General features: G+C 41.8%; 9 protein-coding genes across 10 annotated transcripts; 5 read left to right on the top strand and 4 right to left on the bottom strand.

The window, feature by feature from the left end:
* The first annotated feature begins 14,786 nt into the window (after positions 1-14,786).
* On the top strand, positions 14,787-26,989 carry asip2b (agouti signaling protein, nonagouti homolog (mouse) 2b). Of its 2 annotated transcripts, none has more exons than XM_084369933.1 (4): positions 14,787-14,904; positions 15,013-15,141; positions 25,226-25,299; positions 25,723-26,989. In XM_084369933.1, the coding sequence occupies exons 1-4, from the start codon at positions 14,847-14,849 to the stop codon at positions 25,888-25,890; spliced, it is 429 nt and encodes a 142-aa protein (XP_084226059.1). In that variant the 5' UTR covers positions 14,787-14,846; the 3' UTR covers positions 25,891-26,989. The 2 variants fall into 2 exon arrangements, with proteins under 2 accessions (XP_084226059.1, XP_084226060.1); XM_084369934.1 differs by having other exon boundaries at positions 14,819-14,900.
* A 1,513-nt stretch (positions 26,990-28,502) lies between these two features.
* LOC311267186 (V-type proton ATPase subunit d 1-like) lies at positions 28,503-32,023 on the top strand (the record flags this gene model as incomplete). Its single annotated transcript, XM_084370085.1, has 8 exons — positions 28,503-28,623; positions 29,173-29,344; positions 29,580-29,758; positions 30,823-30,902; positions 31,161-31,238; positions 31,337-31,513; positions 31,608-31,685; positions 31,807-32,023. The coding sequence occupies 8 exons, from the start codon at positions 28,503-28,505 to the stop codon at positions 31,978-31,980; spliced, it is 1,059 nt and encodes a 352-aa protein (XP_084226211.1). The 3' UTR covers positions 31,981-32,023.
* Positions 32,024-32,033: 10 nt separating this feature from the next.
* On the bottom strand, positions 32,034-69,957 carry LOC311266072 (uncharacterized protein). Its single transcript, XM_084368256.1, has 74 exons — positions 69,627-69,957; positions 69,378-69,428; positions 69,083-69,249; positions 68,927-68,997; positions 68,533-68,698; positions 68,164-68,301; positions 67,215-67,392; positions 66,909-67,051; positions 66,336-66,439; positions 64,531-64,696; positions 64,195-64,380; positions 63,925-64,077; positions 63,628-63,772; positions 63,138-63,296; positions 62,920-63,038; positions 62,623-62,826; positions 62,163-62,321; positions 61,755-61,939; positions 61,484-61,666; positions 60,299-60,390; positions 59,533-59,702; positions 59,257-59,410; positions 59,095-59,171; positions 58,498-58,678; positions 58,253-58,408; positions 57,967-58,100; positions 57,684-57,842; positions 57,056-57,239; positions 56,758-56,969; positions 55,963-56,151; positions 55,742-55,884; positions 55,470-55,629; positions 55,299-55,382; positions 54,448-54,585; positions 54,122-54,238; positions 53,721-53,813; positions 53,374-53,594; positions 53,060-53,253; positions 52,696-52,950; positions 52,364-52,593; positions 52,101-52,265; positions 51,644-51,721; positions 49,068-49,439; positions 48,152-48,505; positions 47,654-47,989; positions 47,434-47,565; positions 46,305-46,457; positions 45,976-46,092; positions 45,693-45,866; positions 45,372-45,603; positions 44,657-44,811; positions 44,471-44,583; positions 44,289-44,370; positions 43,926-44,063; positions 43,649-43,811; positions 42,513-42,628; positions 42,151-42,297; positions 41,082-41,195; positions 40,868-40,984; positions 40,614-40,772; positions 40,151-40,312; positions 38,718-38,880; positions 38,446-38,633; positions 38,268-38,360; positions 37,968-38,172; positions 36,659-36,846; positions 36,160-36,257; positions 35,132-35,316; positions 34,792-34,991; positions 33,974-34,142; positions 33,780-33,889; positions 33,535-33,660; positions 32,854-32,980; positions 32,034-32,717 (listed from the first exon to the last, which is right to left on the bottom strand). Exons 1-74 carry the CDS (start codon positions 69,688-69,690, stop codon positions 32,707-32,709), a joined length of 11,526 nt encoding a protein of 3,841 aa, XP_084224382.1. The 5' UTR covers positions 69,691-69,957; the 3' UTR covers positions 32,034-32,706.
* A 1,411-nt stretch (positions 69,958-71,368) lies between these two features.
* LOC311266708 (Krueppel-like factor 9) lies at positions 71,369-79,705 on the top strand. Its single transcript, XM_084369220.1, has 2 exons — positions 71,369-72,176; positions 74,703-79,705. Exons 1-2 carry the CDS (start codon positions 71,672-71,674, stop codon positions 74,945-74,947), a joined length of 750 nt encoding a protein of 249 aa, XP_084225346.1. The 5' UTR covers positions 71,369-71,671; the 3' UTR covers positions 74,948-79,705.
* Positions 79,706-81,096: 1,391 nt separating this feature from the next.
* LOC311266071 (procollagen galactosyltransferase 2-like) lies at positions 81,097-85,633 on the bottom strand (the record flags this gene model as incomplete). The annotated part of the gene is made up of 12 exons (XM_084368255.1): positions 81,097-81,361; positions 81,479-81,685; positions 81,795-81,922; positions 82,022-82,154; positions 83,168-83,274; positions 83,364-83,437; positions 83,735-83,854; positions 84,260-84,464; positions 84,541-84,675; positions 84,750-84,867; positions 84,988-85,098; positions 85,395-85,633. The coding sequence occupies 12 exons, from the start codon at positions 85,631-85,633 to the stop codon at positions 81,097-81,099; spliced, it is 1,842 nt and encodes a 613-aa protein (XP_084224381.1).
* Positions 85,634-86,484: 851 nt separating this feature from the next.
* On the top strand, positions 86,485-89,031 carry tsen15 (TSEN15 tRNA splicing endonuclease subunit). The gene is made up of 4 exons (XM_084369227.1): positions 86,485-86,689; positions 86,781-86,862; positions 87,985-88,120; positions 88,219-89,031. The coding sequence occupies exons 1-4, from the start codon at positions 86,615-86,617 to the stop codon at positions 88,388-88,390; spliced, it is 465 nt and encodes a 154-aa protein (XP_084225353.1). The 5' UTR covers positions 86,485-86,614; the 3' UTR covers positions 88,391-89,031.
* A 1,067-nt stretch (positions 89,032-90,098) lies between these two features.
* Positions 90,099-98,693, bottom strand: LOC311266716 (uncharacterized protein C1orf21 homolog). Its single transcript, XM_084369228.1, has 7 exons — positions 98,628-98,693; positions 98,299-98,478; positions 96,332-96,473; positions 93,988-94,067; positions 93,473-93,543; positions 93,129-93,192; positions 90,099-91,050 (listed from the first exon to the last, which is right to left on the bottom strand). Exons 3-7 carry the CDS (start codon positions 96,420-96,422, stop codon positions 91,012-91,014), a joined length of 345 nt encoding a protein of 114 aa, XP_084225354.1. The 5' UTR covers positions 96,423-96,473; positions 98,299-98,478; positions 98,628-98,693; the 3' UTR covers positions 90,099-91,011.
* Positions 98,694-98,717: 24 nt separating this feature from the next.
* On the top strand, positions 98,718-101,487 carry sec22ba (SEC22 homolog B, vesicle trafficking protein a). Its single transcript, XM_084369224.1, has 5 exons — positions 98,718-98,906; positions 99,782-99,891; positions 100,050-100,210; positions 100,318-100,464; positions 100,945-101,487. Exons 1-5 carry the CDS (start codon positions 98,832-98,834, stop codon positions 101,097-101,099), a joined length of 648 nt encoding a protein of 215 aa, XP_084225350.1. The 5' UTR covers positions 98,718-98,831; the 3' UTR covers positions 101,100-101,487.
* A 460-nt stretch (positions 101,488-101,947) lies between these two features.
* Positions 101,948-106,888, bottom strand: imp3 (IMP U3 small nucleolar ribonucleoprotein 3). The gene is made up of 7 exons (XM_084369226.1): positions 106,650-106,888; positions 106,021-106,128; positions 103,278-103,352; positions 103,105-103,184; positions 102,952-103,003; positions 102,730-102,802; positions 101,948-102,547 (listed from the first exon to the last, which is right to left on the bottom strand). Exons 1-7 carry the CDS (start codon positions 106,784-106,786, stop codon positions 102,521-102,523), a joined length of 552 nt encoding a protein of 183 aa, XP_084225352.1. The 5' UTR covers positions 106,787-106,888; the 3' UTR covers positions 101,948-102,520.
* Between the last annotated feature and the right edge of the window lie 3,304 nt (positions 106,889-110,192).

Raw genomic sequence — 110,192 nt, 5'->3', positions numbered from 1 at the left:
TCTCAGAGGGATGCAGGCAGAATGAAGCAATTACCACTTCAGTAACATCAACAACAACAAAAAAACTCACATCTTCACATCTGAAATCAGTCCCTCAAGACTGACTCAAGTTTTCATATAATCCAAACCCAAAAGCTGGACCACAAAAGATTCCCTCCTGTGAGATGGTGCATAGACATGTGGATCAAACGACAACCAGTTCTGTTCAGCCTCCGGCCAGCACTGCTTTCCAAACCGTAATCAGAGTAAAGCAAATCATTGTTTAACAAAACATGTCTATCAGAAACATTGGACAAATCAAACCAAAACTTAAAACATACCTGATTTCTATTTAGGCCTTAACCATGAAAACAAATTGAGTGTGTCTTTACTGTCAGAGATTCAAAGCAGAGACAGATCTTTAACAAATACAGACTCACTGAGCAGAGAGAGGACAAAGAGAAAGGAGGAAAAAAGATTGTTAATTTGTTAAACTTGCTTTTGAAACTTATATTCCAATGAGGCCTCAAGATATCCAGATTTGTATTCACAAAAATGACCTGTGTGTTATGTTGATTTAAAAAGAGAAGAACCTGCTCTTTCCCTCAAGTGTGAATAATGAACCTTGTTATCATAATGACCCAGGTGTTTTCAGATTTAAGCTGGAGACAAACATGACCAGAAGGTGGCAGTGTGCTAACAGTTTCCAAAGGTAACACCTCTGCACCTGAATGAATGGGGGCGATGGAGACTTGATGTTCTGTTCTCATCAAACACGAGGACATCTCTCCAGACCCTGAATAGAACACAGTGCTCCTTGATGAAGAGCTGCGGTGACGTATTCCTCTGAAAAACTGCTACAAACCAGCAAATGAAATATGCGTGTGTGTGTGTGTGTGTGTGTGTGTGCGTGTGTGTGTGTGTGTGAGAGAGAGAGAGAGAGAGAGAGAGAGAGAGAGAGAGAGTGCTTCAGTCCTGTCCAAGTGAATCTATTTGATATACCTCGTTAGTCATCAGCCATTTTGTTTGTAGATCAATAAATTGTGAGGCAGAGCAAGATCTTCTATTTTCAAGACTGTCCACCCCTCTTTCTGTGTGCAGTGACACTGATTGTCTGCGTTAACTGATTTCAAGACTGTTACTTACTTGGATCTCAACTTGTCATGGAGCCTGTGGAATAAACCTTTAAAGCTATGAGTGCTTGTACCGAAAGTAGTATTTGGGTGGAATAAACCTTTAAAAGTATGAGTACTTGCACAGAAAGTAGTATTTGGGTGGAATAAACCTTTAAAAGTATAAGTACCTGCACTTTGTTTGAAATGTTCAGCGTTGTGGAGTACTTTGACTGTGTGGTATTAGAACATATGCCACAGCTATGTGTTGCAGTGTGTGCAGGCGCTGCACTGTGGTGTGTGATGTGTTCTCAGAGGGATGCAGGCAGAATGAAGCAATTACCACTTCAGTAACATCAACAACAACAAAAAAACTCACATCTTCACATCTGAAATCAGTCCCTCAAGACTGACTCAAGTTTTCATATAATCCAAACCCAAAAGCTGGACCACAAAAGATTCCCTCCTGTGAGATGGTGCATAGACATGTGGATCAAACGACAACCAGTTCTGTTCAGCCTCCGGCCAGCACTGCTTTCCAAACCGTAATCAGAGTAAAGCAAATCATTGTTTAACAAAACATGTCTATCAGAAACATTGGACAAATCAAACCAAAACCTTAGCCTTAACCATGAAAACAAATTGAGTGTGTCTTTACTGTCAGAGATTAAAAGCAGAGACAGATCTTTAACAAATACAGACTCACTTAGCAGAGAGAGGACAACGAGAAAGGAGGAAAAAAGATTGTTAATTTGGTTGACTTATTTTTTAAACTTCTATTCCAATGAGGCCTCTGAATTGTGAATTGTGCTCAAGTAAATCATATAAACTATAAATACCTCAAGATATCCAGATTTGTATTCACAAAACTGTGTGACCTGTGTGTTATGTTGATTTAAAAAGAGAAGAATCTGCTCTTTCCCTCAAATGTGAATAATGAACCTTGTTATCATAATGACCCAGGTGTTTTCACATTTAAAGCTGAGACAAACATGACCAGAAGGTGGCAGTGTGCTAACAGTTTCCAAAGGTAACACCTCTGCACCTGAATGAATGGGGGCGATGGAGACTTGATGTTCTGTTCTCATCAAACACAAGGACATCTCTCCAGACCCTGAATAGAACACAGTGCTCCTTGATGACGAGCTGCGGTGACGTATTCCTCTGAAAAAGCGTTACAAACCAGCAAATGAAATATTCGTGTGTGTGTGTCTGAGAGAGAGACAGAGAGAGAGAGAGAGAGAGAGAGAGAGAGAGCGTGGGTGAGCTTCAGTCCTGTCCAAGTAAATCCATTTGATATACCTCGTTAGTCATCAGCCAATTTGTTTACTTCATTCTTATTTGAATCACTTAACACATCTCAGACGTGGGCAGCAATTCAGAGGTCTGGAGCCAGGCTCCATTCAGATCATTCTATTCATATTGTGTAATGAAAGCATTCGGTATGAACAAAAACAGCTGAATAATCTGGCCGGCAGTGCTCCCACTGCTTATCAATGACAGGAGTAAACATACATCGTTACCAGAAATAATCACAGAAATAATCACTACCGCTCTGGCTCTCATCCCCATCCTGATCAAGTGCTTCAAGAAACTGGTTCACATCAAAGACAACATCCCTGCCAGCCTGGACCCTCACCAGTATGCTTTCAGTACCAACTGATCCACAGAGGATGCCATAACCACTGCCCATCACTCAGTCTTCACACATCTGGAGAATAAGAACAGCTACATCCGGAGGCTGTTCTTTGACTTCAACTCAGCTGAAAATGTAACACTGTGGGCTTGAATACAACACTTTGCAACTGGATATTGGACTTTCTCACAAGCAGACCCCTGAGAGTTCAGATTGACAGTCACATATCCTCAACGTCAGAGCTCAACACTGGAAAAGGCTTTACTTCCAAGGGACACTTAGGATGGCTAAATTCTGGAGCAAGATTCTGGTCAAGTTTTGAGGAGAGGAGCAATGGAGAGCATCCTGACTGGGAACATCACAGACTGGCATGGTTCAACCTCGGCCCAGAACAGGAAGGCTCTACAGACCCAAAGGATACTAAAGGACAACACGCACCCCAGCCACAGTCTGTTCACCCTGCTGCCATCTGGCAAAAGTTACAGGAGTATCCATTCATTCCCCAGGCCTTGAGGCGCCCCTGAACTCATCCTTAACACTCCACTGTCTAAAACAGATGTAGCAGGACTCGAAGGCCTCGATCATTATTTTGTTTTAAAAAGCGCAATTGCTGATATCAGAATACTTGAACGACACCATACTGTCCTCTGATGATGAAGAAGATCAATGCAGAATCTGAGTGAAGATACGTTCCATGTGTTTCTCGCAGGCCCAATCTACATTGCCAGCTATAAAATTAAAAAGTCTCTTTTGTATTTGAACACAAAAGTATTTGTCTTGACTTTTGAATGTATTTAATGACTAGTGCCCTCCAGTGACTTGGAATGACTCCAAAACGCCAAAGATGATATGTTACATTGAAAAATTGTGCAGGGGGTCATCTGCTCCTGGCAGTTTGCAATACTCTTTATCAATCAGATTGCACAAGCAGGGAGGAAAACTTCGGACTAGCAGGCAAAAAAACCCCAAAACTATCTGGTGATGCCTGTTGAAGTCTGGTCTAAATTGTCTTCTCTCAGATGTTTATGATTTAAGATCGGGTGAAAAGTTTTGCCAGGATAATACTTCCAAGTTCCTATTCCTGTTTAAATCTATGAAACTGGGGGGAAAGCAGTGTTTTTGTCACGATCCTATTATTGATTAGTGTTGTAATACTTGCTTCTCACTTTTTTCCTGCCAAAACGTTTTCTCATCTGTTTCACAGATGGGACAATATGAAAGAATATGAAAGATGGAAAATTATCCTGGCAAAACCTTTTGCCCCTGTTCTTAAAGAGTAATTCCAGCAATTTTTTTCATTAAAGTGTGTTTACAGATCTTCGGGAGTTCTCCTGCATATGTGAAAAAAGTAGTATAAAGCTTTTTGTGGCTCCGGAGGAAGCTGCATGTACACTAACCTGATGAATTGTTTCCAGTGATGTCACTCAGTGGTAATGTATTGTAATCACTGTAATGTAGGCATCAGGTTATGAAAAGTTCAATGGTTTATTGTTGCAGACACATTATGGTTCAGATACATAGAGCAGAACCAGAGACATCAACTTTTAATTCCATGTATTCCTCTTCCTTTTCAAAACATTGACATCACTGTAAAAATAAGGAGGATAAGAATATATCAGGTTACATGCAGCTTTCTCTGGAGCCACAAAAGGCTTTCAACTTCATTTTTCACATATGCAGTAGTACTTCCCAAGACCTCTAAACTCAATTCAATGTGTAAAATTGGTGGAGTTACCCTTTAACCTGTTAAAAGTCAGCAGCCAGTTCACCAAACTTTACAAACTAAGCAAGTAGACAAACGTTTCATTCATACATTGTCAGAAAGCTCTTGTGATTCTATTTCATGCTGACCATTTCAAGATAAAACCACATCAGGAAGGTACAATCAACAAACAAACAAACAAACCAGCAGGTACAAAGTGTCTTCTCCTCCCGAGGGTCCAGTGGATCCATTTCAGTAACATATCTAGTCCAAAACACAGTATTCCACAATTAGATAGTGACAAAATGGCAAAAAAAAACTGCGATCGTGGAGGCTTTTTCATGCTTCTATCTGTCAAAAAAATCCTTTCATTTCACAGCAGATGCCATTATCCCTCTACACTGGAGATCCTGCGATGGCAGCTGTTAAATTTGGCAGCTCGCTTTAGTAGATAGGAGCTTTCTAAGCCCGCCCTAAAGCCTACAACAGCCATTGAGTGATTGTGTAAGCAAGTGACCCACTCTCTCTTCTTTCTCCTCCCTCCTGAGCCACTGACACACCAGCCTCCGGATGATTGATGCATCATGTAGCCAATGAGATTTCAAATCCAGTAATATATAGCCTATTACAAGTTTTAAAGCCATAAACTTGGAAATTATGCAAGTTTATGCAGTTTTATGCATTGTGATCTTTGGATAGGCTGTTTTTCCACCTTAGCACCTGTGTTTGACTATTTCATATGCACAAAGTTAACGTAGAAAGGAATTACATTTTGTTTTGTTTTGGAGCCATAACTTTTTGGATCACAGATGTCACAGGTGTCTTTTATTGGTCTAAAATTATAATATATCTTATATTATTAGTATGTTGTGACAATGTTGTTCGTGTTGTGCTAAAGTGGAGTCTGAGGTGAATCGTATACTCACTCAAGGCCAGAGACTCAGTGATCTGACATTTATTCATTACCGCATGAGGGAAAATCCAGCGTCAAAATATCTCCTACAGTTGTGAGTGAAATGAGCAATTTGGCACGTTTTCTACATGCAAACAACCCTCTGAGGACAGGGAACACTCACCATGAATACAAAGTCATTGAAGATAGAAGTACATCATGTATCACCACATATAGACACATTTTCCCAATCCCATGATTTATAAACAGCTGAGCAAAAACTGTGAAACAGCCTCCTTACAGATTACTCCCAAGGGCTCCATTGTTGAAGAGTAATCGCAGATTTTCCAGCACGTTGAACAAAAATAATACTCCTTATCATTCCCCCTGAATAATTGTGCGACATGCTGCTCGAACCGATGCTCACCATTTGTTTTAGTCTTGGATCCCATGCTGGTCGTTAGCTCGGGTGTTATTGCTGTGCAGCTGGAGTTTTTTGGGTGAGAATACTTCTTCAAGCTTTGAGTCCGTCTTATTAATGAAACATCCAGAACACAATAAGCATACTCAGACCTGTTGACCCTACTGACGATCCATCCCCACTACACACAAGTATTCCTATTTTTTAATACTATCTTAGCCCAAGATTGCTGTTTCTCTTTTAGTTTATAGTTTGATTAGGATACATTCATTTAGGTGCATGTTCCATGTAAAATAATAAAGATACTGAAATTTGATTTTGACACAGGTTACCTCAGGGCGCTGTGGTCATGTAAAAAGGTGCTCATTCTTAAGGTTCTGCTTTAGATCATGCTCTTAAACTAATTTGCAATAATTCAAATTATCACTAACCACATCATAGTGACTGAGAAACTTTGGAGTTACCAGAGGTTCGGAGGCCTGGGGGAAGTTTCCCCACTTTGCGAAGTTCCCTATCCAAAGCTGGTCAGCACAAGGATCTTTTCTTGCGGATTCATGCTTATTGAATTTGTTCTTCACGGATATAAATCTGTGAAGAATAAAGTCAATCAAGAATGACTTTATTCTGAACAGATTCATATTTTTACTGCAATGTAATAGCATGAGATGAGAAAGTCTTTGGTAATTAGGCTCCAGCATGACATCCAATATATTTTGAGAGCAAATCTGAAGCTCTGAGCAGAATAGGAAACCCACTGATGGAGCCCAGACGCTGGTGGTAGTGATGCATGGCTGAAGATCTGGATGTGATGAAGTGGAGGCTGCACTGAGACGACAGCTGACAACAGGAGAGAGGAGAACAGATGTAAAGTTTTACAGCAATGACGTGATTGGTGCATTTAGTTGCTTTAACTGAGCTGAAAGAGTGAGATCAAGTATTTTCAGCCCCCCTACCAGCAGAACTAAGAGCCATGTTTCCATGGCAGTCAGTGACACCTGTGACTAAAGGTACCAAATGACAAAAAAAAAAGAGGGAATCATAATTTATGTTGTGGAGGCAGCAATAAGAAGGGAAAAACATTTTAGGGACCACAGACATGCAGCAGTGAGGACAACATCAGTTGATTTCATTTGCCTGAAAAAGGCAAGGAAAACCTGCCAATGTCACGTATAGCAAAAATTGTGAGGACCCAAACGCAAGACACTCAGGAGGCAGGTAAGTTGAAAAGAACAAAAGGCAAGAAACAAAAAGGCAGGAGGCAAAAAATGCAAGAAGCCAGCAGGGGCGTTGAAAAACTAAAAAAGTACAACAATACAAAAACTAAATCAAGCACAAAGCAAAGAAGCACTGGGAACACAGGCAGGAACACAAGGCACACAGGACTGACATAGGGAAACAGAACATAAACACATGACGATAACAGAGAAACTGATAAAGAGGAAAACACAGGTTTAAATAGACAGGAACTAATTAATAAATAATACACAGGTGAATGAAGAATGAAAACCAAACATTAAAAACAACATAAAACATATATGTCCCTACCCCTTTCTCACTTTTTTCTTTTAACATATTATTTCAACAAATTCTCAAATTTATTTACAACTAATAGATAATCAAAGTTCCCCAGCTTATTTACCACCCAATCAAATAAATAAATAACAATCCCAGTTTATTTACAATCCAAATATCCACCCAGTGTTACAAAAAAGGAAAACCCCTAATACAACCTTTCTTCTCCCATATACTGTACCTGCCAAAAATGTCTTTTTTGGACCTAATACCGACCTCTGTGGGACCCCAACAGCTATGTCTAGGCACCCATTGGCACAAACTGCTGCCTGTTACCCATATAGCTTTTTACCCAATCCAACACAGCCCCTCTTATACCATATCTTTCAAATCTTTTGAGTAATACATCATGGTTTATGGTATCAATTGCTTTTTTCAGATCTATAAAAACTCCTACAACATACTTGTTATCATCAATACAACCTTCTGATAAACGGTACAACTGTACAACTGTACATTCCCACCTTTGTGTGCAATGTACAGGTTGTAAATGATAAGTAACAGATGTAAGTTAGTGGGTTTGCAATGCTGTCAATGACTTTCTTGACCAACGTCATATCGATTCCGTTCCAGTCAGTCGATGTTTTATTCTAACATGTCTTTAATTTATCTCTATTATTTATTTTGTTTCTACAGTGTTGAGATAGATTGAGCTGGAATTACTTGCTGTGTATTTTTCAGCAGCCTCCCCTCTTCTGGCTGCTTGTCCCTGATTTTTTCAGCCAATTTTGGTCCAACATTTACAAAAAAGTCATTAAACCCACCAACCACAGCATTCATATTATTTAAGGACTTATTATCGTCAATAAAACATTCAGGATAACTTTTGTTAGTTGAACTGCCTTTAATGTTGATGTTGTTGTCCTCTAATGTTTTAGCATAATAATCCTTCTTGCGTGACCTTGTAATATTGCTTCGTATTATATTGTTTTATTGGACAGTTTTTGTCTTAAGATGATATTTTTAGATATAATTCATATTCTATGTCGATATCTTTTTCTTCATAAGGGTTTTTCCAGTTTTGAGCTTGCAATTCCACTCTAAATGCATTTATGTTATCTTCTGTCCTCATTCTCCTGTATTAGATTTTGTGTTCCTCTTTCTCTTTTCTCTTTTCCACAGTCATGAATCACAAAGATAACATTTACCTATGAACAGGAAAAAAGGCGGGAAAAGGACAAAGGGAGGAAGTAAAAAAGGAAAACATGAGGAGAGAACTTCAAAATAAAACAGATAATAACCAAACCAAAAACTCAAACCACGACATAAAATGAGGGAATTCAAAATCTATTTTTTGTATTGTTACACTGAATTTTCCCAGTAAAATGTCTGTAACGAGCAAGCTTCACATTATTAGGAGACATATTATTCTCATTTTTAGGTTCATAATTTTATCTTGGGTTTCTACTAGAATAGGTTTACATGGTTTAATGCTCAAAAAACAAAGACAACCCCTCTGTCTGAAATTCTGCCCTGCTCCTGAATACTCAGTCTGCTCTGATTGGTCAGCTCACACATGCCTGAGCCAGCACCGCTCACCAGCTCTGTTGTGTTTTCAGCTTCCAGTTAGCTTCCCTTTTACTGTGTATATAGGAGTAATTCATGCAAATATGTGACATGGTGACGTAGTGATGGAATTAAAGGCGGGACTACTGATGAGGCGTTTCAGGCACTTCAGGAGAGGTGTTTTCTGTGGGAGGAGCTCTCATCGGCGTGAACTTGGGATTTTTAACTTTCAAGACCAAAAGAACCTACACAGCACAGTGAAGGAAAGGAAAAAGCATAATAGGTCTCCTTTAAGTCTGATCAGTCAAGTACTGTATATCTTTGTGAATCCTTCAATCTGTCTGATACGGACCTGCATATGATCCAGTCCATTGGGACTATTAGGAAGAGCACAGATTCCACTGGACTACAATGATGAGCCAAAAAGTCTAGATATTTTTTGTTGGCATAGTCAAGAAATACCCCCACTCATATCCACCTGTGGTGCCACAGTATGGGGTCCACTGTTTGGCAAAAGGCTGTATACTGGAACTGGTGCTAGGGAAGATTTGGCACAACACAAGGCAACCTTTCAAGAGAGATTAAGGGTTTATATTAAATCTACATTAGTGACCTTGTGCCTTTTGTCTGTCCAATATTGTATCAATAATCTTATTGTCCCTCAGGGAGTGTGACTGTTTCAGCAACATTTCCTGCAAAACTGTGCACCTTTCTGCACTCTCTGCACATGGTTTTATCTGTGCTAGTCTTGGAACTGAAACATTTATCCTAACTGGAGTTGCAGCTGAAAAGACTAAATAGAAATTTAATGGGTTTGTCAGCAGATGGAACATTCACAGGTCATAATTCTGTCTGCTAACACCGACAGACAGAACTTTCTACATTGGCAACTTTCCTTATTGTTATAAGACCTTTTAAATCCACAACTACAACAAGTCTGACTCTTAAATAAAACCTTTCAAGAGGTAAGCTAGAGTAAAATGGATCTAATAACGCTCCTCAGTTCGTTGCATCTCCAAACGCAGTGAGACAAACAGTCCTTATACAGTACCATTACTTGTGCGGTTATGTGTCAGGCTGTGCCAGTTTTACATTAGTTATATAGTACTGTTATTGCACATGAGAGGATACGTTGAAAGCTGCACACTGTAAATCTATATGCTGGAATGTCATCTAGGATAGTAAGAATCCAAAAGACTGCATTTTTTTGGCATGAGATGCTTGAGAATGTGCAGGTTGTGGAAACGCAGTGATCAACTTGGCCAGTGCCCAGGGGCCTCCAACCTCCAGGGGGCCTTCAAAACCCCACCAACTATGGCCTCATCGTGTTTTTGCAGGATGAGGCCACAGTTGAGGCCAAAACAGTTAAACTAAATGTGTGAGCGTGTGTTGAAATGCGAATAAATGAATGCAAAGTAACTTTATTTGAAAATAAGAAAAAACACATCACGTATCTTTAACTTTTTGCCAGTTTCAAACATATTTTTAGCTGAAGCGATCTTTTTTTTCATGTAACCAAACACAGCTGCCAGATCATCAGCAGACTCCATTCACAGAGGCGGTGAATCTTTATCTTGCTTCTCTCCTGATATTTTCACCTCAACAGGGTGATATCAAGGGTGTAGTTCAACAAAATCAAACTGAGTGATTGTTGGAACAGTGAAAATAAAAGAAGGTTTCTGAGTTTAATTTTGTGTGTTTGATGATCATAAAAATGCCGTTTCTGCAAATGGGGCATTTGGCAAGTCTGTTTGTGGTTAAACGAAAGCCTGTCATGATAAACTGAGCGCTAAATATGGTTATCTGTGGTTAATAAGTATCTGATGGCGCCAAATTGTCCAGGAGTAATACTTTATAACCCTTTTTCACAGCTGTTGCCATACTGGCTCAGTACTGGGCCAACTTAAAATATGTTGTCTCTATTAGTGACTTAGAAACAAAAACAATGTTTTCCTAACATGCAATTCAACTCAATTCAATTTAACCATGCAACAGCTACAGATGTTTGAATTAGTGGGGCCTCTGAGATTTTGTGCCCAGAGAGACTGCTGGCTTCCTTTAAAACTTGAGGGTGCTGGCGATAGGGACTTATTTTATATATAAGGCTTGTTGGTTGAAAAGATACTCTACAGGATCCACTGTGGTATGTCCATTATGGTTTTGTGGACAGGTCATACTGAAGCCGTCTGTCTGCCTGGGACTGTTTTATGTGCACACCCGACCAAATCTCCTCCTTGTTTTTCTCCATACGTTATGTCATCTTTAATGATGCTTTATGATTTGAGTCAGATTTTATTGTTGAAGCTGCTGTGATGGCCAGCACAACATAGAAACACAGCGATACAGCAGCATACAGATGTTGACAGTACATAAAATCTTGATGTATGCACTCATGGCCCTTCCAGTATTTTATTTCACAACAGTGTCAGCGAGGCAGTTCGTTGAGTGCTGCTGAGGCCGGAGGGGCATAACTCAAGCTGAAGCATCCAGGAAGAGTTGACTGAGGGGATCATCAGCATCATCGAGTCACATTATTACCATTTGACTACCATATATGGGTCAGTACAGTAAAGTGATGTAATATTTTGAACCAGACTATTTCTACGTGTTCTCATCCTTGCTTTTAACTTCTTTGTCATTATGTCCATATTACTGATGATTATATACAGTATCAAAAATCTTATTGTGTTAACATTTTGTGAAAGGGCCAACAGTCATCCCTACAACATTGTTGCAATATCGATATTAGTTTATTTGGTTGAAAATATGGTGATATTGATATCAGTGTCGCCCAGTCCTATTTATTAAGTGGTTTTGACGAGATTTCAAAACATTGGGATATATATTTTGCAGTTTGACAAATATTATGGTATAATTTGAAGGCCATATCATCTATCCCTACCACTATCATTTCTTGAACCTGACTCTGTCTTTTCCTGCACGGGCAAAACTCAAACTTGCTAAATGCAGGGGAAAAGATTCAAATGTGTAATCCAGCTTGTGAAATGTCCATAAAAGTGGCTTACCATTTATGAGATCACGCTGACTCTCAGACTGATTCTTGCACGAAGAGTTATTATCTCGTCACTTTTTACAGGACCCAAAGTGCATGAATCATGAAGTTAAATCTCTGAACAGATGGTGGTAAAGTGATTCCTTATTGATCAAGGAGGAAGACTGTGACAACATGCCACAAGAGCACCATTCGGTCATTATAAGCCACCAGTTTGCTGTCAATGCTGGAGATTGATAGAGTGAGAGCCACTACACATCTGCAGTTCACATCTAGAGGAATGGTTTTTGAATCACCATGAATCGAACACCAGGCAGCATCTATACTAGAGTACGTTTCAATTTGGTGGAAGCCATTTCAGGTCATTCAATATGGAAAAAGATGTTTCACAGCCTGTAGTTGTATATCACCTTTTGTGTGCATGGGAGAAACACTGCATAGACATATCTGAATGTGTGAATTTGTGAATGTGTAATAAAGCTTTGTAGCCATAGAAAATATTAAAGGATAAGTTCACCCAAAACTGAAAATTCATTCATTATCTATTCACCTTCATGGCGATGGAAAGTCGGGTGAAGTTTTATAGTCCTCAAAACCTTTCTGGAGCATCAGAGCAAAACAGCGTTGCAGCATTCTGCTTAACAACTGAAGTAGATGGGGGGGGAAAAACACCATAAAATGGCTCCATCCAGATCCTAAACTGATTTAAAAAGATGTTATTTACACCCTTTTAAAAGCAGAAATCTTCACTGTAGCTGCTAAGATAAAAGCGTTAGCGTGCATCCCGTTTGGGTGGGTCCACTGCGCATCAAGCGTGCAAATAACGTCTTTTCAAATCAATTTGTGATCTCGGAGCTTCCTGATACTTGGATTTTGCAGCATGTGCTGCATGGAGCCATTTAATTATTTTTCCAGTCTATGCTTTAAAACAAGTCCCCATTCAGAAATGTTTTGTGGATAACACCCAACTTTCAGTTGACATGGGGATGAGTAGATAATGAATGAATTTTCAATTTTGGGTGAACTTATTCTTAAATAACCTGTTTTTGCTTCCATACAATTTTTAGACAGTGCAGCTACTCAATGCAAGAATATGGCTGGGATGTGCTTAAGTCACTTTAACCTTCCAGCTTGTGTCTCCAAATGTCTACTGACAAGAAGTCTTCCAAGAAATAAACAGATTCCTGCACAAAGCGAATTATGTCTCATCACTTTTTACAGAATTAATCACCAGTTGTTAAAGGGTAACATGGAGATTGGAAGAGGGTCAATTAAATACATCATCGTTCAGACTATAAACTTGAAACAGATTTTTTTTTATTGTAGAGGGGAGATAAAAATATTATTGGCCTATCATTCTGCCCTCCAAACTATAAACCTGTTAAAGGTTGGATAACAAGAGCAGCTGATAAAACCCTCCCCTATATCTCCTGTTTGCTTCCAAGTATTTCATACTGCTCATCACCTGATTCACATTATTTGAGTGTATTTACATCTCTGCAGTTCCATTAACAACAAACGCTCCACAGGAGTCCATGTTCACTGGAACGTTCTGCCGCGCTGTGGCTGTAACGGAGTCCGAGGAGCTGTCAATGCAAGCATTCCAATAAAGTTTTGAAATTAGTGTTTGACTTTGTTTTATCAAGGTTTTATTAGCCTGACCGCAGCAGACATTTTAACATGTCATACAGGAAAAGAACAGCTGCTAAAAATAACATGAACGATGTCTGTTCTTTGCCAGTATGGCATGAGAGTGCAACAGGAGACAGCATGCATAATACCTGGACCCTGAAACCAGTGTTGTGAAAGTTCACACTTCATAAGAGCTAGCAAAACATTCAGTTCACACAGACTTAAATGAACTAGTTCACATTCTTTTTTAAATTGAGCTGCTCCAAGCTTTTCTCTTCCAGTAGAACCTTTGTTTTGTCATTTTTTTTTTTTATTTGCACGTTTTAGTAAGAAAGAACCGAGCTTACCAGACCTCTGACTGCTCCTCACCTCTGTTTGATGCTAGCAGCTCAAGCTACATTAGCCCTGCTAGCATGGCCTAGCCACCCATATTTCCTGGTTGAGTTGCATTGTGGAACAAAAAAAAAGTTGAGTAGGCTAATTGTCTTTCCGTAAAACTTAACTTTCACAAATATAAGTTGTTAGAAAATAAATACCTATCAACACTTCAGTGTTGACGCAGGCTAAAGATAACATTATAATAATGTAATTTTGTTGTGTTGGATGGACCCTTTTTGACGGCAGACATGTTGACTTGTTGAACATGTAAGAATTTTGGTTGAAAACATTTTAAAATGTAACTAAAACTATCAACAGAATATGAATAAATAGTACTTTTGAAATTATGATGCCTGTGTATAGTGTTGCAGAGATGTCTACTGAAGTTAGCACGCTAACCAGCAAGTCCTGGCCTGTCCTGGTCTGAAGCCCCAGTGCTAGCAGTATGAACACTTACATTCCACTGGTCCCTGAGCTCCCAGTCTGAACCGCTATCTGCACGGCTAACTGGGCTAACTAGCTAAGGTTAGCAGTTAGCAGCCGTTAGCGGTAACTTTGATACGCTGCAACATATTTGTGCTGAGTATGTGAAAAATTCTTACATATTGTACCTTTAATGACAGCCGCATTATATTTACTTGAGCTGGTCTGGTACTGTCCATGCTCGCTCACTGACAGCATGGCTCGCTGGGACACTTTTGAACCATTGTTAACATTATTTATGAGCTTTTACTGGAGTGAATGTAGCGGACTTAGAAAGTCGTCACTCAACTTAAAAGTTAGTAAGGGTTCATTAAATCCAGAGTGTCCTTTGTTGGCACCAAGACACGTCCATCTTTCTCTCTATAGGAACCTGTTCTAACACTTAATTTGCTTTCTCTGAGACTGACTTGTTGTCTGTTGCCGGGGCAACCGTGTTCACCAAGCATCATCTCCTGCAGCGTGTCGGGGCCGTCACGTGGGGGCGGAGCCTGTCGGTCTGTGTCGCTCATCGCCCACACTGATGCCTCCTCACAACCAGAGAGGGTGTTACAAGAGAGCATTGACAGGAGGACAAGTACGTGAGTCTTGGGTTGTCTTTGTCTCCAACAGTGCCTGACAAATCTGGGATTTATTTAATGAACGTCAGAGTGATTTTTTTTTTCTTTTTTTTTCTTTTCCATCAACAGATCTCATCATCATCATCATCATGAGGAAGATCACAGGGAAACACTTGCTGTGCCTCTTCTTGCTTGCCTTCCCGCTGTCCTGGGCAGAGGACACGAAGAAAGATGTGAGGAAGACTGAGAATGACACAGGTGAGGACTCAGCCCGAGCACATTCATGCTGTTTTATTTGTTTTGAGAGTGCGGTGTGTTCAAAGGCAGCAGCGTGAACGAAAACTGTGCGGGAGTAAACAAGATAATAATAATAATAAAAAACGTCCTCCATATGACATAATAAAATGGGCTGGTTTTGCAAAGTAAGCCTACGTGAATTTAATTGTTGCGAAAATAAATATTTGAAAGGAGGAGAGACAGAGGTTACTCATACCTGCGTGGCTTATTTCTCATATTTAAATGTATATTTAAAGGTGCATTAGTTTTGGAGAAGAAATTCAGACTCAGAATTTTAATATTTACAATATTAATGAGGTAATAATACGAACTCAGAAATATTTATCATTTCTATAACTGAATGAACAAGCTGTTCTCAGAGGAAAATAAGGTCCTCAGAACACTGTTCAAAGCAAGAAATGTGGCAGGGTCCGCCACATATAAACAAAGTAAAACAGTATGAAGTTGTGTTGTCCCTTAGTTTGTTAATTCAGTTTATTCAATCATGAAAACGAAGAGAGTTTGTTTATTTAGGTTGTTTAGATGTAAAAATTCAGTGAATGAAGATCTTTCTCTTCTGTTTAAAATGTCTTCCCCATTACTACAGTTAAGGGGACAGTGCACCTTTAAAACGTTTTTGTGTTTGAAAGTCTGTGGATTGACATTTGCGGATTTAACCTGACTAAAATTCTCATCTTGAATCATTTCTGCAAAGTAAATCCCCTCATCCTCTCCCTCCTCACCCCACATTAAAATATGAGAAATTGCATGCAGCTAAATCAAAGACAAAGAAAATCTACAGCCAAATACAGAATGTAAAGGACCACTGAATTGGTAAGGAAACAAATAATGAGCTTCATATCAAATCAGTTTTATTTATAAAGCCCAAAATCACAACCACATTGCCTCAGTGGGCTGTACAAGCTGTACAGTGAGTGACATCCTCTGTCTGTAGACCCTCGATTCGAGTGAGGAAAAACTTGCCATGTTTAAAAATAAACTTTTGGGGGGGGAAAAAGAAAAAATAAACCTCAGGAAGAGCCCCAGGAACACAGCACACAACAACAAAATCACAGTTTACAAATATCATTGATAGAATCTGATACAATTAAATTATGTAGAATATATGTGAGAGAGTGTGGATCCAGGAGGACAATGTGGCTTGAGGGAATATATTCAAACTCAGAATTTTAATGTTAACACAATTACTGACGTAGTAATACAAACTCAGAAATATTTATTTTTTTCCATAACTGAATAAACAAGCTGTTCTCAGAGGAAGATAAGGTCCCCAGAACACTGTTTGAAGCTAGAAAGGTGGCAGGGTCCGCCACATATAAACACTGTAAAACAGTGTTGTACTTTAAGGTCAGTTTGTTTATTCCGTCATGAAAACATTTCAATAGTTTGTTTATTTAGTTGGTTTAGGCATAAGAGAATCAGTCAGTGATGATCTTAAATCTCCGGTGAGGGTGCTCACAGCTTACTCCTTTCAGCACAGAGCCTTCTTCAGAGCATTGGTTACACTTAATCGGTCCTCAGGAGGTTTTGCTACAAAGCTTTTTACAACTTCCTAGTAGTGTCAAACATTTATGTATTTCAAGGAATCTTGTCAAACTCAGAGTTGAAGCACACAAATATGTTGGAAATGATTGGTTTCCAGCTTTTATTGCAGTTTGTTTATTTTCATAACGCTAGTTAACAAAACCTCTTAACAATTAACGTCATTTAGACATTTCAAAATGTCATCTAAATAAAATATCGTCTTTGTCCGTTAACCAATGTTGCATATAAGTGTATCAAGCCATTGCTTGGATGTATGATTTTATGTTTTTCAACACAAAAAGTGTTGAAGAAAATCTTTGCACAGCTGCTGTCGATTATTGAGTTGTTACACAGTTTGAGCGGGACACACGCAGAGTCTGTCCCACTTAAAGTTCACACATTCCATAATTCCTGACTGAAGTGTGCTATACTGAAGAGTTTAACTTAATGATAAAAGAAGACACTGCGTTGTGTACTAAGCCTGCTATGTTGCAACAAACATTGTGAAACTTTACCAGAATCAGACACAGTTTTGGCCAGCCAATCAGTTTGATGATGATGTGATAGGGTGTTTCAGTTCTCAGATTTGCAAACCTGTGCCAGGAAAACCATTTACTGATATTTGGGAAGAACTGTTCCTTTTAAAAGTAACTTAACGCGAGCTGAAAGTCGTGTTCGTCACTGACCTCTAACTGCTTGGCATGGCAGTGAAACACTTCATCACATCATGAGGTTGATATTACAAACTTGTCAGCAAGCAGTTGACACACTGGCAGTAGACACAGAGCAACATGTCACATTTGGAGTCATGTTTTTGTGGCCATGTGGCCAAATAAGTATCTGACTCTTTAGCTGCTTAATGCTCAACTGTGTTCACCAGCTAGCTGCTAACTTTGTTGGCCATTTGGGGAGGTGATGTACAGCATGTTTGTCAGACCTTTTTCTGATAGCAGTGAGACTGATCCAGAACTCTAATATTGCTGCCACAAAATGAAAACAAGAAGATGAAAGAATGCAAAAATGCTCCAAGAGCTGATGGTAACTGTGGGGTCTGGCAGTAAATCTTTGGCCATCTTTGGGTAAATCTTTTCTGGGCCCAGAAGACTCAGCCACAAACGCTGCAATAGGAAAGTCTAAGAAGCCCAGCATTGATATGAAAGAGCGCATTATTGATTTGTAAGTATAGTGTATGGCACAGTTGTGTCACTGCCACGATCAGGAAGAAAAAGCAGACTATCACCTGCTGCTGAGAGAAAATTGGTCAGGATGGTCAAGAGCAGGGGTGCCGCTAGGGATTTTGGGCCCCATAAAAAGAATCTTTACAGGGTCCCTCAACACAGCGGCGAAATTTTTTGATGCTATTTTAGCATAGAATTTCATCATCATTAGGGGCCTCTCTGGGCCCCCTCAATCATGGGCCCCTAGAATCCGTCTCCTTTACCCCCCCTTTTCGGCGCCCCTGGTCAAGAGTCAACCAAAAATCACCAAAAACAAGTGGAAGGAATTAGAAGCTGCTAGAAGACAGATGTCAGTGTCCACAGTCGAGCGTGTTTTGCATCAACATGGGCTGAGAGGCTTCCCTGCAAGAAAGAAGCTCTTGCTCCAGACGCAGCACCTTAAAGCTCAACTGAAGTTTTTCTGCTGATCACATGGACAAAACAAAACCTCCTGGAGGAAAACTCTGTGGTCAGATGGAACAAAAATGTAGTTATTTGGCCACAATGAGCAGCAATAATTTTGGAGGCACAAAGAAAAAAACCTAAAATCATCAGTCAGATGATTGTGGGTGCAGTTGGGTCCAACAGGACAATGATCCCAAACACACATCAGAAGTGGTAAATGAACGGCTAAATCAGGCTATAATTGAGGTTTTGGAATGGCTTTCCCAAAGTCCCGACTTGAACCCCATCGAGAACATGTGGACTGTGCTGAAGAAACAAGTTTGTGCCAGGAAGCCAACAAATTTAGTTGAACTTTACCGATTCTGTCAAAAATGGCAGAGGGACATTTAACCAAACATTAGAATTACTGTTTGTATATTTTTGACCCGACACATTTTCAGAAGGCCTATAATAAATTTATTATTTAACCAAACTTCATGAATGCTTCTGTTTTCCATCACAGAAAAATGAGAGCTGTAAAAATCATTCACTGTCAGAAAAAGTTGTACAGTAGGAGTACATTTCTCTACCCCAAGCTACAATCTATACCAGGGCTAAATATTGGACCTCAAGGTGATCTATATGTACCTTTCTAGGGCCAAAAAGGTACATATATATTCTCAAACAGTAAAAGGTACAAATATGTTCCACTTTTTCTATATGTGAAGGTACAATATCAAGGAACGCTGTCTGGCAGCTCAGAGCTCGCCTTGCCCTTGCCCTGTGCTGCAGGTGCAAAGTATCTCCATGGATCTCGTAAGCCTTTAAACTGAGCTGGACCTTGTAAAATATATAACAGAGGCAAGCATAGAGGTGACCGAAGTTGTAGCCCAGAGGTTCAGAGGTAACGCAAAGTGGTAAATAGTTCAAAGGCAAACGGTTCACTAAGGTCAGCTGGATTACAGTTAGGCTACAGTGAATTCAGCAGCCCCATTACGTTAGCGTCAGCTACTATCACTCTGTTGTGGGCCACATAATGCAAAATATTGGCATGTTTTTCTGTTACAAGGAGAGTTTACTGGAATTATAACGGCTCGAAAAAGGTGAGAAAAGAAAATTGTTTTCTGTTAAATTTACTTTATTACACCCAAGTGTCATTACTTAACGTCCACTGGAAGTGCTTGTTTTTGTCACTGACAGGCTGGGGCAGTACTGTCTAAAAGGCCAATTTTGTATCATTTCCAAGGGTACATTTTAGTCCTGGAGCATTTAGGTCAATTGTTGCCCCCCAGGGGTACATATTTGCCCCCATCAGGTATAAACTGTAATGGTACTAATATGTACCCTAGAACAATGGGTGTACCTTTGACGGTACTGCCCCAGTGATAAGCTGTTGTACCCCTAAAGGTACAAATTTAGTACATTATTTCTGTTGGAACTGGACTGTCATGATATACATGTTCTTTACACGTGTATGTAAACTTCTGACCACGACTGTATCTTAAAAGGGAAAATCAAAGTGTGGATGATGACCTGCAATATCACTGGTGTTTCAACATCAGGCCAAAGATTATTTCCGCGGTGTTGAGATGGAGTGGAAGAGAAGGCGTGGAAGCCATTAGTCATGAGGCGGTAGGGAAAAAGTCGCCGCCAAGAAGGAGGGTTTTTGATTTGTTACCTTGTGAACTATACAACTGCCAGATTGTAAAGACACATTGTGGTACAATTGTGGGGGTGTTGGTACAGTAGACGCCGGTGTCTGAGGCCAGCAGAGAGGAGGTGTTTCTGTCTGTAAGTAACATAACACCACCAAAACCTTTGGATATCGATCCAGCTACATATGTTTATGGGAGCATTCAACATCATAACAAACATTACAGTACACTTTGTCCATTTGTGCAGATGTAGATCTGGTATTTTGAAATCATTTAATGAAAAACAAGAAACACACCCCACCTTCTGTACATACTGTTCTCTGTGCTGTTTGGCAATGTCAGATGTACAAAACAAAACCACTGATTCACACTGATTTCATAGCCCTTGACTCAATCATAGAAATGTTCCTACTTCAAGAAAAGAAAAGCAAGAAAAAAAAATCAGCAGATAATTAACAATGACTGTCTGTCAGTTCAAATCATTCAAAGACAAATGGCAGGCCAAGTTGTTTAAAAAAGAATTCAGTAACTCAGCTGGCCTCTCATGATCTATGAGTTATGAATTTACATATGTTCTTCACATCTTTTATTTGTTGATCAACAAAACTAAAATAATCTCCAATAATTAAGCGTTTCGACTCAAATCTGCTAAAATTCCATTCGGGAAACTCCGGATGCCGTAGCTACGCCACCTAGAAACACCATGCAACTTTGTCAGACTCCTCCTCCTCGACTTTAGTTCTGCTTTCAACACGATCCAGCGTCAGATGAAAAAGACGCTCCAGCACCTAAACATCACCGCGCCTTTCATTCACTGGTTACACAACTTCTTCAGTGACAGACTACAGACTGTTATGTCAAGATCTCCAACCATCACCACCAACACTGGAGCCCTCAGCCCTTCCAGTGGTTTGGACCACCCTGTGTCCAGTGAGGAACCACCAGCAGCTAGAGATGGCAGCTACGAGTGTGGATAAGGTTTGAGATGCACCTCAAAGATATCCCTGTTTCTGCATGTCAGGGAGCCTTGGAGATATGTGACGTAGGGAAAAGTAAATGCTACAGAATAAATAAGTACAGTTTTTGTGTTGGATTTATCAAAGGACTCATTGGATTTATCATTATGGATTTATTTTATGGCCAGATCAGAACCCAATACTGATATAGCATCTGTTCATTTGTAAAAAAAAAAGATGGCGGTTCCTCAAGAGGTTAGCGTAGCATCAATAATATCAGAACCTGAGAGAATTTCTTCATTGAAAGAAGAACAAAGAACGGCACTGAAGGCTTTTCTACATGGAGAAGTGTTTTCTCTCTTCCCAGACTGGCCTCGGGAAGAGTTTCATTCACCAACATGCTCCGCTGGTGGTAGTGCTCTTCTACTGTTGGTCTGACTGGTTGAAGTTTACCCATAATGGCTCGTCCAATCCCCTGCCCAGTGTTTTTTGAAAGTGCCTGCACTTAAAACAGTTTCTAAGGACGACTTCCCAGCCAGATGATGTCTAAACTTAACTTTCAGTTCTCAACAAAGCCATTTTTTGTACTTCTCAAAGACAATACTTTTGTGATGACATGTCAACACTCCGTCTCTCATTTCATTCAATAGTGTAACAATAACTATCTGCAGCTGAATGTTTGTCAGACAAAGGAAGTGGTTCAACACACACTGCGCTTCCCTGAATCTAATTTTCACCAGTTTTAGGAAAGTTGAGAGGTTGACATTTATAATACACTGGGATCAGACTAGGCAATAAAATTAGCTTTGACCATCAGAACACAGACATCCGCAGAAGCTGCCAGCAAAGGCTCTCTGCCATTTGCAGACTCAAAGCACTCTCTGTTGCCGCCCCCGTCCACATCTGTTGATTCTTTACAGGCGCTCTACTACTCCCCATTTTCTCACCATGCTGCCTTTCTCCAAAAAGAATAAGTGCTCCCGTGCACACACTGCCCCCACAATCATTTGTCTCCCAACCACCTCCCTGTCTATTAACAGAGCCATCACTCACATCGCACTCAGCATAGACCAACCATGACCCCACGACTCATTTTTCAGTCTACCTGCATGTGGTTGCAGATTTGGGACATACAAATTGGTCATACACAAAAGAAACAAAAATTTTGATCTGATGATGATGTAAGATAAAAAAGTCCCAGGCGGAGCCGGCCCTTTGCATAGGCTGTATAGGCAAATGCTAAGGGCGCCGTCATCCACGGGGGGCGCCGCAAACGGGGGGAGAAAAAAAAAATTACTATTTTTTACCAGTGCTACCAGTACTATTATTTCGAAATATTATATAAGCCCACAGCAACATAACTTCATAGCAAGGCCTTTTTCCGGTTCCTAGCTGGCTCATTGCGCTGTACCTGCCCTCTGTGGGGCAAGACAGTCTGGCTGCACATTTGGAAAGTTAACGTTAGGCCTGTTCAGGTGTTATTTTAACCTGTTGGCTGTGTTTTCCTGCCTGTATGTCAGTTAAAATGCTATTAGTTTTCCATCCCCTTTATAAGTAATAGGGCAGTTGTAAGCCTTTGGTTTATTGTGTCACAGTTAATGTTTGTTAAAGTGTATTACTGTTAATACTCCATACCTTAGCTTTCCCATATCATTCATAGGCTATATAGCTATAAGGTATGGTGTATTAACAGTAATATATATGTAATTATATGTAATTAATAGGCCTATATATATATATATATATATATATATATATAGGCCTATTAATTTCCCTGCACTTTACTGGTTGGACTGAATTGCATTGCAATGAAGATAAAGTTGAATGAATCTCATTGTATAGTATTAGTATTAGTCTATATTAGTTTTATGTATAGCACACACCAAGCATCTGTTTTTTATTAAAAAGTAACATCCAGTGGTCACATACTTCTCTTCTCTCTTCAGATCTTGAATACATACATGCAGTTTCTGTGTGAGTGTATGAAAACTGATTGTGAAACTGACTACGATGCAAGGGAGAGCCAGCTAAAATCTTGCCTAGGGCACCAAATTGGTCACAGCCGGCACTGGTCCCAGGATCACCCAAGCTTTTCAATCAAAAACACAAGGTGTGCTACAGGAAACAACCACCAAAGTCATCTAATCAAAGACTTCTGTCTGACCCCAGACTGCGCTCCCGACAATGTCTGGGCATGCTCCTGATGAGACGGCGGATGGTGTCCTGGGGGATGTCCTCCCAGCCCAGGATCAGGGCATGAGTGAGCTCCTGGACAGTGTGTGGCGGTACTTGGCGGCGTCGGATGCACAGATACATAATAGAGGTGTGGAAATTTCTCGATTATAAGATGCATCGCGATATAGACATGGAAGATTCTGCATCGATGCAGAGACAGAGCATAATCGAGTCTGCAGCTGGACAATAAAGTTCTGTCATGATGTTGCTCCCACACTTTGAATTGTGGGCGGACATTAGGCTTATTAGTTATGTCGGAGGGAGGCAGAGATCATCTGTGAGTGATAAAAAAAACAAAACTTGATGAGTATTTTTTTTAAACAGACATCTTGGGGCACATGTCGGCTTTTATGAACTTGCTGGGAAGCAAGCAGACGAGACCCACGCTGAGCGTGACTTATGCCTCACAACAATTACTAATCATGTAAGCCATTTTCATCTAAGCTAACATCTGCAGCCATAAATAATAACTGTTACAGCAAGCCCAGCTAATCAGCCAAGATCTGAGGAGGTGCTGTCAACCTTGTCGTCCAACTCTGAGAGAGGCGTGGGTCCCACTAGAGGACATCGGGCACTCATGCCACCCTCATGGAGTTGGTTTCTGACAGTTTGGTCAGAAACATTCACATCAGCAGCCTGCTGGAGGACATTTTGTAGGGCTCTGACAGTGTCCTCCTGTTCCTCCACACACAAAGGAGCAGATACTGGTCCTGCTGCTGGGTTTATGCACTTCTACGGCCCTGTACATCTCTCCTCGTGAAACAGCCAGTCTCCTGGTATCTCCTCCATGATGTTGAGACTCACCTTATGCTACCAGTGGTGACAAGGACATGAGCAGAACACAACACTAGAGAAGAATCAGTCAGGAGGGATGAGGAGAGAGCAACTGCAAAACCATTCCCTTTGTGGGGGTTGTCTTGCTTTTGCCTCTCCATTGCACCTGTTGTCACTTTCATTTGCACCAAAGGTGAAATGAATTCACAATTTCTTTTGCTTCCTCAATGGACAGATTGATATCCTTGTAGTTGAACTGACTTGGTGTTACACTGTGACGATTAAATGTTTCCTTAATTTTTTTGAGCAGTGTATTATCATTGCTGTTGTTATAAATGTTTTTAATTATTATTTTTACTAGATCATCACTCTTTCCTTTTCATTTCTTTGATGTTTGGTCTTTTTTTTGTTTTCCTATGTGTGCTGTAAAGCACTTTGGATCAACTGCGCTGTTTAAAGTGCTATATCAATGAAGTTGTGTTGAGCTGAGACTTTAATGTGATTTTCAGATTCAATAAAACGCAGACTGCTCAGTGATAAATCCTCCTGCCAACAGGCGAGCAAATGTTGGAGAAAAGAAGGATGAAGGAGGCCAAGAACAAAGAAAGTAGTAAAAACACATTTGTACAACAAATGTTTCTCTTGTGATGTTTTATGTTGTGATTAAACTCTTCCCATTAATTCCATAAGGATTCAAATAATCAAACATTTGCAAATAGCTTCTAATCATGGAAGCTGTCAAAAAGTCAACCGGATACCAAAATTGTCAGAGAAAGTCAGACAGGGCTTATTTTCCTCTCTTGCTTAGGGCTACAAATTCCTCGCATCAAATCCAAGTTTTGTTAAAAGGATGTCAGCACGCCAAGTTCTCAACCACTGCCCGCTAATTAGATGGCGCTGAACCTTTACTCTTCACCCTGCTTTTTGGTGGTGAGCTCATATGGCAATGACACCACGTTGGCTGACCCCAACTAATCCAATGGATTCTAGCCAGCCAACAGCTTCCCACTCAGACACTGACGTCATGAGGAGGTCCCAGTTTTCTAACTTGGTTTTGAAGTTCATCGGTCCATTTGTGGTCGATTCTGATATGTTCTGGGAGCTGCTGCAGCCAACAACACAGAAGCTCACACAATTGCACTCATGTTGTTTCCTTTGTAAAGAGTCTTTGAGTATCTAGAAAAGCACTATTATAGATATAATGTATTCAAAAACTAAACTAAATTGACTTCTAACTTTATAAATCACTTGTTATCAACAATGTTTTTTAAAATTATTCTTCCATTATGTCCAACCCTAGTTTGGAGCCAAGTGAAGACCAGACGACTGTTTGCGAGGCGAAAGATTTCTCCACCACAGGAAAGTCGCATCCCTGTAAGATTCCTCTGTTCTTTCTTTCTTTCTTTCTTTCTTTCTTTCTTTCACAAAACAATCTGACCATATCTTACAAATTATAGTCATATGGCCAGATTTTTTTTTGCATTCATTACATTCACAAAAATAACTTTATCAACAGAATGTGAAGAAAAGAGTCTGTGTCTTTGTCTGTACATTGTGTTGCAGTGATGTCTACTGAAGTGCCCTTGCTAACCAGCTAGCCCCAATCCTTCCTTTCGCAAAAAGTTAGAAAAACATGTCTTCTTCTTCTTGCTGATGTTTTTAATTAAAACTTCACAACACACAGCCCCATGTCAGCAAATGTGTTTTTTTGTTTATCATTCCAACGTCCCGTTTTTAATCCTGTTACATCTTCCTGTTTTTGTAATGAATTCTCTCTGTCTGAACATGTGTTTTCAGAAACACAGGTCAAACCTCATGACTCCTGCACGTCGCTGCAGCCGCCTGATGGAAAACTGCTCCTCCCATGTGCCATGCTGTGACCCCTGCGCCTCCTGCCGCTGTCGACTCTTCAACACCATCTGCCACTGCTGGAGAATGAACCCCCTGTGCTTAAAGAAGACGTAGATGAAGCAGAAACACAGAAACACACAGACGCACATACACACGAACACAAAAACATGCAGACACAGACCAGCACCTGGGCGTATGTATAGTAAAGACATTTAACATAGAAAATGCACACACAGACACACACTGCCTTCAGGCCTGTGTGGTTTCCTGTTATACAGCACAGGTTCAGAGAATAGTTTTACTCTTGGCATGAAGTAGAGACAATTAAGAAAACCATGAACCTGAGGTTAAAGGTGCATTATGTAGTTTTGGGGAAGAAATCTTAAACAATAGAGAAAAATCATACTTAAGTGATTTTTCATGCCTAAAGAAACTAAATAAACAAAATGACCTTAAAGGTGCTATTTGTGAGAAAAACAGAGTTTTGAGTCTCACTCCCAACACATCAATAACTGACACTTTGGGATGGTGGCCGACCCGTCCTACAATCACTAAGTGTCACTATTTGACAAGTTGGGAATGAGACTCAAAAATATTTTTTTCTAGCAAATAGCATCTTTAAAGGACATGTATGTGGCGGGCCCTGCCACCTTTCTAGCTTCAAACAGTGTTCTGGGGACCTTATATTCCTCTGAGAACAACTTACTTATTTAGTTATATAAATATTTCTGAGTTGGTATTATTACCTCATTGATATTGTAAATATTAAAATTCTGAGTTTGAATTTTCTTCTCCATGACTAAATACTGTCCCTTTAAAAGTGAGAGTCCTTTCCATTGTCTGTGGCTTCAACACAGACAAAAGAAATAAAGGAAGATGGGAATCAAAGTTTGATGCTTGTGTTTTTCTGTCGTCAGCCTCCTGAGAAATGAAGAAGAAACTACTCACAGACATGTTTACAGAACATCCAATTACCCAGCATACAATTTAACAAAGGACATTCATGTGTGTAATCAATCACGTGTAAACTGTTTCTGTTGCTGCTTCTCTGTCATGTTTCTTACTGCTCTCCTGTCATGTTAAGCACGTGGGAACCCACAATAACTACATTTACATCAGAAACATATTTGGGAAACTTACCAGTTTTACATGTGGATTTATGAGTTAAAGTTAGTGTATATTTTTGCTATTGAATAAACACTCCATAAGCCTCCATTGCCCTTCTGTTTTTCTTCTTTTCCATGTTGCTTTTTTTTAGTGGGATGTAACTCACTTATATGGAAGGAAGCAACATTTAATTTAGAAAATATGAGACAGGATCAAAACAAAGCCGAAAAGGAGTTATTTTGCAAATCTTAAGATATCTTGAGGGTAAACAGGGATTTATGCTACAGAGTATTCCAAGATAAAGCCGATTAGCATCGCTTCTTTCCCATTAGTTCAATCTGTGGTCTAAATATTGTATTAACTTGTCTGGTATGCTGTTTGCTCCTCTTCTGATGGAAAGTGAGGCGAAGGAAGGAAATGTGATTGCACAGACACACGCGCCAATATGTAACATTAGCTGACATGTTTTGACTCACAGTGTATTTCACAGAGGTTATCATCTGTTAAATATATCCTCTAAAGCCATGAACATAAATGAGCTGAAAACGGCGAGGAGTGATATGTTGCTGAGAAGTGACTGAATAGGATCCCACTCCCGACCCACTCTCATACATTGTGAGAAGGCTTAGATTCTCGTGAGTCTATTTGTGCAAACAATTTCAAGATTTAACCACAACAGCAAGGTACAAATCAACAAACAAACTAACTAAGCCCGCCCTAGAGCCTAAAACAGTCAATGAGTGATCGTGTAGACAAGTGTCTCACTTATTTCTCTTCTCTCCTGAGTCACTTACACACCAGCTTCCTGATGATTAATGCATCATGTAGCCAGTGTGATTTCAAATACAGCGATACATAATTGATTACATTTTCTAAAGCCAAAAACGTGAAAAGGATGCATGTTTATGTAGTCTTATGTGTTTTGGTCTTTGAATAGGGTGATTTTCCTCGTATGCATTTGTTTTTCACTCTTTTTTCTGCACAAAGTTAGTGTAGATAAGGAAATAAAGAACTATAATGAGTTTTTGCCCCTGTTACTGTCAGGCAGGTGTATTTTGAAATAGTAAAATGGCTTTTTTTTTGCCAGGCGCCTGGATAATTCCTTTGAAAAACAAATGTGAAGTGTCCATTTTATTCCATCAAATACGAACTTTGACCATGTAAGACTATATGATGTGGATCCATTGTGTGTTCCAGCTAATAGGGGCAGTTACAGTTCATCTGTGGGCTTATTTCCGCATAAAAAAATGGAGGTGAGAAAAATCTATAATTCAGTAAGTTCAAACTCCTATATATTAATGACAGAAGTACTATTAAAGCTGGGGGAAAAAATCTGTGTATAACCTATCAAAAGAGCCCAAAACTATATGCCTGTTCTCCAAATGGTTCAATAACAGCTGTGAATTTACTTTGAGCGAGACTGGAATAGGCATTTCAGCCTCTTAAGAGCAGGAACTGAGACAGCAAAAAGGTTTTAAGGGCAGATCTGGAATTTTTTGGTGTCAAAGAGGAAGGGAAAATAAGTGCATGAATGTTAGTCAGAGAGGGAATAATGCAGAAGTTACATTAAAAGTGGCACCATCGCAAAGGGAGACATCACTTCAAGCTCATTTGGCATCATGGCAGAGCTCAGTTTCAACGTGGATCACGGCTATCTGGAGGGGCTGGTTCGAGGGATGAAGGCCGGGATTCTGTCCAGTACTGACTATCACAATCTGGCCCAGTGCGACACACTCGAGGGTGAGAACATTAATCATGCTGTCATTTTTTGGAATGTATCGTGCCTGCAGCTGCCTCCTTTTTAAAACATACGTGTGTGTGTGCGGGCGTCTCGAAGGTAGCTGCAGCTTCTTATCAGCTTCTTCAGCTGGAACCCATTTTTCAAGGGGATAAACTGAATTCTGTTTCCAAGAAAGCGTTCCTCTCTGAGAGACGGAAAGTCAGATGGAACGAGACCATAGAGATATTAGGTTAAAGTATATTTTAAGGATTTTAATTCTCTAAACAGACTCCAGAATTACATCACATTGTTTTGTATATAATCTGTATGTCTGTAGTGTGTGTGTCATTATCAGCTGTAAAATGTGTAAATTCATCAAAAGTCATAAATAGCCATGTGAATAATACACTGTGTTATGATTCAGCTCCAGCAACCAAACAGGAAGTGGCTGTGGAAAAAGCTATGATTTCAGAGCAGAGATGCCCATGATGTGCTGGACACGAGTTAGGCCGAGACAATAAAAAGAAGTTGAGTACAAAACCTTCAGGCGATGTCTTTCCTCTCCTCAGACATGAAGCTGCACCTGCAGAGTACAGATTACGGGAAACTGCTGTCCTCGTCTGAAGAGGAACTGACTGTGTCTCTGGTGGACAGCAGGCTGAGGGAGAACCTGGTGACTGAATTCAGCTGCCTTCGCTCCAACGCCCTGCCTCCACTATCTACCTTCCTCGACTATGTCACGTATGCTTTGACACTACATGTGCTAAATGATAAATTACACAAAGGTCACAGGATGAGCAAACAACCAAATGACGTATTTACTCCCTGAATATACCCATTCAACAGTTTGTCTTGCTTATCTCCAAAAGAAACCTAATTTTCTAAATATAAAGGCGTATTTGTAGGGGAAGGAGCAATATAAAATGCCCTGCAGATAAATAAAGGCACATCCATTTACTCTGCTCTGTTGCCATAGCTACAGCTACATGATCGACAATGTGGTGATGCTGATCACCGGGGCCCTGAAACAGAGAGATGTGGCAGAGCTCCTCCCGCGGTGTCACCCATTGGGAGCTTTCGACCAAATGGCAGCTGTGGGCATCGCTCGCACCCCGACTGAGCTCTACTCAGCCATTCTGGTGGACACACCACTGGGTAAATTCATCAAGTAATCTGCCGTTTAATCACCAAAGATTTAGTAATGATGGTCTTTGCACGTCACTAAACTAATTATCCATCACCAGGTTACAGCGGTAATCCTTGTAATATGGAGGCCCAAATGTGACAAAAGATCTGTCCATTAGTCGATTTACTAGGCCTAACATCTATTGGATTTTTTACTCTAATGTCAAAATTTTGATACAGTAAAAGTCACCTGCATGTTTTCACAGAGTATGTGGTTCTTAAAGTTGGGTGATGACTGCAGAAACAATCAATAAACTACTCCAACCATGGTTATTGGTGAGCTAAACACTGAACATGCTAGCCAGTAGGTTTAGCATCATCACTGTAGAAAAAAGTCTGAGTTGGTTCAACTTAAAAAGTCCATCTGCTGCTAAAATGTGAGTTAACAGAGCTATTACATTTTCTCAGTTTGAAGAAGGATTTCTTAATCTCAAAGAACTCACAGCTGCAGCTGTTCCTGTTGGAGATATTTTGTTCCAGCATTAGCACAAAGACGAAACGTGAATTTGCGCCCAGTAATATTTTTTAGTGTGAGGGGGTAGAGACTGAATTGAATACTAACCTTCACGTTTAACAATTTTTTCTTTACTGTGAAGACAAATAACCATGACTTATCTCCAAATGTATTAAAGACACAATGTAAGAATTGGCGACATGTCAAATTCATACTCAGAACAAATAAGGGGCAGCAAATCGCTAGAGTAAAAGCTAACCACTGCTAACTTAGTTGCTTTAGCTCAGTTAGCCATGCAGTTAGCAGTCCGGACTGGGAGTTCCGAGAACAAGGGGAAGGTTGGTGTTGACATCAGCAGCACAGGAGCTTTAGACTGGGAAATGTCGGGGCTAGCTGGTTAATGCTAACTTATATCTTTGGAAGAAGATACATGTGTCAGAACTGTTTAGTATTTAAGTAGTGAAGTTAGTGTTTGTATGCTTTTAACTAATCTTACATATTGCACCTTTAAAGTTCTATTATAGTAGATAAAGGTCAATCAAACTGATGCCCACCACCGTGTTGGGTTGTTGTGTCGTAGCTCCGTTTTTCCAGGATGCTGTGTCTGAGTCCAACCTGGATGAGATGGAAGCTGAGATCCTCAGGAACAAACTGTATAAGGTGACTTCAGCATGGCTTATGACAAAAGTACCATATCACACTGAGGCTGCTCTGACAAGTAGCAGCCTCAGTGTGTGTGTGTTCAAGATTCTGGACTGTAAAGATTTACTACTGTTTCAAATGAGCGTAACAACTCCAGAGGATGTGGCCTAAAGTTGTGCAATGGTGTGCTGAGAGCTATGTTACCATGTTTGGTTGAGGGCCAGGGTTTCTGAGCCAGCAGGCACTTCTGATCTTTATCTGTTTATTTTTTCAAAGGCGTACATCGAGTCCTTCCACTCCTTCTGCAAGAACATCGGTGGTGTCACGTCAGATATAATGTGTCCTGTCCTCGAGGTACTGCGATCATTTCCATTAATGGATTTGTTCAATTTTCCCATACTATATCTGACCTCCCAATGAAAATGCTGTGCCTGTATGTGTGTGCGCTGCAGTTTGAGGCGGACAGGCGGGCCTTCATCATCACAGTGAACTCCTTCGGGACAGATCTCAGCGGTGCAGACAAGAGTGCACTGTATCCATCTTGTGGCAAACTTTACCCCGAAGGGCTGCGACTGCTGGCCAAGGCAGAGGACCACGAGCAGGTCAAAGCTGTGGCCAACTGTTATCCAGTGAGTCAGATCTCATCTATGATTAGAGCATCCGTTAACTTTGTTTGTTATTGAGTCAGACACTTGGTTTAGTCTAACCATCATCTCTTTGCAGGAGTATAAACTCATTTTTGATGACCCTGAGCCAGGATCTGATTTTAAGACTCTGGAGGACAGATTCTTTGAACAAGAGGTAATATAAATGTATTGTTCTTCAGTAAAACTGTAGAGACTCAAGATATGTTGCTACGTCAGATGATTTCTTGTAATCTCTGCCTCTCTGGCTTCAACTCTCACTCTTTTTCTTTTCACAGGTGAAGCTGAACACGCTCGCTTTCCTGCAGCAGTTCCACTTCGGGGTATTTTACTCCTACATCAAACTGAAGGAGCAAGAGAGTCGCAACATCGTCTGGATCGCTGAGTGCGTCACACAGAGACAAAAGTCCAAGATACACAACTACATACCCATCTTCCCGGGAACACATTAACTGCGCAGTAAAGAGACATAGATCTATTTAAAGGTGCAATATGTAAAAGAGGGCAGCATATCACCAGAGTAACTGTAGCTGCCATTAGCTAGTTAGCTCAGTTAGCTGTGTAGCTAGCAGTTGGGACTGGGAGGTCAGGGAACCTTGGGAGTTTTGGTGTCTACATCATTCGCTAACTTCAGTAGATGTCTCTGCAACACAGTACATATACGTCATAAAGTCAAAGTTACTTTTTCATGTTCTATTGATAATTTATTTAATTTTGTGAATGTTTGCGATTAAAATTCTTACATATTGCACCTTTAACATACAGCTGTAAGATAGCATACATGGAGGTAATAAATGCACTTTACCAATAAGTATTTGTTGATCTCTTTATGATCTAAGTTTGGTCGTGAGGATTAGTTACTGTGGTCACGCTAACGTCAGTCACAAATATGTTCAGTGTTTGCACTACAGACCACAGAGAATACAAAAACGAGGCCTCTACGTGTTAGTGTGTTCACATTCACATTACTGGCACAATGTCTGCATGTCCAAACAGGACAGAAGAGTGCATCACAGGAGGTATGGTATTGTGTAACTATACAATGTGGTACAAAATTCAATAAAAAAGTATATAAGTAACACGTCATAAACAGTGGTATGAAGGTGTAAGTGTAGTTTTAGCAGCTAACAGAGGTCATAAAATCACCCAGCTGTGCTCTTCATCCGCTCGACCGTTCTTCAAACTTTCACTGAAACAAAAAGAAAAACAAGTCAAATCGTTTGTTTGTTTTAATACATTTGAAACATCCACAGCACCACATTATCAGATCCAAAACAGTTTGAGTCTAATAATGGTGCACATCCTGGTTCTATGGTCTAACTTACCGCACTGCGCAGGGACCTCCAGAGGTATGTAGTTCTGCTGGCAGAGATGAGCAAAAGCAGATGCTAGTCTGCACGGTGCTCTGGAGGAGCTCAACTCACACACTGACAAGAACTGACCGGGATCCACCTGGTGACAGAGACGCTGTTGTAAACACGAAACTCACACAAACAGCTAGTTTCTTTCTCTGACAGATATCAAAACTAAAATGTACCACAATGATTTATAAAAAGCAACAAAGACCATCAGTGAGAAGATTAGTAATTCGTAATGCCTCTCATCAGGTTGGATTAGTCATAAAATGAAAACTATTTTTCATGGCAGAGTGCTAAAGGATTCCACCGCCGGAGGAAAGAAGCTGCTTTGTAGTGTTTGTTGTGTTTTACAAGCTACAGATCATGACTAAGAAAATGAACTGTTTATGAGACTGTTTTAACCTCACACTGTTTTTGCTCCATCTATCCCATGAAGTGAAGTTCATGAGTTCATTTGGTCAGGTTTGCTCTGTGACCTTCTCTTTTCATATCCAGTCTGTATATTCAATTTATGCCCCGTGAAATCCATGAAACCTTCAGAGAGGTCAGGGCGGTCTGATGGGCGCTGTGCCATCCATATGTTTTCACAGTGTCTTACATCCACATACGATAAAAAGACGAAGCACTAGCGAGTATTTTTTTACTCACCACCCTGAAACAGGAACTCAGGGGAGAATCCGGAGAGGAGAACAGAAAGCTGCAGCTCACAGGGCTTGTGGTGGCTTTGGGAGAGTGCTCGGTCACATCTGGTGGTTTAATACACTCTGATCTCATCTACAGACACACAGAATCAAACTACAGATGAGAACTGGACACTTCACAGCTACACAACAGCATGAATTGGCAGACATTATAGACACAAGGATTTAGATTTTGCTTCTCACGTGTCTGACCTGCCAACTGTAGAAAAACCTGCGCAGGCTTTCAGCTTGAGATCCATCAGGCAAAGGAGAGTCGTTGCCTGCTTCATTGTCGTTGGTCCCAAACAGACCAGTGGACATTCCTGTTGAAATAAAAACACGTTTAATCATCCGTACAACTGCCAACGTATTTGTCCCACCTCAAACTGAGTGACTAGTTTTCCTACCATGCAACCATCCATCAAGAGTGAAGCTGCACACCTCAAGCAACAGGTCGCATGACACTGTCGCTCCGTTCTGGTTGGACACCTGCACAATGTTTGGACCGCTTCTGACAGCCACGCCATGGTCACTGTGAAATGTGTTTATTACAGCTTTGTTGCAGTTGGCCTTCACCTGTGAGACAAACATTTTCTTTTATTTCAGCGAACATGAGCAAGTGTTGACAATTACATGGGAAAAGTTCGGTAAAAAAGCTTGGTAACATGTGGTTAATGCTGTGAAAGGGTCTATTTTAAAGGTGCAATATGTAAGAATTGGCCACCTGTATACCGTTTATGACTGTAGCTACTGTTAGCTTGTAAGCTCGGTTAGCCAGGTTTACACCCCTAGCACAGAACCTTGGGACCACTGGGAGGAGGAGGTTTTTGGGCCCCGGGCTAGCTAGTTAGCATGCCAACTTAAGTAGACGCAGTACATCCACGACACAATACATAGACGTCTTTGACATAATGTCAACACTAACCCTTTTCTTATTTTTTTGCTTAAATCTTACATATTTCACCTTTAAGAAAAATAACAGAGTGAAGAAACAACAGACTTTTTTTCAAAGACATGTCATTCCCAGCTACGATATCTGACTTGTAAGGTAAATGGAACGCACCAACAACAAAGCCACAGCAAAGAGAGTGGGTCATCAGCTAGCAGTTATGCTGCCCGCTATAGTTTTGGAGCTACCTTCAAATTCTGACAATTTCTTACAAATGACACCTTTATGTTTTTGGTGTTAACTGAGACGAGCTCTGTCACCAGCATGAACACTAACCTGCCCATTGTGCTGAATGTTGATGGTGCTGTTATTCATTCCTATCAGAAGGAGGTTCTGTGAGTCTGATCTGAGCAGCAGCGTGAATGAAGGGTCAGTGCTGACGTCTTGGGCGAGGAGCAGCGGGCAGGAGGCCGGGAGCTCGTACAGGTGACCGTCGAACGTCACTACGAACTGATCTGCCACCAACAGAGCTTGGTCTTATGGAGAGAGACAGAATGAGAAAGACATCCCGGTTATGTTTCGTGCATGCAAATATCCTGGTTCCAACATGAGATATGCAAAATAATTTAATCCTCCATTACAGTGATAGTCCTCAAAAACTTCAAGCTAGTCTTACGTCTAAACGGGCTGTCCATGATCTTCCTTTTGAGGCGGTATAGTTCGGCCATGGGTCTGACGGAGGCGAGGCTCTGCAGGGGCCTCAGGAGCCACTCCTCCAGAAGGATCTCCACAAGTCCAGCCTCGGCAACCCTGGACCAGGGGAGCGGGGGCAGCGGCACTGATGCAATCACTGAACACTCGCTGGGAAAAACAAGAACAGTTGATTAAAAATATCTGTTTTGTTTCGGTCAAGGTTGGCAGAGCAATTTCAACAACCACATTTACAAACAAAAAAAGCCATATGTGATTCAGACATCCCAAAAAACGTTCATCTCTTTCATGCCTCGCTTTTATCTGGACATCCTTTGAGTTTATTTTCTTACTAGATAGTAAGTGTGTATTAAAACATAATGAATAATACATAATGTTGCTTCTCTGACATCTTTATTCCTCATCCCACCCTAACATTTAACACACAGTAGTTTGTACTGTAAGTTAACAACCATCATAGCAACATGCTCATTCATTTCTCCTCAGATGTCATATATAGGGATGAGTGAGTACACCATTATCTGTATCTGTTTAATCAATTAAATTATCTGTATCTGTATCTGTTCTTGGAATTAGCATTGAGCCTGAAATAGATACAGGTTGCACTTATTATTTATTAGCAAACTATTATAGAACAGCCTCAGAATTGAACCTCAGACCAATGTGAGCAAGTAAACTATTTACAGTATATTTATTTACAAGTATTTTTCACATGTGAGAGGTAATTCTCTCTAACTTTTATAAACTTTGTGAAGTCTATTTCTACCCAAACCATGATTTCCTATACCTAACTCCTAGCTCCAACTAAAACAGAAAGAGTTAACGCTTATTTGAAGTCCTTAGGAACAAACTGAAAAATTGGACTGATATAACAAAACACCCGTTAGGTTAAAAGAAAGTGAAGCTCTGAGGTCTGTGGGTGGCCCAGTCAGGAGGATTAAGTTTAAGTAATAAAGAGTTTCTTTTCATGGAAGTCTCAGATATGTACGGTACCTGGGGGAGAATTTGTAGACGGAGGCCAGTCGTTTCCTGACTCCAGACAGAGCCATTGCCAACCTGTTCTCCATCCAGTGGTAGGTCTGCTGACCGGCCTGATTCAAACACAACACCAACCGTTGATACGCATTAATGAGTGTGTTTACATACATTTTTCTCACATATGCTGAGTTTAGTCAGATGTTCACTCTTATCTCAGCATGTAGACCATAGTTATATTAAACACATTTATCACCATGTTGTAGGTTTTACTGACCAATTATTATGTAACTTGAGTTGATGATGCACCTGCACACATTGCAGAATGATCAGAAATCTGGATCAGCTGTTTGCACGCTGCAGTATCAGAGTTTCTAGCATATCCGGCTTTATAAAAACCACAACGGTCTTTGAAATCCAGTCATAACTGGGACAGCTCTCTGCATGTAAACATACTAAAATACTTTTTTTGAAATGCTTTAAATTAGCCAAAGGCGGCCGTGTGCAGATGTCTCACCACATCCAGTGCGACGCTGAGCGTGGCAACACTGGCCTGCGCCAGCGGCCTCAGCTGAGGGTTCCCCAAAAGAACAGGCAGGACCTCCACCAGCCCGTCAGTCCACAGCGAAACAGCCTCCCTCCACAACGTCTCCGGCCTCTGGCCCTTCACATCCTGGTACACACCTGCCAGAGTGGCCAGGGGCCCTGAGGATGGAGCACGACACAGTGTCAGGGTTTGGCTCTTTACACTTTGTGCATTAAAGCTGCTGTAAGCGTTACTGTTGTCCCACCACATGAACGTGCAGCGGTAATCAACAGACATAGAGCAAACAGGAGGATCGTGCTGTCTGTGTGGTCACGAGCAGACAGGACCGCCTCTTATGACAGCTTGATATATTCTTAGTTTGTGAAGCAGCATATTTATTTCTTTAGCTTGTGCACTTTGCTTCACAACTCTGTTCTGGCTGTGCATGCTCTTTACAGCAGTATTTATATTAATGTGTAAAACTGTTGCCATGACGATGTCCTGGAAGCTTCTTGTCGGCAGCTCATAGTTTATATAAATTGATATTTATGACATTTTTAGTGAAACATTAAATGAAACTATGTCTTCATGTCGACCGTATTTCACCTTCCAGTGACTTTGGAGAAACACTTAAAACAAATCATTGTCGTCTCTCTTTCAACCTACAAATGAACAACTTATTAAAATGATGACACAAATTTGGGCTCTGTGATGCGTTGATGTTGTAGGCTGTAGCCAAGACGTTGTAGTTACACTCATTATTTGCCTCAATTCCACCTTGTGAATCTCTTCCTCCTGTGATGAAATATCACACATCCTGCAAGCTGCAGTAGCAGAAACAAACTCTGAATCTATTTAAAGATCCTTTTGGCTAGAAGTGACTCGTAGATAGTGGACTAAATTGGGCCTTATGAGAAGCAAGATGTCTAAATGATGTCATTTGCCTGCTGGGTCTGGGCTTCCGTAGACCAGAGCATCCTAACAACCCAGAATTTGTGATCATGTGCGTAAATGATAGAGACAAGATGTTTCAGATAATGGGATAAAGAAAAACAGGATTAGATTTCAGCCTGTGAGAAAAAGCAGGAAACAATCCTGTCCTGTTTCAGGCACGAAAGGGCACATCCTTCATCTGACAGCGCACCATTCTGTCGTCATAGCTCATGCGTCAATTAACTTCTGAGTACAGTTCACAGGATCACATCTGCACACAGTTACTTTTCAAGCGAAAATAACACTTTTTATGACATGAGAGGCTGATGCTGACGTGACCACTTAGCGTCATCTCCTCCAGACTCACTCCTCAGTTCCTGTTGTCCCAGCAGAGAGGCGTGCTGCAGCAGGCCGAGGAAGCTTGGCAGGCTGTCGGTCAGGATGTGACGCAGGGGGCCGCTCTGCCACACAGCCAACGAACCTCTGTCACTGTGGCCCAGCAGAGCCTCGGCTCGCTGGAGGACGTGGAGAGGCACGGCGCCCAGCTCCTGGAGCAACTCGCTGTCTCTGGACTGCAGAGAGGGAGTCGGCACATTAAAAACTGCACATGTAAGTTCTGCCTCGACATTATTGGAGCCTGCAGCGTCCTACAGTCATTTATATTTACCTGCCGTCTGAATTCAACGAGGAGATGTTGTAAAGTTTTGATTCTCTCCAACAGCTTCTTCCGAATCTGAGAGCTCAGATATTGAATCCGCGCCTGTGAACACAACAACATGCAGTATTTCCATGTGCCATGGTCAGTACAGTAAAGATTTGGATCATTTCTTTGCTATTGGTGATACCTCCACCGCAGTGAGACTTTCTAAACAGCCACTCGCTCTCAGCATCAGCCTCTGATTGGCTGACCCCACAGACACACTGCCCAGAGTTTCAGGTTTGCCGTCTCCGTCTCTTTTCTGCACATCCAGCGTCAAACCGCGATTCGCTCCCACACATGCAGCCACGGCGACGTCCTCGTTCAGACCTGGACCTGGACACAGACAGATTCTTCATCACCGTAGTCTGAATGCTTTGGTCACATTTGCAAACACTGCACAGATGATTGTGTGTTTACCATTCATGTACCCCGCTGTGGTCCGAAGACATCGTCCCTCTATCGTCCCGTTCAGCCATATCTTCTCTCTGCGGTCCAGTCTGGCCTGCACCTGGACACCTGACCCCCGGGGCCCAGACAGGGCGCTGCCCCCCACCTCCACACTCCAGTTACCCATCCTAGACTTTGAAGAGAACAAACACATGTTCGTACTCGCATATTCATGAGGATCCTCATAGATAAAAAAATATATATATATACAACATTGCGGTTTACCCTGCAGGGATGATGTATTTTTGTGGGCTTACCAAGGAGTTAGCATCGCCCTGGTTCTCTCGACAAAAAGCCCATGGGATTTTTGTCGAGGGATTTTGGAATATCCCTGAAAATAAGCTCCATGGCAAACACAGGTTTATGATGCTTACACGTTTTGTTCAGCAAGATTATCTTCACTAATGAATACTACTTTTGTGATTTTCGAAGCATAAATTAAATCACCAGAAGAAAAAAGCTAATGCGAGGTTATACACAGAGTACATCGGGGTCGCATGATTTACACCACTGAACGTCCAGCTACACATTTACTACACACGTTTTCTGTAAATTGATCAATCCGTAAGTTGTAAAGTTAGAGTTAGAATCAATTGCAAATAAAGTCGGCCCGTAAAGTTGCACTAGTGAGTAGATAAGTCTCCGTCCGTGACGACTTCTGGTTGCACCTAATAAGATCTGTTAAGCTATGTTTGTTATTGTTGGATTGTGTTTCTTTCTTGGTATGTAGCAACAACTGTTCCACATTTATTTAATAGAGTGACAGGTAACACATAGGGTCAGAAGAGGGGCCTGAGCTATCAAGTTAATCTGCTCCAGATGTTCCTCTATTGAGAGTCCTTATATAGTTTTCATGAGGACTCATTACACGGCACCCTTCTCACTATTTCTTAGCTGGGAGTAGTAATTTCTGGAGCCGGGCAACCAGTGGAGAGGTGGTGGCCAAGAAAGCCAGACACATAACTTCCCATACTTCGATACCATACACTTAATACCACAACAATTATATAGATACTTTCATGGGAAGGAAGCAGAGTCGGACTTTCATTTGGTATTGTAAGGAAGTAGCTCTGTTCTGGATTGAATTTGAAAAGTGGATCTCTGTTCAATCAAGTGGGTTTGTCGTGTGAAGTGAGGGAGTTAGTGTGTGTGAGAGGAAAGTACCATAACCAAAGACCAGATCAGGATGAAGCATAACAGTTACAGAAAGGTTGTGTATTGTGTTCACTGCCACAGCAAAGAAGGCAAAAGCCAGTGTTCACACAGAATGTTATTCCTTTGTTTTTTGTTTTATTTTGCGGAGCCCTGAGAGTCTCCTCTCACATTACTTCATCTGACTTCACGGACAATTCTTCCCCACCAATGTTCAGCCCAAATCGGCGCCAGTGGTTGCAGCTGTTTACCTCAGAGAACAGAGATATGTTGGAGCCCTGAGCTGAAGAGGAGTTGGTCAGGGCGAAGGTGAGGCTGCAGTGATGAGGCCGCCCTGTCACCGACAGGCGAGACTGTGTGTAGAGCAGCTCCTCTCCTGAGTTCACTCTGTGGGATCCCGACCACGACAAAGTCTGAGAAACACACAGAGGGAACAAAAACAGCAGTGAATCCAAACATGTCAGATTTGACAAGGAGACTGAATAAAGTGTTTATATGTTTAAAAAAGAAGTTATTGAATCATAAATAAATTGGTCTATTGGTTGACATAAGCTCAGAGACTGAACATCCCTCACTGCTCAACCACAGGCAGAAAAAACATTATTTGATTATACCAACACAGCAGCTACAATTTCTGCACTTCACTATAGAGTCTTCAGACCAAACCACAACTATTCATCACTGCCTGTATGAAATGCAGATGTGTGGACTCACGGGCTGTGGGGGACAGAGGCCCAGCAGCACTGTGTGCTCCAGCCGATCTCTGAGGTTAGTCTGAATCTTAGTCAGGAGGGTGTGTGAAGGACAGGGCGCAGGAGACACTTTGTCCAGGCCGACGTTCACCTGGAGGCTGTGCATGCCCCGTGGACCCTTCTGGAAACAACACAGACAGAGATTTATTTTTTTCCAAACACCAGCGACGTGCAGAGTGATAGAGCAGGTTATCAGGTCAGCGTGGAGCGGAGTACCTGGTACTTCATGCCTTGCTTGATGCTCCTGTGGTCCCATTTCAGTTCTGCATTTTGTGAAAATGAGTTTCCCTCCCGGCCGACTGACACACAACCTTTAACAGAAGACACCACCGTCTACACACACACACACACACGCACACACAGAACAAGTAAGTGGACGCTCAATAAAGACTTTTCGTATACAAGTGGACGTCCATGGGGGTCCACCAACCTGCTGCGTTGAGAACAGAGCACAGGCCTGCCCTCTGCTGGAGTTGTTCTGCCACTGTTGGTTCAGGCTGAGGGAGACGTTGACAGGGACTGCACTGCCCCATGACAGATGGGTCTGCATGTACATGAAAATTAAGAGCAATACATAAACACACACAAAAAAACTCTACACGAGCATCTCTTTGTAACTATATCAATAAGATGTAGGGCATATTGAATGGGGCACTATGTAGTCTTGGAAAGGAAATTCAGAAATGTTAATATTTACAATGATTATAAGGTAACCAGACGAACTCAGAAATATATTTATCTCCATAACTGAATAAACAAGCTGTTCTCAGAGGATTAAAGGTCCCCAGAACACTGTTTTAAGCTAGAAAGGTGGCAGGGTCCGCCACATAAAAACAAAGTATAACAGTATGAAATTGTGTTGTCCTTTAAGGTCAGTTTGTTTATTCTATCATGAAAACAAAGAGAGTTTAGCTTGTTTATTTAGTTTGTTTAGGCATAAAAAAAACAATCTATGAAGGTCTTTCTCTTCTGATTAAAATTTCTTCCACAAAACCACATAGTGCACCTTTAATCTAAAATAATCATATATTTCTTGTACTTTAATCTGACAGTGCGGTCAGCAATTTTAATGGAATTCTTCATAACCATTATGTATGGCGTCCATTACAGTAGACACGTGTAACGTCTCAAAAATAATCCTGAAATATATATTAAAAAAAAACATTTGGGTAGCATCTGGTTACAGGTTAAGAGTTTATAATATTGTGCTGCGCTCCTGGAGCTAATAGAATAAGTAGATACAGTTGGTGAAGAATATTGTCTCAAAAATATTGAAAATGATGAGCTGACTCATCATTTTCTGAGAACATGTTGGCTCTGTGAGCTGGCTCCTTTAAAGGATAAGTTCACCCAAAATGAAAATTCACTGCTAATATTGGCTGACCTATAAAAGCCCGAAGTGGAACTCATGCTGAGCTGAAGCCAAATCATCTGGCTCACTTAAGTGCCAGAATTCCCATCACAGTGTGAAACAAAGAGGTAAAAGTGTGTCAGCGTACTTGCTGGCTGCTGCGCTTCTCCCTCAGTGAGCTGTGTGACAGCGTGTGAAAGGACATCTGGCTGAGTGCGGAGGAGAAGGGCTGCTTCAGCTCCAGCTTGGTCTCGTTCAGCTCCTCTGACCGACTCCATGAGCTAAGAGCTCTGACCTTGAGACCAACAAATGACAGTTTGTGACCACAGAAAGCAGAACGGACGTACACGTGACTTTTGTTTTATTTGCCAGAATATTGTTCAGAGATTTTGTCTCCATTCATCAAAACATTCATTACTTTTTTTTATAATCAAAGAGACAAAAAAGGAGATTTGTTTGAATAAAAGGATTTACACTGTCAGGGTCATGACACATTTTGTACAGTCTGACCTGCTCCAGCCGGCCGTGCCTCGTCCAGCCCAGTAAAACACTGTCCTGTCGGCCATATAAAGAACGCTCCAGGGTCGCATCCAGACTGGTCCACCGTGGAACGCAGTTTATCTGCACTGAAGAAAGGACAGGAGAGAGACGTCAGCCAAAATCAGAAGTGTGTTTTCTTTAATTATAACCCCTCTCATTTCACAACAGATGTCATTATCCCTCTACCCCTGAGAACCTGAGGTAGCAGCCATTTGATTGTCAGATCATTTCAGCAGATATGAGCTTCAACGTCCGCCCTAGAGCCTACAACAGTCAAAGAGTGATTGTGTGGACAAGTGACCCTCTCTCTCTTCTTTCTCCTTCCTCCTGAGCCACTTACACGCCAGCCTCCGGATGATTGACGCATCATGTAGCCAATGAGAGTTCAAGTCCAGTAATATACAATTTATTACAATTTTTAAAACCATAAACTTACAAATTATGCATGTTTAAGTAGTTTTATGCATTTTCATCCTTGAATAGGCTGGTTTTCCACCTAAGCGCTTGTCTCTGACTATCTTATTTGCACAAAGTTAGTGTTAATAAGGAAATAAAGAACTTTAATGAGTTTCTGCCCCTTTTACTCTGAGACAGGGGTAATTTGAGGTCAAGCATTGCATTTTTTTGTGATGCACCTGTGTTTGTTGTCCATTTTCAGTGATATTGTAATTAAATTTGAACTTGGACCATGTAAGACTATATGATGTGGACCATTGTGTTTTCCAGCTAAAAGGAGCAGTTACACGTCACCTGCAGGCCTTTTTTTTTTGCTTTAAAAAATGTAGTCGTGAAAAAGAAATCATTCAGTGTGTTCAAACTCCTATAGATTAATGACAGAAGCATTTGGAGAGCTTCTGAAAGTTTGGGCCAAAAATCAGCTTATAATCTTTTAAAAGAGCGCAACCATGCCTGTACTCCAAACAACAGCTTTGGATTTACTTTGGGCTAGGCTGGGATAGGTGTTTTAGGATGATTTTGCATGAATTTCCAGGAATAAGAACAAGTTAATATGATGTTGGTCTTCATCAAATGATGTAATGGAACTGGACAAACATTGTACCTGTGATGGCCATCATGCTTTTAGCGTTAGTGTGCAGTGGTTTTACCCTTCAGGGTCTGGTTCCCCATCTCCAGTGCTGGAGGTGCAGAGTAGAGACCGGACAAGCTGAACTCCTGACTGCCCCACACAGCTCCATGCTGAACTTGGTAGCTCCAGTTTCTGGCCTCGTACACCGTCTTCACTGCGACAGTCCTGGGGAGCGGCTTCAACTGCAGAACAAAGATAAGCAACATTTGAAACATTTAGGATTCCAGTTTGCAAAAATGTCTATTAAAGATTGATCAAGTGTACTTCTTTAGGACAGACATACATAAAATGTTTACCTGTGGGTACGAGTGTCTGAGCTCCACAGCCTGTCTGTATCCACTCTCTATGGCTGCCAGTTCCCCCAGAGCCCACAGCCTCCTCCGGCCTGATGACACCTCGGCCAAACCTGCCACACTGGACTGAGACTGGTTCAGCTGGAGAGAAGAATGGAGGCGAGAACTTGCTAATAAAAATCTTGAATAACCAGCACAAACACATACTAAAGAAATTACAACAGCAAAACATTTCTCTGACATCACGACTCTGATTCACACCAGATTTTGCACAACACAATGCTTCATTGTTGTTTAAATATTATTTAAAGGATAAGTTCACCCAAACATGAAGATTCAGTCATTATCTGCTCACTCCCAACACACCTGAGCGCGGATGTTGAGCTGAGAAGGCAGGTAAACCAACATCCTGGGAATATTCTGGACCACTTTCACCATCAGGTCCTTGCTGGACAAAAGACCATCTGTCACTTTATGTATGTGTGTTCTTAAAACTCTGAGGCGGTGTGAGTGTTGTGGTTTCTGTATGCGTGTCTCGACACACCTACCTATGAGGCAGATGGTGTCCCTGGAGGATGAGTGCCAGCGAGGAGCTGAGTTCAGGGTTCACAGCGACGGAGCACCTCAGCTGGGACTCAGTCAGTCTTCCCCAGGCCTCCACCTACATTAGCAGTCAGAGACGGTTAGCACAGAAGAGCAATGACAAGGAAAAGCTGAGTGTATGTTATCCTCACCTGTAAGGCAGGACTGGTTTGTCCCTGTATGGTGTGTTTTAGTGTGACTCTGGCCTCCTTGGAACCTCCGTGTGCCCCCCAGCCTCCTACGTCCCCGACTACTTGGACTCTCCAGTCGCGAGAGTGAAAGTCCAATAAGGCGCTACGCAGAGGGCCTGCAGAGACGATCAGAGGATCCTGACAATCAAAATTGGATGATGTATCTTTTGTTTTTGCGCGAGAAAACCAAGAGCTGATGGCAATTTAAAAATAAAATAGATTTACTTGTATTTATTGATATGGAAATTATGCTGTAATGAGGTACTGCACACTTAAATATGATTTTTGAGTCGTAAACTAGATTTTATGGCTGTACTGTGATGAAACAAGTTATATTCCAGTGATAATACTGACATTTTTAAAAACCACTATGAGCCATTGCACCAGAGTAATTTATAATGTCATTGGTGACATCTGCTGGTCAGTCGATTATACTGCACATGAGTGGTCAGATTGAAGCAGAGGTGGGAAGTAACAAAGGTTTTCAGGTATCTGTACTTGACTTGAGTATTTATTTTTCTGACAACTTCTTTCTTTTACTCCCTGCACTCTAACACAAATACTTTTGTACTTTCTTCTCCTTTAATAGTCTTTGAATTACATTAATATGATGTGAGATTCAGTTAGCTTTGTGTCCAAAACTGGGCATCTCAAGCAGATGAATGAACAGCACTACGGGTATGAGGAGTGGGGTGAACTGGACCTTTGAACTGAGCGGTCAGGGTTGTGTCCAGACCGGGCCGCGTCCCTGTTTGATTAGAAGCTGTCGGAGAGTAGGAGAGCAGCAGGGCCAGCCGTCCATCAGCCACGCTGACGTTAAAGCCTGAGGTCAGCAGCTTGTGTCCGTCCACAGTGAGCTGGGCCCTGGACTGAAGCTGAGAGAGGACTCCCTGGATGGAGCACAGACCCTTGGAGAAGGAAAACATCCACTCTTAGAAATACAAGTTCAATAAAGCAACATAATGTAAAGAACTGAAACATGAATATGTTATGTAACCTCCGTATTACGTGGCAGTCCTCTGTCCTGTAGCCATGACAAGCTGTGCCACATGTTTCCTCTTATCTCTTTCTTCACTGGGAGACTTTTAATGTAAAGTCTCCCTCCGGCCTGCTGACCTCCAAACTGGGATTGTAAGGTCAGAGCCTTACCTTCAGAAGAACCAAGATCTACCTGCACACACAGTCCACTGTGACATTAATCATACCGTTTCATTAAGTGAGCTGTTTCAAGTCAATCCGTGGTTAGTTCTTTATCCGTTGAATCTATTCGAGTTTCTAACCTGGATACTGTTGTTTGCAGGGACTCCCAGTCGCTTCAGATAGTTCACTGTGTGTCTAAAATGACTCCTCACTCTGACTGTTTCGGACATCTTTGCCACTGTCATCTCCTGACTTATCTGTAAAACATTCAGAATATAAACTGCAGCCGCTGTCGTATAAAAATCAAGAACAATAACACACATGCACATTTTGAGAACCGTCTTCCATCTGCTTTTTACTAAAGCACCAGAGCACCATGGATAAAAATGGATTTCCTCTTTGTCGTGGTTTGTAAGAGCATTTTATCAAACACCCCACTGATTCACAGAGCGCTGCTGCTGCCTGCTACCTTTTGATTTCCTGCGCTGCTGTGGAGCAGGTAATAGTACGAGCCATTGCCATGACTCCCAGAATTCATTGTTACGGCAGCATCAGCAGGGAGACCCAGCTCTTTCAGCAGGGGCACAGAGTGGTTTAGATGAAGCAAAGCTTCATTTTTATCCTGAAAAAACAACAGCATTGAATTATCACACAAGGCGCCACATCCTCAGTCTCTGAAAACAGATCAATTAAAGGGATAGTTCCTGTACTGATGTGGAACATATGGGGAGCTGAAGCCATTCTACCCATCAATGCTCTCTTCAAAGCCACCAGACTCCTTTGTCATCTACCCGGCAGAATACTGAAGCTGCAGCTCTACCGCCACCTTGATTGTTTAGTTTGTTTAGGGTTAGTTCAGGTTTACAAAAACACAAACAAACTAGCTGAACAAGCAGTGGTAGACCAGCAGCACCTCTGTTCTGCGAGTTTAAATGACTGTTTTTGTCAAAGGACTCTGGTGATTTTGGAGAAAACAATAAAACGGCTTCAGCTCTCTGAAGGCATATTAGTATTCTTAAAGGTGCAATATGTTAAAATGGGCTACCTTCACAAAATTCATCTTCCAAACAATTAGGTGGCAGCATATCACACAAGTAACCCCTAACTGCTGATAACTGTAGCCTCCGTTAGCTTGTTAGCTCAGATAGCAGTGCAGCTAGCGATCCTATTAGCTGACTCAAGTCTGGAAGTTCGGTGCACGGGGGAAAGTTGGTGTTTATACCATTAACATAGGAGCTTTTGACCACTGGGAGAAGGAGATTTTCTGGGTTAGCATCCTGGTTAGCATCTTAACTTCACTAGTTTATTTGACATAACATTAAACTTCACATTGGGTTGATAATTCTAGTTAATTTTTGAGTGTTTTAAACTAAAATTCCTACATATTGCACCTTTAACTAACTAACTAAGGATGAGAAGCTCGTACCATCCTACTTAAAAAAAGCCAGCTATCCCTTAAAACTCAACTTTGTGTTTGATGTAATACAAGTGAAATGTGAAATATAAAGCATTTCAAAGGCAAATAAATGGTAATTGACAAGAATTGATGGTTAAGATGTAACACGCAATATCACAACTGTTTTAAGTTATTTCCACACCTTGTTTTTTTTAAGAGCCACTGACGCCTTTAACTCTGTATCATCTATCGCCATGGAGACCTGAGATTCGGCAAGAGTTGGGGAGACAACCAACAACCCGGAGGACTGTATCCTGTCCGGACTCCCCCACTCCTACAAACATGATTACAAAGTGACACAGTGAAGACATTTCAACAGTCACGAATGAAATAATTCATCATAAGTGGTATGTTTACTGTACCTGAATCACTGTGCAGTTGTTGTGATACACCAGCGACCCCTGCAGGCCTCTCTGTGACATCACAACTCCACTGGCTCTGACTATACACTCCTCCATCTGGATGAAGGCTTCGCTGTCATATCTCTGTTTCCCGGCCTGGCTGCTCACGCTCAGTCTGCCGTGCTGAGGGATGTTTATCAGAGCAGGAAGGTTGTGGCTGAGCTCGCCCTCCACACTCAGATCAGGCCAGGCCCTTGCATTCAGCCTCAGGAAACCCCTTTTTCCGTCCAGATCGGCGTCCACCGTGGCTGTCCAGACACCCTGAGGGTCCTTCATCACTGAGCCGTTTAAATGAGCCTGGAGTGGACAGAACATTGAGGTCAGTACGACTGATGGCGATAGCTAATGAGACGGGTAAAAACTTTATTCAAATCTGAATTCAAATTTGATGGGTGGACATTTGGGCTTACACACAGTTGTGTCAAGGCTCTGGTAATCATCCATAAAAAGCTGCAGTACCTGTAACACTGGACACTTTGACTCCAGAGCCCAGATCCACTGTGTCCCTCCTTTGGCCTCTATGAACCTGTTGGCTCTGATGGCACACGTTCCAGCTTTAATGAACAGGGCTCCAGCCTGCTCAGGGCCTCCAGGAGCAATGGCCTCTATGATGATCATCTCGGGCACACCATGGCTCTTCAGCCTGAGGAAGGAGTGTGTGAGGGTCCCGGAGAGACGTGGAGGCCTGCAGGACTGACTCAACTCCATGGAGAGGTCCTGGTCGTCTGCCCTCAGGGAGGAGGTCATGGTTAGCTGGCAGGGGACGACTGACAGGAGGCCCTGAAGAGCCAGGGACACTGGAAGGACCGTTCCCTAAGGCGCAGACACACGTGGAGGATGTTAATCAGTGTTGAGAGACTTCAAAACGCCTACTCCTAAATACTAGTTACACTCATTTTGCCACAAGTGTTTGAACCATTAACACATTCTTAAACACTAAAACATCTACGTGAAGAACTTTATCAATAGTTCCTAGTTTGGAAAATGCTGACTTTGACCTGCTTAGTGACGTCACACTGTGTATTTCACACAGTTTAGGAGGAACTGTCTATCTCCATGGTGGTAGCAGGTCAAATATGGGTGACAGCAATCTGACCTTGCAGCTGTATCATCATTTGTTTTGCTCTGCTCTGCTGCTATTATAAATGGGCTGTAGCTTGACCTATTAATGGGCTGGAAATTGCCTTTTTAAAGGAGGCTGTGCTAACATGGACAGGGGTGAATCATGTAATGCATCCCAGTTCTTCTAACAGTGATAAAAGAAATGACACTGTGTTGCCACAGCGAGAGGTAAAAGTAATATTTACAACTTAAACATGTTCGTTTATTCAAGTTTCTACATGCAATAGTACAGAAAGCTAATAGATTTTCTTACCTGCAGGGCAGGACAGTAGTGGGTCACATTTACAGCATAGGAAGACTGCTCCTCCTCTGTCTTTGCAGCTTTGGTTTTCCCCAAATTACCCCTGAAATAACAACGTCCCAGCTCCAGACCAACCTCCACGCCAGGCACATGTGCAGATGAAACATTCAGGATGAATGCTCCGTGGGTGGGAAATCCCAGCATCTGTATTGCATCCACAGAGTGCTGTACAGACGCTTTCAGACTAAGGTGGGGGTGACAGGTTAAATGCAATCTAAGGTTGCCCTTCTCTTTGCCCTCAGTCTGCAGAACGGTACTGAGATATGTGGAGCAGCCAGAACGGGCGATGGAGATGTTGGCTGAAGTCTGTGACGGGAGGAGAGACTGAAGAGGAAAACGAATAAAAATATGAAAAATGAATTAAAATATACACAAATATACTGAAAAACACAAACAAGGCCATTGCTGAAAGGACTAAGAGCTTCGTCTTTACTGCGTTACATCTGACATTAAAGCTCCAGTGTGTAGGATTTAGTGGCATCTAGCAGCAGATAAATCTGTTGGGTTGCTTTATGGAATCAAGGTAATTTACTCTATAGCATAAGACACAAACAGTCTGTGTTTACTGCATTGGCACAGAATGCAAGAAGAGAAAGGTTGGTGGAAGCAACTGGCAAACACACTGAGACGAGTCGCTACAGGTAAGGACGCTTAAAAAATGCCTTGGAAAAGAGAGGGAGAGAGAAGTTCAAATGCTGGATAATGTTATGCTGCTGTGTCATAATGAATCTGACAAATTGTTATCAATCAAGATTATTTAAAAGATGATGGACAGCGAAAATCTAGAGGGGCATTGGGGAATTTTTCAAGGTAAAACAACATGTGATGACCCATTAGCTTCTGTTAGCATTCAACCACTTCCTAGTCAACAATAACATTAGATCCAGTGCATTTCACTTCCAGGTTTAAAATAAACATATCCAAGATGTGTGTTGATATTTTAGAATTGATTCACACCTTTCCTATCGTATCGCATAATACTATCTCACAGTAATGTTAGCTAGGAAGTGGTTGAATGCTAATGTTAGCTGTTGTTGCTGTATCGAGGATAATGCTATTAAATATGTTGTTTTACCTTCATATATGCCCAAATGTCCCTCTGGATTTTTATTATCCATTGTCTTTTTAGTTGCTGATCAATCAGGAGGTGGTTAAATGATAACAATTTGTCAGATTCCCTTCGTTTATACGACTTGCAACCTGAAACATTTGTTTGAGCTTCCCATCCTGAGAGTGAAGTCAGAGGAAAATGGTCACCATGTGAATATAATCTACTGCCATTCCTAAAGCCATGCCAGTAGTGTAGTTTAAATCCATTATGAGGCTAATGTTGATTTCAACTATGGTCTTGTTGACACATTTTTATTGCAGTATTGGTATTATTAATGCAACTTGTGCTGTATCGGAAAGACAAGAGTCATCTCCAAGCTGAGGATGTTTCTTTTGCTTTCCTTGTGCTGGGAAACAAGTTTCCTGATACTTCTTGTTTCCTCTCTAACCTTCAGTAAGACACATCGCTGATGGACAAAACAATTCCAGCTGGTCCTCCTGTCCTTTCCTCCCTTGTGTTGCTTTGTCATGAGGAACATGGAGCACGCATCACTTTCCACCTCCAGTTCGGCCTGACTAGGCGTGGTCGACAAGCTAACAGTGAGCTCCCCTGGAGCACCAGTGGTGGCCAGGTTTTGCTGAAGTGTGACCCTCAGGGAGATGGAGGGCTCCCAGGCAGCAGTCATGTTGACCTGAGCAGAGTGGGTGTTGAAAGAGACTCGAGCACTTCCAGAGAGGGAGGTATCACTGAGCTGACCTGACCCCTGGAGGTCTACTCTGTCTGGGATGATGGAGGCAAGAGATGCCCAGTGATGCTGGAGGGTCCAGGCAAATTCTGCCTTTTGGTCCTTTAGCAGGACAGACAAGAGGCACTGAAGGGAGTCGTGCTCATTTTCCAAACCCAAAGAACCTTTGAGTCCATCTTTCCCAGCCTGTCCGTGTATGGTTAAAGTGGTTTTGTGTGGCACTCCCCCTTCAACCCTCCCCACCTGCACCCACACCAGCCTCCCCACACCTTTACACCGGACAGACACCAACAGACTTGAACTGATTGAGTCCAACACTACACTGACATCTGCCCAGATGTGGCACCAGCTTTCCAGCCTCATCCTACCTGTCATCTCTGCCTTGTGTGAAGCACCATGACTCCCGTACTCAAGCAGCCCATGCCAGCCATACAGCCCTGGCCTCTCCAACCTCAGCCCCAAATTCAAGTCCATTATCCAGGGGCCAACAAACAACCCGATCCCGAGGGCCAAACGCTGAGGCCCAGGCCGGAGCAGGAGCCTGAGACTAGATTTATTGGGCACACCCAGATACGTCAGAGGCAGCACAGAAGAATGAGTGAGGTTCACTCTGAGCTCCTTCTGGCCATCGGAGCTGTAACAGCCTTTAGCTTGAGCACTGAGGCTAAAGTGAGCGAGCGACAGGCCGTAGCAGAGCCTGTTGTGTGGTCTATAGGAGCGAAAGAGTCGTACCTCCACAGGGCGACCTGCCGCATTTCCATAGCACTGGGCTGAGAGTCGGTCTGCAGCGGCGTCCCCTGTGCAGTTCATCTGTGAAAACAAAACCCCCTGTTGGCAAAGTTTGTTTTTCAAAGAGAAAACTGAAGGAGGAGACAGAAGAATTTCGGAGGAATTACTGAACTTTAGACCAACCACATAAAATTCTGTGGTGTACCAGCATGCTCATCTGAGCCTTTATTATGAAACAACACGTGTTTAATGTTCAAGCATTATTTCTGTTTCATTCTTGGCACTAAATTTGATACTGCTGCTCAGGGTGTGCTGTTGGACAATGTACAAAAGACTGACAAGCGATGCTCCACAACTACGCAAAGATTGTAGGTTTAGTTGAAGAAAGACACAGTCAATGTTCTCATTTTTCATTCAGGGGCAGAAATCTGCAAATGAGCTTAAATTATGTCAAATGTACCTGCAAGGAGCTGGGTATGACTCCCTGGAGCAGGTTCATCTGTTGCCATAGAGACACTGCCATTACAGCTGTGCTGTTTTTTGATCCAACATTAAAAAGGGCGTCAACCGTTCTCTCGCCGTCCATGTGAAGGAACAAGCCTGTGTCCAGTCCTTCTGTTTCTAACTTACAGTGGGAAGTAAAACATAAAAATGAGAATGATAACACAGTGATGCATTGAAGGCTCCTTAAATAAACAGAACTTGCTACAGATGGACAAATACCTGGTAATGTGCTTTGGCATGTATGGAGCTTGATACGCCTCTTTTCAGCAGGGCTTTGACCTGATGCTGCAGCCTGGAGAAGTACTCCCACCGAGGGATAACATGCTCTGTCCTTCCTCCGTTAAACTCAGCTTTTAGATGTTCAGCTCCAGCCTGCAGCTCTGCCAGGACTGACAGTCGCATGCCATCCTGGGCCCACCTCACCTGGGCACTACTGTTGCCAGGTACACCTGCATCGGGAAGATGATAAGGAAAGAAAGAAGACACTGAGATACCAGAAGAGATTACAATGTATGAAATATAACACGTGTTATTTATGAAGTAATGATTACCTGTGGCATTGAGCACGTGGAAAGAGTGAGATAGTCGGGTGTGAATCTCACCCGTCCCTCGATCCACCAGTTCGCGGCTCACATTTGCGCACAAATGCTCCGCCCCCATCCAAACACACAGCCAATCACGGGTTACATGGAATTTCTTTCCCATCGTGCTCTCTTCATCTTCTCTACCCGAAGCATCTCCGGCATCCTCCTGATGTCTTAGCTCCACATTGTACAAGGTCTCCATCACTCTAACTCTCACCTGTCCTACAATTACATAAATGAAAATGACTCCCAGTAAGGACGGCAGAATGGCAGAATGTGCCGTCATGTAATATTAAAATAGTTTAATTAGTATTTTTAAATGGAGCTTTACCTTCAATTAGTGTGTCAGACTGTCCCAGCGCCCCATCCAACCCCAGAACTGGAGGCAAAACAGCAAGGTTGGCCATGGAGTGCCTCAGGTCCCCGGACACAGCCAGCTGGAAACCCTGTGTGGTTTTTAGAGAACCTTTGATCTGGGCCAGCAGAGCCTCATGCCCCTGTTTATAGGAGCCATGTAGAGACACACTGGAGGAGACACAATGAGTTCAACAGTTCACAAAGTGATGGTTTATTTGACACATGACTGTCAGAGTAAATCTTACAAAGACAAAGTGATAAAACTCTCAGCCAGGTGGATCCACACACCTGTCTGAGGACATGTTGGCGGCCATGTTTACATGCAGGTCAGCGGGAGAAGGCAGCAGGCTCTGGGATACATTAACCCTCAGTCCCATGGTTCTTTCTCCTCTCTGGAGAGAGTGTGAAATCTGGGCGTCCAGCTTCACCCTGTCCTTCCCATCAGCCCTCACATTCACTGAGCTGCTTCCTCTACCAGCCTCTGTAGAAATGTCTGCCATGGCTTTGACCTGAGCGTGAAAAAAACAGCAAAACAACACAGCTCAGATTCCATAACCTCAATTTGTTCTAAGACTTAAGGAACTTTTTTGGGACTACTAAATGAAATGATTTCACAAAACACAGACGTGGCCCACCTCTAATGTTTTGGGAATCTTTGATTTGAAGGGATGACTGAGAGAGGAATAAAGAAGGACTCTGCCCGATGTTCCATTGAGCTGTACAGAAAGCTAGAAAAGAGAAAAACATCTTCAAATTCATTAGAAATGCTGCTGATTAAAGGTGCAATATGTAAAAATGTAAAAGATGATCAACAGAATGTGACAAAAGTAGCAATGTTGACATATTGCATGCTAACAAGCTAGCCCCAACCTGTCCAGTACAAAGCTCCTGTGGTAGGGGTGTAAACACCAACACGGTGACTCTGGTGATATGCTGCCCACTTTATGTTTGGAATATGAATTAGACAGTTGGCCCAATCTTACATATTGCACCTTTAAACAAGCAATAATTAAAATACAGAGTTGGTTTTACTCACTTGGCACTGCTGTCGCTCCACTCTCAGTTTACCTCTGGCCTGATAATCAAAGTCAGTGTTGTTTTTGGGGTTCCAGCATACGTTTCCCTCCACTGCAGCGGAGGAGGGGAGCTGCAGCTGTAACAGTAATAACAGTGAGCTGGTCACAAGTGTGGCCTTTTTCTACTGTAAACTATACTGTACACTGTCGGAGGTCCACTTACATCGCTTATTAGACTGCTGACTGCAATCACCATACCACCGATGTATGGACATATTCAAACAGTTGGTGATTGTGAATAATAATGATAATCATAAATAATAATAATAAAATGCAGGTGGCTTACCTCGAGCTGATGGCTGAAGTTGGCTCTAACTTTTATCGCCTGGTGACTTGAGTGCACAGGGTTCAACTGAACTTGTCCGAAGAAAGTCAGTCTCTCTTTGCTCCCAACACGTAACCTCCCCTGTATGTCTTTCTGAGTCTGGAAAGGAGTGTGCCATGTAAAATACATTATATACACAAATGTTCCCAACATTTCCCTGTAAGTAATTATCATAATACATTTTGGCAGTTTCAAAATCACATCGACAAGACAAACATAGGGCCATGGGCTAGAAATTAAAAGTTGAAAAAATGTGTGTCTGTACAACATGAACTCAATGAGCTGTTGAATTAGATTTAGTTTTTAATAACTATTTGGTTCAATTAGGATCACCGTCTCCTTTAAACATCCCATATTATCAAAAGTGTGATTTCCTTATAATGTTTTTTGATTATAAAGCAGGTCCAGCTGCTATATAAATACTTTGAAAGTATCAAAACACTCAATCCACAGAGAATTCAATTAAAAAAAATAAAAAATAAAACTTTATTTGTCCCCGGGGGGCAAAACTGCACACAACCCATATAATCAAACTGTTGGCCACAGCATTGTGGGTAATGTAGGTGCCAAATTTTGAAAGTGCGTGCTCAGGCCTTTGAGAGCTGACCAATCAGAGCAGACTGGCCTTTTTGGGGAGGGGGGCCTTAAAGAGACATGAAAATGGAGCTTTCAAGATGGTGAGTAGAAGTGGCGCAGCAATGGACAGTATAAGAAAAAAAAAAATGTTCGCACATCAAAGAATGTAAATATTTTCTCGTTGACAACTAACGTGAAAGCATGAGCTTGAAAATGAGCATCATATGGTCGGTTACCTGGTTGCTGGTTACAGTCACACAGATTTCTGAGTCAGATGGAACGGTGTCGGAGCTGAAAGGATGGATCAGCGCAGAACAAACCTGAATATGAGAAGAGTTACAAAAAGTAAAAATCAGTAATCAGATACTCCCTCACTTTCTGTTCGGATTGACTCGCGCTTAACTCACAAAAGGGCTCGGTGGTTGGTAGCCGAGGGTGAGGGTGTGGATGACCTCTCTGTTGCCTTGGAAACCAGCCTTTGACTCCAGGATGTAGAGGCCTTTGAGGAGGTCGACAGTGAAAGTCTCCCGCAGGAAGAGCGTCTGAGGGAAGGTCCGTAAGGGCTGTCTGTGCGATAAGTCAATAATGTTCATTGTGTTTTTAATCATAACCAAAACCATAAAAATACAGTTTTTACAACCAAACACAGATTATAAATCAATCAGATCGCGGCACAGACCTGAGCTGAAGCATTGCTGTTTTCTGATACATCCTCTTGTCCCTCCTCAGCTCCTCTATAACTCCCTCCAACTCCAGCTCTGTGGACGGGCTCTTCGGCTTCGAGAAGCTCACCTTCAGCATTGCTTGCCTCTTTTTCAGATTCTTAAAGGGAGTAGACGTTATTCAAACATTTCACTTAACACATCCATACGAGAGACGTAGCCCAGTGTTGCCACCCACCTTCTCCACAGTGTTCAGGGCAGCAGCGAGGCTGACGTTGTGCTTGCCATAGGTGGAGGCCATCTGCAGGGTGTAGCTGGATTTAGAGGCTTCCAGAGAGACGTCTCCTCTCGCAGGCAGAGTCCACAATGAGGTTAAGGAGGCTGAGGCCTTCACACTTCGCTTCCCCACGATGCCCCACCCTCCTGCCTGGGGAAGGACGGAGGAGTTGGAGGAGCGGAGGACATGCATGCCTCACATATCATTAAATTGTTAAATTATCTTGATAATCATTTAATTCTAGCATGGAATTTAAACATCTGATATTTTCGATGTTTTTACAGACCAGATATTATTAACTGAGAGTATTGTATCTGGCAGTGATGGCATGTACCTAAGTGCATTTTCCCAAATACTGTACATAAGTACAATTTTGAGGTACTTACTTACTACTTTACTTGAGTATTTTCATTTTCTGATAGTAAAAAAAAAGTAAAGTAAATTTAAAAGTAATATTTTACTGCAGTGGTATCTTGTATCTTTTTTCTACATATTATGTTCATGTATATATTTTTCTGTAATCTCATGCTATTTAGTTGTTGATTTTCTTCTGTCTCACCTGTCAGGTCTCTTACATACTGCAGGTGAGTTGTAGAAATGATTAAGCCACTTTAATAAAGACTCTTCAATATTCCCTGCCTTGTTTGTTACACTTTCTTATATTTGATGTGCCTGGACTGCCTTGTTGTTTCAAAGCACTTTGAATTTTGTTCTCTGAACGTTCAGGTGGAGCAGCCTCTCCTCTCCTCTACTCACTTGGATGTAGGTGACAGCTGGTGTGTAGAGCTTCAGACGGGCCTCCCTCTCCCTGCCCCTGTCCCTGTAGAAACCCTCCAGCAGGAGGTTGCGGATGGTCAGCCACTTACTGGCTGTGAGCTCTGATGTGAGATGGAGCGTGTGGCGCGGCTGCTGGCTCAGTTTGTGCGCAGTGTAGATGTACAGCCACGGAGTGTCCATGTTGAATGTGCCTGGAAGATAAAAAGACAGACATGATGCTGATCGGTTCCTCACTGCAGGAAAAAAAACACTTCATAGGCATCACAACTCATCTTACCTTCCCATTTTTTCTGCAGGGTGTCTCTGGGAGGGCTTTTCCAGTGTAATCCAGCCACCAGCGGCATCACGTTGTTGTAGTTCACCTTGAGGTGAGTGCTGCTCTCAGACCCATCCCGTCTCATGTGAGAGTGAAGAAGCTGAGTCCTGTAGTTTAAATTCTTCTCCGGCACCTGAAGAATGACCTGGGATAAAGAAAGAAAAATGCTTTTAAAGGGGCGTTGTGTAGTTTTGGAGAAGAAGAAATTCAAATTCAGAATTTTAATTTTTACAATGTTAATGAGTTAATAATACATAAGTGAATAAACAAGCTGTTCTCAGAGGAAAATAAGGTCCCCAGAGCACTGTTGGAAGCTAGAAAGTCGGCAGGGTCCACCACATATAAACAAAGTAAAAAATTATGAAATTGTGTTGTCCTTTAAGGTCAGTTTGTTTCCTCAGTTTAATCAGTCATGAAAACAAAGAGATTTCTTTTATTTTAGAAATCAGTCAATGAAGACCTTTCTCTTCCGATTAAAATTTCTTTCCCAAAACTACGTAGTGCCCCTTTAAAGCTTGAAAAATGTAAAAACAAGGATGGTCTCACAGCAGACGAGGACACAGACCATTACAGGTGCAGCACTGCCTACCTCCAGTGTGTAGCTGGTGTGGTTTTGTGTGCTTTGGTTTTTGAAGGACTGGCTCAGGAGAAGTGTGCGTTTGTTGTTGATCTCATCCCAGTGTTTGCCGTAGCTCACGTCCAGGGCGGATTTAACGTGGCTGGGGCTCTCCTCGTGCCTGAGGTGGATCTGCAGAAACAACCAAGCTCTTAAAACACAGAGAGAATATCCACCCTCAAAAGCTGGAAGTATCGGATTAAGATTCACTTTAAAAGCTTGTGTCATCCAGGGGGTTCACGTCTCCAGCCGTTACCTTGTGGTTGATAGGAGCGGTGTTGGAGCAGTAGAACTCGTGATCTGCTCTCATGATGTACGTGAGGTTTGAGTCCCTCTCATTCCTTAGTCTCTGAGATGTGTAGCACTCCTGACGCAAGTGTCGGGCATCACCTGCGAGGGGGTCAAAGGTCAGGAGAAACTGATTTTCTCCCAGAAGATGAGACATCTTAATTAAAGTGCCTGCCCTTTTCCAAACAATTTCCAAGGACGACTTCCGTGTCAGGCTATCACAACTTAACGCGGTGTGTTCTTCAATCACTCACCTCCCAGACCATATTTGAGCCTGAGCGCGGAGCTCCACAGTGAGCCTTTCTGCTCCATCAGTCCCAGCATCCTGGTGCCGACCACACCGGGTAGCAGCAGCTCCGCCTCCACAGAGTACTGCCTGCTGCTGCCATCCCGCCTGCGCTCCAGGACCACTGATGTGGAAAAGGTTCATGGTAAATATATAAAAGTTGTGTTTCTTGAGATAATAAATGAATATGATTTGGTCATGTTGGTCGGATACCTGACAGTGATGCAGTTTCTCTGAACACGTTCTTCACAGTGGCAGAGAAGCTGGTCTTTCTGCCGAGTCCACGAGTAACATTAGCAGAGAGGATCATGGGATGTCCATGAGCGGCCATTTTGGCTTCAAGGTGATAGCGTGTCCGCTGCTCTGACAGGAGGGTCTGAGTGTCGACCAAACCCTAAAGATGACAAACTAATTAACATCTTTTATAACTAGAAAATCATTTTCAGATTAAAGGTGCACTATGTAGTTTTGGGGAAGAAATGTTAATCAGAAGAGAAAGATCTTCATTGACTGATTTTTTCTGCCTAAACAAATTAAATTTCAAGACTGAATAAACAAACTGACCTTAAAGGACAACACAGTTTCATACTGTTTTACTTTGTTTATATGTGGCGGACCCTGCCACCTTTCTTGCTTTAAACAGTGTTCTGGGGACCTTATTTTCCTCTGAGAACAGCTTGTTTATTCAGTTATGGAGTTTGTATTATTGACTCATTCATATTGTAAATATTAAAATTCTGACTTTGTATTTCTTCTCCAAACCTGCATAGTGCCCCTTTAAATCACATGACAGATCGCCTCAATACTGACCATGATGTAATAATGAGAACCATCAATCAGCAGCTCCAGCTTTCCTGACTTTATATTCCTCTCTCGTTCAAGTTGTCCTGAGAAAAACAACAACACATCTTCAGCATTAGACCCTAATAGATGTTTGGGTTTTTTTTGTTCAGGCGTTCCTCCGTGACCGACCTTGTATGTGGATGGTTTTCAGAGGATGGGTGATCCTCAGCAGCAGTCTGTTAGGGTTGAAGCTCAGGTCCAGAGACATGTCCCTGGGGATGGAGGACTGAGGTGTGGCCAGGAGGAGGTGGATGGAGGCCTCTCTGGGGAGCCAGGTGCCTCTCTGAAATATAAGATGGGGCAAATTAGCAACTGTGAGACAAGGTTAAAAGATCGAACACAAGTCTAAAAATACTCTACAATCCTACTCTCGCTTTTAATGTCCTTTACATCATATTATGTCACCTGAGCGAGCAGTGAGTAGGCGGCCTCCAGCAGGTAGTAATGGAGGCCTCTGTCCAGCTTCAGCAGCCTCAGGGAGAGGTGGGCTGGTCCTGGAGGAGGGAGGGAAATACCCGCAGCAAGTGACGGGTAAGAGGCATTGGAGCAGAGCTGCCAGCCGACCATCTTGGACCCTGTGAGGTGGCAGAGATCAGTGTTTACTAACAACCTAACTGTTATAATGTGATCATCAGCCAATCTTTCAAACAATTAAAGCTAAATTTTAAGAGTTGGTCACCTGTCAAATTCATACTCAAAACAATTAGGGGGCAGCATATCACCAGAGTAACTGCTAACTGCTGCTAAATGTAGCTGCCCATAGCTAGTTAGTTCAGTTGGCTGTGCAGCTCAGACTTGGAGCTCAGGGACCAGGAGAGCATTAGTGTTTACATCGCTAGTTCAGGAGATTTGGACCAGGAAGGACCGGGGCTAGCTGGTTAGCATGCTAACTTCATTTGATATCTCATCTTTTGTAATGACAGGGCACAAGTTATTATATAATATACAGTATATTTCAATATAATAAGATAATAAACGGGACATATGTAGACTAAAAAAGTAAAACAGCAATAGACATCAGGGCACTGGCTTTAAACAGGCAACATGCTGTGGTATTTCAAAAAAGTTCATATTCAGTAACAATTAAAAGAGTACGTTTTGGGATCTAAATCTGCAACAAACTGTCCAACAATAATTGTATAAAGGCCGTAGACAGCGTATGAGAACTTACACGTCTTTGGTGTGCAGGTGGTCTTCTGGACTCGACTCTTTGGCCCCTTTATCTCCTCTCTGTGGTCTCCACTGAGCTGAAACACTCTGGAGCTGGTGAACAGAAAATTGACACACACTCACCATCACTCAAAACACTGCACAAAACCGCAACGTTATAGACACGATCAGACAGTATGTTTTGTTTTGTTTCTTTTGTGTTCAGTTGAACTTTTTCTGTCATTATACTAAATAAAAGTTACAAAAGAATTCTGCACAATAATTAAAGGTGTACACTGTAATCATTGGGCAAAAACAACACAATGAGGAACTTTTCAAGAGGCAAATAACTTAAATACTGTACATGATAATAAACACTATATAATTTTTGAATAGTAATGCAGTTAATACTTCTTTGTGATCTGAAGCAAAGAGGCTAAAATATGTAAAAACACCTCTGTCCAACCTATTTTATATATATATATATATATATAGTTTTTTGCCCTTATAATACATTTAGAAGTTCTCTTCGGCCATGAAAGAGGTAGAGGTGTTTGACTTCAATAAGTCCCATTGGTTTTACACATGCTCTGTGGGAGCCTCAGCGTGTGACATCCTGGTAATATCATACCCGGGAAGTTGAGCTTTTTTGGCTTCATGTGCCACTGAGCAGCTTTCATGGGAATGAATGCTGTAATCAGATTTTCTGAGACTGCGACCTCCTTCATCTGACCACGGCCATCTTCAAACTGGGCCTTTATTTTAATCTCATCTACTTGTAAAGTTTGGTGACTGTATCAAACCATGTAATGCCATCATGCTGACAAAAATCAGTCCACAGACAAACAGACAGACAAGTTGAAAACAATAATGGCTATGCTAGAGTGGATGGGAATGATTGTAACTTGGTTACAGTGCCAAAAAGTTGGGGGCCACTGACCCCTTTCCTACTTCCTAGCTCCCATGTTTCGGCCCCCTTGCTAATGTAAACACCTGGCAAAATACTCAAAATGGCTTCTGTGTTAGTTCCCAGTATAAAAGGTGTCTCCAGGACTACAATTTGCTGTGATAACACACACACACACAGACTCACAAACTGAAAACATCACCAGGTGATGCTGTTGGGGCTGGTAAACATTCAACAACACATATGATCTGTTGAAGGACATTTTGAAATGGTGTAATTAATTGAACGGTGGACACTTACCTGACAGAGATGATGTCCATGACGTCCTCTGGCGTGTTAAGTGTGACCCTGAGATCCCGTCCCTCCTGCAGCTCAACACTGCCATCCAGGCTGGTGGAGCTGCTCAGCTCTGAAACCCAGTCCACTGCAGCCTGACCCAAAGCACCGTCAACCCCCATCCTGGCAGACAGCCCCACATGTGCACTGAGGAGAGAGACGCCGGTTACTGAGCACAGTTCGTAGGCAAATGTCCAACTTGTAGCCCCTGTTACACGCGGTAATGTGGAAGTACTTGGGTTTGATGTATCCAGTCAGGGAGAAGTGAGAAGTGTCCCTGTAGTTGATGTTGCCCTTCAGACGCAGAGAAAGGAGGGAGGTCATGTTGATGCCCAGTTTGACGGGCAAACCAGACAGAGACGGTAAAAGCAGCTCCTCTGTCATCAGCACGGCCCTGTGGTTCAGCTGAACCTCATGACCCTGGAGGACGGAGAGGAAGGAGGGCAGACTGAAAACAGGTGAATACACACTGGTACAATTATTGATGTATATGCTGCATGTTTGAAGTCTGTTGCTTTGCTGTTTGTGGCTTTATGTGAAATGTTTTATGTTGCTGCCTTGGCCTGGAGAAAGATTTTGAATCTCAATGGAAGTTTTTCCAGGTAAAATTAAGATTAAATACAAAATAAAAATATAAAAGTACCTTGAGCAGTTTGACAGCCAGTCCCGCCACGCTCAGTGACAGCTGGTTGATCTGGTCGTAGAGATCTTCACATGTGAACACGCTGAGCTCATTGCCAAACACCTTCACACCAACCCAACACTCAGGCCTGTTCTCCTCTGCTCTCCTGCTCCCAAACAACTGGACAAGACAAATCAAAAACATGTGATTATTACATGAAATCACCTTCAATGCAAAACTTTATATAGTTTTACATGAACAGAAATCTTACGCTATCAAAATGCCTTTTGACTTGATTAATAAGTCAGTATATCTTGACAAAAAAAAAAGCTACTAGTCCACCTGTTGTACCGGTGTACCGGTGTTTGTCGGGTCTTATCCGACCTGACCAAGCTTAGATGTTAAACCCGCTGACCATCCTCTTCCCCTAAGACACCGCCCAATAGAGACAACTGTCTTACAACAGTTACAGTGACCTCACCATGGCCCTGGCCTTGTCCAAATAACTGTTGGTGCTGGACAAACATTTTTCCCTGTCTCCTCTGTGGCCATCATCTGTTCTCCTTCTCGTCCTCCTGTCCTCTTTGGACTGCACATCTTTTGGACTTTCAGCTGCAGACTCTCCATCAGAGTGACCGAAAATGTTCTTCAGAAGCGGCTCAGCGTTTTCAACGTGAAGGTCCACCTTCGATGGGAAACAAAATACATGCACGTGACATAGTATCGTAAGCCTCTAATACGCTTTTAGGAATAAAAATCTAATCGATATCAAACTCACTTCCAGGAGGTTGTGGGCTCTACCGTAAAAATATGCCGTCAGGTTGGCAGTGGCAGATCTGGGTAGAAACGATTTGGGAGAGAAAACCAAAGATGTTTCCACATTTGTGACTCCCATGCCTGAAACAAAAAAGCAGAGAAGTGTTTTTTTTAATCATGGAAAATACAGATGTGAATGCTATTTTACTTGAATTGAAGCTGAAGGGACGCCATCGCTACCGGATGAAACAGTGTAGTCTGAATAGGAGGAGTATTTCAGAAACTCAGCCTCAAAGTCCCGGCTGATAATATCATCAGGGAGCGACTCGATTAGTGCCTGCTTCATGGGGTCCTCGCTCCTCAGGACGTTAGTCAGGTGACTCCACACATATGAGCCCACTAAAGAAGCAGAGGAGCATATGGTTATACTGACAAACAGAACAAGTACATAAAGAAACATCATAACAAACACTGCCACAAAGATGCAACATAAATAATCTGAGATTTGAGAAGTACTTTGGAGAAACACATAAATCAAGAACTTTCTATAAACAAACAACTGGAGCCGATGTTAAGTCTTGTTTCCCCTGTTTGACAATGAGAGCAGAAACACGATCATGACCGACAGAGGACTTACTTAGCTCACCGAAAAAGTCAATTGCGAAACATTCTCACAAGGGGAAACTGTTACGGGCATCCCCTCTACAAAACCACAGCAGTTTAGTCAAACCTTGGCTGGACGTCTCGTCCCTCAGCGTCGTCTTCACCACTTCAAACACGTCCCGATCAGGGCAGCGCATGAGCTGCTGGTATGCAGTGATTCTGACCTCGGGATCCTCCTGGGAGGACCGGTACAGCTGCAACAGCACAGATCTCTAAAGGAAGGAAACTGCTGTCAGTCACTGATGCTAGACTGACACCCACCTCTTCACCTCCACCTCGACTCATCCTGAATCAATTACTATGTCATACAGAAAGTTAGCTTCTGTGACACGAAGACTATTGACTTGTACTAGTTTTGACTCACATCAGCTGAGCAAGGAAAGCGTCTGAAGGCTTGGATGGCAGCCAGTCTCAGCTTCAGTGCAGATGAGTGGCCGACCATGAAGCGGTTGAGGAGAGGAATGAAGGCTGGAGCAGACAGGCCGATGTTTCCCACTGATTTCAGTGCATAAAAAAGCTGTTGGGTGACAAATTATGTGCAAATTAGGCATTGTTTATGTATGATTGCTTCAAAACACGCATTCTGAGGACATGAAATCACCAAGCTCAGTGTCATGATGTGAAGTGCACCTACTGTACGTCTCTGAGTGGATTGCTCTCCTTCACTGCCCTCCGTCAGGGTTTTTTCAAGAGTTTGTATGAAGGTCTGAACCTGAGAAAGTTCACTGCAGGAGGCTTGAGACCTCCGGCACAACTGATAGACCAAAGATGATCCAGCCAACAGCGCCTTGGACCGCACCTCTGGGACCTCCAGTAAGACCTAACTCAGACAGCAGAGATACAGGGCGAGCTAAATGCAGGCAATACGTATCATTCACATTTATTTGACTAATATATCTCATGAGTGAATTGAGAATGTAGCTTTGATGAGAGATTTTGCTTATCATTACTGTAACTAAGAAGTTCCTACATTGATGGAGTCGATGATTTGTGGCGATGGATGAGGGATGAGGGCGATGGTGGAGAGAAAAGCGTGAGCCTGCTCCTCCTCCAGCTCTCTGTTCTTCATTAGGTCGGTCAGCAGTAAGATGCAGTTTTCAGATCCACACGCTGGTAACGCATCTAACAAAGGCTGCCTGTTCAAAGAGTTAGTCAACACCAGTATCAGTCTCTGGTGTGTTATGCAATATAATGGGATGTTATGGAAAAATATACACTTATTTGCGAGTTAGTTGAGAAGCTTGACCACTCTCACTGTTTGTACAGTAAATATATAGCTGCACCCATTAGCTGGTTAGCTTAGCTTAGCATAAAAACTGGAAACAGTGAGGAAACGCTAGCCTGCATCTGTCCAAAGGGAACCAAATCTGCATGCAAGCGCCAAAAGCTAAAGCTAAAGCTCTCTAATTAACACATTATATCTAATTTGTTTAATCCATGCATAGGACTAGTCTTTGCTGGGTGCAGCAGCTTCCTGTAGTATCTGCCGCTTGCTTGGCCAATACATATAATGTACATACACATATAATGTAAATTAGTGAACTTTTCAGGTTATGCTAGGCAGATTTTGTTACCTTTGGGCAGAGCTAGTCTGTTAGCATATCATAAAAACTGGAAACAGCTATTCTAGTTATTATGCTATGCTAACAGACTAGCTAACTACTAACTACTACTGCCATGGCTTCATAGTTAAAGGACTGTACACAGACATAATAGTGGTGATCAATCGTCTCAGAATGTTGCACTATGTCTTTTACATTGCCTCCATAGAGTCCTAAAACCTGGAAATCCGTTAGCATTTTTAAGGACGTGTCTTAAAACGGCGGCTGCTAACAAGTGGCTAAATAAGACTACAGAAGTTGTCAGGGACGTTAAACATCAACACGTCAAACACAGCGAATCATCGACTCGCTTGTCCGTCTTAACAGGCAGACTGTAGTTACAAACTATTTCAACTCAAACTTTACAACTTGTAGATCGATCAATTTATAGAAAACTTGTATAGTAACTGTGTACTAAGACGCTTCATGGTGGTGACATTTAAGTCATGCAACTGCAGTGTAGTCTGTTTATAGCCTCACATTAGATTCTTACTTCTAGCGATTTAATTTACGCTTTCAAAAATCACAAAAGTGGTGTTCATCCGTGACGATTATTTTACTGAACAAAAAATCATAAACTTCTGTTTTCCACAGAGATTATTTTTGGCGCTAATCCAAAATCCAATTCAAAAATCTCGTAGGCAATTTGTCGAGGGAATCAGGGCGATGCTCACTTCCAGGTTAGCCTACAACAATATGTCATCCGTACAGCGCTCTTTTACATTTAGTTTCGCCTGTGTAATGCGCCCATTGTTAATTATATTATTAATAACAACCTTGGAAGTCAAAATGTTTAAAGCTTTATTTGCCATATTCTAGTCACAGTAGTCAGTCATAAGGACTAAGGAGGAGACCCTGCCCTGCTCTGGCATGTTAGCTCATCTGTGCCTCAGAGTAGTGTCTGATTAAGTTGGCTACTGTCCCATACAGACTGTCCTTTGTTAACTTGTGGACTTGGCCAGAGGCTGTGTGTATTTTTCTCATTATAAAGCATAAACAAGAGTCCTTTCAGCGTTAATCCAATTTACTGGTAGCTAAGCACAAGATCTTCCATTAGCTATAATTCATAACTGTGGAAATGTGCAACTTAAACAGTCATGTGGAGACACTGATGAAGAAGAGGACGCTGCTGAGCCAAAAGACACTGCATTATAAAACACTGGGGATCACTGACCAGTCATTGCGGCACTTGAAAGATGCTTCTTGCCAAAGCGTCTTGAGCTGAGAGAGGGTCAGATCTCTCAGCTGGAAAGCCAGTTGAAGGAACTCTTGTGATACCTAGGAGCAGATCCAAACACACATATAGGCTTTTTTTTTAATCAAAACTGCTGCACAACCAGAATGAATTGCCTCCTGCAGAAATGTGAACACGCTTTTTTTATTCCCATCAATCACCTGATCCCCACACACTAATTTTATCACAGAGTGTGTCAGGCCCTGGGTCTGACGGCCTCTTTTAAACACTTCCTATGTAAACAGACTATGAAGAAGGTTGCCAGATTAGGTTTGACTGCACTTCCTTGTATGGGAGACATTAAAATGACTGGCTCATACACAGCAAAGTCTCAGGGGAAGTCGAGCCACGATTTACAAACACAAATGAGCCAACAGTGGTCTGGCAGGGTACGGGCTACTTAAAAGTGATTCATATTCGTAACTGAAAGGTACTGCAGCGCCTGGAGTGTAAGCCAGGTAAACTGAAACATACAATATGCATTCCTTACGCATAAATGCGGTTACAACTTACCAGTTGTGGGTCTGAGGTGAGGCTACATAACATCCGGACAGTTTGACTGGCTTGCTGAGGTGTTGATGCTCTACCTTTCCCCGGCCTCGCAGCCCCCTCATCTTCAAACTGCAGGTCAGTTAGCACGCCGACGCCTAAAGAATCTGCATGAGCGTTGAGGAGAATAGGCATCAGGGTCCATGTCTGTAAAGGTACATACTTTTTTTTGGGCATCTGCTAGAAATTTATTTTTAGTGCCTGTCTCTTTTAAAACAGGCATGTTGATCTTATTTTTCACAATGTGGGACCTTTAATACTATTCCTGACCTGTGCCTGAAGGAGTCCCTGGCTGGGCTCTGAGCAGGAGCAGGGTAGACACTGTTTGGGTCTTCACCAGCCCTGCAGTCCTGGACCATGTTGCCATTGAAACGGTTTCGGTGCAGTTGACCTCTTGCATCACTGTAGATCCATGCCTCTGAAGACAGTGTAGCTCTGACTGCACCGACTAGCAAGAAAGACAAGACTCAAACCTCTTGTCATAAAAGCATGAATCAAATGCAACTGTTGAGCCAAAGCGCTGATGTAATATTGATAACAGTGGGCTAAAAATTACATCCTCTTATTCAGTGGTGCGGAAATCTCTGGCGACAACAAGCGTCATCACCCACATTTTCAGTTCCACTTTTCTTGAACTCAGACATCAGAGAGGAGAAAAAACAATCTACAAGACTAACGCATCACCGGGCTCACAGTGAGGATTTTAAAAGTATTGATGTCATTGGTTGACGTAAAAACAAATGAAACCCGACATTCCTCTTTTATGTTTACTTACTTGGATACTTTTCTAATCACCCAAGAAGATGATTGTCTAAATTTAGTTTCAGGGCTCCACACTGCTAGTATATAAAACTAAAGTAACAAAGTATTGAATCATTTATGTATTATTTGTCCTAAAAGTAGTCATATTTAAATGCACACAGTCTAAAAATATTGGAATCGGCCCATAACATCACCACCATGCACATGATTTTAAAGGGGCACTATGTAGTTTGGGAGGAGAAACTCAAACTCTCTTTCAAACTTCAATATTTGAATAAACTACACAGTTCACAGTACATGGTGCACCTTTCAGTGTAGAATATAAACTCCCCTCAAGTTGCTTAAACCCCAGAGGAAAACACCCCAAATCCCCAGAGAAGGTGCATGGCCTCAGTGTCCTCAGTGGTAGCCTCGTTCCCATGCATTTTTGACAAAGAAAAAAAAGAGGCAAACTCACTGTGTCTGCAGTTAAAGATACCGAATGGGGCCAGAAGTTTGCCAGCCTGGACTGATGGCATTGTTTTAGATCCCTGCTCTTCAGCAGTAATGGTCCTCGCCTCTCATACCTGCTGGTGCACGTCCCGTACACGTCCGTCTGAGAAAGAGGCATTAAAGAAAAGTCAGATAATCACCCCGTGAATGCACCATATTATGACAAGATCTTAATGACGGTTATTGTTTGTAGCAGGAGTAGAGGTTGTATTGTCAGTTGAGAAGAAGTGGTTGCACTTGTTTTATTTTGAAATCTCCATAAAGACAAGTGAGTTGCTGTAAGTTTGCAAACTTGGCAGTTATAAGATAAAACACAGCCCTCATCAACCCTCACCTCCTTCTCTAGTTCCTGTTTGGAGGCCATGCGGGAGGTCTGGAGCATGCTCAGTAGAGCCCTTTTAATGTTGAGGGCCCACACCTGCTCCCCCTCCTGGAGACAGAGGGCCGTGACCTTTCCCCCCTGGAGGGAGAACTTGAGGCGCGTTCTCTCCAGTGAATCCCTGGGAAACAAAAACACCAGATGAGCTCCCCCCGAGACCCGGGAACACAGACAAGCAGGGCATCTGAACAGAGTATCACATTCATTGGAAAAACAGTTGTAGCATTCTAAAATGACTTAGAGCGAGAACAGATAGACCAACATGCACGAACGCAGAATAAATAAACAGATGAAGGGTAAAGCATGCATTCAAAAAACACCTCAAATTGTATAAAACCTGCTATATTACCTTAAGCTCTTTAAACGCTGCACAGAGTGCTCCTTCTGAGGGGAAAGCCGCTTTATCTGTGGATTCCTAATCTGTTGGACGAGCATAAATAATCACCTCTATGCAATACTTTACTTTAAGTTTTTTTTTTTCACAAACACTTTTATGAAAGCTGACCTGCATCATTAGGTGACACTTGGAAACCACGTCGATATCAACCACACAGTCCAGAGCCAGTCCATTCCTGCCAGCATTGGAGCCATGAAGGGTGGTGGTAATTATCGTGCTATACCTGTAAGTATACCTCACCCCTCTCTGATAGGACTGGTCAGAGGTAGAAAATCCTATTGACATGAAATAATAATCATAACATCCAGAGATAAGCTAATATTTCAGTGTCTTGCATGAAGAACATTCTCACTGTTAAGGTATTATCATCATATTTGATATAAGAAACAAACTGAATCCTCACCAGCACAACTTGAATCACAGAGATTTGGTTCTGTCTGAAAGCAATCACCTACTGCACAGAAAATCAGGTTAAAATATCAGACATAGTGGCAACAAAAGAGAAACTCTTCTCAAAGAAAGACAGCTAAAACTCCACACTTTACACTCAAAGTCATGTCACGTGGTTCTTTGTCAAGTCATCTCTGCTTTCACTGGAAAATTAAATGACACAAGAATCAATATAGCTGACAGCAAAAGCCATAAAACTCACCATGTAGCAGGAGACAAATGAGTGCAACATGCAGACAATTGAGCAGTAACAAGGACATATCCATAGCAACCCCGAGTCACTGCTGGTCTGGCTGCCTCCGAGCCTCCACATGTAAGCGAGATGAAAACCAAGCAGTGTTCACAGCCACTGAATGACCACGCTTGTACGTGGGCTTTCCACAGTGACCCATAGTGCTCACGGCAACCAATCAGGAAATACCTTCCAAGCTGGAGCTACAAACATTTGCTGAGCCAATCACTTGACACAGAACCAACCCTCAGGGAAAAAAAGTAGTTTTTCTTGCACCCCCATTAACTCGGACTATACAACAATATGGCATGAGCCACATATGGAGAGAAAATTCAGCTTATTGCAGGAAAGTTAAAGGAGCTCTGTTAGTTTTGAAGAACAAATTCAAACTATATTTACAATATTAATAAGGTAATAATACATGTATTAACTCAGAAATATTCATTGTTCCATAAGTGAATAAACAAGCTGTTCTCAGGGGGAAATAAGGTTCCCAGGACACTGTTTGAAGCTAGAAAGGTGGCAGGGTCCTGCCAAATATAAACAAATGAAAACAAAGAGTTTGTTTATTTACTTTGTTTAAGCAAAAAAAAAAAAGAAAAAATCAGTCAATAAAGATCTTTCTATTTTGATTGAAATTCCTTCCCCAAAACTACATAGTGCACCTTTAAACAGTTTGAGCTGGCATAATATCAAACCTGAGATCTAACATGTTCTCTGCAGGGATAGCATAGATGTATTATAGAGGGGTGGATGAAATCGCATAGTGTACAATAGTGTAGCACTGCAAAACAAAGCCTGTAAGAATAATTACTATGATCATATGAGTCATAAGTGTTATTATCCTACACGCATACATACTTTGTCAATATGACCATAAATCAATAAGCCACACAACCAGTGTGGATTCTAATCTGCTTAAAGCGGATTCATTAACCACTCTGAAGACAACTACAGTGAAGAGAGGTAAGCATGAGAGAAGAGAGACCTCTAGTGTATGTGTAATGGATAAAAAACAGTTGTAAAAGTAGAGATTTGTGGGGTTGTGGTGACTCCTCGTACAAGTCTATTTGTCGCCAACGTGAAATAAAACGCCCTCCACCGCTCAGCCACGTTCTTCTGCCTCCGACTGAGCTCAAACTAATTTACCCAACACGCCCTCCATCCTCATCTCCTTCCCCCATCATTACCCAAGCTCCACGATGCACCCGCCGCCGCGGTCCACGCCCGTGCTGCGACGTCAGTCACTGCGTGCTGCTGGTTGACGCCGCATTCAAATACACAGAAAGAATTGTATTTTAGAACTTCATTTGAAAGCTACCGTTAACCGGCTTTCACCCCAACTTTGAGGCGACGAAACTGTCGTAGAAGTGTAGTTTGGTACGATAAGTATGATAATGGGTGTTTTAGTATGCTAAACTATAACACTGTAATGATAGCCCACTTGTGATTTAGAGGTAATCCATAAAATACACTTAGAGAACAGAAATAAATGCTAGATTTTTGGCTTTGTGTTTGATATCAACATTTATAATGTGCTTTATGGCCGTGATTTGAATGTGTCCTTTATTTAGTCGATGTTGGAGTAAATGCAGTGACAACAAAATATATAAGTGTGGAGTTTATAGAAATTTAGACACATAAACACCACCCAAAGATTTTTAACCGAAAGGCAGTGAACGCACCCTTAGTCCGGACCAGGGGGCGTAGGTTTGACCGGCTTCTCGGAGGCTCAGACACAATGAACCGTCAGACGGTGAGAGGCACGCATGTTGGCCCGGAGTCATTGGCACGGTTTTAGCACATTATTATTCTCGATTGTGCCTTTTCTTTAGTTTATTTAGTCGTTTTCGAAGTGTTGATACACTGTATGGCGGTGAAAAGGCTCGGCTGGAAACGGTTGCTTCGTCGAGTTTGATGAAAACGAGGTCGGGATCAGACTACCGTTAGCCCCTCCTGGCCGATTTTTTTCGTTATTTTTTTTTGCTAAAGCCAACAAAACAAGTCAGATAACGATGTCGTTTACTGCCTCGTCTGATTATTTCGCTGCCGAGTGTCTGGTATCGATATCCAGCGGTCCTGTCCTGCACAGACCCACCCCGGTCGCCCCCGCCAGCCAGCCGGCCACGGTGGGCCTGCTCCCTGGGGAGCCCGATGGGTCAAGCGAGGACAGGGAAGTGCGGGAGACGCTCAGGCTGGAGGGGGCGAACATGATGGCGGTGGCCGGTATCCTCACCGACCTGCACGGTAAGTTCCGCCCCATGTCGGCCTACTCGGAGAGCAGCAACTCCTCGTGCGGTGGGGAGAGCGGCTACACCACGTTGTCCGACCCGACCACCCCTACCATGACCCCCTCCGCCACCCCGGTCCCCGGACAGCAGCAGCAGTTGAGGGGGGGAGGAGGAGGAGGCGTGGGGCCCCCGCGCTCCCCGGTGAAGCGACATCAGTGCACTTTTGACGGGTGCGACAGAGTTTACGGGAAATCGTCCCACCTGAAGGCACACATCCGGACACACACAGGTACGGAGACAACAACAGTCAGCAGTTCACATGTTTTATAACCCCTGAATATAAACTTTGTAACTGCTGCTTTGTCGCTGACACGCACGGCCATGTTGTTATTACCAGTATATCAGATAGGTAGGGGAAGTGTTGTGCTCTTTTGTTTTATGGTATTAGTTGTTAGTAGCGTGGTGGTGGCAGTGTTTTCCCATTTACCCCCGTCTTACTACAATAACGAGGCCAAACAAAGAGGGAAAGACGGAAAAACTCCCCTTCAGAGAGTCTGACAAAGAAGTAAACTAACAAAAGAACTGGGCTGGACGTTAAAACCGGTGACGAAGGTCTTCCTCCCGACTGGATTTGCATATGAAATGAACGTAAGACGAAACCTTAACGTCGAGGGCAGAGAGTTCACTGTCGGTCCTGTTGATGGCAGCAGCAAGTGCTGGATGTTATGGCTGTTTAGTTTCACTCTGGGCATCATCACCTCTTTCTCTGGCTTCTGCTGACGACTTTAATGTCTGGCATAGTGTTAATGTATTGATTAACGTTGAGGAGGAGCCAAAATGGTGGCGCGCAAATGGATGCATTATCTACACATTTTCCTTTCTTTTTGTGTGCATGCTGAGCAGTGCATGCCGTGGTTGTAATTGAAGCTCAGTCTCAACCATTTATTCCCACGATGTAGTTGATAATACACCCACCTGTCAGGATGATACCGTAGCTCTGCCACAGATAAAATGTGCATGTGATGGGGGTTTTTTTTTTTTCGCGAAATGAGGAGAATTGGTGCGTTCAGGGTCAGTGAGCAGGCGCACACGGATTAAGGACAGGAAACGGCTCAAAGAAGCGGTGGTGGGAACGCCCACAAAGAGTAGTGCAACAACAACGTGGCCCGGCTTTGTGATCTTGAAAATGGCACCGAGCATCCTACTCGCTTATCCTGGTTTTACTCATGTTGCCTGCGAGAGATTAAGGCTAGTAGTAGCTTAGGAAGACACTAATCTGGAGAATCTAAATCCTAGATATGTTTTGTGACGTATTCAACTATGTAGAGATGAGCATACACCCTATTTCATAAAAGTCATGCAAATTCGTGTCATCAGAAATGTTTGGGATTTGGCCACACGTTTCTTGTTATGTTTTATTTATTAACATCCTATTTTGCAAACACTGCCCTATATTGTTGGTTTGAAAGCAGAAGATCATGTTTGAGATTTGAGGAACACGAACAAACAGACCATAAAATGCTTTACAGTGCCTGAGACATATTATTTAAATGAAAATAGAAATAATTGCATTGTTGTTATTTAAGATATGAAAGATTTATTTAAAAGGGATATATCTGTCAAACACACAAATTGCACCAGGGCTAAATCATTTGGCAATTAATTTAAAGGTTTAAAGTAATGAATAAATCGTTGCAGCTCTACATTGCACATGTTAGAGATGAAAGGGTTTGTCAGTCAATTGATTAGTCAGACATATCAAATTAATCAGCAGCTATTTTGATAAGCAAGTAATTTTTCAAGTATAAATATCAAACATTCCCTGTTTTCAGTGTCTCGATTGTTTGGACTTGCAGCTTTTCTTTGAGTTGTGTGATTGTAAAATTGATATTTGTAAGTTTTTGGACAGCTATCTAAAGGAAATTGCATTTTTCGCTATCTTCTGTTCTAACATTTGAAAGACAAAACAAGTAATCTAGAACAGCCACTCCTAAACTTTAGAAAGATATGTTCCAGTTTGAAATTGGAAGATCTATAGAGTGTATATGCATACATTTTTTTGGATTTCATAAACAGAACAACGATACAGTGCAAATTAATAATCCACCCACATACATGTAACAATTTCTACACTTGAATATCTTTGCACACATGCAGCTATGATGCAACATCAGATATATTCCACTGTTGTGTCAAAGTCTGTTCCACAGTCAAATATGGCTGCCCTCCTGTTAGAAATGGGTTTCATCTATTGCGATCCAGTGATACAGGTTACGGTTGGTAGAAGACACATTAATGGGAAACAGACTTCAACATAACACCAGACAAAATAGGTCAGATAAATGAGTAACACAAATAACATTTAATTTGACCCCCTTGATTTAAGTAATTATTAAATCATAACTATTTGATGGTCATTTCAAACAAAATTGATAATGGATAAACTTTTTTTAATTTATGTCTTCTCGCGGCCCACCTGCAGTACCTTCACGGCCCACCATGGGGCTGCAGCACACAGTTTTGAAATAACTGATCTAGAAGATATCAGTAAAGAAAATATTCTTACATAGTGGCTGCTATTTAACTGATGTACTGGATTGGTGCAGCTCTTGTTTGTTGTAATAGTTGTATAGGATGAGAATTAGTGATGTAGCTGAGCGGAGAAGTCTCTGTTCTCTCTGTTAAAAAATAATTCAATGCATGCTTGTAATGTAAACCCTGTGACTTTGACAAGCAGTTAGACAGCTGATGTTTAAATAATATTTTATATGGTGGTTAATGGTTCCCCCTTCTCTTTTCTGCCACTGCGCTGCAGGTGAGAGGCCCTTCCCGTGCACCTGGCCCGAATGTGAGAAGAAGTTTGCCCGCTCTGATGAGCTCGCCCGCCACACCCGCACCCACACGGGGGAGAAACGCTTCCTGTGCCCACTGTGCGATAAGCGCTTCATGCGCAGCGACCACCTGATCAAGCATGCACGCCGCCATCCCGACTTCCAGCCTTCCATGTTGGGACGCAACAAGGGAGCATTCTCCTCTCCCAGCCCAGCCATGCACCACTAGGATGGTTTGGGGGTGAGGGGCTTCATGGCAGGAGCACAGAAGGGTCACGGTGGTTTCAAGTTAACCAGCAACAATCAGATCCACTGACTAGGATTTAGCATTGCTGTGTTGTACTCAAAAATGTGCACATAACCCACACGTACACAAGCCAACACACACAGCCGGATGTGAGGGGGAAAAGTAGCCTCATCTCTCCATCCACACGGATGAGTCATGTGACCACTATCCACCTGCTCGACATAACTAGGGTTGGGTATAAAGAATGTTCCAAATCTGTAAGAACGATAAGAAATGTGCTTTTCGATTCCACTTATCGTTGTCCTGAAAGCAAAGTTTGGACCTACCACACTTTCCTTTTCATTGCCGGTCACATGTGTATCAAAGCATGTGCATAATGTTTACAGCATGACGGACTGGAGCTAGCTTTCTACTTCGGTAAAGACAGTAAAGATGCAGTGAATTGTAATCACTGCATGAAAATGAATACATGCAACTGGAAAAAAGTCCGTCTGATGTGACAACCCATTTACTACAGAATGGTATAAGACTGCAGCATATTTCATGTCCTGTATCATGACCTAATGAATTTAAATGTTGAAACGTTTTAATAGCTCAAATAACTAGATCTGAATGTCTGTTTTTGGTTAATCCGCTGAATAAATACAGGACAAATCAAGGTACTTCATCACATTGATGCAAAAGTCTAGAAAATCAATGATGCCATAAAGCAGCCAATATTGCCTAATAGAAAAATATAATTAGGCTTTAATGACTCAGAAAGTTAAACTTTAGCACATCAGAGAATATTTATATTTGTCTTTTGTTTTTTGACCAAAAACACATGACAAAAAACATCATTTATTAAATGTTTATGAAAATAAATGTGGTTTTTCTTTCAACACACGTTGGTTTCTTTTCTCACTCAGGACTCGATTTGAATGGGAATCATTAAGCAGATTGGAATCGATTTTAAAAATAAACCCAACCCTAAAAATAACCTCATCAACTCAAACTGAAACACTTTCACAAATTGCAGGGATTTTTTCACATTTTCTGTCATAATCTGCACATTCATCATCAGCCAAAACTCCTCTGTTTTCTTGTGGTTAATTTGTAAATTATTTTTGTGCTCTTCAGTACCATTTCTTCACCATGAGTAGCACAATATTGTGATGTTAGGTAGCGAGGCAGTGGCTAGAAGTCTTTTAGCTTTTTTTTTCTCCTTTTAGCTTTGCTGATTGTGACACATTCCTTCATTTTTATTGCATTAGTAATGAGGCGATTTGTCAATATTTTTTTGTATATCCAATTTAATTATAGATCAAATATTAATTTTGCCAGAAAGTGGATCAAACTTCACTGTAAAGGAGCTGTTTGCATGCCATCTTTAAGTCTAGATCAGTTATCATCCTTATGCTGACACATAATATACAGTAGTATTATGTCTAATACTGATGCAAATGTAAATAAGCTTCAAGCGTTTTAATGTAGAAAACTGGTAATGCTACTAGCAGCAGAATTAATACATGTGATGAATTGTAGTCCTTATATTAGGGGTGACAGTATATGCTTGATAGGATGGCATTGCCTGTGAGTGTCGGTGTGTATGTGTTTTTATTTACATTTTTGTTAGCGACAGAACTGGGAAAAGTGTGTATGTGATGGTATCAAAATTCTTTGGGGGAGGGGGGGAAATATGACATGAGTTAAGCTTGACTTTCAGCCAGCTGCCTTTAAAGTAAAAGCGTTCACCACACTCATCAGAGGCGTGGAGCCTGATGGCAGAACGCATATCAGGATCAGGTGTGACAAGGGTTTCTTTATATGGGTTGAGTTTTGGCAGCAGATAAATTCTCACATGTATCATTGGGGGGAAAAAATCCTGTTACAATTATTTGTACTGGAATCAAAGCTAATAACCAGTAGACCTTTACTGAGGAGGACATTTTGACTTGTCAAATCAGCAACAGCGCAGGTGCAACTAATAAAGCTAGCTATGGCTCTGTTCTATGTAGGTGTGTCATTTAATCGGCAGGCACAATATCAGGGGCAGTCACTTGTAAACAGGACGCGGCCATTGATGTTATTAGTAACACCTGTGTTTGACAGCTCAAAATGTCGTCTGATGAAGAAATGTTACTATGCTGTAAAAATGGGGCTTTTTTGAAGGTCCAGTGTGGAGGATGTAGGGGTATCTGTTGGCAAAAATGGAATATAATATTCCTAATTATGTTTTCATGAGAGTATAATCACCTGAAACAAAGAATCATGTTTTTCCTTAGAATGAGCCTTTTATATCTACAGAGTGAGCTGATCCTTTATCATGGAGACAAACCATGGATCCAATAAGGGAAAATCTGGATACAGCAATGGAGGCAGAGCCCCATTCATTCCTATAAAAATCACTCATTGAAACCAAACGACATTCAACTTCCTGAGTGTAAAATTATCCAGATCATCCACTTAGCTTCCGTACTGTGCGGCCCATAGAGCGTGCACACTAGGCCACCACGTGAAATTGGCTCTAAAGCTCGGCGCTGTTCCTTGGGGTTTGACTCTGCTGTGATGCAACTATGTTTCTGCAGTAGCCCAGAACAGACAGACCAAACACTGGCTCTAAAGAGGGGCCTTAGCATTTTAAGCAGCCACCATTGCAGAGGCTGAGACGAGGGGTGTTCAGTTGGTTGCATCTACAAACACAATGCTGGATGCCACTAAATCCTTCACACGGGACCTTCAAGAACCAGTTCAGTCCTTTAAAGAAAACCGGCACCTAAATACTCCTCTAAGCCAAAAAGTTTGATAATCCTCATGTATTTCAGGAATCATCACTAACTGAATCAAGCATTCCTCAAGTAATTCAGATGTTTAAAATCTATTCAAGTACATTCAGAGTCCAGGTCTGTTTCTAGAGAGGTTGAATCTTTTTTTTCTTTCTTCTGTGTTTCCACACTGTTTTTTGTCCAGCTCATGGACATCTTCCTTTATCTCAGAGAACAACACTTCTTCAGGAAAATCTGAAAGCCTTAAACTATGTCATAACTACTTTGCACCATGTTTACAGTTTGATCATTGTATAGGTGTGTAACGCCCGCTCATGGGCTCATTACAGATACTCATTATGCAATATGGCACTTTTTTCTTACAGGTGTATTTGGCTGAATAGTGTAATGGCTTGCACTGTTACTATGCTTCTTCAAGCGAGCACTGTGGAACTTTGCTAGTGTGTTGATAGCCAATGGTTTGTAAAACTGCCTTTTTGTCCAAGTGCTTTAGAACGTGTGATAAAAGAACTGGGTAGTTATTTTTATTTCTAATTTTTGTGTGTGTGTGTGTGTGTGTGTTTGCTTAGTAATTCAGGCCATCTCTTGTTGTGGGATTTTTTATTTTCTTCATTTGTATTTTGAGATCTGTTGTCTCCTCCACACTAAAATCAGAGAGGAAGGACTTCAGACGTCTTCCTCATTCATCTGTCAAACCATCTCCATATACCGTTTTACTGTTGATCTCATTTTAATGGGAGCCGCACTCATCTGAGTGAAATTTTGTACACATTTCTTCTTAAAAGGTTCGATCTGTCGACAGTTTTTGGTTGCTGCTGGCAGTAGCCTCGAACGCATGGACTGCTTAACAAAAGAACACACACATTGTTCTTGTTTTCTACGTCTTCAAATGGACATACTCCCTCCCGTCTCTCCTCACAGATGGGAGTGTCTTCTCACACAGACTCTGTCCGGGTCTCAAAGCTATAATATCACAAGAAGAACATACCTCACAGATTTATTTTTTATTTTTTATTTGGTGTCTGTACAATTCCATCCAACCTGTCTTTCAGAAATTCCTCTAAAGCCACTGAGCCTTGGATTTCAGAAATGTGTTTATATCAGCTAGATGGTCTGTTGTGTAGGCTTTGTCCTCATCTTGTCTTTATATGCAACATCACTACTTCCTGTGTAGCAGCAGAGTTTCCTTTATCCCTGCCTCGATGAACTTCTGTTGTTCATGGACAGTAGCAGATGAACCTACTGGATAAATCCTGCACCGACCCCCCTGTCATTAGAGCCCAGCAGGAGTTTTAGTCACCAAGGGAAAGACTCACTGCTGGCTCGGACAGAGGCTTAAAAGAGGTATTAAAATGTAAAAGAAAATAATACCTGTAAACTGTCACTTCACTGCAGATTTCAATTGTAAGAGCTCTAGTCCAAATCTATTTGTTCATATCACTGAATGTGGCTTGATGACAAACGAGCATTATCCACTTTGGATTTCAGTTTTGCTGCGCTGCCTCACTGAGAAAAAGACAAAAACAAATTAATAATGCGATAATTTCTCTTGTCACCACACTAATTCAGATATGCACATTGTACAGAAACAGATGTTTTTTAAATTGATGCCTAATTTTTACATTAATGTAATTTTTTAAAAATCCTCTTCTCAAAGCTTTAGTTAAAGAGGAACTGTGGAACTAAATAATTGCTGCAACACGCTGTTTTGATATTTATATTCTCAGGTGTCTTCAATTTTGAGCATTGGAGTTTCAATATTTCCTGTTCAACACCTAAGTACAAGCATGTTTTATTTCTTTTTTGTTATGCCGATTAATTTATTTCCAAAAAGAATTGTATCATTTGTGTGGTTTAATTATTCTTTTCATAACTCATTTTGTGATATGGAACAGTACTAATATTAAGTGGTTCCATTGTTTGCTTGACATGAGAATACCAGTGCTTTTTTTAAAAATAAAAATCCTTAAGTTGACTGCTGTGTTTGTGTGTTGTTTCCTCTGCTCAGTGAAGTTGTCCCATAAGCACATAGCAGCCTCAATATAAAAAAAAAACATGAGTTTATTTGAAGTAAACATGAAAGGCGGTGCCTGGCCAGTTTACTATTTAATAAAGCCCATGATGTTGGAAGGCAGTCTCTGATTATAATAAAAACCCTTGGGTGGATCGACTGCGTTTGGACACGCAAAGATCAGGGCATGAGATTATTTGAACAAAGTACAAAGTGGCCTGGCTGGGTCTTAATTACAGGTCATAAACCCAAATAAATATTGAAAGACAAAGTAACGAGAGATTTTTTCATTCAGATTCATGCATTATTCCCTGAAATATTAATAGAAATGTAGAGAAATGCTCTCAGTTTCACAATGTTAAAGGCAGTGAGAAAAAAATCCTGGATCCGTGCAAATTGCAAGTGCAATTCATCAGATCAGCACCAAAAGTTAATGGTTTCTATTCTGGGCCGAGACCCATCCTCCACCCGAGTTTGGTGGAAATCCGTTTGGTGGTTTTTGTTTAATCCTGCTGACAAACCAACAAGCAGACAAATGGACGCAGATGAAATTGGTAGATGAAGTTATGAGGCCCATTATTTGACAAATTATCCTGTTAAAATTACATATATATGTGAAAAAAGTAGTATAAAGCCTTTTGTAGCTCCAGAGGAAGCTGCATGTAGTCTGATGATGAAGTGGCATTGTGGGTAATGTAGGCAGCAGGTTTTGAAAAGGAAGAAGATATCCCTGATTCTGCTGTATTGATTGATCATTTGTCTTAAAACTGTGCATAATGAGTTCAACAGGGTTATAGGAGCGCAATGCTAGACCACAATGCAACTAAGCTGCTGAGTGACATCACTGGAGGTAATTTATTAGAGGAGCCACTAATGCCTTTATACTACTTTTTCACCACTACCCTTTAATGTTGAACATTTATTACATGGCATCTACTTCCCCTGCGGAAATGTGAAGTCTTGGTCTCGACAAGTGATCTTGATATGTGGAAGGCTGGATCACCAACAAAGCAGAGTGGGACGCTCCAGGGGCCCCAAACGCTCCAAACTTGTTAGCTGGCTTGTGCTGATTTAATTGAAGATTAGTTTGAAATATGCTCCACTAAAGCCCGATATAAACTGATATGATTGGGACTTTGTGGTGGGTCCTGCAGAGTGTCCTTGTGCTAAAATGTAGTTCTTATACCTTCATTATTTCAGCCTTATCACATGTTGTGTGAGTTTTATCAAACAAACATACAGTTTTTATTCATTCCACAGAGAAGGTGAGGAATACAATTAAGTCAGGGCCCAGCAGCTAATTTGTGCCCCTCCAGGATGTTCAGCTGACCCTAACGACATGACATCAGTCCCCCTCAGAGTTCATCTCTGTTTCCACTGGCAGAGAAGCGGGGAACTCCACCACGAGCAGAACGGGGAGCCACAGTTTCCTTCTCACTTCTCCGCCTGGCTTTGTCTCTGTCCCAGTCCGTGTCTGCAGCCTCGTCGTCCCAGATGGTCGAGGTCTCCGTGTCGCTGATGTAGCCTGGCTCTCCGGTGTAGTGTGTGGGGAAGAGCAGCAGAGGCTCCACTGAAAGCACTTTCAGGTCCCTCTGCTCAAAATACTGCATGTACTCGTCTCTGAAGGGACAGGGAGGAGGACAGAAGGACTTTAGACTGAGTAAATATGGTTTAAAGGTGCAATACGTAAGAATACCTCGTCCATACTTTTATATATAAACAGTAACTGAGGCTCACTTGGGGTGCTTGTTGAACATGACAGGCAGGAACTCATCAACCGGCAGCATTTTGTTCAGGGGATTTGCCTTGAGGAGCTTCTTGGCCCCGTTCAGTGACAGGACGTAACCCAGGGTCCAGTAGGAGTAGTGCGGGTGAACGAGGTTCCTGACTCCCTTCACCCACTGCTCCGGCTCCTTCACCTGCAGCCGCTTACGGCCCACATAACTGTGTGAGGACACAGAGGTGAGTGACACTACAGAGGCACAATGTGGATTTATTATCAAAGGTATTCAAGTGATGAAAAATGGGACAAAAACTGCAGTGATTTACTCACATGAGGTCCCACTCAAGTCCCACTCTCTGTACATTTTCCATGATAGTCTCCAGCCTGCTGCCAAAACTGGGCTCAAATCTGACATCATCTTCCAGCAGGAGCACCTGCTGCAGTTCCTGCTGCACCACCTTAGGGGGCGACACATAACAGCAGGAAACACCAAACACTTCTAACCTCCTCATACTGCCACATCAGCTTCAGACCAGTCACAGAGTATAAGGCTGTACCTGTTTCCAGATGTTGTAGTGGCTGAGGAAGCAGCCAATCTCCCCTCTAGTCAGCACACGTCCTGAATATGGGTCTTTGTACCCGGGCAGCATGTCTACGCCCATGGCCTGCAGCTGAGAGGAGTTCAAGGCTCTGTGGACAGCGCAAGCAAACAGGTGAAGATTCAATTTCTGCAACAATAACGAGCCAACCATTAAAACTGTCCAATCACAGCATTGAAGGTACTCGAATTAATATATAAAAAAAGTGACATCAATTGAAAACAGTACAAAGACAATATATTTTACGTTCCCAACTTTTTTTGGAATCGGTGTCGTAGAATAAGCGCACAGAACTCAGCAGTTCATTCTTGACCTGTAAACATCAGCTTTCAACCATATCAGACGCTCTCCTTGTCAGCATTGAGTTTGCTCAGTTGCTATTGAATTGCATACGTCTGAGCTCCTCTGCGAGTTTTCATTTATGTTGATATAAACCTGATAATCGCACTTTTGAGAACAATTTGAAATGGTCGAAAGCTCTGGAGCAAGCAAGCAAGTGGACAGTGAGTTGCATTCTTTTGCCAGCTAGTTAAAGTAATCCATTAATGACATAAAACATCTCTCTGTGACAGTTTACACTTGGGTACACATAGCAGCTATTAACTACTTGCTTATTAGCATGCATATTGGGTAAGTGTCAAAGCACTACTGCATTAGCTATGAGCAAGACCTCACTTTAGTAGAGTTAGAAAAACTTTATATGGAGTTTAAACCATGTTAACACTAGTTTTGTATTTTATTACACAATAATTAACCATAAAATAACCATATTTAGAAATGTTATTCAGGGAGAAAGACTTTTGGTGGCACTTCCACCTTATAAAGGCCCAAACTGAGTGAAGCCTATTAAGATAAATAATTGTAGTTATTGTTGTAAATGTAAATGTAATTCATATAAAACAACTTACTATCTACAAGCAGTAATTAGGAGGTTACGGAGAGAAAAGGCTCAACCTGGTAGTTGAAGAATATTGTCATGCAGAATAAGGCATTAATACATTACATTGTGGTAATACTATTTTAGTAAAGTATCTTAGGAAGTGAGTAAAGTATCTGATCATTGCATCACCACTGTATAATGAGAACTGTTACTGTATGTCATACGTGCCATCCACGGCTTCTGTCAGTGTTGCGTTGATGCCGAGGACGGCCAAAGTACTCAACATCCTGTCCCGCCGGTCTGATCGGCGCTTCAGATTGATCAGAAAGATCTAAAAGTGAAGGAGAATGAAGTGACTGTTCAGTTAAACAGCCCTCCATAACTGCGAAATATCTCTACAGCTTATAAATGTATCCGTACCTCATCAAATCCCATCTTCCCTGGTTCTTTAGGCACAGTGTGCACGTACTGTGAGGGCTCCACGGGGAAGGCAACTGGGAAAGTAAGGTCATACATTCACATTTCACATAAAGCCAGTCTTTTGGTATCAAGAGAATTTCTAACATCAGTTTAACATCTAACTGATGTAGAATTGAGCGGGAGAAAGGTGAATGAGAGGCAGTGGGCTTTAACAGAGGAGTGAGACATGTGTCAGGACTGTGAGAGGAAAAAAGACCAAATGTGCTCATACAGGCCAAGGAAACGGTGAGCAGAGACTGAAGACAGAGAGCCCTTAAACTGTCAGTTATAGAGTCAACTTTACTATATGCATAATTAGAGGAAGTGCTTACTGAGAGCCTCTGTCAGTGTGTGGGTAAAACTCTCCTCTTCTTCCTCCAGAGGCTGGTCTTGGTTGAGGGGCACTGGTAAATATCCATAATGGTCCTTGTTGCACACGTACATCTGAACTCCTGCAGACAAACAGACGGATCAGGCCTCAATGCAAACGTCTTTTCATTATTTGAAATGCAGAGACAGATAGAATACATAGATAGACACATTAAAGCACATTATGCCTCTTTCTACATGTAGTGTAGTTTGATTTTTAGCAGTTTTTCTAGAAAGGCACTAAACAGACAATAAAAGTATTTTAGTATTTTTTTAGTATAGAGTTTATTAACTCAATACATAATATAACTCAAAAGTGATTCCAATCCCTAATTATTTGTATACAGCTTACTAAAGCTTTGATATTTTAATATTTTAAGTCTTCCTACCTGATAAGAAAACAACATCACATTACATTTCTGCCAGAAATCCCCCTAAATCCTACACACTGGACCTTTAAACCAGCACACGGTTATCAAGGTTCTGACCTGCTTGCCGTGCAGAGAAAGCGAAGGCCATGATGTCATCTACATCGTGGGGGTAGTCGGGGTGAGGAGGGTGGAAGGCTAACGCTCGGCTGGCTGTGCGCCTCAGGTCCAGCAGGTAGGTGGAGTGGACCATGGGGACTGCAAAGCAGCCCTGCCTCTTCCATTTACGGATGGGAATATACTCTGGGGTTCGTCTGTAGTAGCCCTGAGAAAACCCAGAACAAGTTTTTGTGAATGATCTGTACAGGAATATTCAGTTTTGGTCTCTAGAAGAATCTTACCTGTGGAGTCACGCCACACCAGAAGTTGGAATAAAGACCTTTTGACTCCAACATGGGTGCTACAACTGTCAGATTCTCTGCTATCATGTCAGATAGCACCTGGCTGTTTGTCAGCAAGTTGTCACTGTCCACAAACTGAGAGAGAAGAAACATTAGTGGATGACAGAATGGTGACATACTTTGTGCTTTATGGTCTTTTTCTGTCTCACCAATATGTAGTCTGTCCACAGACGTCTGGCAGCTCTGAGTGCTGCCTGCTTTAACTTCATCACATGGGTGAAGCGGGAGACGGACCAGTGTTTGGGACCCTGCTCGTCTGCATAGAAGCTGAAAGACATATCAGGTTTACCAAGACTATTACGTCTGTGATTAAACAGTCTCGAGATGGTGGGTAATAATTGTGATGCTGCCCTAGACAGAGTGTTTTATGTATTAGTAGTGATTCACCTCGGTTGCTCCGCGGGCCTCCACTCCACTGAGTGGTACAGGTGCTGAACTCCTCTGAGCCACTCCTGAAGCAGGGCTGTGCTGTTGTCCACACTGTGGTCAGAGGCTGCCCTGAGATCACAGAAACATTACTGAACTTCACCTTTCTGTAGTTTTCTCATTTGTCCGAGAATGACTTGTTTACTGCTGAACAGCGCTGCTGAATGTGAAGAATGACACTCACACAGTGCAGTCAAACTCACAAAAAAGGTGAACTTTTGCTCATTTTTTTTGTGTTCACTCTCTATCAAACCAGAACATTTTCATTTGTAGCTCTGATTCTTATCAAAAAATTCTTCTTTAGACCAAAACAGAGATGTAGCACATTTCAATTAAAAATGTACTGCAGTAAATAGACAGAATTTTACCAGAGGGCAATGAGTTCCTTTGGATAGTCCAGCCTCTCGATGCATCCCAAGAAGTATGGGAGGCTGTGTTGTGCGTTGCGTGCGAGGATGGTGATCAGAACTGTGGGCTTCAGCAGAGAGGACTCCCACTGGGCTTGGTGTTGGAGGAGATGATCAGCTGGAAGCTCCTCTGTGCTGCTGTGCAGGAAGAGCTGTCCTGCTAAAATCACAAAATATGATCCCACAAGTCCAAGAGGCATATTTCCACCGGCGGACCTTGATGTCTCTGTGGTCTCAGACTGCTGCAACTGAGACAGAACGAGAAACTCTCACACACTCATGATAACACACGCACACACACACACACACACACACACATACACACACACAGGAAGAGAGAGGTAGTCAGAGAGATTGAAGAAAGCCTGCACAGATATGAGAAAAGTCATTATTAATATATTTTTTTTTTTTTAATTATTATTATTAAGTAGTTGTAGTAGAAGTCTAATAATAATAATTATAATAATAATAGTTCATGGGTATGGCAAAATCATATCAATGTATATATGTTTATTCTATTTTTTAAAATCTTGCTTTTTAATGCCTACATTTATTTAAAGGTGCAATATTTAAGAACTGGCCTTTTGTTGAATTCATACTCCAAACAAACAGGGGGCAGCACATTGCCAGAGTAACCACTAACTACAGCTAACTAAGTTCGGTGCTCGGAGCACCGTGGAAGTGTTGGTGTTGTTTACGTTCGAACTATCACCTTTTGAGGTATGAATTTCCATTGTGTGTAATAATTTTGTATTGTGTATTCTATTATAGTAAATTCTATATTCTAATATATTCTAGTACATATAAAGTATTTCTGATTCTGATATTTTATTATATTATATATCTATTCTATTATACTATATTATATTACATTACATTACATTACATTACATTATATTATATTATATTATATTATATTATATTATATTATATTATATTATATTATATTGACTTGGCTCACTGGGTTTTTTCTGCCCTAAGAAGTGTCTCTAAGGCTGCCTCCTGTCTGCCACGCGGAAAACAAGAATGAGTAACATTTTCCGCCCGGACGACTGAGACTGTAGCACGCTGGCAAAACTTAAAACATAAGTCACGCACGCCGTGACAGCAGCACTCTGTCCTGACATTACACAGTGTGTAATGAGAGTGTTCTGAGTCATTAGACACGTTAAATAATTAACATGTCGGAGGCGTCAGACACAGCGGACCTGAGGGAGAAGCCTCCACCTCCGCCCTGGATCCTGCACCATCCGACCGTGAGTGTCAGAGGAGAGCCCTGCTGCGTTCACTGCTCTGGTGCTAAATCATGTTGTAAATATTTCATGTTTTTTTTAAATCTTGTTTTAGTATCAGCTAATGAAGAGTCTGGAGGTTGAGGACAGCGAACAGCTTCACACAGCCTTCCTCGTCTACATGGATCTTTGTGAGGGTGAGTGTGAGAAGAGGTGAGCAGGAGCCAGGACTGTTTGTTGGTTTGTGTGTTTGTTTGTGTGTTTGTTTATGTGTGTGTCCTGCAGAGACATGGGTGCTCATCTGACAGGGTGATGGTCCAGGATCTCAACTTAAACTCCCACATGTTGCCCCTTTTAAATGTTTTTGTCAATACTTTCACCACACTTCATTAATAATTAGACTTCAATAAATATGTTCAGGGCTTAAAGTAAGACAATGAGTATTTATTATCCATTGTGTGTAGTTTGTGTGTTTTGTATAATGTAAACTCCTCCTCTGCTTATTAAAACTCCCTCAAACAGTACTTATTTCACATGTGAATACGGTGTCTCTAATGTTGGCTACAGTCCTGCTCAATGCTGTACATCCACAGGAGATTAATTTTACTGTATGAGTTTGCATGAAAAGAGCATTACAGGTGAGGCATTTTAAAGAAGGAAACAAAGGGTTAGCTAAAGCTCTTACTGATATAATGAAAAATGACATTTTATATATTAAAGGGGCAATACGTAGAATTTGAGTTGAATCAGTCAAAAATGTACTATAATTGTCGACAGGATGTGAAGAAATAGCAGTGCTGACATTATGACGTTTCTGTCGGTGTCAGAGATGTCTGCTGAAGTTAGCATGCTAAACAGCTAGCCCTGATCCATGCCGCTCCAAAAATCCTGTGTTAGCGCTGTTAACACCAACACTTCCCTGGTCCCCCAAGCTCTCTGTCCAAACCACTATCTGCACTGCTAACTGAGCTAACTAGCTAATGGCAGCCACAGTTAGCCGTTTTTCTGCTGCCTTTTTTTGTTTTGAGTTTGAATTCGACAGGTGTCCAATTTTTACATATTGCACCTTTTAAAATAGGTTGTGTCTTCAGTTACATATAAATTGTATTTACCTGTACAACCTCTAATTGTTGTCGAGCTCATTCAGAGTAACATAAAACTATAAAAACATGTTCTAAATGAGTGGGGGAAGGGTGAATCAGTGTTTAGTGTTGACGGAGGAAAGGCCTCTCTTATAACAAATGACATCCTGGCTGTAATGACCTTTGGAGGAGCCACTACAGTTCGCCGTAGACTGATTAGGCATTTGTCCTCCGCAGTGCGTCACTGGAAAGAGGTGTCTTGTGTCAAGAGTCCTGAGCTGCAGCTGGTTTTGCTGGAAGCGAGGGAGAAGGAAGGAGGACCCGTCCAAACTGTTCTTCCACTGCCTGTTCACCGATCTCTGAGCCACAAAAGGTAATTGGACACCTTTTTCTTTTCATTTAAAGACTTTTACTGTCACAAGTTGTCTACACAAATTTCCCAAACTCACAGCTTCCTCTTCTGCCGTGCAGCATACGTCACGTGCTGGACAGAGGCTTCCCCATGCTATTGTGTGCTGTAGCTGCTGACTCCACCCTTGTCTACCAGAGGATGACTGACGGTTTGGTGACACCTGATCCCCCTGTAGGACCCTTCCAGGATTTGGGACGCCGGCAGCATCGGAAGAGACGGCAGCAGCGCTGAGCTGTGAGAAGTCATGAAGGTGTTGATGATGAACCATAGGAGAGCAGAATGAGGCAGGCAGGCGGTTGGTTGGTTTGTCAGTCTGCAAAAGCTGCTCCTAAAAAAGGTCAAAGGTTTACTGACAACATGGCAGCAGGTGCTAATGGAATGAACCACTGTGCCCTGTGAGGTGTAAGATACAACCGGCTACATCCAACCAGAACAAAACTTTTTGGCTATTGACCCCTTAAAACTTTTGACCCATTGTCTTTGGTTGCACAGGTCTATGGGTTGTGAAAAGGTCAACCAGAGAGTGAGATTTTTTTCCAAATATGCAGTATTTAACAAGAGACATTCATGTGTTAAAATGCTTGTACTCATCTCGTGATCCCTCTCATGCTGACCTCTGGGAATCACTGGTCTGGTTCATTACTTTGACAAAACATAGGTCGGTTCCCATGAGGTCACAGGCCTTCCTTAAAACCTTCGAGCTAGACCAGATGAGTTGGATCCTAGTGCTTTCACCAAACATTTAGAGTGCATTACTTCTGCTGATACTGCATTTTTGAGGCTCGTACATACATTAACGTAAATTGATCATAAAGAAATATCTTTTTTTACCGAAGACCTAACAATAAAATTTTTGATGAGGATCCCTTCAATTGTGACTTTTGCCTTTTTATTTTTTGTTCCAGACCACTGACCAATGTGCAGTTAGCAATAACTAAGGATAACAGGGAGAGAGTAATTTAAATGATCTCTGATTGAAAGTGTCAATCAGAACAAGCTGGTAATAACGCGACGGGTCATCTGGAGATACAATATTAATATTATTATTTCCTGCTTTTGTTTGTTTACTTCTCTGTTATCTCTCACATTAGACACAAAAAGGGACCATCATGTAAAGCTGTAATGCTTCAGTGCATAGTCATGTACTGAGCTGGACATTTCAGAGTTGGAATATAAATATATCAGTGCTCTCTGGTGGACAAACTACATTAGTGGCGACAGTTTTTAAATGACATCCGTTGCATCTTGAGCATTTCTGTACTGTAATTTCTAGTTAATTTATGGCCAATATGACTTTCTCTATATGCTAACATTGCCTAAAAATATCAGCCATAACAATATATCAGTTGGGCTGTAATTTAGGCATGAGGAGTGATGATTGGTTAGGGTTAGGTTGAGAATATCAGGGCAGACCAATCAGGGGCAGAGTGGGGTTGGTCATGCCTTCACCTTAGTAGGCTTCGTAAAATCGCTTCCGGCTCTGAAACGAACAACCTTAAACCTACATTCCTTCTAAGGCCAGCAGGGTTGCAGCACTGGTTTCAAAACAAGTCTGATTGCACATAAGCTTATCAGAAAATGACCCTGCTTCTCACTTATTACCTGACTACACAGTTTCTTAATGAGTTTATGTTGTCAGTCGCTAGTTTCAAGTCTTCTTCAACAAAGCATGATATTCATGTTTGTAAATTATGGTCCTGTTCACAGCAAAATAGACAATCAAGTTATGCTTGAGGGCGTCGCTACCTTGTGATTGAAAAGTCATAATTACGGCTCGTTCTTCAGGTTCCCAGTGATATTCAGGATTTCGTGAGCCACAGTGCTTTCCATTTGCTTATCTAGTATTAGTAGGCGATTCATTTAAATAATACCGACCATGCAGGCTGTTCAGGAGGCTGCACTTCCTGTTTTCTTTCACATACCACAACACTGTCAGCTGTGTGGTTAAGTTACTGAAAACATTTTTTATTTTTCTAGAAAAACAAAACAAAAAAAACAAAACATAAAACTGAACACAACAACATAACACTGGTGAGGGGAATACATAATGAGACTTGACTGTGATTTTGCAGTGTCCACCATTAACATGGAGCAGATACTGAAGCAGGGGACATCAATAACCCTGCTGTGTGAGTGCATGAGTGTCTTTTTAATGGTGCAGTAGTGTCTAAATGAGAGGAAGGACTTGACCACATGAGACAAAGATTACAACACTTCAACCCTGAGCCTTATTCAACATAAATACTCTACATCATCGCAGAAAACAGACATGGACAGACAAACACACTGTACTGGCCAACGTGCTGTAGAAAAGAGGTTCAGACTGTGTCTTGGAATGCAGAAAGTGTCCTTGACTTTTTCAGGGAGGCGTTCAAGGATGAAATATTCAAAAATGATGCTGATAGAGACATTATCTTCACTCGGAGTCAGCGTCCACAAGGGCACTGGTCGCTTCTGCTGTTGGAAATTTATATTTGAAAGAGTCCTATGGTTGACAGCCATGTATATCGGCCTTCCAGCACTTATCCAAGCAGGGAAAGAAAAGCAGATTAAAATCCAAAGATCTCGGTCATCCTGTAATGGCTTCATTGAGGAAGTAAACCTCGAAAACATGTATAAATACTGAACCATCTTTGATTTCGGTGGTCGTTTCTCGCTGGGTTAAGCAGGAACTAAGGATGTGAGCAGGAAGGTAAAAAGGTGCTTGATTCAAGTCAGTAATCCATTTTTCTCAGGCGTGTACATACAAGGGACAGTCCCCCCCCGGACATGGTAACACATGGTTCGGTCCATCCGTAACACTGGAGTGACAGGTCCTTCATACTGAGACTGATGGACACACGGCCACAGTGCTATGTCATGTCCTCCTCCTCTGAGCAGTAGTCCCGGCCCTGGAAACAAACACAGAGAGATTCATGTATATTACATTTTACACACTGTTAACAGAGTTGGGACCAACCTGATTCAGTATCAGGTGCCAATACTGACGTGATTCAATTATCGGACCGTGGTCACCGATCCATGTACTGATCCAGATTCCACAGTCCGAGTCACAGTCAAAACATTAAAGGGTTTTGTAAATATTTAAAATATTACTGAGGTCATAATACAAACTCAGGAATATTTATCTTTTCCATAACTGAATAAACAAGCTGTTCTCAGAGGAAAATAAGGTCCCAGAACACTGTCTGAGGCTAGAAAGGTGGCAGGGTCCGCCACATATAAACAAAGTAAAACAGAATGAAATTGTCCTTTAAAGGTCAGTTTGTTTATTCAGTCATGAAAACACAGACAATTTGTATTTTTAGACTTAGGATTAGAGTTTCTTCCCCAAAACTACGTAGTGCTCCTTTAAAGAAGTTGCCCAAACAATTTCTTCTCCTACGCGGTTGATACGGTGGTAATACTCATTTATCACCCAAACATACTTGATTAGGCAACATCGTCTTCAGATATTTGCAGCACAGTAAGTACGATAAAGGAAAAAGTTTTCAGAATCAAATGCTTAGGATCAATTGTTTTAGCATGGATGATTTAAAATTACTAGAGAGAGGACATTAAATCACACACAGCTTCCTAGACCTTCTTTCTAGACCCACCACGCTACACAGAGGTTGAACATACAGGGACAAATTATTCTCCATCAGCAGCCTCAAAGGACAAAACGCTGCTGCAGAAACACACTGGCTGAAACGTCCCTTCATTACATTGAACCCAGGGCACTGTAGTTTATTTATGGTCTATGCCACATACACTGTTCTGGCAGAAATACTCACTAGTGCACCAGATGTGTGTTTATCCTCCATTCAAAATAGTCCCCAACAATAGTGCACTACTGTTTTAGAAAAGTTTGCTAAAAATGACAGTAGCCAGCTGTTCAGGGACATTGTTTAGACTATTTTCCACTTATTTTTGAAGATTTATATTTTTAGAAGGAACAAAAACGTTCTTGGTTGCAACAGACTGGGTGGGGAACTCAAAGTACTGAGCAACAGATTAATCAAATTAAACAGACCAGCAAAACCGGTTTTGTTATATATAAAACAACAGAAGTCTTGTCCTTACTGCTTTTGTTTCTGCATGCACTTTCCTACATCCTCTCATAACCCCTTTTCAACAGCTACTGGAGAATGTTTTTGCATGCATTTTGTTTTGTGTGTGTATGTGTGTGTGTGTGTGTGTGTGTGTGTGTGTGTGTGTGTGTGTGCGCAGATGAAGAAAACAATGATGTGGGTGAGAGCCACATTTCTCTTTAGCTAGAAGTGAATTGATAGACAACAATAGAGCTTTCTGTCACACTGGAATAAGTTATATCAGACAGGGTGTGGCTATTGTGGTTGCACAGGCACTTTCTTCAAGTGCGACTAAACATTTTCCCTGGTCTCAACTGAAATCTTTGCAGTTTCTGTTTTTAAACAACTGAGGTAATTACATTTTCTTGCTGAATCCAATTTATGTGTTGAAAGTTAAATTAAAATGTACAATTTGGTCCACCTGAATGATGTGCTGGTGCACCTTAATGACAAAGTGAGGTGCACCAGTGCAGCTAATGTGAGAAGTTAGAGCCCTGTCAGACTTTAGATACAGTTATTAGAAGAGGAAATGAATTGTTTGTTTTGTCTTTTTTTCCCTTTGTTAACAATGAAAAGAATAAAGAATGATGCCGTCTACTTCGATATGATTTAACTTCCCCTTGTACTATAAAACAATGAAAACACAGTTTGAACACATGGAGTCACACTGCAGCAGTCAGTTAAGCATGTTGTCAACGGTACTTCTTTAAATAACCTCACTGGTGGGGCGGACATGACAGATTGAGGCTGTTTTGAGGTAGCATGTTGTCATCTGCTGTGTCCTCACTTGCCACAGATTTGCTGCAGTGACAGGATTAACCTCCATTATGTCATTTAGCAGGAGCTTTTTGTAAAAACATCAAGCGATGCTCCACTGATGGGCTGTTATTCCTTACTTTCTCGATTTTCTCGTCCAGCATCCTGAAGAATTCTTGCTGACTCTCTGAGGAGTGGATGCTCCTGCAGGGACAAAGCGTGCAGCAGGTTAGAGCCTGGCGGTGTAACCGTTCTCACCCTTTTATAACTGAAGGTTCACTTCTGATCGTTTAAACATTTCCGGGGATCACGTTCCCAAGCACATGACAAACAAAACAGGAGCAAAAAATAAATACACTGCAACACAGTTTTCAGCTCAGCATCACTGCCTGTCATTGTGAATCCAAAATTAACGTCAGGGTTGAATTTCCTCGCCACCAAACTCATGTAGTCACGGAAAAGCAATTCAGTCAGTGATACTTACAGAATCTTTCCATTCCCGTTGGACCCTGTTTCATCCATGTGTTGACCTTTACCAAGCAGAGCACATTTCTCCTGCGGGGCAAACAAGCACACACACACACACACACACACACACACACACCTGATCAAAAAGTTGTCTTATGTTCTGTCATTCAGCAGAAAGCAAAATTTAAAACACACATGTAACTAAGAAGTTTCCTTATGTTGTTTTGTATTTATATTTCAAACAGACTTTTAAATAATGAAACTTTAATATATATGATATCAGGCAGTATTTATATGTGAAAGTACATCACATAGTAAATGTGTGGTATTAACCAAAACTATTATCTTGTAGCATTGTTGTGTTAAATCACTTTTTCCTCATTAGTATGCAGATGTATGCAGCCTGTCTGAACACTAAGTTTCTGTCATGACACATTTTGATTACAAAGGGACAGAAGCCATCATATCATACAGTGAAGTCCCCATTACAGACGTATATTGGAAGACAAAGTGTAGAATAGAGTCACGCACTGTGCTGTCCTGGCCGTCCACTCCTCCCTCGTCTCCACTCATGTACTTGACTTTCTCCACTCCTTTCATCTTGTACTCATCTGTGACAAAGTGGGAGACAGAGAGGCAGAGAGGAGCACATCTCCTCTGATTAATACACGACAGCAGACGCCGGCGGCCGGCGAGCAGAGGACGACCCACTCACAGCCGCTCTCATCAGCGCAATCCTCCGGGTTAATAGTTCTCACAGCTCAGTTCTTGGCAAAGTAATTCTGTGCCTGTATTCTCTCACGCTCCGCACTAAATCCCCTGCTAACAATGGCTGGCAAGCGGCGAACACATGAGCTGTCAGCCTGATTCTCCTCTTTCTCTCTGCCTCTCCATCTTTTGCACAACCCCACCCCCCCAAACCTGCTCCACCATCTCACTCCCACGCTTTTAGGAAAATGAAAATACAGTTACGGTGCATAGTAACGATGGCCTGACGGACACATAGTCATAACACATCAGATTGATGCTGAGCAAGTTATTGTTGTCGCTCACTGATCATTTTAGTTTTATAATCATCCGCAGCAGCTTTAACAACTATGACATGCTGCATGCTGGCCTACATTTGTGCTGTTAGACATCTGTTATAGACGTGATGTTAGCACCATGTATGTACAGGTGGGACTGTTCTTATTTAAAGGACAACTCCTCTGTTTTTACACTGTGTGCTTACAGGTCTTGGTGAGTACTACTGCATATGTAAAAAAAAAAGAAAAAAAAGTAGTATAAAGCCTTTTGTGTCTCCAGAGGAAGCTGCATGTAATCTGATAAGCTGCCTCCAGTGACGTCAATCAGCTGCTAAATTGCATTGTGGGTAATGTAGGCAGCAGGTTTTGAAAAGGAAGAAGACTATCTCTGGTTCTGCTGTATTGATTTTCATCATTTGATTTTAAACTGTCCATACTGAGACCAACAGCGTTACAGGAGCGATGCTAGACCAGTTGATGGTTTTTCAAACCTGATGCCTACATTACCCACAGTGCAACTAAGGCATTGACATCGATGGAGATTTATCAGATTACATGCAGCTTCCTCTGAAACCACAAAAGGCTTTATATTACTTGTACTTTCTGTGTTTGAAAAAATGCAAAACATATACATTGTTTTTAGATATTCATGTATTTATAAAGAGGGCTGAAATTATTTGACTGAAATTGAAGTTAAACAGCTGCACGTTTGGTAATAAATAGTTTCAGGAGGTCTCCGAGCAAAAATGCCACGTTTGTTGGTTCCAGCTTGTCCAGAGTGAGAATGAGAGGCCTTTTTAAGTGTAAAGTGAATATCTTTAGGTTTTAGTCTCTTGGTGCGATAAAGCTAAAACTTTGTAGATCTCATCTTGTTGGCTCATGGCTCTGACTGTTCGACCTTTCATGTGCACCCTTGTTTAATAAAGCACTAATTAAGGGTTTCATTAGGATCTTACAGTGCATCAGTTTACAAGTGTTTAAAGGTCCAGCCCAGCACTTCACTGCTAACTGTTCTCAAAACTCTTAATCAAGGTTGGATTTCCACAGTGTGTTTTCATTTTTTAAACACAACCTTTCTGTCCCATTTGACCTTCAGCTTATACGACAACTGAACATCGAACTGGTGAAAAATGTGTTATCTTGAACATCGCAGCAGTGATGTGTGCATTTTAACCTATATAAATATTGGTTTTTAAAAATAGAGAACATATATATTGTATTTGTAGATATACGTATTTATAAAGAGAGCTGAAAAGTTTTAAGTTGAGGAATCAACTAAACTTGACAGTTTTGATTGACTGTTTTTGAAAGCAACAATGCCAAATAATTACTGGTTCTAGTTCTTCAGTGAGATGATTAGAGGCTTTTTAACACAGGTGTTAACTGAATATCTTGAGGTTTAAGACTCTTGATCAGATCTAACAAGAAATTTCAAGCTGTCATCTTTGGCTCTGTGAAATCATATCATGAGTTTTTTTTTCACAATCTTTAACATTTTATAGACCAAACAATTACCAAAAACACTCCAGCCCAAAAGTATTGACGGTGAAATTAACTGTTAGTTGTTGGCTCATGGCTCTTACTTTAACCTTTCATGTGCTAATAAAGCACTAATTAAGGGATCATCATCAATACCAAAGTTGAACAAGTCTATCCAAGCACTTTTCAAAACTGCTAACAAAACTCTTAAAAAACATGAAAGTATCATGCGCTATTTTTATTTAAATACCCATATCAATACTAATGTGACCTAATCTGTGAAAATCCAGGTATTGCATCAGAAATGAACTTCCACATGAGCAATGAATGACAATAACAAATGGTGGCTATATATAAGTGAACAGACTGACCGGAGAGGAGGTCCCCGTTGCTGTAGGCTTTATTCTGGCCCTCCTCACCGTTGGGCACGGCAGACACCTGCTTGGCGGAGGTGCAGCCCATCTCCTCCTCCTCAGCTGCTCTCCTCCTCACTCCTGAGCATTACAGACACACCTGGGGGCAGGTAGGAGGGAGCGACAGACTGTGGTAAGTAAGAGAGAGTAAGAAGTACAGAAAAGTCCTACAACAGTAAAGGATAGGTGTTAAAATATTACTTTGATAAAAATTCACCCATATGAATAGTACTTGAGTAAAATTATCTGATCTTAAAGGTGCAATATGTAAGAATTGGCCACCTGTCAAATGAATACTCAAAACAAATAGGGGGCAGCATTTCGCTGGAGTAACCGCTAACTGCTGCGAACTTAGCTGCCTTTAGCTAGTTAGCTCACTTAGCCGTGCAGCTAGCAGGTCAGACTGGGAGTTCCGAGAACACTGGGGAGTGTTGGTGTTGACATCAGCAGCACAGGAGCTTTAGACTGGGATGTGTCGGGGCTAGCTGGTTAGGATGCTAACTTAAATCTTTGGAAGAAGCTACATAGATGTCAGAACTGTTATTTACATTCTGCTGATCATTTTAGTATTTAAGTTAGTGTTTGTATACTTTTAACTAAAATGATACATGTTGAACCCGTAAGAATCAAAAGTAATATTCTGGCAATAAATATAAAAAGTACAAGTAAAAGCTAAATATACAGTATATGTACGCAGCATGCAGTTGTCAAAGTAACTAGTAACTAAAGTTATCACATAAATGTAGTAGAGTAAAAAAGTCAAATATTTGCCTCTAAAAATAAAAAAAATACTCATGTTAAGTACATTTACATCAAAATCATAGCCTACTTAGGCACAGTACTTGAGTAAATGTACTCAGTTACATTCCATCACTGCGGGTAGATGTGTGTAAATAAGGACCACACACTTATTTGGTGAGCAGAGACCGAGCAGAGATCACAGGCAGGCCTCTTAATAGATGCTTTGTCTCTGGGGAAATCATCTGAGTAGCGTCTGTCCATGTGAGACACATCCAGAGGAGAGTGCGCCCACTGCGACCCTCCGAACCGAACCGAACCTCTCAGAGGAAATGAGCTCAACCAGACTGCATTTGGCAGAGGAAGGAATCCCTCAACTCCTTGGCTTGGGGAATCAATAATTTGTCATAATCAATTAGTCATGACGCGCCCCGCCCCGGAATTAAAACATATTATCTAAAGGGACAATAAACTAGACGGTTTCGCAGGACTGAGATTCACGCACACGCCGGTCTGGGAACACACCAATGAGAAGGTGCGCGCGGCGGTGCCAGCTGCACCGCAACAATAAGGCCTTTCAAGCTGTTAAGGATGCCACTGTGCCAAGCAGCCGGGTCATTTCAGTCAGTGAATGGGGGTGTTCAGAGGATTAATCTGAGGCTGCGGACAAGTGCTCCCATCTCCGCCGTTATATCTGCGTGTAGCAGCCGCAGCAATATGGCCAACATAACATAACATAACATAACATAACATAACGGTGTGTCGGACCCAAAGAGCAGGCTGTGGAGGATGATTGATCCCTGTATGGTTCGGCTGCAGTCAGCTGGTCTGCACACATCACACCCCCCTGACTTGTTGGCTTATATCCTATATTAATACATTTAAAAGCGGCGGCTGCAGATCATAAGCGGTGCATCGCTGCGCGGATATTTCATACAATTATAGGCGAGCAAATAATAAACAAGAGAGGAATTCCGTGCAAAGCTGCAAAATATCAAACGTCGTCTCATTTCACGACATCGGAGCATGATCGGGGTTCATTAAAACAATCAATAACAAAAGAAAATGAGGAAAAAGAGCAGCCATTCCACGGCCAGAAGGAAACGCCGAGACCGAATCGCCAGGACTAAACCAAATAAACACACAATAGGCTGCAAAATTAAAGCACAGCGATGCTGCAGTGTTACCTTTCTGGTTTGTCCATGGTTAGCGGGTCCTTCCTCTGGTTTTAATGCAGAGAGGCTTCACTCCAGACGGAGCAACCAGACAGACCGCATCTGCACCTCTCGGCTCAGCAGTGGAGATGCAGTCAGTCCGTCTGCCAGCTGTCTGGTCGGACTGCTGGCTCTCATGGCCTGCCCGATACTCTGTTAAAGTGGTGAAATAGCGCCTGCTGGTTAGAGAATAAACAAGCGAGTCAAACTACAACTGATGCGAATTTCGAAAATACATTTTCTACGAAGGAATGACACAAAAAATCCACGTAGTTTTCCACACGGTTTAACAAGCGTCCTACCTCTTTATGCGATGGAAATTTGACTACGAAGTTGCATTTTCATCAGTTTCCACTCGGGCCCTATTCACCGACGCACCGTCAACTTCCGTCCAGCTCATTCCCTCTGCATCATCAAAGTTGACAGCGAAAACATACAAAGTTTCTGAAGTTCACTGTGTGAGACCAAACCGACAGTGGACGCCGCCGATTTTCACCTCCGTCGACATGATTTCACTGACAATAATCGCTCGTGTGGCGGACGGACTGCCGCTCGCTGCGTCCATACAGGAGGATGAACAGGTATGAATGAAAGCTAGCTTCCTCTGTTTGAAGGGATCTTACTCGCCAAACTCCATTCAAAAATAGTGATATTTAAGGACTGCTCACGTACCCTCAAAGCTAGACCTCTCAAATACAAAGACAAGGGCTTTATTTACTCTCGGTACTATATTGGGAAAGTACACGTAATCCACTGAGACGTTAATTTAATCAAACTGTAACTTAATTTTTATTGTACAGGTCAGTTAACAACAACGTACGCAACTACAGTTATGTCCCAACCCTAACCATGTGTTAAGTATGTTATGTTCAATACCGAGTTAGTTTTAGGTTGGACATTAGACAGACATTCACTCTGGGGACACCCAGCGGCGCCTCTTACTCAGTTTCCCCCAGTGTTGGCAGCAGGAGGGCGGTTAGCTCACCTCCCAGAACCTCGCGCTGCGCTGGAGGCTGACGTAGGGACATCAATACATTGCAGTATTGTTTGTTTGATGTACACAAAAACAATGTCTCTTCATGCTGACTTGATAAAATTATAGAAAATAATGATTTAAAAAATAAATACATGATTAATAATTAGTTTAAAAAATCAGCATTTCTTTTCAATAGCTTCCATGTGATGTGGCCCAGTGACTCCAAACCAATGCCAAATTGTATTACTGAACGGGACAAATAAGACACACCTCTTTTTATTGGATTTTACTGCTTCTTCTATTTTATATCAATATTTTTTATCAAAAATCAGCATTTCTTTTCAATAGCTTCCATGTCATTTGACCCAGTGACTCCAAACCAATGCCAAATTGAATTACTACACAGGCCACATAGGACACATCCCTTTTTATTGGATTTCCTCGTTCTGATTACAGCATGTTTATGCTTATCTTTGTCAGTCAGGAAGAGACCTCCAGCAGTACCAGAGCCAAGCCAAGCAGCTGTGCCGTAAACTGAACGCTCAGAGTCCAGACCGCTGCACGCTGGAGGCCGGGGACATGAACTTTCAGTAAGTTCGTTTGTTGACTTGCTGTGTATTCTCAAAGGGGCCTTAAACATAATCAACACGTCAATTCTGTAGGTTTACTTCAATACATATATTATCAGGCATCAAAATCATAATAAATAACCCTTGATTTGGACTCAATTTATGTTTCTTGTTTCCAGCTATTTAATAGCACAGGGTGTGTGCTACCTGTCCCTCTGCGAGGCCTCATTTCCCAGAAAGATAGCGTTTGCATACCTTGAAGACCTCCACAGTGAATTCTATGACCAGTATGGAAGAAGAGTACCCACAGTGACGAGGCCGTACTCTTTCATTGAGTTTGGTAAGACTGTTTGTGATCTGCTACATTCAACAAACGCAGTGTGTTTCACTATGTGCAGAAAGAACAAAATCATTGACCAAACTCATATCATACATTCATTGTTCCAGACACATACATCCAGAAAACAAAGAAGACATACGTCGACAGCAGGGCCAGGAGGAACTTGGGCAGTATTAACACAGAGCTGCAGGATGTCCAGAGAATCATGGTGGCAAATATTGAGGAAGTTCTGCAAAGAGGAGAATCTCTTTCTGGTAAGTATACAGTAATACAACTAGAATGGCACACAGTAGAGCGTATACCTCAGCCTGGGCCCCAGAGTCCCCTTTTGTACTCATAGATGCCAGCCACCTGAATACGCCTTCAATAGTTTTTGCGTAATCCTGCAGTCACAAGTGGAAACAACCTCCTTAGTAGTTAAACACAAGGGACAAAATACCAAGAACACCTGATGATATAAGTTGAAGTTCAATTGTGCTCTTCTGAATGCATTTGTGAATATGTGGCGCTGCACTGATAAGTCGATTAATTTAGTCGGTTGAAAGAAAATAAATCGACAACTATTTTGATAATTTATCAGTAGTTTGTCATCTTTCAAGCAAGACGTTTGCTGTTTACAGCTTCTTAAATGTTAGGAATTGCTGCTTTTTGTGTCACTTATGAGGTTAAAGAGTCTTTGGCTTATTCATTGCTAAGAAAATGTCATCTCATCCAAATACTTCTGTTTCCTTCAGCTCTAGACACAAAAGCCATCAATCTGTCCACCATGTCGAAGAAGTACCGCAGCGATGCCAAATACCTCAACACCCGCTCGACGTATGCCAAGGTGGCGGCTGTGTCAGTGTTCTTCATCACGCTCATCATCTATGCGCGCTTCTGGTGGCTCTGACAGATTCAACAAGGGAGAAGCTGTTGCATTTCTGTTATATACCAGGGTGCCTTAAAGGGGTCAATACAGTCTCATCTATCAGATGAAGATAGAAATGCTTTCTATGCTTTATCTTTGAGAGACCTGATGTATACAATATAGACTGAGCCATAAGTCGGATGAAAAACAAATGCTTCATGTACCTGTGTTTACTGGAATATTAAAAGCAGGGTGTTGGTAAATTAACATTACACACTGGTGTAAGGGTTTCCTCCAGAGTTTCAACATTATGGGGAAACAGGTTTTGTAAAAAGTCTTAATAACTGTGATAAAAGTGTTTATTGTTCGCAAAGTTTACATTGTAACAAAGTCTTATTGAAAAAAATAAATATTTATCAAATTGTTCAAATGTTTCCATTTTAAAGTTATTCTGAAGGTGCCATATTGTAGAAAGTGAGATTACATGTCTTTTGTGATTATAAAACAGACTGAAGAGTTGTATAAATACTATGAAAGAATCAAAACGCTCAATCCATGGAGAAATACACAGCCTGTATTCAGAAACTGCATCTTCAAATGAGCCATCAGCACTGACGTAAGGTTGTGGTGTCACAACCGTTTAGTCTGGGGGCGTGGCTGAACGGATGTGGAAACATGGTGGGGCAGTGCCTGCTCAGGCTTGTGAGAGGAGTGTTGGGTTTTGCAGGAGGGGGACCTTAAAGAGAGGCACTAAAATGGAGCATTCAGAAAGAATGAACAGAGGTGCTGCAGCAATAAACAGTATGAGAAAATAATGTCTTTGAACATAAGAGCACGTAAAAAAAAAAAAATACTAGTGGACAACTAAAATGAAAGTACAAACCTGAAAATATGTATAATATTGGACCTTTAATATGAAAACATTACAGTGACAGTCCCCTTTATGGTGCATTCACACCTATGAACCAGCATTTTCATGCTCACATACATGCTGACCCTGTGAAGCCAGCTGATGTTCACGCAGATGTTACGCACAATATGCAGAGAGAAGGAACAGTCACACAACTCTGGACGCTGCTCTGAACAACCAGTGTGATGTTGTCCAGTGTTCAAAAAAAGAGGAGGAAACGACTGAGACTGTGCTCAGCTACCGCATTCTGAGCGGGTATAGAGTCCACAGTCAAATGGTGTTATTGACGAATACAGAGTCACCAGCCCTGCAGAGTCAGATAGTTTGGATGGATGATCAACTGTCAATAGATTGTAGTTCAGTGAAGACTGAAAGTGTGCCCCTTTTGTCCTTGCTCAGACAAAACTGGTTTTGTATGGATTTGATTTTCTTCCAACAAATTCAAAGTCGATATGAGAGTCAGACGGTTCACTCCCGGGTTGTAGAGTTATCCACTCCACAGTTAAAGGAGCAGATGTCTTGTCCCTTCCCTGTCCTCCAGGGTGAAACAGACTTATGCCAACAGATCAAAGTCATCCCTCTGTAAAAGAAACAGTGGTCAATTGCAGAATATCTGTATTATGCTTTATCCTAGAAAAATGACCAGTGACACTCATAGCTTTTATGACTTGACTTAGATTTGCTTAAAAACTAAACAATCCCGGCATTTTTACTTCAACAACTGTCAGATAAAATATGTAAGATCCTGAAAACTCAACTCACCTCATCATTATAATTCAGGACATGCTGCCTGATCTTGGAGGAGTCCACCCAAGTGACAAAATCTTCCATGTTCCTAAAAAAGAGACAGTAATTGTTGCAGTATTTGATCACTTCAAAGCTGTTGCATATGCACCTATACCATGAAATTATTCTGTTTTTGCAGGACAGACAGTTTGAGAAAGTGGTGCAATAAAAAGAACAAGAAAAAAAGTGGAGACTAACCTTGTGACTAAAAACGCTGGGTCTGTGACGATGTCTGGGCCAACGCGCACATCTGAGACTGAGTGAAGGACGCTACCAGAAAACTATTTCTATTTCTTACAATACAAGTCTTTTGTGAGCATAAACTTATAAATATGAAGTATTAAAGGATACGTCCCTGTTCAATGAAGGTGATGGCTGTCTTCAGGCTCTGAGCCATACGTAGACTCAGCATGATAGAGGGCAGCCTCCTCCTGCAGGAGTCACACAGGTGAAAACAGACTACTGACACATGATCGCATCTAAGGACTAAATGACAGTATAAACATGTTTGTGGGAAGATTTACCTGCAGAATGAGGAGGCTGTGACTTTCTCTGTGAGGGACAGATTCTGTTTGGTGGGGGTGAGACCGATGCTGTACCTGATGTGAAGAAACAATAAAATCATCAGTCTGAGATCGTGACTTTAAGAATAGTTAAAACCAAGACTGTCCAAAACGACAAATGGAAACAAACACCACTGTATGTCAGCACAGGAGCCTGTACCATGAAAGTGAGTTCAACTTAGCCTAACTCTCTTTGGGTTACCTGAAGTTTTATCTACTACTAAATCTTCTACTACTGAAGTTTCATAGAATTGTGTTATTTTTGGGTCAACTCCTCCTGTAAACCCGGACATATGTAATCCAGGATAAGCACCTTTAAAAAGCCCGTTATCAATCTGGGTTTTCCTTTCCTGCTATCAGCACATTCTACAAGGTGGCTGTATAAAATGTATAAAACATAATCACATGACTAGAAGAGAATAAGAAGCTGCAGATTTTAGAATATTAAAAAAGTAAGGCTGTACCCTTCCTGCTTTATGACCAAAGGCGTAACAAGGATGCTGGTGAGTTTGGACCGAGGCCAGTTTCAACAAGGTAGTTTTTGTCGCTCCATTCTCGTTCTTGTTCTCACTGGACTTGTTGCATTTGTTTTCCTGTAGACTGGCAGCTGACAATGAGCTGATTGGTGTGTTTAGGGGATGTGACAGATGGTGAGGACGCTAAAGAGAAGGAGGTGGGCGCAGCAGCTGGTGAAGTGGAGGAGGTGGGAACACCAGTGCAGGAAGAAGAGGTGGGCACAGCTGCTGCACTGGGCACGAGCTCTACTATCTAGACACTGCTCCATGTAAAAAATTGTATTATTCACTCATCACCATCATCTTCTTACAATCACCCAGACGCAAATTTAAAAAATGCACTACAGAATTATTTACAGGGTGTCCTATTCTAATCTAAATGTAACTGCCTGTGTACTGTACATGAACTGTAAGTGTGTGGCATGAAGGGGTTACAATCTTCAATTCTTTGTGCAACCCAGTGTTAATGACAAATAAATGACCTTAATCTTTGATTAAGTTAGATTTAAGATGGATTAACGCAGTTATTAAGAGTTGCAGGGGGCGACCCAGTAGCTCAGTTGGTAGAGCACGCGTACCACGTACAGAGGCTTTGTCCTCGCTGCAGCGGCCCGCAGCTCGAGTCCGGCACTTTTCCTGCATGTCATTCTCCCTCTCTCATACCGTTTCCTGTCCCCACTGAACTGTCCTGTCAATAACACCATGAAGGGCCAAAAAAAATACACTACAAAAATAATAAATAAATAATAAAGAGCCTAACCTAGCTTCAAGAGGCTGACAGCAAGGACTACAATACATATTCACAATGTCAAGTTTTATGAACATGGCAAAACGATGCGCATTGAGGCCAAGTCATTCTGGTCTGAAGGAAAACAAGAGAAGCCACACAAACTTTGTGACACACCGCGCACATATCACATATAAGTTAACATGCAAACGTGAAAGTTGACTGAAGCGTATCCGAGTTCTAAGCTTGCTCAACTGTTACTGGACCACAGGGTCGAAAATGGGCAGCACTTGGGAAGGAGGGTCATTTGCCTGTGTTCCTGAATCTGGGCATAATGTTTTTGGCTGTGACAGCCTTCTTGCGAAGTGAAAAAGTGGCTCTTCCCAACCACCATGTCTCCTCTCACCCGACCCACACGACTGGCCAGGGTGCTGAACACAGCCTCCAGGGGGTTGGATATGCTGATGCCCAGCAGCTGAAACATGTGATCACTGTTTGAGGGAGCAGCAGAATCTCAATTTCCTTAGCTCTGCAGATGTCAATTACATGGCCCCACAGTGTGTTTTGTGCTGGTCCATTATTAGGACAAAGGTGCGTTCTTCGGGGGCACGTTTAATCACACCGTAAGGCCATATCATGAAGAGCTCAGTGGTCATGTATCCTTTATCAGTGCACCCACACATGCCGTTTCTTGAACCATTCATTACACACGCCCCACTGGGAAGACAGCGAGGATAAATGATGAAGGGAGGGACGTTTATACCAGCTGCACAGCCAAGTGTACAGTGATGTGCTCCTGATGGCAGACATGCCTCTTCTCTTTCTAGCACATCACTTTTTCCTGACTAATCTCTGGTTTATCTCCAAACCCAGTTCAGCCACAGTTCCAAATTATGTGAGGTTTGTTGTGGTTGTTTTAATAAAGACTGAAAAACTTCTCTGTTGCTTTAGGGTATGGCAGCAAGGACCCTGGTCCAATTAAGGGAGTCCAGTGTAGCGAGTCTGGAGGGTCACACTTTTGCAGACACTTGCGTATGTGGAACAGAAATGCTTCCTCGCTGGTTTTTTCTTTTTTGAAAGCATTCAATAGTTTTTTAGCATTGTTAGTTTGCAATTGACATGGAGAGAGAAGCCAAGACACAGCAAGTCAGAGAAGGATGACACAGATTTCCAGGAATCATAAAGTTAAAATTAATGTAAGATAGGAAATGTTATCGATGCCTCATATGGTCGATGACCAAATTGTGGCATTTACAATCATGGGAAATTTAAAACAAAATGTTTTTTTTCTGTAAAATAAAAGATAATAAATGGTAACGTTATATTTACAATTATCACAACAAAGTAGCCTCATGTTTTTCCGAGCTGCAGCGAAAAAATAACAGATCTGGACAACCATGTAACAGGCCAAAGATGCTGACTGAAAGTTGTTAGATAGAAGATTATATCGGGGCAAACTCACAGTTTTTCCATTAGCTGATGTGTGCTCTGAGCTCTGAAGCCATCCTTCTCATCCAGGTCTCTGATTTTCTGGGCCAAATCTCTGATGTTACGACTCAGCTTGTTGTACCTGAGACGAAGGAGAAAGAAACCCTGTTAGAACAATGAACAAAACATGTGTTCCTGTGTCAGTATCATTCACTGTTCAGATGACATCCTTAAAATAAGTGGGATTAGACAAATACAACTATCAAACAGGTTGTACTCGTACTAGTACTCAATGGTTTCAGCTACTAGTTAAAGGGCTAGTTCACTCAAAATATACAATTAAATCAAAGGAATCAAAATTAAGACAGTTTAATTCAGGCGTTGGGCTCTATGAGCTCTGATACCCAGTATTTGGATATTGTATGTAAGTTAGTGTAGCTGAAAATGAATAACCACAGAAATATTTTTGTTTTGAGTTTCAACCTGTTTGGTTGTTGACTTCGGACTTTCCTCACAATTAAAACATTGAACGTATTTTCCATCACTGCCTGGTCAAAGTATCCAGACTAAACGCTAGTTTAAACACAGCAGGCAGAGCAATAAGGTTTTGTGGCAGTAGCCAGTGTTAGCCAGTGTTAGCCAGCCACAGACTGTGGTCCTCACTTGGTGTAGTCTTCTCTCTTCTCGATGCGGAACCTCCGCAACACTTTGACCTCGTGCAGGTTGTTGTCCACCTCCCAGTTGATGAAGTCCACCTTCTTCAGCAGCTTCTGTTCATGGTGCTTTAACTTACGAACCATTTTTACACCTTTTAATAACTGAATCCGATATATTTACAGTACAGGGTGCTTCACATGGAGGCTGAGTGGAAACAGGAAGCACGTGTTCTTCTTCTTCGCTCACTAATTATCGTCGACCGTCGCGTTAACGTGAGCTACAGCGCCACCTGCCTTTGACCTTAAACATCTCTCTAGTCAAACCTCTGCTGACATGTTCCCCCCCGTCATTTAAACATTAATACCTTAGTATTCACGGTGCTTTGTTTATTCCCGAATGACTCAAAATATCTTCTTAAAATATCCTAATTGTTTTTTGTCCCCCTAAACTTTATGTATCTCACAAAACATGGGTGGCATGATATGACATGGAGTTAATGTTGTGATTTGTGAGTTTGTTTGTTTGTTTGTTTGTTTGTCTGTCTGTCTTAAATCCCCACAAATTTCAATGAAGTTTGGTGCGAGAGTATGCAAGACTTTAGCTGTGGATCAAGATTTTTAAAGCTTCTTATTTTGGTAGCTTTAGGTTTTTTTCTTTTAAAAAAATAAAAAATAAATTGGTTTCTCATTTTGTTTCCTGTGATACAAACATGTGCTATATGGTTTCTGTAACACAGTTAGGTGCTATTCTGTTGTGTTTTGCTTGTATGAGACCCTGTGTGGTCCTGTGCTCTCCTTCAGAAGGATACAGCGCCCCCTATCGGAGCATATCTGTTGTGCAGTTTTTGATAACCTATAATTGGCACACCTGTGTAGTTTCACTGTCATTTTGCCAGAAAACAATGTGAGGAGGGCTCACGATTAAACAGTTTGATGAGAGTGCTGTCCTTTATCTTTCTTTTCTTTCCTGTATTTTGATGAGAAATTAAAAATAGTGGTGAACATTTTTCTTCTCTCCAGCAGGTGTCACCATACGTTTAAAGCGCTGGTCAGTGCATGTGAGACTCCGTCCCCCTGCTGTAGGTACACTCACAGTATATCTTCATCTTATAGCTGTGAGACTTTACTGGGAGTTGGTCATAGTTTGGCTGTAAGTGACGGTGGGGTTAACTTTATGTGTATGGAAGAGCAGAAAGGAAGAAGATTATCCAGCGACTTGAGTGTCCGGACACTTTCATCCACGTCCTCAGCTCAGATCCAGTCCCGACAGGTAAGTAACTGTGATGGAGAGTTTGAGAAGTGCTTCTTCAGACCATCAGTGCGTTATTACGAGCAGATGAGAGGCTAAATACTCAATAATTAATAAGTATGAGTCTGTATCTCTTGCTACCACTTACTCTGCCATGCCCACTTCAGGGACAGTTTGATCAAATGATACTTTATTATCAGCAGGAAGCAGCTGATCACCACCAGAGGAGCAAATTGATGCGGGCTCGGAGAGAGTTAAAATCATTCACTCTCTCTCTCTCCAGACGGATCCACTTCCTGATGATGCTGTTAAGTTCAATATTTGTTCAAGTCAACTCCCATTAAAACAAACGACTCAAGGTTTCCTGGTGATGGACGTCCACTCAGTTTTGCTCTTACTACCCAGATCCACGTCATCAGCTGCAGCCTGTCACAGCTGAATATTGTTTCACTCTCAGGTCGTGATTCATTCATTCCGATTGTGTTTACAAAATATCACCAGAGGCAAGTTTTACCTGACACATATTTGCAGTTTGACCTGTTAGTCTCTCTAATGTAGCGTTATGTTGTCCTGTGTGCTGAATTGTCAGAGTGAGGGCTATGCTCATATAAGCTATGCTTACATCCCAGGGGGCCACAGGCTCTGCTGTCTGTGTTATCTGATGCTACATCTGCAAAAACAATAAACAACCTGCACCTTGATCTGGATTTTTGTCTTCCATGGAATCCGGTTTGGGAAGATGCTGAAGTACAAAGAAACCAGTTTTGATCGAGCTGAACTGTAATCAATGCCGTCCTCTTTATTTGTGAGAGTAGACACACCTGTGAGTTTGTTTTATTGTCAGACTAAGCGAATGCCTTTAGAGCAACAGTTCTCTCAGGTTTTTTAGAGGGAATGTTGTGATTGAGCGCACTGACAGCAGGACGTCTTCGCCTGAGATGGGGCTCAGCAGCTCATAATAAATGAATAGTCTGGAGGCTCTCAGAACTTCTTCGTGATCAAAGCACAGGGATTTCAAACAAGAAGATCAGACGGCGAACCTGTTGGAGAAAGAGGCTTTAAACTCAGCCAGGTGAGATTGACACATCTGGAAGAAAGCTCTGTGTAACATCTGTGTTAAAGTGCCACACTCATCATGTGTGACAGGTTTAGGGTTGTTGGGCTGGTCAGGGCATTTCTGTTTTTAGTTTCTTCTGTGAAAGTTTGCCAGCAGTATGTGTGTGGAGTTACAGGTATTTGACACACATCCAACTGTTTGGGTCTCTGTTGCATTCAAAGAGAGTTTTTTTTTTTTTTAGTTTGTGCAGTGTGTTATATCGTGATAGCATTGTTCCACTATATAAGATTGCCACTGTTTGGTACTGCGGATAAACTCACCAACCTACACGTGTAATGTGCAGTGGCAGACTGAGGATGTTTGAGGGGCAGGGGCAAACCAAGTAAAAAGGGAACCAGGTACATGTGGTGGGGCACCAGCGTGCAGAAGGGGCACTGGAAGGACAGCCTAGAGGGCCAGTTTTCATGTTTAAATGCCATAGGGGCAGCCAAGAGGACACTTTTGCTGCTTTTTATTTGAACTTGGGGGAAACCCTAGGTTTCTAGTTACCTTGCTACAGATAATATTAAGGATAGTCAACATTTCATTTAAAATTCTATTACTCTTCGATAAATCGCTGAACAATTCAGGTAGAAGATACTTATCAGATCTCCTGATCTAGTATGAGCCTGATGCACCTCTCCGGTCGTCTAGTTCTGGATTTCTGACTGTTCCCAGATTGTAACTAAACACGGTGAAGCTAGAGACAATGTTGACTAATTTCAAATCCAATCTAAAGACTTTTTGTTTTATGTTTGCTTCTATTGTGTGCATCATTAGTTTCTTGGCCTTTTCCCTGTGTAATGTGCAAGCACTTTGGGTATGAAGTTTTTCGCCTTGCCTTGCCAATGTCAATATCGGAAACAAAGAATAATTGTATTTAAGGATCATGGGTCATTTTCTTGAAGTTGGCATAGGTAGGAATGTTTGCCTTCCTTATCGGGGAGTATTTATGGTGGATTATATATTAACTGATAACCTTTTTAGAGACGGTGGTGACTACAGCTGTCCAATAAATGAGGTAAAAAGTCTTTCCCCCTGAAATGTGGTGAGGTAGAAGTATAAAGCAACAGAAATTGGAAATGGTCAAAGACTTCAACCTCACAAATTAAGCCTGACATATCTGCTATCTTTTTGAAAACTTTGGGATCACCATCAGAACTTGTTGTCTCAGGTAAATTTTAGCAAACGATCCTTGGTTTGCT

This window comes from Pagrus pagrus, assembly GCF_965226575.1.
Source record: "Pagrus pagrus genome assembly, chromosome: 12".
Taxonomy (NCBI): Eukaryota; Metazoa; Chordata; class Actinopteri; order Spariformes; family Sparidae; genus Pagrus; species Pagrus pagrus.
Note: the sequence above shows the minus strand (reverse complement) of the source record. Positions and strands in the feature narration are given on the sequence as shown.

Coding starts and splice junctions, on each gene's coding strand:
- imp3 (XM_084369226.1), bottom strand. CDS start 106,786: ATGGTTCGTAAGTTAAAGCACCATGAACAGAAGCTGCTGAAGAAGGTG. Junction 103,353..106,020: donor CATCAGCTAATGGAAAAACT/GTGAGTTTGCCC, acceptor TCTTCACATCAG/GTACAGCATCGGTCTCACCC. Junction 102,803..102,951: donor CCAGCGTTTTTAGTCACAAG/GTTAGTCTCCAC, acceptor TCTCTTTTTTAG/GAACATGGAAGATTTTGTCA.
- sec22ba (XM_084369224.1), top strand. CDS start 98,832: ATGATTTCACTGACAATAATCGCTCGTGTGGCGGACGGACTGCCGCTC. Junction 100,211..100,317: donor GTACTCTTTCATTGAGTTTG/GTAAGACTGTTT, acceptor TCATTGTTCCAG/ACACATACATCCAGAAAACA. Junction 100,465..100,944: donor AAGAGGAGAATCTCTTTCTG/GTAAGTATACAG, acceptor TGTTTCCTTCAG/CTCTAGACACAAAAGCCATC.
- LOC311266716 (XM_084369228.1), bottom strand. CDS start 96,422: ATGGGCTGCACCTCCGCCAAGCAGGTGTCTGCCGTGCCCAACGGTGAG. Junction 93,544..93,987: donor TGGACGGCCAGGACAGCACA/GTGCGTGACTCT, acceptor TTTGCCCCGCAG/GAGAAATGTGCTCTGCTTGG. Junction 93,193..93,472: donor AACGGGAATGGAAAGATTCT/GTAAGTATCACT, acceptor TTGTCCCTGCAG/GAGCATCCACTCCTCAGAGA.
- LOC311266708 (XM_084369220.1), top strand. CDS start 71,672: ATGTCGTTTACTGCCTCGTCTGATTATTTCGCTGCCGAGTGTCTGGTA. Junction 72,177..74,702: donor ACACATCCGGACACACACAG/GTACGGAGACAA, acceptor ACTGCGCTGCAG/GTGAGAGGCCCTTCCCGTGC.
- LOC311266072 (XM_084368256.1), bottom strand. CDS start 69,690: ATGGATATGTCCTTGTTACTGCTCAATTGTCTGCATGTTGCACTCATT. Junction 33,661..33,779: donor GGTTTTTCTACAGTTGGCAG/GTCAGACACGTG, acceptor GTGTGTCTGTAG/ATGAGATCAGAGTGTATTAA. Junction 32,981..33,534: donor TGAGTTCCTGTTTCAGGGTG/GTGAGTAAAAAA, acceptor CTCTGTCACCAG/GTGGATCCCGGTCAGTTCTT.
- tsen15 (XM_084369227.1), top strand. CDS start 86,615: ATGTCGGAGGCGTCAGACACAGCGGACCTGAGGGAGAAGCCTCCACCT. Junction 86,690..86,780: donor GGATCCTGCACCATCCGACC/GTGAGTGTCAGA, acceptor ATCTTGTTTTAG/TATCAGCTAATGAAGAGTCT. Junction 86,863..87,984: donor CTACATGGATCTTTGTGAGG/GTGAGTGTGAGA, acceptor TGTCCTCCGCAG/TGCGTCACTGGAAAGAGGTG.
- asip2b (XM_084369933.1), top strand. CDS start 14,847: ATGCCTCCTCACAACCAGAGAGGGTGTTACAAGAGAGCATTGACAGGA. Junction 15,142..25,225: donor GAAGACTGAGAATGACACAG/GTGAGGACTCAG, acceptor GTCCAACCCTAG/TTTGGAGCCAAGTGAAGACC. Junction 25,300..25,722: donor CACAGGAAAGTCGCATCCCT/GTAAGATTCCTC, acceptor ATGTGTTTTCAG/AAACACAGGTCAAACCTCAT.